At 35.3% G+C, this 143,605-nt stretch overlaps 12 protein-coding genes and 5 pseudogenes across 13 annotated transcripts; 9 read left to right on the top strand and 8 right to left on the bottom strand.

Moving 5' to 3' along the window:
* The first annotated feature begins 298 nt into the window (after positions 1-298).
* On the top strand, positions 299-2,304 carry LOC120130751 (annotated as a pseudogene).
* Positions 2,305-3,625: 1,321 nt separating this feature from the next.
* On the top strand, positions 3,626-5,495 carry LOC120130734 (annotated as a pseudogene).
* Positions 5,496-6,502: 1,007 nt separating this feature from the next.
* LOC120131060 (cold shock domain-containing protein 3-like) lies at positions 6,503-7,649 on the top strand. The gene has a single exon (XM_039148164.1). The coding sequence runs from the start codon at positions 6,623-6,625 to the stop codon at positions 7,364-7,366; it is 744 nt and encodes a 247-aa protein (XP_039004095.1). The 5' UTR covers positions 6,503-6,622; the 3' UTR covers positions 7,367-7,649.
* Positions 7,650-18,854: 11,205 nt separating this feature from the next.
* LOC120130591 (3-dehydroquinate synthase, chloroplastic-like) lies at positions 18,855-21,721 on the top strand. Of its 2 annotated transcripts, none has more exons than XM_039147803.1 (9): positions 18,855-19,292; positions 19,405-19,555; positions 19,670-19,837; positions 19,926-20,152; positions 20,467-20,590; positions 20,994-21,056; positions 21,132-21,275; positions 21,389-21,536; positions 21,594-21,721. In XM_039147803.1, the coding sequence occupies exons 1-8, from the start codon at positions 18,964-18,966 to the stop codon at positions 21,518-21,520; spliced, it is 1,338 nt and encodes a 445-aa protein (XP_039003734.1). In that variant the 5' UTR covers positions 18,855-18,963; the 3' UTR covers positions 21,521-21,536; positions 21,594-21,721. The 2 variants fall into 2 exon arrangements, with proteins under 2 accessions (XP_039003734.1, XP_039003733.1); XM_039147802.1 differs by having other exon boundaries at positions 21,389-21,541; positions 21,599-21,721.
* A 3,971-nt stretch (positions 21,722-25,692) lies between these two features.
* Positions 25,693-37,244, bottom strand: LOC120130631 (annotated as a pseudogene).
* A 1,832-nt stretch (positions 37,245-39,076) lies between these two features.
* LOC120130592 (uncharacterized protein At1g76070-like) lies at positions 39,077-39,771 on the top strand. The gene has a single exon (XM_039147804.1). The coding sequence runs from the start codon at positions 39,133-39,135 to the stop codon at positions 39,769-39,771; it is 639 nt and encodes a 212-aa protein (XP_039003735.1). The 5' UTR covers positions 39,077-39,132.
* A 2,150-nt stretch (positions 39,772-41,921) lies between these two features.
* LOC120130589 (phospholipase D delta-like) lies at positions 41,922-47,507 on the top strand. Its single transcript, XM_039147801.1, has 10 exons — positions 41,922-43,109; positions 43,197-43,313; positions 43,746-43,940; positions 44,534-44,839; positions 44,941-45,009; positions 45,178-45,325; positions 45,492-45,640; positions 46,021-46,170; positions 46,331-46,528; positions 46,941-47,507. The coding sequence occupies exons 1-10, from the start codon at positions 42,183-42,185 to the stop codon at positions 47,235-47,237; spliced, it is 2,556 nt and encodes an 851-aa protein (XP_039003732.1). The 5' UTR covers positions 41,922-42,182; the 3' UTR covers positions 47,238-47,507.
* A 286-nt stretch (positions 47,508-47,793) lies between these two features.
* On the bottom strand, positions 47,794-49,163 carry LOC120130575 (thiosulfate sulfurtransferase 16, chloroplastic-like). Its single transcript, XM_039147788.1, has 6 exons — positions 48,921-49,163; positions 48,708-48,818; positions 48,549-48,622; positions 48,401-48,471; positions 48,262-48,315; positions 47,794-48,084 (listed from the first exon to the last, which is right to left on the bottom strand). The coding sequence occupies exons 1-6, from the start codon at positions 49,079-49,081 to the stop codon at positions 48,013-48,015; spliced, it is 543 nt and encodes a 180-aa protein (XP_039003719.1). The 5' UTR covers positions 49,082-49,163; the 3' UTR covers positions 47,794-48,012.
* A 1,331-nt stretch (positions 49,164-50,494) lies between these two features.
* On the top strand, positions 50,495-51,391 carry LOC120130484 (ganglioside-induced differentiation-associated protein 2-like). The gene is made up of 3 exons (XM_039147722.1): positions 50,495-50,637; positions 50,717-50,981; positions 51,059-51,391. The coding sequence occupies exons 1-3, from the start codon at positions 50,511-50,513 to the stop codon at positions 51,270-51,272; spliced, it is 606 nt and encodes a 201-aa protein (XP_039003653.1). The 5' UTR covers positions 50,495-50,510; the 3' UTR covers positions 51,273-51,391.
* A 2,736-nt stretch (positions 51,392-54,127) lies between these two features.
* LOC120130629 (isocitrate dehydrogenase [NAD] regulatory subunit 1, mitochondrial-like) lies at positions 54,128-61,868 on the bottom strand. Its single transcript, XM_039147833.1, has 3 exons — positions 61,276-61,868; positions 61,106-61,180; positions 54,128-54,265 (listed from the first exon to the last, which is right to left on the bottom strand). The coding sequence occupies exons 1-3, from the start codon at positions 61,774-61,776 to the stop codon at positions 54,128-54,130; spliced, it is 714 nt and encodes a 237-aa protein (XP_039003764.1). The 5' UTR covers positions 61,777-61,868.
* A 1,030-nt stretch (positions 61,869-62,898) lies between these two features.
* LOC120130858 lies at positions 62,899-65,558 on the bottom strand (annotated as a pseudogene).
* Positions 64,834-69,388, bottom strand: LOC120130856. Its single transcript, XM_039148010.1, has 14 exons — positions 69,258-69,388; positions 69,058-69,148; positions 68,855-68,968; positions 68,563-68,660; positions 68,379-68,462; positions 68,129-68,265; positions 67,914-67,986; positions 67,776-67,821; positions 67,557-67,666; positions 67,149-67,256; positions 67,015-67,065; positions 66,377-66,438; positions 65,721-66,033; positions 64,834-65,523 (listed from the first exon to the last, which is right to left on the bottom strand). The coding sequence occupies exons 1-14, from the start codon at positions 69,321-69,323 to the stop codon at positions 64,990-64,992; spliced, it is 1,887 nt and encodes a 628-aa protein (XP_039003941.1). The 5' UTR covers positions 69,324-69,388; the 3' UTR covers positions 64,834-64,989.
* Positions 69,389-71,689: 2,301 nt separating this feature from the next.
* On the top strand, positions 71,690-80,635 carry LOC120130628 (catalase isozyme 2-like). The gene is made up of 13 exons (XM_039147832.1): positions 71,690-71,764; positions 72,651-72,764; positions 73,259-73,455; positions 75,137-75,235; positions 76,674-76,737; positions 77,099-77,309; positions 78,104-78,381; positions 78,711-79,403; positions 79,749-79,853; positions 79,980-80,069; positions 80,158-80,222; positions 80,317-80,410; positions 80,509-80,635. Exons 1-13 carry the CDS (start codon positions 71,690-71,692, stop codon positions 80,569-80,571), a joined length of 2,148 nt encoding a protein of 715 aa, XP_039003763.1. The 3' UTR covers positions 80,572-80,635.
* An 80-nt stretch (positions 80,636-80,715) lies between these two features.
* On the bottom strand, positions 80,716-84,508 carry LOC120130857 (rab escort protein 1-like). The gene is made up of 9 exons (XM_039148011.1): positions 83,792-84,508; positions 83,555-83,677; positions 83,321-83,420; positions 82,713-82,751; positions 82,343-82,595; positions 82,191-82,266; positions 81,593-81,815; positions 81,276-81,356; positions 80,716-81,186 (listed from the first exon to the last, which is right to left on the bottom strand). The coding sequence occupies exons 1-9, from the start codon at positions 84,478-84,480 to the stop codon at positions 81,088-81,090; spliced, it is 1,683 nt and encodes a 560-aa protein (XP_039003942.1). The 5' UTR covers positions 84,481-84,508; the 3' UTR covers positions 80,716-81,087.
* A 4,159-nt stretch (positions 84,509-88,667) lies between these two features.
* LOC120130859 (transcription factor bHLH110-like) lies at positions 88,668-91,051 on the top strand. The gene is made up of 7 exons (XM_039148012.1): positions 88,668-89,216; positions 89,442-89,961; positions 90,192-90,311; positions 90,406-90,477; positions 90,556-90,621; positions 90,705-90,764; positions 90,900-91,051. The coding sequence occupies exons 1-7, from the start codon at positions 89,086-89,088 to the stop codon at positions 91,017-91,019; spliced, it is 1,089 nt and encodes a 362-aa protein (XP_039003943.1). The 5' UTR covers positions 88,668-89,085; the 3' UTR covers positions 91,020-91,051.
* A 427-nt stretch (positions 91,052-91,478) lies between these two features.
* Positions 91,479-92,497, bottom strand: LOC120130860 (thioredoxin domain-containing protein PLP3B-like). The gene is made up of 5 exons (XM_039148013.1): positions 92,259-92,497; positions 92,070-92,142; positions 91,891-91,952; positions 91,668-91,765; positions 91,479-91,593 (listed from the first exon to the last, which is right to left on the bottom strand). The coding sequence occupies exons 2-5, from the start codon at positions 92,136-92,138 to the stop codon at positions 91,487-91,489; spliced, it is 336 nt and encodes a 111-aa protein (XP_039003944.1). The 5' UTR covers positions 92,139-92,142; positions 92,259-92,497; the 3' UTR covers positions 91,479-91,486.
* An 8,242-nt stretch (positions 92,498-100,739) lies between these two features.
* Positions 100,740-110,520, bottom strand: LOC120130627 (annotated as a pseudogene).
* Between the last annotated feature and the right edge of the window lie 33,085 nt (positions 110,521-143,605).

Raw genomic sequence — 143,605 nt, 5'->3', positions numbered from 1 at the left:
CAATTCAGCCCTCTCTCATCTCCTTCAATTATTTTCTTCCTAAATGAAATTACAACAGCTGCTGCAGCAACAGTCGTGAAAGCCATCACCACCTAAACAAATGTTATATAAACAAGAAGATGAAAGCGCGTTGGACCTTGTAAAACTCCTCTTCCGTGAACGGCGATTGACCCTTTACAGCGCAAAGGCCAAAATCCCATCAGCAATTAACTCCGCTAATTTTGCTTTCCATTTCCTCCGCTCGTCAAGCCTTTTACTATAAGCTTATAAAAGGCCAAAACCCCATTAAATTTCAACCCTTTTCTCTTCGAGCTGGTTTATTTTTTCATTTATCTGATCAAGTTTACGTTTTTATTTTTGGTTTTGACTTTGGCTCTGGCTTTGTTGGTGTGATGGCGGATATGGTGAAGCAAATATTGGCGAGGCCAATTCAGTTAGCAGACCAAGTAGCGAAAGCGGCGGATGAGGCAAATTCGTTCAAGCAAGAGTGTTTGGAGCTTAAGTCCAAGTCAGAGAAGCTTGCTGGCTTGCTCCGACAAGCGGCGCGTGCGAGTTCCGACCTTTACGAACGCCCTACGCGCCGCATTATCGATGATACCGAACAGGTCCTTGGTAAAGCTCTTTCTTTGGTCTTCAAATGCCGTGCCAACGGCTTCATGAAGCGCGTGTTCACTATCATCCCTGCCGCCGCGTTCCGAAAAATGTATTCTCAGCTCGAGAACTCAATCGGTGATGTTTCTTGGCTTCTCCATGTTTCGGCCTCCGTCGACGGTGCACACTTAGGACTTCCTCCGATCGCTGCGAACGAGCCGATTTTATGCTTAATTTGGGAACAAATCGCGATTCTTTACACCGGTTCACTCGACGACCGGTCCGACTCGGCGGCTTCGCTTGTTTCGCTAACCAGAGACAATGACCGGTATGGCAAACTGATTATCGAAGAAGGAGGCGTTGGACCGTTATTGAAATTAGTCAAAGAAGGGAAAATGGAAGGCCAAGAAAACGCCGCCAGAGCAATTGGCCTTCTGGGTCGGGACCCGGAATGCGTGGAGCACTTGATCCACGCTGGTGTTGTCACAGTGTTTGCGAAAATCCTCAAAGAAGCTCCGATGAAAGTTCAAGCCGTGACGGCCTGGGCGGTGTCGGAGCTGGCTGCTAATTACCCAAAATGCCAAGATTTGTTCGCTCAGCATAACATAATCCGGTTACTCGTCAGTCATTTGGCGTTTGAAACCATTCAAGAACACAGCAATTACACCATTGCTAGTAACAAGGCGACGTCGATCCACGCGGTGATTATGGCGAGCAGTACTAATTCGAACGCGAATGATGTGAAGAATGTTGTTGATGATGATCACCGGAATCCGATTCCACATCCAATGGGGAAGCAAATGCCAAATCAGATGCACAATGTGGTTACCAATACCATGGCAATGCCGGGTAATAATCATGTTAGGAGTAACAGTCAGGGCAATGCAAAGCAATTTCATCAAGTTCATCATCAACAACGGCAGCAGCAGAATATAATGGGAAGGGAAGCAGAAGATATTGCTGCTAAGGCTTATATGAAGGCAATGGCTGCTAGAGCTTTATGGAATCTAGCCAAGGGGAATTCGACCATCTGTCGGAGTATCACCGAGTCTAGAGCGCTGCTATGTTTTGCTGTTTTGTTAGAAAAAGGAACCAAAGAAATCCGGCTTAATTCAGCCATGGCGTTGATGGAGATCACAGCTGTGGCAGAGCAGGATACCGATTTGAGAAGGTCTGCGTTTAAACCGAACTCTCATGCTTGTAAGCTCGTTGTGGATCAGCTGTTGAAGATAATCGAGAAGGCCGATTCAGAATTGCTGATTCCTTGTATCAAGGCCATCGGTAATCTGGCGAGGACGTTTCGAGCAACCGAAACGAGGATGATTTCCCATTGGTTAAACTTCTCGACGATAGGGAAGCCGAAGTTTGCAACGAGGCTGCCATTGCTCTTACCAAATTCGCTTGCACCAACAACTACCTACACCTCGGTCACTCCAAGTCAATCATTAGAGCAGGGGGTGCGAAGCATTTGATTCAGCTAGTGTATTTCGGGGAACCAATTGTTCAGCACTCAGCATTAGTTCTCCTATGCTACATTGCCCTCCACGTAGCCGACAGCGAAGAACTCGCCCAAGCCGAAGTGCTGATGGTGCTGGAATGGGCATCCAAGCAATTCAAGATGACCCAGGACGAAACAGTGGACAGAATTCTACCAGAAGCCAAAAGTAGATTGGAGCTGTATCAGTCTAGAGGTTCAAGGGGGTTTCATTGATTCAATCGAGAACAATATCCCATCATTTTCTTCAGATTCATCATTCTAAGGCAGTGTACATACAGTTAGCAGTCGTCTTCTACGGCGGATCATAATTGCATGGCTCCTATAAGTTGAAGTTGACCTGGAATTTTTGAAGTGGTTTCTAACCACATAAAAGAATGATTCGGCCTCATTAATGGGGGGTTGGATCCTTTCAAACCAGTTGCTCTTAACTTTTTTTTTTTTTTTTGCTGTCATCAAATTCCATCAACAAACTAAAACCGGCCTGCCTAGGTTGTCACCTACAAGGAATTTGAGTCTGGTTCCGCCATGCATTTATACCTCTTGCAGCAAGTGGTTTATGAGCAAATAAAAGTAGGTAAAATATGTGCTAATGTCCTTGTCTTTTTCTCTCTCTCCCCCATTTCTACTGTATTATTCGAAATGTTTTCCTCTGTCAAATTCCTACCAATTTATTTGACAACCATTTATCTTTTCATCCTTTGGTTAAACCCAAGGAAAATTGAAGGAAAAAAAGTAGGTCAAATTTTATCATTGGTCGTTGTTTTGTGCTTAAGTTGTGGATTTAATCCATATACTATTTCTAAATTACAAAGACTAAAAATGATTAAATAGGAGAACATAATTTGATTCTGCACCATAGGCCTGGTAGATGAACTACCAGCAGAATTTCACTTGGTAGATTCAGTAGTTACTATTTGGATCTAATTCAAATTTTCAAAATTACACAGACTATACAAGATCAAAGTATAATATAAGAATTAAATTCTGAACTTGTGCATAGTATAGAGATTAATAATAGAATTTGACAAAAAAAGAGAGAAAATCTGAGTGATATTCTGAAAGGAGCAAACCATGAAACTGAGTCAAATTTGCTCATTTTCAAAAATGAATCAACAAATCCAAGTGAAGAAATGTGAATATACATGTCAAAAGTCAAAACCACCCACAAGAATGGGATGAATATCAATGTACTTATATAGAATGGGATGTTGGGCACCGAAAGCAAAATTCAACTTGTAAATTGGGCTGAAAAATCTGACCATGGATTGATTTGGTGGACTCAAATAAGTTAACCCAAAGTCATCTTTGGACCCCCTGGCCATCTTCTATTTCATATTGTATTTTTTATTCGACGAATTTAATCTCTGTTTAAACAGTTGACGAATAGACGAAAATGCTGTAATTCACATAAAAAGAAATGTGTACATATAAATGGTGAGTGAGAGTCATACATTTGGTGATTTGCACATAGACTTATCCTCGTAGAGGCTTCAAATCTCCACCCAATTCAGCATCCAAACTCAAACGAATAGAGAAGAATACCAACCACATCCTTTTAGATTTTCTCATCTCATCCCCATTACTTCTTCACCAACAACTACACATCAAATAACATTTCCTCCTCTCTTTACTTCTTCATCCTCAATAGCCATGGCTGCTGTAACTGCTGCAGTCTCCTTTCCTTGTACCACTCGAACTTCTATCATTTCTCCTGAAAGAATCACATTCAAGAAGGTAACAACTTCTCTTGTTTGTACTAGTTTACATGCAGTTGGTGAGCTGTTGAACTGTTTCTTGTTTTTTTAGGTTTCGTTTTACTACAGAGATGTGTCGAGTGGAGGGAGATTGGTTTCCGATGAGCGCAGGTTACAACTGAAGCTCCTGCAAAAGTTGTGAAGGAATCCAAGAAGGACGATGAAGGTATTGTGGTTAACAAGTTCAAGCCAAAGGAGCCTTACATTGGCAGATGCCTTTTAAACACTAAGATCACCGGCGATGATGCTCCTGGAGAGACTTGGCATATGGTCTTCAGCACTGAGGGTATGCCAAAATCAAATCCTTTAACATATTTGCATGTATGTCTATGTGAAAAAAAGAAGAGAAAACATCGGATGATTCAATGGTAATGGAGACTTGCATATCTATGAAATTGTCTATGAAAAAACAACCTTTCATTTTTAGCTGACTGGCTGGTAGGATTGGATCAGGAGAGCTTCCTTACAGAGAAGGGCAATCCATTGGGGTGATTCCTGATGGCGTTGACAAGAATGGGAAACCTCACAAGCTGAGATTATACTCTATTGCTAGCAGTGCTATTGGTGATTTTGGGGACTCTAAAACTGTGAGTTTACCTTCAAAACTTAATTTTCTTTTCAGTTTAAGATGCAAATCATGTGATGGATATCTATATACCTGTTAGCATGCAGCTCTACTGTTTTTTTTTTTTTGTATGATCTTATTGTATTATTACAGGTATCCCTATGTGTGAAACGTCTGGTATACACCAACAAACAAGGAGAACTTGTTAAAAGAGTTTGCTCAAAATTCTTGTGTAATAATGCAGCACTCTTCATGTTTCATCATGATGTTCACTTGTTAAAGGATAATGTAGTTGATTTACTGTACTGATGCTAAAATGCTTTGATCTTAATCTTCAGGTGACTTGAAACCTGGGGCAGAAGTTAAAATCACAGGACCTGTTGGAAAGGAAATGATTATGCCAAAAGATCCTAATGCCACAATCGTCATGGTTCGTATATGACCAAGATTATCATTCATTCATTGAAAAATGCAGATTCCATCATATTGATTAACTGATGCTCCAAAACAACATTTTTCACTCAGTTACTTCATTACAGCTTGCTACTGGAACCGGAATCGCTCCGATAATTTTTGTGGAAAATGTTCTTTGAAAAGCATGAAGACTACAAGGTAAAAAAAAAAAAAAAAGAGAGAATCATTACCAGCGGCATGAACTCATCAATATGTTTATTGTACTAATGAGTTTCAACGGTTTGCCATGGCTCTTCCTTGGTGTTCCTACAAGTAGCTCATTGTTGTACAAGGAGGTAAGCATTCAAAGCTGGAAAAAGAAATCCATGGACTTGTCTGATTCTCCGAATGAAATGTCCAAATGTCATGTGCTCAGGAATTTGAGAAAATGAAGGAGAAGAATCCAGACAACATCAGGCTGGACTTTGCTGTGAGCAGAGAACAAACTACTGATAAAGGAGAGAAGATGTACATTCAGACCCGAATGGCTGAATTTGCAAAAGAGCTGTGGGAATTACTCAAGAGAGACAACACCTTTGTTTACATGTGTGGGTTGAAAGGCATGGAGAAGGGAATTGATGACATAATGGTCTCACTTGCTGCAGCAGATGGTGAATGAACCCTGAACCCCTATTCAACCGTAGACTGCATGTACAAATCAGCCCCACCAATTATTGCTTCTTCTTCTTTTTTGAGCAGCCATATCCTATCAGGATTTCCATTGCGTTATGTAGATAGGGGGTGCCTTCTTTTATTTGAGGTCGTATTAATGAAATAAATGGGATTTTATAGCCAAATCTTAGCATCGTGGAATAGTAAATGAAACTTACAATTTCCCCTGCTTATTCTAATGAGCATGTGTTTCACATGTATCCAATGCTTGATTGGCTTTGAGGGCTACACCTGCAAATGCTTTTTTATAACAATTGATATCTGATTGATTCGACGTTTAATTTGGATGAATATTGCCGGGGTAAATTGTAAAATGTGTAATTATATCGTTCTTTTTAACTACCATGTTAGTTTTTCAATCAAATATTAAAGACAAAGTAACTTGATTGAACTGTTTGATTTATAAAATTAAAAAATTAAAATAATATTAATCAATGAGGGTGTGACTATTGTTATTGAATGTTGTACACTTTGGATAAAATGAAAAAAGTACAGCTTAAGAAATATCTCTTACCAAAACAATCTCTAAGGGCTGATATGAGAATCATGTATAGTATAGAGGTCATTTTTCTAAAATATTTTACCTATAATTGGATGATTTAGCAGATAAAGAGTTTTTTATATAGTTCATTAAAATAAGTTAAAATTTATTTTGAGATCTATGACATTTTTTACAGTGTTATTAGAATTCGTCACGCTGAGATAACGAGTTTCAATAGAAAATATTTTTTATTCGAACTCATAGATCAAAATGACGAGTTCAAATAAAATATTTTCTTATTAAAATCTATCACATCAAAATAAAAAATTAAAATAAAAAATATTTTTATTGAAACTCGTCATATGTCACTGTAAAAAATATTATAGACTCCAAAATAAATTTTGACCCTATAATTCCTAACCAGTTGAGGAATAAAAAGTCGGTGCTACCCCTAACAATTAGAGTAGCCTTTGCCCCTAACCAGTTTTTTCTTGAAACCCAAAATTTCCCCTATAAATTCGCCTTTTGTTGGTTCACACACTCAAAAACCCTAAAACAAACAAATCAAAAGTTCCTTTTTACTATCCCAAATCTCGCAACCAGCTTCCATGGCTGAGCAACAGCAAGACCAACAGCAATCAAGATCCGCCGGCAAGGTCCTCTGGTTCGATGACCAGAAAGGCTTCGGATTTATCCATCCTGACGATGGCGGCGAAGATCTCTTCGTCCATCAATCGTCCATCAAATCTGACGGCTATCGTAGCCTCGCCGAGGGCGAATCTGTTGAGTTCACCGTTTCCCAAGGCAACAGTGGGAAAACTCAGGCTGTTGATGTCACCGCGCTCGGTGGCTCTCAAATCATTAAGAAGGATCGTCGCGGCGGCGGCGGCGGTTGGAGGAACGATCGGAGGAACGGGAGCGGCGGGTGTTATAAATGTGGGGATACGAATCATCTCGCCAGGGATTGCAATAACAACGCAGGCTCGTACGACAATAACGATAATTACAATAACGCTGGGTACGGCAGTGGCGGTGGGGGCTCTTGTTATAATTGTGGTGAGGCGGGGCATTTTGCGAGGGATTGTAGGAGGGATGCTGGCGGATCTTCCGGTGGTGGGGCTGGAAAGTGCTACAACTGTGGGAGATTTGGGCACTTTGCCAGGGACTGCAATAGAAACAGTGGCGGTGGTGGCGGCGGTGGCAGAGGCTGCTTTAACTGTGGAGGGTTTGGGCATATGGCGAGGGATTGCAACAACAACAACAACAACAATAACAAAGGAACTGAATGCTTTAAATGCGGCGAGGCAGGTCATTTTGCAAGGGAGTGTCCAAACTTGAAGTCTTCAGCTTAAACTTGAATGTCTGGGAAAGAAAGAGTAATAGTAGATATTTCTCTTTTTCTATGTTTTGGGGTTCTCTATGGTTCTTAGAGGTTATACATAAGGATGTTTTGGCTTATCCATCTCTTTTCTTTTTTTTTTATGGGGGGAGAATTTTTCCAATTGTGATACACAGTTGAGATGGCTTGGATTAAAATTTAGATTTTGTTGTTCTGGTTATTTTGGATTATTATCAGTGACTTCGGGTTATTTCTCGATTCCTTATCTATTTTCAATTGTGAATTACTGTTTCTATATTGTTATGGGTGCTTTTTTTCTCAAATACTTTGTTCTTCTGCATTGATCCTATATGTTTTTAAGGAAGTTATTGTCTAAATCTTGTTGTATTCTGTGATCCTCTTGATGAAATGGATTCTAGCTTTTTTGGTTTAGTCGTGATGCTTATGCCATGCCCCATGCCTTTATAGATGCCTGTTTTGTTGTATAGCGTCCTAGTTGTTAGATAACAGCTTCCAAATTGAAGAGATGTTGATTCTTCTCTCTTAGCTGCTATATAGGTGATCTTAAAATATTTCTTATGTCCAGCTGAAGTTTTTGATGTTGTCTGGGTATTGATTGTCATTGTGCATTTGATGCTCTGTGATGAAGATGTTTGATCTTACCGTCTTATAGAAGCTGTTAACAGCTGTGTTGAAGTGAATTGTTATTGATATTACATCAAGCACAATAAGTTTTAGGTCTCTACCATATTGTTTTAATCTCTTTGAGAAAGGGTCTGCATTTTTTTTTCTTTCTATTGACTGATGCTCATACTAGGAGCAGTTAACCATTGAAAGGGTGTCTTGTGTGGTCATTGCAATATCATGATGCTTGATCTAAGCTCGACATAATGGAGAAGGGCTTGCTTTCTTTTTGACCATAAAAGCTCTCCATTCTTCTGTTGGAGATTGTTCGAGTGGGAATATTGTTTTTGAAAACGACTTGGGCAACTCTTTAATAAGATTCCAAAGCCCATACCCATTAGCATCATCTATCAGCTAGTGGTATCATGGGGAACGTATTGGGGCTAGATTTGGGCTGACAGAAGTATCATCCATTTCCCAACTTGGATTTATATCGCGAACTTAATCACAATAGTCCATGATTCTCAGATATCAAGTCTAAATTTAAAAAATTTCCAATCAAATTAATCGAGGAAAAACAGGTTGAAAGCATGAAAGATTTTGTTAGTTAATCATTTGACGTGTGGTGGAGAGTATAACGTCTTCCATGGGTAATACTGGATGGACAAGTGGCGAACAGTGTGCATCGTCATGACCGATGAATCGTTTTGATGGGGCTGAGGTGTGGCAAACATTACACAGCGCATCCTCATATCCCTTTCTTTCTTACTTTCCGACCTATGATATTATGCAAACAAAACTGTGCGGCCTCAAAAATGTGCCAGGCGGAATAACTTCGCACCTGGGTTCAAGGATTGTGGGATTCCCATATTTGGTTGGCCGAGAATCTCATTCTCGATAATGTTTTTATTACCAATAGTAGATTTTTTTGGGGTATATTATTGGGAATGTCATTACCTCCCTTCCCTTAGGTATTGTAATATTACCGGCGTTTTGGACTAAAATGCCCTTAAATTTTTTTTTCTTCAAAAATATCATTCTTCTGTCATTGAATAATAAAAATTCTACGAAGGTTAAATTACAAAATTATCCTTAAATTATTTTAGATTTACAAAAAAAAATCTATAATTAAAATTTTATATGAAGTTCATGGGTTAAAAAAATTTACTCTTTCATTAAACATTTTTTATATTTTTAATTTTGTAAAAAATTTATATAAATATTATGAATTTAATTTTTTAAAGAAAATATATAAATATTTTACAATTTGTAATATTATACAAATATATAATAAGGACAATTTGGTCAAATATACATTCCAATAATCTTTTATTTCTTTAACCAAACACGATAATCTTACATTCCTGCTAAACCAACCAAACACAAAATGCAACATTCTCAGTAATCATATTCTCTAGTAATCTTTTATTCCCACTGGTAATCTTACATTCCGTGAACCAAACGTACCCTAAACGGGTCACAAGCCTGGACCCCCTCCATAGAGTAGTTTACTTGCCTTTCACATCAGTATTTTGATTCTTTCAATTATCGAAATTCATCTTCAAGATCTTAAACAAGACCAAAAATCATTTTCAATCCGATGTTCGGCCCTGAGCGCTCAGCCCGTCGCATTCTCAGGATTGAGAAAAGAAAGGGGACCGAACATTAATGTCTAGCAACCTTGTCATTCGAATGTGTTTTTTATTAAGTTATCATCTTATATTAATTAATAATGTAAACATAATTTTTTATTAAGTTATCATTTTTTTTATACAAAATACAGATGTTAGAACGGATATTACATCTGTTTCAGCATGATCACATCAGAAAACATAAGCAACTTAGCAAAACTGAATCATGACTAGATTAGACTTGCCACTAAGATGAGGTGCTTAATTTTGATTGCTTGGTCGGTTAATTTTGTTTGTGAAAGACAATGATTACAGGAAAAATACTGATGTCTTCCTCAAGTTTTTAACATCGAAACTTTTGCCCTTAGTGGGCATCATTCATTTTTGACTTTACCGGGATGAGCGTATGATCGAGTCGAGTCAAAAAATTTTAAACTATTTGAGTTGACGAGTCATTTTTTATAACTTGGAGTTGATTTGAAATTTTTTCAAGTCGAGTCAACTTTTTGAGTTCCCATTTAAATTTAATTATAAATATTTACAATATTATGACATTATTTGATTCCAATTTAAATGATATTTTATAACCATATACAATACATATATATTTTTTCGTATCTTTTTACGTATGATTCACATATATCATACAAAGTCGATGGATTCGACTTAAACTTGAAAATCAATCTAATAATTACTAAAAATTTCGAGTTATTCGAGTTGTATTTTACAACTCGATTTGAACTTAAAATTTTTTCGAGTTTGGTTGATGGTTACAATTTACCTATGATTGTGGAAGGAAATGGAGTCAGGAGAGTGTACCTCCACCGGTTGCTTAACGGATTTGAACAAAAAGTGCCCGTCCGAACTGCTAATCAACGGCGGAGGCGCCTGTAAGAGCACCTGCGACGCATTCGGGAACCCGGAGTACTGTTGTAGTGGAGCCTACAATAGTCCGGCCGCTTGTAAGCCGTCCACGTACTCGCAAGTGTTCAAGTCAGTTTGCCCCAAATCCTATAGCTATGCTTTCGATGATGTCACTAGCACTTTCACTTGCACCGGAGCTGATTATACCATCACTTTCTGTCCCAATGTCTCAAGGTAAATTTTCATAATTAGTTCATCAAATTCACTGTGCGTATGAATTTGGTACTTGAGTAGCTGCATGCATATTGATTATTGAATATGGCATTAACTTTTTGTGCAGTTTGAAATCTTCACAGGATCCTGCTACTGCAAAGGCAACAGGGTTGGATCCGGTCCCGGAACCTGTGCAGGCATCTGCACTGGCAAGTCAATGGCTAGCAAATTTGGCCACCGGAGACTCCAAAGGAATCCGACCATTTCCGGTTATCCGAATCGGCTTCGCCATTGCTCTTTAATTTCCCAATTGAAGTTCAACAACAGCAGCGAAGGAAAAGTAGGAAAAAATCCAGATTGTATCTGTTTAGTTAGGTCACTCAAATCATGCATATCTTAATCTTATAATACACATATTCATATGCAAATCATTTTATCTAAGAAATAGAATATACATTCAAAATAAATGTATAGGTCTTATTAAAAACAATAGGCTCAATACACTTTTAAGTGCTTAAAGATTTTTTATTAAAAATAGATCTTTAACGTTTTCAACGTTACACTTTTAAGTGTTTGGATCGTACGACTATTAAATTTTAGTATTTTTGACGCGTGTAAGTCATATAAAATTTATAAAAAAAAATTCCTTTAGACACCAAAAATAAATTTAGAGTATAACTAATACCATTAAAAAAATATCATATACGTAAATAGAATTAAAAATTATTTAAAAAGATAGCATATTTTGATAAAGGCGTGTAATATAGGTTATGTTTTTTTTAATAAAAAAATGTGTTTTTGTAAGGGGTTAATGACGTGACAACATTTAGGATAAAACTAAAATCAATACGAAACATCTCAAAAATACCCACAAGCATAAGTCGGTCAAACGACTATAGTGATGTACATTTACAAGTCTTACTTATTTTTAATTACTTAACGATTGTATGTTTTTAAAAAAATAAATGTATAATTATTGAAAATTCTAAAAAAATATCTCAACTTAGCGTCATTTGCTTCTTTTTAAGTGACAACGTTGATCTTGGTGTACCGATTTTCTATATTCCTTATTTTATTTTTTAAATCGTATCTCTTTTTATTTTATTTTTCAGTAACTTTATCTTTATGTATCGTGTGTTTTATTATTTTGACTTAATACATTTTTAGGTGTCTAAATTATACCTCAAATTATATTGTGGTACTTAAAGAATTTTTCGTTAAAATTAAGTATTTAATGTTTTTTTCGTTACACTTTTTGGTGTCTACCGTTAAAATCCGCTAAGTGACACATGTCACATTCATATTTTTTAAAAATATTTTATTTAAAGAAAAATATATAAACGTGACAAATGTCACTTAACGATTTTTTAGCGATATGCACCTAAAAGTATAACGAAGAAAACATCAAGCACCTATTTTTAATTAAAAAAATTCTTTAGACACCAAAAATCAATTCAAGATTCAGTTTAGGCACCTAAAAGTGTATTAAGCCTTGAGTTTATAAAAGCTCAAACTTTTTTTTTGAGTAAATTAAAATTTGTTACTTTTAAAATTTTAAAAGAAAAATGAAAATTTAGTTAAATATTAGTGATCATTTATGTAGTTCATCTTTTAATTTTATATATTCAATGTGTTATATCATCAATCCGTTAAAAGTTTAACGGCAATTAATTCTTAGTGATCACATCTTAATTAATTAAAATCCAAAGCGACTAAATATTATGTTTTTCTAAATTTAGCAAGGAAAAGTGTACAAAATTTAAACAAAAAGTGATTAATCTTATAGTTTACCCTTAATGATAATAAGGTTTGATACCAAAATAAGTGTCCAAACTATACTTAAATTCTCTAATAAGTGCCTAAACTATTTTTTATCTATCCAGCTGTCTAACGTTATAAACGTTACCATTTTAGGTGTCTCGACCATAACGGTCATTATAAAACCTCGTTAAGTGACACGTGTCACAATATAGTAATTTTAAAATTTTATTTTTAAAATAAAAACTTACAAATATTTTATTTTCAAAAAATGCCTCATTTTCCCCTAAAATACCAAAAAAAACTCAAACTCTTAAAATTTCTTATTCTAGTCCCATTTACTCCAACAGACGATCATCTTCAGTCATCCATTCACCGATGACAAGCCACCCATACGTAGCTAACCACCCACTGACCGGTTACAACTCTTAAGATTATCTCAAAACCTAAAATTCTCAAATCCCTAAATTTCAATATTTAATCCCTAAAATTTCAAATATCTAATCCTTTAAATCCATTTGATAGATTGTGGTAATCATCCGTTTAACTAATGCTACGTAAGATGTTATACCTTTAACGCAAGTGTACGTATCATGCCAAGTAATAAAAGTGGATACATGAGTTGTATCAGATATCGAACCCACAAAGAGAATTATGTTACAAAAGAGTTATGCTAGATATTCAAGTTGAAAGAATTGTAAGCAATCTAGTGGCTAAAGGTAAAATTCAAATTTAGAAATACTAGGCAGTGCTGTTGTAACACCTTAATCCAGTCCGACCCAGAGACCCATGGATTACGATGCCACACGGGACCGCCGAAATGGTTAACCCAAATGTTTCTTTTCAAACGCTTATACGCATCGAATCATTTGTCATAATATAAGCAAAAATCATTATCAAGTTTACGAAATATGATAGTCTCTCAAACACGATCAAATACAACCATTGAGTTTAAAACAAAATAAGGTTATGACTCGAATAAATACAAGGTGCACATAAATATATGCCCTTAAATGACTCAAGTCATACTCTGAGAAAAGTTTGGTATGGAATGTATCTACGTGATAGGCTCCTCGTCGATCCCCTACTGACCTGCACAGGGAAACACAATCTATACGCTGAGCTCACAAGCTCAGTGCCACGAAAATAACTATGCAATACTATATGAATCCATTTCATGAACATGTCGGTGCGTAAAGTCATGGATATGTACAAGCAACTCAACAAACATGTGATATGCCTAGTAATGTGGTCAGAGGAATTTTATGTACATATCAAACAACACACTGACGTATCTAGAGACAGAACAACCTCAGGATAAGAGCCATAATTTTACGTGCGTTGGAACTTATCTCCCTTGTCTATCCCGTCTACCCGAGAGTTTTTAGAGTGAGGACTAGAATTTTATGTGCATCGGAAGCTCACATCCTGAACCAACAATTACAGGCTCTCGAGTGATGGGTACGATCTGAAATTTTACATGTATCAGATGCATACCTGATCAGACAATATCCAATATTTCACAAATAGAGGATGATTGTCATAAAGCTAGAGTAACTCGGGTGTCCTGACTGTTTCCCGAACATCATACAAAGGCCAATCTTATGTCTCTCTAACTTGCTTGATTTCTAGGTGTGTTTTAAGTTAGCTTAATTGTTTTCACTTGTATCGAAAACTTGAGGCTTATTCGATCTTAAACACCCACACTCGAACACGTAAGAAAGGAACCAAATTGCCAAAAAAATCAGCGATTGTATAGATATTGTGCTAAACAGTATCATACTGGCCCTTGGGTATTAATACTCAATTTGAGTACCGATACCAAAAATGATTTCAATGTTTCAAAAAATATCTCTCTATTGATACTCTAATGGGGAGTTTTGATACTCTACCCTTTGTATCGAAACTTCCATGAGTACCAGTACCAAAATTGGTTATTGGAATCCTAAACTTGCCACCTGTATCGATGCCACCCTTTGAGAATCGAAATCAGACCACGAGTATCAGTACTCCTTTAGGGAGTATCAATATTTCCTCTCAATTTTTGCCTTGTTTTTGTCTCCTATGAAGAACAATATCCATATTGTTCTTATAGTATCGATACCGATGGTCTGAAGTGTCCTGTTTTGGGCATGAATGTAACACTCATAACCTGTATATGTCTCGAAGTACGAGTTATAGAAGTTGCATTAACCTTTCAGACATTCCTTGATCATAAATGCTTAAAATTTTGTTTCGTTTCAAAACATCTTTTTTTACAATTTAAATTTTATTTAATTTAGCATGAATTTTTATAAAATTATAATTTCTCGTTCCAAAACAATGATGATTTTATGTAGCAAGTGGGCAGTTTCGTGTTGTTTCATAACTATATAAAGTTGCCTAAATACTACTTATTTTAAAAATCATTTAAAACATAACGTTTATACTATTCATTCATAAATATGATTATAAATAAAATTAGCCAAAACTAAAAATAATCCTAGTTTACTATTAGAGACCCTTTTAAAATAAATTTTATAAAACATATCATCAGGTGTAATATACATGCCACTAATAAATCAAAGATAGAATGTCTTATTAATTCCCTAGGTAGGTTTGACTTCCAAAAGATACTCATAAAGTTCCTCACTTTACGCCCTTTTTTATATTCGAACCTACGCATGAAAATCATCACGCCCTAAGTAAAACTTATTGAGGCAACAACATAACTAAAGTGATATAAAACATAAATTTCGCAACGTATTATAACATAAAACTATAATTTAAATAAAAACATTAAAATTTCAAACCGAGCTATTTAAGCTGATTTCCCCTTGAAAACATGAAAATCATCATCTCATGATTTTATCAAAAATCATGTAAATCAACGTCAATTATCATAATAATTCATATTCCTTCATTCATATATATTTCAGAACCTTCATTTCATTTTCATATTCTTTTCTTTCATAATCATGTCATAACTTTCATATTTATTTGTATAGCCTAATATATATGTAAGAGAATACAAGGTACGCGAGTAGAATATAAGGTGCACACTAGGCACATCACGATGTCAATCTTAACTGAAACATATAATGCACTTCAAGTGCAATCATAACATGAGCACCAACAGTGCAGATCATTATGTATACGAATGTACCATAACTTAACTGATAACTAGAAAGTATTCAACTTAATGGCATGCCAAATATACCTACGACTCTCACTGCAACATACAATGGGCTTATCTATCATAACAGAATCATTAATTAATCAACGTTTGAAAATCATAAGCCTTTAAAATTCATCATCATAAAAATAGTAATTGGACAGTTGATACCCTAAATCATTCATAAAACTTATTGAAAATATTATGGAAATCATCCATAAAATTTATAAATCATACATAAAAATAAATGAGGTTGACTTATCGCAAGTCATCCTCAATCATAATAATTAAATAAATAAGTTGCACTCACTTTAACACTTTACTTATAAATCAAAATATAAGCCTCACTAAACTTTAGGTTTAATCTTTTGCTTTCGATTATTTTGACTACAAAGTCTATCAAAATTTCATACTCTAGCAGTTTGCACTACCTTTAAAGAAGTATTATTATGTATTATTATACATACTTAAAAGTTATTATGTTTATATCACTGGAAACTAGACTCAAATACGAATCTAACCACATAAGGAACTTCTCCTAGTTAAATTGGTACAATTTATAGCAAAATTTCAAATCTTACTCACCGAAATTGTTTTGAGCATAATCTACTGTCTTTTTTTTTACCTATCCTATATTAAAATTTTATATCTTTTTATATACATCTCGAAATCAGTATCCATTTGTTTTAAACGAAACTAGACTGATATACAAATCCAACGGTATAGAGATCATCCCTAATCATTTCTGTATAATTTATGGTGGATTAATTTTCAAATCATAATTTCTAGGTAGCTTTCCTTGATTAACAACTTTAACTTATTCCATAATTTTATTAGCTTACCAAATGAACGTACAGACTTGAATCACAATTCACATAACATTAGGAGTCACTTCTTACTGTAGTAGCTCCGTCACTGGCTCATCGTAAGTCAATATTTGTTTGATAACATAAATACAAATTAAATGCACTCACATTTGCCTCGTAACTAACCTTCTCCGCAATAATCTTCTCGATACTACACTTTTTCCTAAATCATGATACACATATACTATTATATGTGCAATTAAAATATAAAAAACGAAAATAACAATAGCCATGGAAGGAGTACTTAAAGGATATTATTATATAAATATAATTTGGTTTAGTAATAATAAAGTTATTCAAATTATTTCACAATCTGTAAACGGTATTTAAAGAAGTTGATTTTTCATCCTATATGGATCCACCAATAGAACTTTGAGGATCCTCTTTGCTTTCATTTAATGCATATAACAAATGAAGTGCATGATTTATGAACTGACATTAGCAGATAGGTGGAATAGCCAATGGCTTGCAAAGGGCGGCATCAAAAAGTGTAGGGCTGGACTTCATAATGTTGCGAGGAATATGTTCTTTGTTAAGCAACTTCAAAGCCAACAGGTCCACGGGATGCGAGGAATATGTTCTTTGTTAAGCAACTTCAAAGCCAACAGGTCCACGGGACGCTCGTGCCGCAGTTTTAGGATGCGACTAAAAAAACGTTATTAGTTTTGTTATTATTTAAATAATAAAATAGGTAATAAAAATAATCAGAAATATTATTAGGCGTTAAAAAATAACCAAAAATATTATTAGGTGTTAACAAATTACTGGAAACATTATTAGGCATTAAAAAATGACCGAAAATATTATTAGACGCTAAAAAATGACCGAAAATATTAAAACGCATGATGTTTTAGGTAAAAATAATAATATTTTAGGTAATTTTTTACCAAATTTATTATTTAGACAATAATAAAATCGGCACAGTGTAACTTCCTCATACACTGAAAATTAAGGATTCAAGTCTTTAAAAAGTTATAAAAAAAACAATCATTTGAACTTGTTTATTTAAATTTATTAATTATTTCGTTTTCATTGTTGAAATGATAATTATAAACTCTACTTATGAATCATAAAATTAAAGGTTAATCATATCATAAACCGATCCAATTTAGAAGAGGGTAATTTTATCCTCAAAGCTAAGATGGGGATGGGGATTGCTATATTCGAACTGTGGGAATAATCGAACCGTACCCGTGTGGATCCTCGAAAAAATTCGTGATATTTTATAAAATTTAAAAAATATATTTATAATCATTTACCTGTATACCCTTAATATATATTTTAATAAAATTATATATGATAAGATTGTGAGATTAAGTGTTGACATTGTTACATCTCAAATGAACTAAAATTGAAGTTTAAATCTTTTCTCATTCAATATACATTGATTTGTTAAGATTGAAAATGATTGAGATTGTACATATACATTGGGTGTTAGATGAATATTGACGTTTGAAGCTTTCATATTATAGATAGAGACCAATTTGAGACAATCTGATATATCTTACAAGTTTTAGATGTTGTATTAATTTCAAAAATATTTGTTTATTGTTTAGGATGATGATTAATCGAAACTCGCATGGATCCGTAAGGGATGAGTATGATGATAAAAAATTCCCGAAACATATAATAAGGATTCCCAAAATCATAACCCCAAGTGTTGAGAACGGATTAGGTAATGCAAAACCGTTCATGCCTATTGCCACCCCTATAACCTTTCTTAGACAATCCATCAGGGACAAAGCCCAAACTGTAGTCTAGACTTGGACATTTGAGTTCCACCCAACACTTTTGTGTCATTTGAGATACCATTTTACTCTCATTTTTATTGTCCAAGTTTATTTATTAATGTTAATATATTATTTTAATAAGTTTTTATTGCTATTGAGTTGCAGCAAAAACATGTGTTAATAATTAATGTTTGATTGCTATATAATCCATGCATTAAAATATTTTGAAATACCAAGCAGTTTCCTTTCTTTGTAACCCAAAAAAATATATTTTGAAATTAATTTATTTAAAAATAAATGTATAAAATTGAATTGTTAATGAAAAAACATAAAAAAATATCTAAGTTAGAATATTAAAAATACAACAGCCTTTAATTAAATAAATTTTTTAATTAAATTTAAGGGTAAATTATCAAAATGATCACTTACTTTTTATATTTCTATACTTTTACTCGCCAAATTAAAAAAGTGAACTTTTGGTCACCATTTTATTGGAATTGAGATATAAATCTTTTAATTTGTTAATTCTTAGCTACTACTTTTTACATATAAATAGTAAGGAAAAAATTCCATATTCAACATAATTATGCCACCAACCCTCAAAAAAATAAAAAATTAGGAAATGGTGCCCGTTCATTTATACACAATCGTTTGGTCCACCAACAGCTTCGGGGTCTCACCTACCCACTCCTCGTTTCTTCTTCAAACAAATGTTTTAGCTTCCTAATCCTTCCCCTACCAAACCACAATAAACCAATCTCGTCTCATCCATGGCGTGCACCACAAACGCCTTCTCTCTTTCCCTCTCTTCCAACCCCAACACCAAATTATCATCCGACCTCAACCCCAAGTTTAATAAACCCCTCACCGTCACCCTCCGCAGTTCCGGTACCGGTGAGCTGATTCTGGGCCGACTTTCTCACTCCAGACTCAGTCAACTCGGTCGCAGGATCTGCGCCAATGCGACTCAGGTGATGGATCAGTCTGTTGGTGAAAGGAGCTCCGCAGGCCCCGCGATTGTTGAGGTGGATTTGGGTGATCGTAGCTACCCGATCTACATCGGGTCCGGGTTGCTTGATCAGCATGAGCTTCTTCAAAAGTGAGTTCAATTTATTCGTTTTGTTTAATAATTTGTAGCTATTTTTTTCTGGGAAAGAGTTATTCTTAATTTGTTCGTCGTATTTTGTGTTAATGGGTTATCGTTTTAATAGGCATGTTCACGGGAAGAAGGTTCTTGTGGTAACTAACACTACGATTGCTCCTTTGTATTTGGATAAAGTCGTTGATGCATTAACAAGAGGAAACCCGAATGTTTCTGTTGAAAATGTGATTTTACCTGATGGAGAGAAGCATAAAAACATGGTGGGTTTTCCATTTTCCCTTTTCTGTTTTTGTTCTATTTAATGAACATTTTGATTTTGGGGCATTGTTTGCTGTTCAAACTCGAGGAATTGATAGTAATGGTTATGCTTATAGGAAACTCTCATGAAAGTTTTTGACAAGGCCATCGAATCCCGATTGGACAGGAGATGTACATTTGTTGCTCTTGGAGGCGGTGTGATTGGGGATATGTGTGGTTTCGCTGCTGCAGCTTTCCTTCGTGGTGTTAACTTTATCCAGATTCCTACTACTGTTATGGCACAGGTATTTTCTCACTCGTGGTTCGTTTATGTATTGATCATCACATTGTGTGCTAACATTTCATATTTTCGAATTTGTTAATGATAATCAGGTGGATTCTTCGGTCGGGGGTAAAACTGGCATAAACCATCCTCTTGGTAAAAACTTGATTGGTGCTTTCTACCAACCTCAATGTGTGCTTGTAGACACGGACACATTGGACACATTGCCAGACAGGGAACTGGCTTCGGGTCTGGCGGAGGTTATAAAATATGGGCTCATCAGAGATGCTGAGTTTTTTGAGTGGCAGGAAAAGAATATGGGAAAACTGATGGCGAGGTATGTAAAATTCATTGAATAAACTGTAATTAAACATTTGAATGTGCTGAAACCTCTTTTGAAATATGAAATTGAGAGAACTTATGGTAAGAATTGAAATTCAAATTGGTGGTTGTCGATTTGTCATTGTTAGCATTTGGGAATATACCTTGTATTTTTCTTTGGAGTAATCAAAATTTCTTACCCGTGCGCTTTATAAATGTGTTTACTTGCCCTTGCCTAGTTCAACCAATGATATTGTACTCCAGTGCTTTTGTCGTTATTGCAAGGAATATTTCTACTAGCTGTACGTGATCCACTGTTTATCATCACAGGGATCCTGATGCACTGGCTTATGCTATAAAACGATCATGCGAAAACAAGGCTGAGGTTGTGTCATTAGACGAGAAAGAAAGTGGATTGAGGGCTACACTGAACTTGGGACATACGTTTGGTCATGTAAGTTTTATAGGTGATCTATATGTTATATTTCATTTTGGCATGCAAAGGGAATGGATTATTTTCATGCTTGGTGCATTTGTATGTTCCTTTTTTTTGGCTTCTTAGTATAATAACTTGCTGAATTTATAATGCATCCTTGATTGTATTTGGAGTTTTTGTTTCGCTACTGTGGTTTGAAATCCCATGAAGGAATTTGTAAAATGGTTCTAAAATTGAATAAATTTCAAGTTACTCGCAACTTGAGATTTCATGTTTTAGCACTGTTCAGTCATTCTTTTTGGTTTTGCTTGGCGCTGAAGTTATTTTGTGTTTCCTTGTGTTAGAATTTGTACTCGATCTTAAAGGGTTCTGTTGTTCCGGATTGTATTTTTTTCACTGATGTATTCATGTTTCTTTCCAGGCAATAGAAACTGGATTTGGTTATGGAGAGTGGCTTCATGGAGAAGCTGTTGCAGCTGGCACGGTATTGTGATTGTTGTTGCATTTCATTTGATCGTCTTCTACATCTATACTAAACCGAAATCTGTGATCAACTCAGGTTATGGCTGTTGACATGTCACATCGACTCGGGTGGATTGACAGTTCAATCGTTAAACGGGTTAATGACATTTTACTGCGGGCTAAGTTACCTACTGCTCCTCCTGAAACCATGACTGTGGAAATGTTCAAGTCGGTCATGGCGGTAAGTGAACCAAGTTTTACTCACACCGTATATCTCAAATTGCTTTCTCTAGCTATTGCGGTTACGCATCATTATGTTACGGTTGATGGTTACGTTTCATTATGTTATGGTAGGTCGATAAGAAGGTAGCTGATGGACTACTTAGGCTTATCCTTCTGAAAGGTCCCCTCGGAAATTGTGTTTTCACCGGCGAGTATGATAGAAAGGCCCTCGACGATACACTCTCTGCATTTTGCAAGTCCTAGATCCAGGTTTTAAAAGTTCTTTGTATTTTAAGGTTTGCTTACACAATTGTTCTTCCTGATCATTGGATCGTGTGTCTTAGTGGTCATGCTTGCTAATACCTTTTGTTGTACTGTGTCTCTACTCTAGGATTATTTATTTTCTTGAGCTCCATTGTCGAAAGGGCTCGTACCAAGTTGTAATGCCAGTATTTATGGCACTGAATAAAAATCTATATATATATATATATATATATATATATATATATATCAAGTTGTAATGCCAGTATTTATGGCACTGAATAAAAATCTATATATATATATATATATATATATATATTCTCTTTGGTATCATCTCTATCGATGCGGTGTGGGATGGAACAGTCGTATCCGGAAAAATTTTAAATTTTCATATAATTTGCACATCTTATAAAATCTTGTTTGTCTGAACTTTTCAACCCGGTCACCTTCCTCCAATAAACTTCAACCCAATCCACCACCAACGTATATAAATGACGATGACGAAACCAACGGCTGCAATGTCATAAAAAATATTACCTTCGTCTTATAAAAGTCAAATAATTTAAATTTTAACTATAATTATTTTAAATATTTTAAAAGAAATAAATTTTATTAAATATGTATATTTCAAAACTAGGTTTCTAAAATATATATATTGAGTAAAGTATATAAATAGTCCTCAAACTTTTAAGGCACTTTCATTTTGGTCATCCAACTTTTGAAACTTGCAATACAATCATCGAATTTTTAGTTTGTTTTCAATAAGGTCTCTGTCGTTACCTCCCGTTAGTTTTTTGTGACTTGGCTTCTTCTTAGCAAGGCCCTTGAAGAAGCTTTGGCAGCACAGTCCGTCTTCCAGCTGGGTCTGTTGTTGGTGCTGCCCATGGTTATGGAAATTGGCCTGGAAAAAGGGTTTCGTACTGCTCTGGGTGACTGCCATCATGCAGCTACAACTTGCCTCTGTATTCTTTACTTTCCAGCTTGGTACAAAAGCACATTATTTTGGAAGAACTATCTTGCACGGAGGTTCAACATATCGAGCTACTGGTCGTGGCTTTGTTGTTTTTCATGCAATGTTCACGATAATTACAGGTTGTACTCTAGAAATCATTTTGTAAAAGGGTTGAAGCTTCTCATTCTCTTGATCCTCTATGAAGTTTATGGGGATTCCTATCGCAGTTCAAGACTTTATATGTTCATAACAGTCTTCATGTGGTTCCTTGCTGGGTCGTGGTTGTTTGCCCCTTTTGTGTTCAACCCATCTGGTTTTGACTGGCAAAAAACAGTGGATGATTGGACAGATAGGAAGAGGTGGGTGGGAAACTGCGGTGGTATTGGTATCCAGCCAAATAAAAGTTGGGAATCTGGTGGGTAGAAGAACAATAACACCTCAAATTCACAAATATTAGGGGAAGACTGCTTACCATTATCCTTGCATTTCGCTTCTTTGTTTACCAATATGGGATTGTCTACCACCTTGATATAGCTCATCACGGCAAAAACATTTTGGTATAATTTTCGAAGTTCATCTTTCTACACTTTGCTTTTGCCTACCAATCCTTATCTATTTTTATGGGAATTTTTCTTTATTGTTCTAGTTCATACTTTCATCTCCTTATCTTTCAATTTATTACCCTTGTAGGGTTATGGACTTTCTTGGCTTGTTATGCTAACGGCACTGCTAGTGTTAAAGGTATGCAATGAAGCTTTAAACAAATTTGCTCAAGCATAAATGAGAGACCTGGTCAGAGTAGTTTCATGTTTAAAGAACTGGAAATATGCTCCTCTAATCACAGGCTTCTCATGACAGTATCTTCATGTTTAAATAACTGGTTACTGTAACCATGTCCTCATTTTTTTAACCCTTTTTAAATACCATAGATGTGAATGTTTAACTTTTCCTGTTTTCCTATTTATGTATTTCGATTCTCAAGGCACTTCTATTCCATGAAACCTTTTTCAACAACAAGAAGAAGAAAATGGACCTTTTTGAAAACGAACTAAAAGTTTAATGATTGTATTGTAAGTTTTAAAAGTTGGGTGACTAAACCTATATATTTTTATATTTTTATCAATAAAAAACTTTAAACAATAATAAGTCAAAGTTAAAAGATTGTGACAAAAAAATCAATACAAAAACAATTTAAATAGGATAGAGGGAATATAATCCATCAAGAAAGTTGTAAAACAAATAATTAAAAAAGGGTTTAAAATAATCAAGTAAACTAAATAAAATTAAAATAAAATAAAGAAAGCAATAAAAATAAGAAAAGTAAATTGTAGAAGAATTAATTATGAAGAGAGATATCCTCCAGCTTCATTTTGCCTCAATCAGTCCAGATCACTGAAATAAGTTTTACTTCGGATACTTGCCGGTTACAATCTATAAGGTCTAACCCTTGTAGCTTGATCTTCTCGCTGATGAATTAATTTTCCAAAGCCAATCCGTGGAATTTAGCCCTTGTTTGGATTAATGTCGCCTATCGAATATAACGCCAATGATGGTTTAAAACTGTAAAAGCCCGTGCTCAGATTATGATGTCTTAATGAGAATCGAATCCGATCTTGATTTCCCTTAACGGACCGCCACAAAGGTTCACAAAAGTTGATTAATTACTTACATTTAGAATGTAAGCAATATATAGAAGAATTATCTGCTTATTTAAAGAAAATTAATTGCGATGATTCGGGCATGCAGATGATTGTTATATAAGATGAGAAAAAATTAATGTATAAGAATAATACAGGAGATCTAATGGAGTTTTTTTACGATAAAAGAATTGTTTATTATAAATGAGTATTCTGAAATAAAAAAGAGATTCCAACACTTAAAAAATACGATTAAATATAAAAGTGAATTTTCATATGAGTATAAAATTTTGTGACAGTCGTAATGTTATATTCCCTTAAAAAATTAAATATATTTATTTTTCACCAACCGAATAAATTAAAATAAAGTTAGTCCTCTAAACGAATGGTGACACGTACCACCAATGACACATGGTACCATTCGAATTGAGGATTAAATTTATTTTAATTTATTGAAAGTATAACTAAATTGAGAAAATATGTAAATAATAAGGATCAAATGTGTGATTATAACAAATACCACATCATTTAGTAGACGACACTAAACTCTGGTGACCACATCTTAACTAAATAAAAACGAAAGTAATCATATATTATATTTTCTGAAATCGGTGAAAAAAATAAACAAAACACAAATATAATTAATCAATCATGTAATTAACCCTATTACTAAATAAATTCATTGGTTAGTTTGTTTAGTGATCTAAAGCGTTAGTTACCGGTTCAAAGGATAAATTATTTCATGGTCCTAAATCACCACGCCATCTATGGTCTCAACGAATCACATCCATCAATTTTAAATAATTATTTACTCTTTATTTATACAGAGTAAAGAGATGAAGATTAACCTTGAAAAAAATTAGATAAAAAAAATATTATTAATATGAATCACGGATGACGTGGTAAATCGGATCCTCTAATTTATGGTAGATATTGTTTGCACAGATTCGGACCTTTCATTTATTGGCAGACCCAGGCGTGGAGAGTGCAGTTTTTCTTCCATGACGATGTGGGACTGATGCATACAAAGCTCAAAGTAAATGCATAAAGCTGAAGTTGGTGAAGGCATTTCCGTACATATCTCACTCCTATGACTGTTAACATTATCTCATCTAAATCTTTAACTTATTCAATGTTATCATCGCATGAACCAATTGACTAAATTCCAATTTTATTGTGCACCTAGATTTTTTTTAATGTGGTTGTTGACCGACTGTTGATGAGTTTAATGCTTTTCCTTTGTTCCATGGCCTTGCAACACACTGCAATTTCATAAATGAGACCCAGAAATTAGCTCCCTCAAATATCTTCATACTTAATATTTCATCTAACCTTTGCATGATTGATATCCGAACAAAGTCGGATCCGATAATAAAATCGTTCTTACACCGACGGCAGCTGATTAACCGATAAAGAACACCAGAAGATTCTTGCAAAGATTCTTAGCTAGACTAAATCTGTTCATAACAAGAGTTTATATCAAGATAGGGTAACTCGGCTACTCGAATACACATGCTCCGGTGAGAAACGACTGTATAAATAAACTTGGAAGAAGTATTCCAATTGTATAATTTACAGAGAAAAAAAAAAGATTACAGATCCCTTCTGCACAATGGACAAGAACCATGACTAATGAGCCACTTATCTATGCAAGGCAAGTGGAACATGTGATGACACTGCGGCAAGCTCCTAACTGTTTCTCCGAGCTGAAAGTCCTGTTAAGAGATTTGATCCGAAAAGCTTCTTATGCAACTACTTTTACTGAAAAAAATTCACTAGTGTAGTAGTGTTGTACCTGAAGGAAAACAGAACAGGAAACTTTGTCCCCGGAAGCATCGCCGTTGTTCTTGTTAGTGATTTTGATCTTTGGGACTTTTTCGACCAAATCTCCGGTCAATCCTTTGGAACCACCAATGTAAAATATGTTCTGGACATCCTCAAAAGTTGTTTCAGCAGCTCCCATCTGTTGAGACAAACTGAAAATCATTAGCAAATTTTTATTTGGTGAAAGTAACATGGACTTGTGATGCAATTCTTACCTGACTTTGGACCGCACTCAGCATCGCGGGACCAATTCGTTCTCGGACAAGCCTCCCACTTAGAAGGCTTGCAATGACATCAATCTGAAAATTTGCAGTGAAAAAAAAAATGATTTGAACTCTGCTTAGAAGAATTACTACGATCAAAGTGTCGAAAATTAATGCACATGCTTCCTGGAACTCGTTGGTTTAGCGGAGGCTACCCGAGTCCAAGGTCCTGGCATGCCACAGGCATCATAGAAAGCTAGTAGTGGCTACTCAAACTAGGTTCAAGGCATGCCACAGGCATCTAAGATGCTATCAAATCATGATACTTGCAGAGATGCTGTCGAGTACTCGACGAGTCGAACCGATTTTCTTTTTTCATATCCTTTCTTAGAAAGCTAATAGTGGCTACTCAAACTAGGTTCAAGACATGCCACAGGCATCTAAGATGCTATCAAATCATGATACTTGCCGAGATGCTGTCGGGTACTCAACTAGTCGAACCGATTTTCTTTTTTCATATCCCTTCTTAGAAAGTAGTAACTAAACATGTAAAACCAGGGCGACAAACAAAATTACTCACCAAGTAAAGCAGACATCCGATCCTGGATTCATCGGATTGCCAAAGAACCAGGGAAGACTCCAAGACCTCGATCGAGAAAACTGCACCGTAGATGGCCCCAACGGCAGCACCTCGAACAAACCCGCTCTCCTTTTCCTGTCCTATCAAAGCCCCCGTCATGGCCCCTAACAAGGTTCCCACCGCAGATGAATTAATCCCAAAGCGCTTTGTCAGCACGCAAAAAGATTGCTCATTGAAGACACTTAATTTTGTCTTTTATTTATTAATATTATTATATTAGTAATTTTATTCTTTACATTTGTGCAGACCTGTTACATCAAATGAAATTAGTCCACGTATGGCCCAACCAAGATCCAAAACGCGTTCCATCCGCATCAGTTAGGGTTTTCAGAACCCTAGCGCCTCATGTCATGTTCTTGATCGAGGTTCCCTCCCTTGACACGCCACTTCTCACGCAACGACCCCCACTCTTCTCGGCCTCCAACCGACGTGAATATGTGAGACACCAACTGCTCAACAAAGCCCGATTCTCTCGGCCATGAGCAATAACCGTGGATGTCAAACAAATAGGGGTAGTAGAGTTTGATTAGAACTGAAATTGGACTAAAAACAAGCATGCATTTTTTGTATAAATAGGCTTGTAATCAAACTCATAGGGAGGAGATGCACAGTATAAGGAGATCACAGAGAGTACACACCATATTACACACGATTACTGGCGAGAGATTTACACACACAAAATCCAACGAAAAACGGGGGAACCAGAGCAACAGATTCGAAATAGAAACGAAAAAGATAACCAGAGAGTGATTCGAAAAAACTTATAGTGGAGGCTTCGAGCTAAAAGAGAAAACCTCGGAAAGAGCCAATAACATATCGCCAACTGTTTGCCTAACCGAGTCATCCACTCTTCTCTCGAACCAAAACTGCCACACGACCATGAAAACGTGCATCCTTTGGCAAAGAACGACTGAAAATCCATGTACACAACGAAGGAGACCATGAACAGCAAGAACCCAGTGACGAACAGGAGCAGACCCGAGAAGGAATCAGAAGTCCGGATCAAAAGCTGGTCGTGCATGGTGGCCTCTGTTTTCCTGGTTTATCTCCTAAAATCCTAAGTAAAGAAAGAGGGAGATGGGATAATAGGGAACGGCGCAAGGAAATAGGGGGTATGTATAAAATTAGGTTTTCATTAAACCTATACGCGTGAACAGACTTGGCCTTAGTGGAAAAGTCCAAATTGGAGAATATGGGGTAATTACTTGTGAAAGGTACAAACTTTTGTACCCTTGTGATTCAGCAATTTATTTTTTATTTCATATTACTCCTTAATATGTATTTCATTTTATTTTGGTCCCTTAATTTTTCAACTATTCATTTTTTCCTTTGATTCATTTATTATTTTATTATTATTTTATTATTATTTTATTTTTTTATTTTATTTCATGTTTTCTCTTTGATTTATTTTTATTTATATATATTTTTTACTATTTTTATCTTATATATATATATTTTTTTACATTTTTTCCTTTGATTTATTTGATATATTTTTATTTTATTTTATTTTCCTTTGATTTATTTATCTTATTTTATTTTATTTTTTCTCCTTTTGATTTATTATTATTATTTTATGTTTTTTCCTTGATTTATTTCAAATTTATGTATTGTTTTTTATCTAACATTTTTGACTTTTTTAGAAGAATTTCAACCAATCAGAGGTAAGCAATTCGAATCGGATTTTTAAATTTTAATTTAAATTCTTAATTTTCGCAATTAAAGACAACCGATAAATTAATTGGTACCGAAAGGGCGGTTCAAGGGTGCTAATCATTCCTTGACCGTAACCGACTCCCGAACCCGACACGTTTCTGGTATAACGCAGATCAGGTAAGATGGTGTCCGACCCACCTAAATTCGTTTTAAAATGGTCGGTGGCGACTCCAATCCATATTTTTCAAGTCGAAGCCCAATTTCGGGGCCCAACCGAAAGACGGTTACGACAGCTTGGCGACTCCGCTGGGGACAGGTAAGTGAGTCAGGCCAGAATTAATTTTCGGTTGTCTTTTTATGCGAAAATTGTAAATTTTAATTTTAATTTATTTATTCGGTTCCAATTATTTACCTTTGATTATTTTTCAAATAAATAGTTGTACTAACATTTTTTAATGATTTCAGATTTTTCAAAGTTTTCTCAGGCTCTATACCCGAGCTCCAAACCCGTTTTAAGTGGGGGTGAAAGCGACGCCTTCGTGTGAATTTATTCACCGTATGGGCCTAGCAAGTAGCCTTCGGGATTCATGTACCTTATGCCTTCGTGTGAATTTATTCTCCGTATGGGCATAAGGGAATGTGTCCTCTCGAGTTTAACTTAGTCCACACAAGCCTGTGATGGGCTTAGGACTAAGGGTCTGGCAAGCCCAATGGGGCACCGGCAAGGAGAACTCGAGTACCTTTTTAGAACCTAAACCAGGAGAGTGCAGGGAATTAGAGCCCACCCCAAGACCTCATTCCAAACCCTAGGATGCTTTGTTCCTGTTTTATTTTCTGTTCAAAGCATGCGAACTAGACAAATATGCGGTTAGGATTTGTTTGAAATCAGCTTGTGGGATAGAGATCATGTTCGGGTAGGAATAATAAGCATGTGAGGTAGATATCATGTGGGGTAGGACTTTCATTTTTATGATCATTTTTTATTATTTTTCACATCACTAACTCTTTTCATCTTTCTTCTATTTTATTTATTTTCATCACTTGCATTATTCAAAAGAGGTCATTGATCCATTAAAACGTGTTTGTTAAAACTCGAATAGTCTGAATCCATGGACAAAGGTGTTGTAATACAAGAGATGAAAATACAGAGGATAGTCTACAAGGTGACTATGTGTCACATTCAATCCAAAAGATGTGGTGCCCACAATTGAAGAGTATATCACTCTGTTGCATTATAAAGAACTCAAAATGAACCGGGTCTACATCAAGCACAATGAAAGCTTATCTTTGAAGAACTGACTGATAGAGGTTGCAGGGGCAAGATGAAGGTTATGTATCTCGGAAGTCCCTTTGAACGCAACAATGTCAAAATGATAGCTGAAATTGGAGACCATTGCTGGCGAATTCAAGAAACAGATTAATGAACTTCACATAGTTCCTATCAATTAAGGGCTCCAATGACAAATTCATTGGGAACAGGCTCAACAGAAGTAAATGCTCGAGATGTGATCATTCGAGACTTCTTGGACCAGTACAAAAAACAACTCAACATTTTCACTGTTCATCCAGAGAGGCCGGAGCGATTCGACAGGTTATTCAACCGATGAAAGACGAAACCAGAAGACTAGTCAATAAGTCAGAAGCTGTCAGGATATTTTTGTCTCTTAAAAGATAAAACATTTTTGTCCCCAATAAGGATTATTCATAATAACAATCATATTTCTTGGATCAATGCCTCAAACATTTCATGCATTTTTGCATTTTGCATCTACATTTTATTTCTAAGCATTTTCATAAACATGAAATTAAGTCATGGCAGATTCTACGAAGTGGTCCTAACCACATGACACCACGTGAAAGCAAGATTGTAACATCAAAAAAACTGAAATCAGTACAGTAGGAGCTGGATCAGCTGATTGTAGGACTAAGCCTGCCAGGATGATCTGAGAAAAGAGTACCCATCTCCTAAGGGCTACGATGTTAAAGCTGTTACTACATAAGAAGCCCCAAACATTCCTCTGAAAACTGTAAGACACTGAAGCATAAGATCCAAACCCTGATGGATTCAGGGGCATAGGCAGCCGAAGAAGGGGGCATGGCATATACCATTTGCACTTAGAGGATTGTTTTGTTTGAACACGTCTATGATCTTTCATGTTTGCTTAATCTGTTAAATGATTGAATTTATGCCACTTTCTAAGGTAGAGCAATTGAACAAATTTTAATCTTTAGTTCTTCGAATATTAAATGAATTAAGGATTCTTTTAATTCTTCAAGAATTATAGATTTTTGATATATGACAAGATTAGACCTTTCTTATCCTGTCTCAAACCCCCAAAAAGACCAAATTTTGACATTACCTCCCTTTGAAATTCTTGAGTCAATAAGATCACACCACTGTCTTTTTAGACTCAAAGTTGACCTTTTTTTACCATTAAAACCCAAGGCATTGAGTTGTTCATTTGAATAGGAGCATTCTCCTAAATTGGGGCATTTCATAGATAGCCTGAACATTGAGACATCTGGGAGCAAAAAAAAATCATTCGAATAATCTATCACGCATTAATTACACTGTTTCATGTGAATAGAATTAATCCTGCAAATCTATCCCCCTGGGGATACCTCTTCTGTGAAGACTTCAATGTATGAAATGATGAACGACTTTCTTTCTTTATCCCTTCACAACAGGAGAAAAAATATATCCCTTGTGTCCCCTTTTGAGCCTATAGTATTTTTCTTCTGATTCAACCCTAACCAATGATCACCCTCCACACTGGGGGGCAATGTGGAAGAAATCTGCTCACATGAATGAATATATCAATCCAAAGGAGATACCACGAGGTGGACCAAATGGCAAGTGCAAAGATCCAATCAAGAACAAAAAAGAAAAGAAGAAAAAAAGCAAAAAAAACAAAGAAAAAAGAGAAATAAGAACAAAAGGAAAAAAGAAAGAACAAAGATCAAAAAGAAAAAGGGATAAAACGCACATGCAAAGATTCCCTAAAGACAAATGGCACATCAAACTTCAAACTATGAGATTGATCAAGCATAATCATTCCCGAATCACAGAATCACTTCACTCAAAGATCATAGAGCATCAAGAGAGAGAAACATTTTGAGCAGGACATGATTGAAGACATCAGAATGAATTGATCCTTGGTTCAACACCCTGAAACAATTGTTTGGGCCTATTTATCCTTTTCTTTCATAACCATGAACCCTGACCTACATTACGTGCCTTAAAAGTCCCTTCTAATCACACATGGATTTCTAAACAGAAAAGACTATCTTCAGATTTCATCCCGCCCATCAGGATTAATCTTTGTTTGCAAAAAACAATGTAATTAATGCATGGTAGAGAAAAATAACAAAGGGGGGTTCAAGACGTAAATCCTGAATAACGTCTTGAAACCAAAGGAGGATTCGAGTTGAAAACCTGAAAAGGCGGCTCGAATATAAAAATTGTGCAACTGAGGCTATCACACAAATTCCTTGATAAGTCATCGCACAATCCAAATGTGACCATGAAAGCTGGGAGTCGGAGAACACTTCCAGTAGAGAAGCATGCAAGCTACCCCATCAAACCTTTGAGCATCAAATGCCAAACCTTTGACCAAACATAATAACCTGAGACCTTTTTATCCTTTCCTTACTTAACCATTTCCCAAAGATAGCTTTGATCTTGGCACGTGTCAAATAGCTATAATTTATTGAAGGATTAACAATGTAATTAAACATTTGATATCCAATGAACTCTAGTTTTATGATTCGTCTCAATTGTAAAACCGTGAATGAGACAATATTTTCAAAACTTTTGATTAAACATTTTTCGAAACTCTTTATTGATATTTTCAGAACTTTGAAAATAAAAGAGAAAGAAAAACATTTTTTTTCAAACAAGACAGTCTCTCTAGAGTGGATCTTGGTAAATGACATGTGACTCTTAGACACAAAACTCATGCTCTGAATCAATGCTGAAGCAAGAAATGAGGAACATTTGGGGCATCTTTGAATATTCAACATCAAATATTGGGGCATTTTTGGATATTGGGGCATCATTTGGGGATTCAACGTCCTAGTGTGAATTATCAGACCTTTTTGAGGAGATAAAACATAACCAATTCATATTACATGCATCTTATGCATATATTTTAGAGCATCATATCTATCAATTTTTTTCCACATACATAATCTTTGCAGCTTTTAGAGTCAAGTTTCGACTTCAAGACGAAGGATACCCGATTCAAAAGCACCTTTAAAGATTGATGTTGGTTGCTTAACTCAGCAGCAAGAAGCTACACTTCAACCAACTCGACAGATTGAAAGATCAACGTTCATCTTCAGATTTGACATTTCCAATACAAATTTTGTCTCCCTTGAGACAGTTTCTCTCGAAACAACACAATTTGCTCGAGATCAGATTTCAACTTCACGGCGAAGGATATCTAGCTCGAAGCCAAACTTCACAATAAAGGGATCTCCACGGTTTCAACTTCATGGCGAAGGGAATTGTGTCCACCCGCAATATACAATACTTGGATTTCAACTTCATGACGAAGGATATTCAAGTCAAGGCTCAACTTCACAACGAAGTGGCCATCCGCGATTTCAACTCCACGATGGAGGATATTGTGCCACTCGAGACAACACAAGTTCAACTTCACGACGAAGGGACGGCTGGTTGTCAACAAACAACTTCCCAATTTCAGAGCCAATTTCAACTTCACAGAGAAGGATATTAGACTCCAGACAACGCAAGTTCAACTTCACGACGAAGGGACCGCTGGTTGTCAACAAACAACTTCCCAACTTCAGAGCCAATTTCAACTTCACAGCGAAGGATATTGGACTCCAGACAACGCAAGTTCAACTTCACGACGAAGGGACCGCTGGTTGTTAACAAACAACTTCCCAATTTCAGAGCCAATTTCAACTTCACAGCGAAGGATATTGGACTCCAGACAACGCAAGTTCAACTTCACGACGAAGGGACCGCTGGTTGTCAATAAACATTTTCCCAATTTCAGAGCCAATTTCAACTTCACAGCGAAGGATATTGGACTCCAGACAACGCAAGTTTAACTTCACGAAGAAGGGACCGCTGGTTGTCAACAAACAACTTCTCAATTTCAGAGGCAATTTCAACTTCACAACGAAGGATATTGGACTCCAGACAACGCAAGTTCAACTTCACGACGAAGGGACCGCTGGTTGTCAACAAACAACTTCCCAATTTCAGAGCCAATTTCAACTTCACAGCGAAGGATATTGGACTCGAGACAACGCAAGTTCAACTTCACGACGAAGGGACCGCTGGTTGTCAACAAACAATTTCCCAATTTCGGAGCCAATTTCAACTTCACAGCGAAGGATATTGGACTCGAGATAATACAAGTTCAACTTCACAACGAAGGGACGACTGATTGTCAACAAACAATTTCCCGGTTCCAGAGCCAATTTCAACTTCACGACGAAGGATATTGGACTCGGAGCAATACAACTTACTTGGATTTCAACTTCACGACGAAGGGTATCCAATTCTCAGGCTCAACTTCACAACGAAGGGGCCACCCACAGTTTCAACTTCACAACGAAGGGAATCGTGCGCACAAGCAGTATCCATCTCTAGATTGGATTTCAACTCACAACGAAGGATATCCAACTCAAGGAAGGAGTGGTGGTCAATTGACAAACCAGTTTCAATATCGGATTTCAACTCTACGACGGAGGATATTCGATATGGACAAAATCTGTGTCTTTTAATCTTTGCTCTATTGTCGTTACACGACAATGAGCAAAGAGGGGCAGCTGAAGACACTTAATTTTGTCTTTTATTTATTAATATTATTATATTAGTAATTTTATTCTTTACATTTGTGCAGACCTGTTACATCAAATGAAATTAGTCCACGTATGGCCCAGCCAAGATCCAAAACGCGTTCCATCCGCATCAGCTAGGGTTTTCAGAACCCTAGCGCCTCATGTCATGTTCTTGATCGAGGTTCCCTCCCTTGGCACGCCACTTCTCACGCAACGACCCCCACTCTTCTCGGCCTCCAACCGACGTGAATATGTGAGACACCAACTGCTCAACAAAGCCCGATTCTCTCGGCCATGAGCAATAACCGTGGATGTCAAACAAATAGGGGTAGTAGAGTTTGATTAGAACTGAAATTGGACTAACAAACCAGTTTCAATATCGGATTTCAACTCTACGACGGAGGATATTCGATATGGACAAAATCTGTGTCTTTTAATCTTTGCTCTATTGTCGTTACACGATAATGAGCAAAGAGGGGCAGCTGAAGACACTTAATTTTGTCTTTTATTTATTAATATTATTATATTAGTAATTTTATTCTTTACATTTGTGCAGACCTGTTACATCAAATGAAATTAGTCCACGTATGGCCCAGCCAAGATCCAAAACGCGTTCCATCCGCATCAGCTAGGGTTTTCAGAACCCTAGCGCCTCATGTCATGTTCTTGATCGAGGTTCCCTCCCTTGGCACGCCACTTCTCACGCAACGACCCCCACTCTTCTCGGCCTCCAACCGACGTGAATATGTGAGACACCAACTACTCAACAAAGCCCGATTCTCTCGGCCATGAGCAATAACCGTGGATGTCAAACAAATAGGGGTAGTAGAGTTTGATTAGAACTGAAATTGGACTAAAAACAAGCATGCATTTTTTGTATAAATAGGCTTGTAATCAAACTCATAGGGAGGAGATGCACAGTATAAGGAGATCACAGAGAGTACACACCATATTACACACGATTACTGGCGAGAGATTTACACACACAAAATCCAACGAAAAACGGGGGAACCAGAGCAACAGATTCGAAATAGAAACGAAAAAGATAACCAGAGAATGATTCGAAAAAACTTATAGTGGAGGCTTCGAGCTAAAAGAGAAAACCTCGGAAAGAGCCAATAACATATCGCCAACTGTTTGCCTAACCGAGTCATCCACTCTTCTCTCAAACCAAAACTGCCACACGACCATGAAAACGTGCATCCTTTGGCAAAGAACGACTGAAAATCCATGTACACAACGAAGGAGACCATGAACAACAAGAACCCAGTGACGAACAGGAGCAGACCCGAGAAGGAATCAGAAGTCCGGATCAAAAGCTGGTCGTGCATGGTGGCATCTGTTTTCCTGGTTTATCTCCTAAAATCCTAAGTAAAGAAAGAGGGAGATGGGAAAATAGGGAACGGCGCAAGGAAATAGGGGGTATGTATAAAATTAGGTTTTCATTAAACCTATACGCGTGAACAGACTTGGCCTTAGTGGAAAAGTCCAAATTGGATAAATATGGGGTAATTACTTGTGAAAGGTACAAACTTTTGTACCCTTGTGATTCAGCAATTTATTTTTTATTTCATATTACTCCTTAATATGTATTTCATTTTATTTTGGTCCCTTAATTTTTCAACTATTCATTTTTTCCTTTGATTCATTATTATTTTATTATTATTTTATTTTTTATTTTATTTCATGTTTCTCTTTGATTTATTTTTATTTATATATATTTTTTATTTTTTTATCTTATATATATATATTTTTTTACATTTTTTCCTTTGATTTATTTGATATATTTTCCTTTTTTATTTTATTTTATTTTCCTTTGATTTATTTTATTATTATTATTATTTTATGTTTTTTCCTTGATTTGATTTATTTATTATTATTATTATTTTATCTTTTTTGACTTTTTAGAAGAATTTCAAAGATTTCGAATCGGATTTTTAAATTTTAATTTAAATTCTTAATTTTCGCAATTAAAGACAACCGACAAATTAATTGGTACTGAAAGGGCGGTTCAAGGGTGCTAATCATTCCTTTACCGTAACCGACTCCCGAACCCGACACGTTTCTGGTATAACGCAGATCAGGTAAGATGGTGTCCGACCCACCTAAATTCGTTTTAAAATGGTCGGTGGCGACTCCAATCCACAATTTTCAAGTCGAAACCCAATTTCGGGGCCCAACCGAAAGACGGTTACGACACTCATATAATTGCAATCCAACAAAAATGGAACATAATCATCTTTTGTCCATATAATAACAATGAGAAAATGCTACTAATTACTATAAAAGAAAAATAGTAATGAATAGATCAAGAATGAAATGGGATTCCAATGAAATAGTTCTAAATAAAAGAAGCTTTTGAAGAAACAATGAAGCATACAGAAGGAAACAAAAAGAAGCATACAGAGGAAAAAAGCAAAGAAGAAAGGTTAATGCAAAGAAGAAGGTTAAGATGGCAGATAAAAAATTCCCAGTGATGGCAGAAACAGCGAAATTTTAAGAAAATTTGATCCTTTCAATGAAATCTCCAAACAATGACAACGAAGATATGGGAAAACAATGACAACGAAGATATGGGAAAACGAGATGGGTATGCATAAAAATCCATTCTTGTTTTTCCTTTCTATTGTTAGAATCCAATGAGAAATGAACTGAAAACGGTTTTCTAGGTGATGAACGAATAACAGATGGTTTGAGCAGAAGCTTATATATAATTATAGAAAATAATAAGAGGAAAAAAAGGAGAGGTAGGGTGGGTATGCTTAGTGCTTAAGAGAGGAGAATCAACCAACTCGCATTTAAAGCTTCAATATTTTTTCTGATGCAAACCCTGTTTTCTCTCTCTACCTCCTTTAGTTGAAAGGCGAAAATTTATGTCCCTGTGGACGAAAGCAAATATCTTATTTTCATTCTCTATGACTGTGTCTTAATTAGGGTAAACTACATCGATAATCATTAACCTATTACCTTTTTCTACTTCGGTCACCAAGCTATTCATTCTCTCTCTATGTGACTGTTAAGAAAAATTAGGGCGATGCTAATATGGATTTTTGTATGTCATTTTCTCTTTCTTTATGATTATCTCATATGTTATTTTTTAAATAGTTTTAATATTAATAGAATGAAGAATTTTATATCTCCGTTAAAATCTTAGTTTCCCTTTTTTTTGTGTGACAAATTTAAATATAAATTTTGATAGAATATAAAGAAATTCTTGGTTTAACTCAGTGGGTTAAACGTGGTTCCTTAAACTTGCGTGGAGTGCGTTCATGTATCTCATTTGTGAGGAACGAAATCAAAGGATCTTTCAGAACGTGGTTAGAAGTGAGGAGGATGTTACTAACTTAATTAAGATCACTGTTTAATTGACCAAATATCTTGATAGAATCTTTGTTAGTTCCAGCTTTTTAGTTTAATGGAATAAGTTGTTAGCTATTTTTGTTTCTTTGTAAGCTGATAAATATAGGCATTTATGCTTTGTTTTATTCATTCTTCAATAGAATAACTTTCATGCATATTGTATTTGTCTTTTTCAAGTTTCTTTCCTCAACAAGTTTGGTATCATAGCAGGTTCCGACCTGGGACCTGTGGGTTATGTCCACATGACTATTTTCTCCTCCATGAAATCAAGAAAAAAGATGCCCAGACATTGTTCATAATTCAGCAAGCGCTTCATGACTCTATTTTCTCACGAATTGTTGCAGCAAACACATCGAATAAAGCGTGGTCAATTTTGCATAAAGAGTATCAAGGTGATTCAAAGGTTATAGTGGTAAAATTGCAATCACTACGACACGATTTTGAAACCTTGATGAAGAATGGCGAATAAATTACAACTTTTTTGTCACGAACAAAGACAATAGTCGGCCAATTACGCTCTTACGGCGAACAAATTTCAAATGAGACAGTTGTAGTGAAAGTTTTACGAAGCTTGACGACAAAATTTGATCATTTTGTGGCTGATATAGAAGAATTCAAAGATCTGTCAGTTTTCTCTGTTGATGAACTGATGGGATCTCTTCGGTCTCATGAGGCGAGAACCAACAGATCAACAGAAAAGTGCGAAGAGCATGCATTTCAAGTGAAGGAGACATTCACAAATCAAGGCGACAATGACCGTTCAACAAATAACGATCAAGGAAGAGGAGGATCCCGTGGTGGTCGTGGTCATAGTTATATCAGAGGCAGACGTAGAGGAAGGAATAACGAAAGAGGCAATACAATGAGCAAAGTAACATAAAATATGGCATATCAAAAAATTAATCTTGCAGCAGAAAGTGGTGAGGAAAACAAGTTTTTTATGACTTGTATTGATGCTAACCATAAGTCAAGTGATTTGTGGTTTGTGAAAAGCTATTATTCGAATCATATGACAGACACCAAATCCTTGTTCAAGGAGCTTGATGATTCACAAAAAATAAAGGCACACCCTGTTCAAGGAGTTGGGTGTATTTTTTGGAAAACAAGTCAGAAACTTATAAAAAGTTTCAGAAATTCAAGGCTATGGTGGAGAACAACATTAAAGTTGAGCCCAAGTTCAATAACAATGTGAAATTAGTACCGTAGGCGTCTCTGGGGAATATGGCCATTACCAAAATAGCATAAAGAGTTTTTGTTTGTAGTGGTATAACTGAATGAACAAAATTAACATTCTTTATATTATTGTAATTTGCATAAATCAACACGCTAAAGCTAGTTTCATCATCTAGAAAATGTCAAAGCGCTTTTGATTCTAACGAATGATCTTGGCCTCTTCGGCCGTCCGTGACGATTCTTACCTACTACCAAATCTGCAAAGTAGTTGCCGGCACGATACTTCTTTTTGAACCCATCCTTCTCACCACTTCTACATCAGACAAGCTCCTGTTTCGAGCGTCTTATCCGAGATGGAGAAGCTGGTGGCGAAACACAAGAAGATCCTGTCGGCCTTTCTGCCAAAAGCTGCATCGACTGCTGTACTGAGTTTCCAAGTAAGCCCACCGATAAGCCCCGTGGGTAAAGCATCTTCGTCCTCCACTTCTCCCATCGCCGTATCCTTGTTTCCAAAGGAAGCTCCGAGGAAGTCCAAGAATGGAAGCTTCGATGCACGTGAGCCAGCGTCCCCAAAAGTTTCATGCATGGGCCAAATCAAAAGCAAAAAGAAAAAGAAAAAACAAGGTGCTACCCAATCTAAGGTGGCCTCTGCCTCGCAGGAAGAAGTGGAGGGGAAACGGGGATTAATTAAAGGGACAAAGCGTGGCGATAAAGCTAGTGTTTCGGATTCCCAGGCAAAGATTGCCGAAGCTACAAAGGTTCCTTCACTTGGGAAGATGAAGCAATTCTCGAGCGCACGTGGCACGTTATCGGATTTCGATTGGAGGGCTTGTGATGCAGCACCTGGCAGCGTCACCAATCCTTTGTACGAGGAAAAGGAAGGGAGAAGAGAAAAGGTTGATGAGAATGGAGTCGACGTAGTTGAAGAAAGAGGAAAAGCAAAGTTGTGGAATAGAAGAACCACTGCACGTCTAACTCCACTTCAATTGTAAACTCCACTACTGTCTGTGTATTGCAACGATTACTTATACTGTAAAATTATTTGTTTTAGATTAACTCCACACATTATCATTTTCTATTCAAGTCAATTCAGAATATTTGTTTCAATATTATTTTAGGAGTTAATTGCATCATATGTCCCCAAACTATTATTCTCATTTAAATTAGTCCTTAAACTTTTGGATATTCCAATTTAATCCCCAAACTATGACTTCCATCTAAAATTAGTCCTTAAGCTTTTGAGAATTCCAATGTCATCCCCAAACTATGACCCTCATTCTAGATCGGTACCCAAACTTTTGAATATTCTAATTTCATGCCCAAATTCATGCAAATATGTAATTAGTTTCAAGGTTAGTTTAACCTAATTTTTTTTCTAAACATATAATAATATAATTGGACTAACAATTTTATTAACAAAGGGTGTAATTAGTATATGCGCATCGTTTGGGTTGAAATTGAAATGTTCAAAAAGTTTGGGATCAATTTAGAATGAAGATCATAGTTTGAGGATGAAAATGAAATTTTCAAAGTATAATTGCTAATTTAGAATATAGTCATAATTTAGGAATGAAATTGAAATATTTAAAAGTTTAGGGACTAATATATAATAAGTCATAATTTGAGGATGTGTGATGCAATTAACTCTTATTTTACGCTAAAAATAGGGTTATATCACAAATGAAGTACCTAGAGTATATCATCTTTTCCATTTAAGTACCTAAAATATTTTTTAGTCAAATTAAGTATCTAAAGTTATATTTTTGTCAAAACAAGTAACTAAAGGATTTTTTTTATTACAATAGATACCTAAATATTGTTTGACTAGATGATTTAATTTATTTAATTTAAAAGTTCAATCAAATGAAAAAAAACTATAAATTTAATTATTTTTTCAATAACTTAAAGACTTTAAATATCTTAAAATCTAGGGTAAACTACATATTTAGTATTTAAACTATCGGTTTTGATTCGTTTTAGCGCTTAAACTTTTAGTTTTTTCAAAATCATACTTAATGTTTAGTTTTTGTTTTGTTTTAGTAACATGCTATTAAAAACTTAACACGTTTTGTACATATTTTGATCCGTTTTAATACATAAAATTTAAAAAAAACTAAACTTTAAGTATGGTTTTAAAAAGGTCGAAAGTTTAGATACTAAAATGGACAAAAACTGTTAATTTATATATTAAATGTGTAATTTACCCTAAAATCTATTAAAAATTTAAGGATGAAATTAAATTAAATGGAGTTTATAATAACAAAATTGTTAAGGTGGAGTTTTCAAATGTATCGAAATGGACAAAAAAAAAAATAGCTTTAATGCTGTAGACCGATGTCAAAAAGGTGACCTGCCAACCCAGATAAGGGCGATGATGATGCAAGCTACGGTGGGAAAGAATCGTTTCGAATTGTACGCAGAGAGGATTAGGGGAAATCGAAGAGTGGAAGGTTGGGATGCACGTGAAAATTCAGAACTGAAATCCCAAAGGAATTATTTAAAAATAGAAGCAAATTCTTTGGTCTCTGGGTAAATTGCTGGTTTCAGTGCGATTAAGTTTACTATATTTTGTCAGTGGAAGAGAAGAGAGATGGGGCCGTGGTGGGTACACTTCCTTATCATTATTATCTATTACACCTACTCGCTGGCTATGTCGACCCAATCAACTTTCACTCCCATTTTTGAATTATTATCTTTTTAAGAGAAAAAAAGAATAATCCAAATATAAACATTAATAAAAAGACAAAAAGTTTCCATTTTTCACTAATATACGTCTTTATTCATTATAATTCCTCATATGTGAACAACTCCACGTAAAAAATAACCAATGACTGAATACTCAAATAAAATTTCTCAAAGGCTTCTTAGGAGGAAGATATTGTGAAAATTGGAAAAAATATCTATTCATTCCATTAATGAGTTGCATTCCAAAATTTTAAATTAAAAGAAGAAATCAAGAGCTATTAGCAATACTTTCTATTAAATTATACTCAAGTTTTGATTTTTGGTAATAAATTAAAGGGGGAAGATTTGCACCATAGCTGAATGATATGACTATTTTTTCCAATTTCCAGAATTTTAAGACACCATTTCACGGATCACGTGTCCCTTGAAAACAGCGACGTGAAGTAGATATGTTCGAAGCGAAAACAAGACAAGCAAAGCAAGCAGCTTTTTTTAGCTTAGTTTAGCTGTCTGTACCTGGCGTTCCACGATTTCCCTATTCCACCACGCCTTCCTTTTACGTATTAATCCCTCTAAACCCACGTCGTCCCCCACAGTTTTTGTTCAGTTAACCAAGTCTCCGCTGCCGTGCCAGACCCATAACAATTGAGATAAACTCTGTTTTGGGTTTTTTTTTTGTTTCTTTTAGTCTTCTTCTGTTCCTTTTGCTACTGTGAAAATGGCGGAGGAAGGGTCGAAGGAAATGCTTTTTCTCCACGGGGACTTAGATTTAACCATCGTTGAAGCCAGGAGGTTGCCCAACATGGATTTTATGGCCAATCATTTCCGCAGGTGCGTTACCTTCGAGCCTTGCAAACCTTCGTCACAGGCTGTTTCCAAAGAAGAGGGGGACACCAAGGTACACGAGCACCGGAAAATCATCACCAGCGATCCCTACGTCACCGTTTCCCTGCCCCAAGCCACCGTCGCTCGCACACGCGTCTTGAAGAACGCGCAGAACCCGAAGTGGAACGAGCGTTTCATCATCCCTTTAGCTCATCCTGTCAGTGAGCTCGAAGTTAACGTAAAAGACAACGACTTGTTCGGCGCTGAAGCAATCGGCACCGCCAAGATCCCGGCTTCGAGAATCGCCACGGGGGAGCATATCACCGGCTGGTTCCCGCTCATTGGCCCCAAGGGAAAGCCTCCTAAGAAGGACTCGGCGATATACCTCGACATGACATTCACGCCGTGCGAGAAAAATTCTTTATATAAACAGGGCGTCGCCAGTGACCCAGAGCAAGTCGGAGTTAGGCACACGTATTTCCCCTTAAGGAAAGGGAACCAGGTGACCCTTTACCAGGATGCTCACGTGCCGGACGGTATGTTGCCTAAAATAGAATTAGGCGACGGTAAAGTTTATAGCCAAGGCAAGTGTTGGGAGGATATTTGTTATGCCATATCTGAGGCTCATCATATGATTTATATTGTTGGGTGGTCTGTTTTTCATAAGATTAATCTTGTTAGAGAACCTACTCGGCCATTGCCTCGAGGCGGGGACTTAACACTCGGTGACTTGCTTAAATATAAATCTGAAGAAGGGGTTAGAGTTCTGTTGTTGGTTTGGGATGATCAAACTTCCCACGATAAATTTGGTATCCGAACGGTAAAATTAGTTCCCTCAAACTCTGCTGTTTTTTCCTATGATTCTCCGAAATTACGAGATCTTAATTCGTGTTAATGGATGCTGCAGGCTGGAGTGATGCAGACGCATGATGAAGAAACTTTGAAGTTTTTTAAGCATTCCTCTGTTACTTGTGTGCTTGCTCCACGCTATGCTAGCAATAAGCTTGGGTATTTCAAACAAAAGGCAAGGTTTTCTTTCTTTATATTGAATTATTTTTGTTTGCAACTAACTTGTTTATCTTTGCACTCAAGAAGCTAATTAATGTGTACCTCCCACTTGCTTAGTTGCTCTGTCCTTGCACAAGGATATCGAATTACGAATTTTGCTTATTTGCTGTATGTGAAACCCATTTCCTGCATATTCAGGTTTCTGAATCTTTGACAAAAGCAATATATAGGGTTCTTTGAAGGTTGATGACTTCTGATGAGATCTCAACATGTACATGGTTTTTTCTTTGATTTAATTGGGTGCATATATTATTTTTTATCATGTCTGGTTTTGCTTGGTAGATTAGTTTAGCAAACTATTTTATAGATTTGACAAGCCTTATTTGACTTTGATAAGTGTTTCAACTAAGCACTTTGCTGGGGTTGCTTCTGCAATTATTTTGTGCAGGTTGTTGGAACTATGTTTACGCATCATCAAAAATGTGTCCTTGTTGACACACAGGCAGTCGGCAATAACAGGAAGATAACTGCATTTGTTGGAGGTATCGATCTCTGTGATGGTCGCTATGATACACCTGAACATAGACTACTTCATGATCTTGACACTATTTTCAAGGATGATTTTCATAATCCTACTTTTCCTGTAAGTGGTTGCCTTATTTTTTTATCCAATAACTTTCCTCTGTCAAGATGTTTTATTTTGTATGTTAATAGCACCAACTTCTTGTAAAGCATCTCACGTAGAATCCGAAACTGGTTAGAGAGGAGATGAGGAAAGATTCAGCCTGGTCATGAATGTTCAGTGCTGGGGAACGGGTGCTTATCATTCTACCTTCAGTGACATAAACGACTGTAGTTTCTTAGCATTGCTTCTGAGTGACTAAAATCCCCTAGGTTCCCTCTAAGTTTCCAACTAGTTATGACCTTTGTAAGCATGTCAAAGATGTGACATGAAACAATAGTGATACTGTGCCTATCACATACATGGATCATGGTCTTACAAGGTAAAAGTTGAGTAAGCGATTCATATAACTGGCACCCTTTAGATTGGGATCAGGGCTTGTGTGCTTGTGTTACAATTTGAAACAAGTTGCTAGAAATGTGAGACTGGCATTTTGTTCAGTTAAGTTTCAACCGTGTCATCAAAGTTCAAATGCTGGTTTAGGTACATGTACATTAAATTCTAATCTTCGCTCTTTATTTTCTCTTGTTCTCTTGACCTGTCTCTATTTTCAGGCTGGAACCAAAGCCCCAAGGCAACCATGGCATGATTTACACAGCAGAATCGAAGGGCCTGCTGCATATGATGTTCTTATTAACTTTGAGCAGCGGTGGAGGAAATCAACCAGGTGGAAAGAGTTCAGCCTACTGTTTAAAGGGAAATCTCACTGGAACCAAGATTCTTTGATTAGGATAGAACGTATCTCATGGATACAAAGTCCTCCCTTAGCGGTGACTGAGGATGGTGCTACAATAGTTCCAGAAGATGATCCCAAAGTACATGTTCTTAGCAAAGATGATCGTGAAAACTGGGATGTTCAGGTTGTGTAAATTTTTGCAGCTGAATATTACTTGTTTTATTTTGTTCTTTTTCATTTTTCAAAAAGGAAATGGCAATGCTGGTTTTCCTTTTTCTTCCACAGATTTTCCGCTCCATTGATTCAGGATCACTGAAAGGATTTCCAAAATACATGAAAAAAGCTCAGAATCAGGTCTCTCCTTGCACATGCTTTTCTTCTGTTTTTAAGATAGAAGGAAACCAAATGTGTATTAGCTTTTACATATTCTAGATTTTCACCAGTTACTGATTCCTACTTGCAGCTACATTTTTCTGTATAATGTCATATGATGGTTCTTATTGTTGGATGTCTTCTCTGCAGAATCTTACCTGTTCAAAAAATCTGGTGATAGATAAAAGCATTCAAACTGCTTATATACAGGCTATCAGATCTGCCCAGCATTACATATATATTGAAAACCAGTACTTCCTTGGATCTTCATATGCATGGCCATCGTATAAAAATGCAGGTCAGCTGTGTTATCCTTGGTAACATTATGTGTTCCATATCTTGGGATTCTTGCCTTGAGTTATGCATCTATTAATCTTCTGGTAGCAATAAAGAAGCTATAATGTGCTTCTATTATTTCTTTTTTTCTTTTAGATCTTCATGTCTTTTCTTTTATGTTTAAGCAGGGGCCGATAATCTGATCCCTATGGAACTGGCACTAAAGATTGCTTCTAAAATTAGAGCAAGGGAGAGATTTGCGGTATATATTGTTATTCCTTTATGGCCTGAGGGTGATCCTAAAACTGCTACTGTACAGGAAATTCTATATTGGCAGGTTGGTATATAGTTCCCGATCCACATTAGCTGTAAGAATCGTATGTCTATTCATTATGATAAAAACATGAAGCCGCAGTGCAATTATCCGCGTAATTGCTTGTCCATGACTCCATAGCTGGTTCTGAACTTAGACTTGATATCTGATGCAAGACTTTCCAATTCTGGAAGCATGCCTATGCTAATGTTCTTTAGGGAAATATGCTATGGTTTCTACTAGTTGAGCTTGGTTGAACTTATTTTATGTTAAGTTCATTTTTGGTTTAGGGTTTAGTCTTTTGATATCACCTTTATTGTTACTGAAATACGACGGTGGAATTCTCTGTTCTGATTAGAGAAATTCCAAACTATTTTACTTACATTCACCCATTTTGTCTCAAGAGTCAAACAATGCAAATGATGTATGATGTTGTTGCACAAGAACTCAAGTCCATGCAAATTAAGGATGCACATCCTCGAGATTACCTCAATTTATATTGTCTTGGTAAGCGGGAAGAGGTCTCTCAGGAAATGCTCAATGGCAGTAATTCGGTAATCGCTTGATCCATTTTGTTAATTTTTAGATTCTTGTTGTAGATCGATGAGTATTGAAATCAAATCAGGACTGGTCCTACACAACTCTAGATTTCTGCATTTGGATTTTGTGGTTGTTTTATTGAAATTCCTTTAACATGTTTTATATTTTGATTAGGTCTCTGACTCTGCAAAATTTGGTCGGTTCATGATTTACGTGCATGCAAAGGGAATGATAGTAGATGACGAGTACGTAATAGTGGGATCAGCTAATATTAACCAAAGATCCATGGCTGGTACAAAGGACACAGAGATAGCTATGGGTGCCTTTCAACCACATTATACATGGGCCAAGAAAAAATATCCTCGCGGTCAGGTTTGTATATTCTTTTTCTTATTGTTTCTTCCTAGCTAACTGTTGAAATTTAGATCAATAATTTTGCTTCTGTTTGGAGATGCTAACCGGTAAGAAGGCATTGAACGACCTTCAATGTTGTCATATATGTCTTCGTTTATTTTCTTCCCAAAATTAATGTGACGTAGGGTGTCGAAACCGTGTTTAGGACCCAAGAACTGAACTTTTTGCTATGAAAGAAACATGCTTCACATTTCTGTTCCTTTTTTCATACTATTAGATCAGAAAATGCTTTTTATCTCTCTCCTTTGCATGTAAAATAACACATTGAACAAAAACACCGACGTGAGACTGCATGGCTAGGAAGCTTTTCATGAGAATTCGAATCTTTTGTTGTATTTGCTACTCATTGATGCCTCTCTGCATTTGGCAGGTATACGGATATAGAATGTCGTTATGGGCAGAGCATCTATGCGATATAAACAAGCTGTTCAAGGAGCCAGAAAGTCTAGATTGTGTGAGGACAGTGAATGGGATTGCCGAAGAGAACTGGAAGAAATTCACAGCTGCTGAATATTCGCCATTGCAGGGTCACCTTCTGATGTATCCTTTGCAAGTAGATATCGACGGAAAAGTAGAACCACTCCCGGGACATGAAAATTTCCCAGATGTTGGTGGTAAAGTAATCGGAGCTCAGTCGATGCAACTTCCCGATGTTCTTACAACATAATTGAGAATCTTCTTTCCCCGATGTTGTGCTCCTCATCAAACGAACTGACTGGTAGACATGGAACAATGGCATGGCATTGGTGGACTGGACCTTGTAAAATCATATTTGCATATCTATTTTTCTTATGTGTGAAATAATAGTTTGTGAAAAAAAAAGGATTTGGGAATAGTTTGTAAAAAGCAAAAAGTAATTGCATATTTGGTTTCTATTATGTACCTGCTCTGTGTAACTACTGTGATATTCATACGCTGTTGGGAGTTGTTTTTTATGTGACTTTAATTCTAAATAACTATAATCATCTTATTGTTTTTCTACTTTTCTATGGGAGTTGTTTCAGAAGCTCTGAAATTACTGATAGTTTACCAGTAGAGTCATATAAGCACAATGATTATGGGATAAATGTCACAAAATTACATAGTTTACCATCATCAATTTGTCTAAGAAGGAACACGTTCGACAGTGAATTAACAACTAATATGTCACAAAACTACAGAGTTTACCATCATCAATTTGGCAAATTTTATGAAGTAATATGTCATCAAGAGCAGAGGAGATCTTTATGTACAAATTTCACTAATTCCATTCATCCATTATTTGTTAGTTTTCTCTGTTTCCATTTCCATACAGAACAACAAGAGCATTTTCTCTAGACATTTACATTCACATTGTTTCTTGTTATTCTGTGACTGGCAACTACATTAATAGGTGAGATCTTCTCCACTTTGATCTTATTTAGTTTTTGTCTTCCAACTTCATTATTGTATCAGCAACATCGTCATACCGTCGGAAGCCCGTTTTGAGTCCACACCTCATACCCTCCGGCAATGTCAGTGACAGCAGTAAAGCCCTGAAAAATGCAAACAATGATAGAAGTTATAATTAGCTTCTATCCATCTTCAACATATTCACCTAGGTTAGCCTCTATGAACAAAGTTCTTGGGTGACTCAAAGATTCAAAATCTATATGACGGCTGATTTAGAACCATGTCAGACAATTTGATGAATGATAAGTTAATGTGCTTACAGCAGCTAGAAGATCAGTGGCAGCCATTAGAGACCGTTTCCCAAGCTGGCACCCCTGCATAACCAGAGAATTTTATCATTACATTGGTCATGGTGTTCTAAAAGGAAAGATTTGACTTCAATTGGAAACAAAAACCCACAACAATAATTTCATCAAATTGTCCAAAATGTGCTGATACTTCCGCCAGAAAACTGGGGTTCTTTGCCATTCCTGCAGGCAAAAACAAAATCTTAGAAAAATTGCTAAAAAAATATTTCAGGTGTTAATCTAAGGGATATTAAACCGACCTGATCCAAGTCTGCAAAAGTAAGGGATGTTAATGGCCCCAGGAACATGCCCTGCACTGAACTCTTCAGGTGTCCTACAAAAACAACAAAGAAATTGAAGCCCTTGCTTTATAATACTTGGAAATTTTCAAGATTCAATTAAACCAGGAAAAAAATTACCTGACATCCAAATACCGATGCCCAGCTTGATGAAGCTCGTATGCTACTCTCACCGGAACGGAAGTCGGAGCTTCTGTCACCTGCATGTTTCCTCCAAGTGTTGCCTTTGTGCTTCACAGTTCACAGACAAAAAACATGCAACAATACTCAAGTAGTTGACAAAAAGCAAAGGAAAATTAAAAAAAGAGAGTAGTTTCTTAGGGGTGTCCGTACCGGAAGCTCATTCTTTTCCGGACAACAGCAATTCGACATGTTTGCGGATTTACAGGTACTGAGAACAGGCCCTTGCGGTGGACATGTTGAGTCAAAAGAGGTGAAGGGAGGGAAGAGAAAGTGAAAGAAGAAGAAGAAGAAAGAAACGACGTCGTTTCCATGGTTGGTTGGTTTCTGGAAATTTGGTAATGAATGAGGAATAGGGTAGTGGAGAATGGAGATGCCTCTGGTTCAACTATTTAAAGGGTGGTCGAGTTGCTGAATGAGGAGAATCAACGCCACGAAAGGTTTGACGGTTGAGTAATCAGTTGAAATGGGTTGTGGATAAAGACAAAGGTATCGGAAGAAGATGACATGTTGGCGATGACATGGACCGACATCCGCACTTGCATGGATAAGTTTTGAAACCGTCAGAAGAAGGGCAGCCGGGGTAGTTTTCATGTTATCCGCTGCACATCTCTCAATGTCTGGCATCGCCCTTTTACACGTGACATGGGCATATCAACAAAGCTCAAACCAATTTGCCCAAACTCCAACACCGATTTTTGTATCTATCTCATAGGCTGGCTGAGTCACCCCAGGCTATCTCATTTAAACTTTTATATTATTTATCTAATAATTTCATTTATCTTATTAGTATTTATTTGATTATTTTATTGATTTATCCCTTGTATTAATATAATCACAATTATATGATCATATTTTATTTTTTATTATTATTTTTAAAAATATTAACAAATGTAATCATTTGTTTGTAGACGTTCATTTTTTAATACGACAATTTATTTCTATTTCGTTTTATTTATTGATAAGATTAACTACTCGTATTAATTGAAAAAATATTAATTTGTAATTGAGTGTGGTTATTAACTCAATTAGAAGCAATTTGATTTATACAAGCTAAATTAAAATTACTTTTTCATAGTAACTTAATTTAAAACTCCAAAATGTTAATATTTTAAGTTAATTTAAAATTAATATTTTAATTTGATTAAATTAAAGAATTATAATCGATGGATCAGAATATAAAAACATAAAAAATTAATGACTACATATATAATTTACACTTGTTGTTTTCCTTTTATCAATCCGACGAACTCAAATAATCCAAGGGACAGAAGGTAGGATATTTAACGACTTTGAAATTTAATCAAATATCAATTAGTTAGATAAGATGAGATAAGATTATACCTTATAAATAAAATTAGAAGATTTAACATTAAAAAATTAGAATATATTGGCATTAGTGTTATTAAAATATATTTTTAATTTTGAATATTTAAACATAAATTTGCGAGAATAAAAATAAAAATAAATTCAAATTAAAAGGAATCAAAAGTAAAGGTTTAGCCATCGTTATCTCTAACCCATCCAAATAAATAAAGATTGGCTTAGCATATATATTACCATTGAAGAAATATTAATTTTAATCCCCTCCTCTTCCCTTCATAATCCACTCTTCTTTCTTTCTTTCTTTCTCATCCCATTACTCTTACAGACAAAAAAACCGCTTCTAACTGAATTTGATTTTTCCTCAAAAAGTAATATTTTTTCAACGTTTCTTCAAAAACTCTCCAAATCCCAGAAATCATGGCATCCCAGAAAATTTCCGAGTCCGATCAAGAACTCCTCCTCCGCAAACTCGACATCTTCAAGATCCGCGGCAAAGATAAACGAGGCCACAAGATTCTCCGTATCATCGGAAAATTCTTCCCCGGTAATTAATCCGCCCTCCCCCCCCCCCCCCCGAATAAAGATTTAGGTTTCTGATGTTATTGGTTGTGTGTGTTGATCAGCTCGGTTTTTGAGCGTTGACGTTTTGAAGAAGTATTTGGAGGAGCATATATTTCCGAGGCTAGGAAAGAAGTCGTTCTCGGTGTTGTACGTCCACACAGGCGTTCAAAGGAGCGAGAACTTCCCCGGAATCTCGGCCCTCCGATCAATCTACGAGGCTGTCCCCGTCGACGTCAAGGATAATCTCCAAGCCGTTTACTTCGTGCACCCCGGCCTCCAGGCTCGGCTCTTCCTTGCCACCTTCGGCCGCTTTCTCTTCACCGGAGGGTAAACCCAAACCAAAACCAAACCGTTGGATTCATATTTTCTCCTAGTACATAACTGATTTGGATTATCTGTGGTAGGCTGTACGGGAAGCTGAGGTACGTGAGCAGAGTTGATTACCTGTGGGAGCACGTGAAGAGGAAGAAGATAGAGATGCCAGAATTCGTGTACGATCATGATGAAGACTTGGAGTACCGTCCGATGATGGACTATGGATTGGAGAGTGATCACCCAAGGATTGATTCTTCACCTTCTCCGTCCGTTTCCATCTACTCTATGAGGTGCATCTCATAGGCATACATTTATCTTATTTACTTCCTCCGACTGCTGTAAAAAATTCCTTCTTTCATTTTCCCTTTGAGATTGATCTGTAAATAGGTTTTTAGTTCTCAACACACACAAAAGAAGAGATGGAGGGGAGGCGGTGTTAAGACTCTGTTTTCTTCATCTTTCATTTTCTTGCTAATGTAATAATAAATCTCTTTCCATGCATTTTACTTAATTTCAACACTGCTACATCCAGAAGAACTTGTCAACATATATATGTTTAGGTTGGTTGGAGTATCCTATTTTCAACATTATATAAAACTAAAAAATTTCAATTGATATTGAGTGACGTAATGATGTAAATTGACGATAAATTATTATTATTATCTTAATATTACGGGTGGTTATTTTCTATTCGAAGATTTTCAATCAATTTGATAATAACGTTCATATACTCTCTTACGTGGTGTTTAAATTTATAATTTTAAGAGAACGTTTGGTTAGTCAAAAAGATCATTACTAAGGGAATATCATTACTTTTAAGTTCTTAGTTATTAGAAAATTCTCACGACTTTATATAATAATACCTTTAAAGGATAATCTTTTCTAGAATTATATTCCAATGTTTGATTCATAAAAAAGATTATCACAAGGAATAATCTTTTTTCAATATTAGCAATTTTTGGTTAAAATAGTGAGAATATCATTACTTTCAAGTTTTTAGGTATTAGACAATTCTCACCACTTTAGACAATAATACTCCTAAACAATGAATTCCTTCTATAATGACCCTTCCCAATTCTTATTTTTTTCTACTTTACCAAAAATTATAAACATAATAATAATAATATATAAAGAGCTTAATTTATTAAAATATTAATAAACTTGAGTATTTAAAATCATTTTATATTTTTAACATTCAATATATTAATTATTTTTAATTTATAAGGTGAAAAATAATATTATTGTACAAATATAATTATTTAAAATAATATTTAACTTTAAGTTATTAAAAATAGATTTCATACATTAAAAAATAATATATTTGTCCACTCGAGGTCATTATATTTTTTTATATCATATATTGTATAAATAAATATGATATGAAAATTATTTAAAAATATAAGTTTAATATGTTAATTATATATTAAATGTATTTTTTCTCAAAAGTTAAGTAGTATAACGATTAAAATTATTTCTATTAATTTTGATTAAAATATTTATAATTTAATATTAAAGTTTAAACTTTTTAAAAAAACATACATCACAAAGATAATTTGATAAAACATACATTCAAGTAATTTTATATTATTCCAACTAAACATTGTAATTTTACATTGTTACTAAACAAACCAAACAAGATAATACAATATTATTATAGTAATATTGTTACATTCTAATAGGAAGGTGGTTAATGTGTATTCATCTGAAAACTAATTTTAGTAAGTAGGCACATACAAAACTGAGCTGAAGCATCAAAGTGCTTTGAAAGAGAATCTGAAAGGGTCACTGTGCACTATTCCAAATTAACTATAAAATAAAAAAATGGAAGGCGTGTAATATATATATTCAAAATAAATAAAATTTTAACTAAAAATAGCAGTTAATTTTATTGAATAAAAAAAATAAATACAAATAATATTATAAGAAGAATTTATAAAAATTAGACTAATTTAATTACAGCAACCGATATTTTTTTATTTATTAAAACTATACAAACTAATAAAAAAATATATTAAAATGCGGCACCCTGGAATAACTTAAATGGAAGAGTTGGAATTTAAGATGATGACCTAATTGTATTGTTTGACAATCAGGTCAGTATACTTTCAATAAAACCCACCGTTAAATAAACTTGTATAATAACACGTTTGATGCTCATCACTTATATATTCAACCTTTTTACTTTTATAATTGCATATATGTAATCATTCAATCAAGTATTTTTAAACTAATTAATAATTCCAATTTTTTTATATTTGTATATAAACATACTACATACGTTATTGAAGTATATTTTATGAAGAAATTGAAAATTAAAATGTTATATATATGTTTATATACAAATTTATTGAATTATTTCTAATTAAAATCGAAATCAAATTGATAAAATGTATAAATAATAAAAATCAAATATGTTATTATGCAATCTCATTTAATTATAATGTCAGCAACTCCATTAACAGAATTTTCTGACTTAATTGGCAGATGTTTTCTTAAGTGGTCAAAATAGAATCAATCACATAATTTAGTGAACTCTAAGGTAATTTGCCCCACCCGGTTTTGTTAAGGAGTCCAAAACCTCTAGAGACAATGTGCTAATACAGTACAGAAACATCTTCAGAATAATTTGAATTAGAAACTGAAATGCAATAATCAAAGAAGCCCCTAGTATGATGTCAAATACCAACTATTAAGTTCAAACTTTGAACAAACACTCCTCTTATCCCTTATTCCAAAAAAAAAAAATCGAAATCGAAATCGAAGATAACATTGTAAATTTACTAAATATATAATACACAAAGGCTGAAGAAGAAGAGAAATCAGAAAATGGATGAAGTTGCACACAAATTTATTCAGATATAAGGTGGATGAAAGGGGATTATTTTTGTACTATCAGTAGACGTTCCAATCTAAGGAGTAGACTGTATTGTCCTACGCCCAAGTATCAAAAGCAATCATATCTTCTATTATGGTCTTCTTGGGCAGTTAACTGCAAGTTTCATGAATATTTCAAGAGCTCCATGGAAGCAAAAGATTTTTCCAGGATCCGTTACCCGGTCATAATTTGCAGGTAGTAATTCTCACAACAGAAATTCGAAAGCCTAAACTTCATCAATTATCTTCTTACTCGGTCTAATGCAGCTATGATATCAAATTGCTCAGGCTAGGAAACAGCAATTGTCTACAATGATTTCATTGTACTTAATCCCTGGATACTTGGTAGCTACTTCTCGGCATGATTCCAAGAACAACCCATCAGCGAGCTTCATAATGTTGGCTTTATGCACAGCAGTCACTTTCGGCGATTTTCCCTAAAAATCACCGGTGATCGGTATATATACCGATCTAATACCGGTCAGATTATATTTCTCGATTTAACACTCGTAGCAGGTAAAGCGCCCCCATGAACCGTGTTATATGTTGATTTGGCGTCACGTGGAGTATAGCGCGCCCCATGTACCACGCTATACGCTGACTGGGTTACACGTGGGGTATAACGCGCCCCCTGCTCTGCGCTATACGCTGACTGAGTTACACGTGGGGTATAGCGCGCCCCCTGCTCCGCGCTATACGCCACGTAGGGGTATAGCGCGGATCAATAGCCGCGCTATACGCCGTACCAAAATTATATTTAACGCGGTCCCTGATCCGCGCTATATAATAATTACATATAACGCGGTGCAGGTACCGCGCCTTATATGTTTATAAATACCTCCCGTTCTCGTATCTCTCCTCACATCTCCTCTCATCTCTTCTCTCTTATAAATTAATACAACAATTCCGTCAATGAGTAATAATTCTGGCAATCTTCTTATATTTGATTTAGAAGTTCGTGCGATTTTTCGTTATAAGATAATTTTGTTATAATTTTTTAATTATACTTATTGTTTATTATCATTATTTGAAAAAATATTATACTAATTATTTTTAATTAATTTTCATGTTTGTAAAATTGAAAAGCGGGAGCATACGTCGAAATAGTTTTGCGGTGCAGGTAATAATATAAAATTATATTATTTAAATTATTTACGTTGATGTGTAAAAAAAATTTTGTGTTATATTTTCGTTCATATATAATTTATTTAATCATGTTTGTTTAAGTTATTTTTTTGCAGATATAATATTGCCGCACTTTTAAACTCAAAAGAATGGCGCGACTTTCAGCTATTGTTTATTATGATGGTGAAATTCGATAAGATAAAACCGACGTTGTTTTTGTATCAAATGAGCATATTAAAATATCATTCAAGAGAAACATAACTCTTGAGGAGCTGATAACGAAGATTTCGAGGAAGATTCATGTTGGAAGTAACAGAAGAATGTCGTCGTTGCAGTACAGATTTCCAACATCATTGTTGCCATTAACTTATACAGCGTTCGAACTTTCGAACAATGATGATGTTCAAATGATGGTTGAAGCTCAAAGTAATTATTCAGACGCCTTTATTGAGATGTATGCACATTTTATTCAAGTGCGTGCTGTTCGGGGTCAATATTTAAGCTCACACTATGGGCTAGCTGAACAAGTTGACAGCCCGACTACAATAATGTGTAACGATTTTAATGCCATAATGGTGAGACATTCATCCGCAACTCCTTACGATATGTACCGAGGTAGGTCCACGAACAATCCATATGTCAACACCGCGTCCAGTTCAAGGGGAAGGCATTCATATGCAAATTTCTTTGACCATATGGAGATGCCATCGACGCAACCATCTGTGCAGTTTCCATTTGACACGATGGCTTCAAGCTCCAGGGGGAGGCATTCGACTACGAGCTTTTCGATCTCAATGTCGATATGCCTTCCAGTTCAAGGGGAAGGCGTGCAAGTAGTAGTAGGTTCTTCGACCTAAATGTGGAGAGCATGGAGGAACCATCATCTCCATCAGAAGAACCGCTTCGTGAGCCTGGTGCGGATGGTGCTGAGACTGGACTATTCATTCACCCAGAATCACCGCAATTCAACTCCAATGATGATGAAGTTCCAGGAAATGTGGCACAAACTGACCCTCCTGCACACATGTATGAAGCTGATTATGGTGCAATGTACGGGCCAGAATTTGCGGATATGCCTCATCCGGGACTATGGATATTACTCATCAAATAATGGTGAGTTATCTTTAGGCATGGAGTTTTCAAGCAAAGAAGAAGTGATGATGGCTATCAAAAATTACAATATCCGTAATTCTGTTCAGTCCAGAGTCAACTGATCGACGACCGAAAAATATGAATACTACTGTGCCCGACGCGAAAACGATGCAATTGGATGGTTCGCGTATCGAAAATGAAGAGGAAAAACAACATATGGGAACTAACAGTATACAACGGTCCTCACACATGTTGAGCTGGAGGGGTCAACCAAGATCATCCCAACTTGGACTCTGAAGTGATATGCCAAGCCATCATGCCCATGGTAAAAGTAATCTCTCATATAGCTATTGCAGTGTTGATTTCAGCTATACAATCGTAGTATGGGTACACCGTCTCCTATAAAAAAGCTTGGTTGGCAAAACAAAATGACATTGTCAAACTTCATGGCGAATGTGATGCATCTTACAACGAACTTCCAGGTTGGTTTAGGCTGGTGCGGACGTTGAATCTTGGGACAATTGTGGACTTTGAAACATCTTATGCATACCATAATGATCGAGTTTGTTGAAAACATTTTTGATATTTCGATATAACAAATTAAGTTAAATGAATTTTAAGATTTCACAAATGATTTTACAAATTTATATTCGATTCAATTAACCGAATCAAATTTACTCCAAGTTTTTCAAGATCAATTTTAATCTTACTAAATGTAAAATTGTGATTTGTACTTAAACTATTTTTGAAACAATTTTCACAAAGTATTTTGAACAAAAAACAAGCCTTAAATCAATTATTCAAATGCATGCACCGATGCATCAGTCCATGCATCGATGCATCGATGAATTAATTGAACATCGAATGCATTCCATGCACCGATGCACTCTCCATGCATCGATGCACTCTGAATATTTTCAAAACATCGAATGCATTTGATGTATCGATGCACAAGCCATGCATCGATGCACCAGGCTATTTTTCAAACATCGAATGCATTTCATGCATCGATGCACACTTGGTGCACCGATGCATCAAGTGTTCCAACGGTCAAAATATTTGAATTTTACACGAATGCACCGATGCATACTTGATCATGCATCGATGCATGAGACGCTCCATCTAGGAAAATTAATTGTTTTCACACTTAAACGGCTCTATTATCCCCACTAATTATCACCAACGTTCAGAATTGATTCAAGGGGTATTTAAACAAGCTCTGATACCAATTGGAAATTGGATGAGAACACCGGACTATGGTCTTTTCGACCCGGTAAGCAAACCCCGGGAGCTAGTTCTTCACGAGCTGCTCCTAGTTCTCTCGTGCTCCTCCTCCTCCTCCAGCTCCTGACGCTGATAATGATCCAGAGCTTCAAAGGCTATGAGAGATATTGACGAGGAAGTACCAGCTCGGCAAGATGATCAAACGCCACCTTATTTCCGATCTTTCTAGTCGTTTGATCTGCGTTTGCTTCCATGGAGTCTACGATTACTGAGTTTCAGAGGGAGATGCGTGATCGTATGGATGCTCTAACTCTTGAAGTTCGAGCTCATTATCCTCCTCCTCATGATCATCCGACGGAGTAGACTGCTTGTCAGCTTTCTTGTTTTAAAACATGGATTGTTAAACTTTTTGATTTGGATGTTTATGTTTGTTTGGATGTTTATGATATTTGGGATCTTAACTATTTGAACTAAATATATATATTGGTTTGATTATTAATAATCAATTGGCTAATTTTTTTTATTCTTGTTTAGAACGTTTTATAGAGTCTTTTTGATTTAACAAAAAGGGGGAGAAAATTTAAGATGTGCTATAGTAAGGGGGAGTAAGTTTTTCAAAATCGATTTCAAAAATAATTTCTTAAACAATCTTAAAATTATTCAAATGTTTTGTTATATCAAAAAGGGGGAGATTGTTGAAAACATTTTTGATAAAACAAGCCTTAAATCAATTATTCAATGCATGCACCGAGCATCAGTCCATGCATCGATGCATCGATGAATTAATTGAACATCGAATGCATTCCATGCACCGATGCACTCTCCATGCATCGATGCACTCTGAATATTTTCAAAACATCGAATGCATTTGATGCATCGATGCACAAGCCATGCATCGATGCACAGACTATTTTTCAAACATCGATGCATTTCATGCATCGATGCACACTTGGTGCACCGATGCATCAAGTGTTCCAACGGTCAAAATATTTGAATTTTACACGAATGCACCGATGCATACTTGATCATGCATCGATGCATGAGACGCTCCACCTAGGAAAATTAATTGTTTTCACACTTAAAACGGCTCTATTATCCCCACTAATTATCACCAACGTTCAGAATTGATTCAAGGGGTATTTAAACAAGTTCTGGAGCCATTGATCAATAACAAGAAACATCAAGCAACTAGAATCAAGAGAGAATCAAAGAGAAAGCATCAAACCTCAAGTTTGAGCATTTCAAGTCTATTTTTTTATCCAATATTCATTTGCTTTCAAGAACACTTTTGTACTCAATTGTATTTATCTTTGAGTGTTCTTTTCTTTGTTCTAGAATTGTGCAAACATCTTACCTTGTGAGGTTTTCTTGTGAGTTTGCAAATTTGTAATCTTCTCTTTGAGAAAAAGAGTGTTCTCAAGAGTTGGGGTATACTCTTGAGGGATTTTGTAAGGTTATCTCTTTGGCCTCAAAAGAAAGAACAAATTAGTGAATTTGTTGGAAAATCCTTAGTGTGGATAGCTAAGGTAGTGGACGTAGACTTTGTTTGAGAAAGTCGAACCACTGTAAATTGCTGTGCAATTACTTTCAATTTTTTCTGCAAAAGCTTCCATGAAATTTTTAATTGCCAATTCACCCCCCTCTTGGCCGATTCCGTCGATCGATTAACTCAACAGAGTTCTTCGCGATCGATGCCAATTCTACCGGGTTTTTTGGAGTTACCCACAGTGCGTTAATGCTGCCAAATACTGCAAGCCTGTGGTTCAGATCGACGGGACTTTCTTGTATGGAAAATACAAGCAAGTTTTATTATTGGAAGTTGTCCAAGATGGCAATCGCAACATTCTTCCAGTTGCTTTTGCTCTTGTCGAAGGAGAAGATACATATTCTTGAGCTTTTTTCCTCCGAAATTTACGTGCACATGTTATCACGAGGGAAAAAATCTGTGTCATTTCAGATCGCGGAGCTGGGATCAAAGTAGCAATGGAGTCTTTGGGTCCAATGTGGCAACCATTCTTTGTCCAACATAGGTATTGTCTCCGACACATTGTTGCGAACTATCATGGAAGGTACAAGAAGAATGATGAGTGTCAATTAATTGTGCGCATGGGTAAGTGAAAGCAAGTTAGTAAGTTATACATTTTTGATCATTTAATTTTGCAAAGAAAGCAAGTTAGTAAGTTATACATTTTTTGATCAGGTTACGAACTACTTCCTCGAACGTTTGAATCAATGCTTCAAGATTTGCGGGCGAAGAACGAGGAAGGATACGATTACATCAGCCTCATCGATAAAGAAATGTGGACGAACGCATTTGATGGTGGATATCGATATGGACACATGACGACCAACTTGGCTGAGGCAATCAATTTAACCTTAAAGGGTGCACGTCACTTACCTGTAGCGGCTTTAGTAAAAACTACATATTTTCGTTTGGGGCGCTTTTTGCGAAGCTCGGGGGACAAGCTCAAACCTGGATGCAAGGCGGTCACGTCTATCACCCTAGATTAGTTGCAGATCAACATAAAAAAATTGTTGCATCAAATGGAATGTTTGTAACAAGCTTCTCAAGAAGGCATGAAATGTTTCGTGTCACAGAGTTGTCGCGACCTCTTCAAGGGATTGAAGTTGTGTCGTTAAGAGTAAATCTAAAGGACAGAACGTGCGACTGCGGGTTTTTTCAAGCTCTGAAGTATCCATGCTCTCATGTGATAGCAGCTTGCTCGCATACACGTCAAGACTATAACCATTTTGTGGATCCCGTATACCTACTATCTGAAGTTTTTAAGGTATACGAATTTGAGTTTCCCCCATAAGTAATGACAAAGACCCTGATGAGGTTCAAGATTGGCTTCCGATTGTACCAAATCCGAGTTTATTGAGGGAGCGTGGTAGTCCAAAATCCAATCGAATTCATTGCGATATGAAAATTCGAGAAAGATCTAGACAAGACAGAAGATGTGGCCATTGTAGAAACCCAGGACACACTAGAAAAACATGTCCACTTCTGTTGTAATCAAGTAACAATTGATGAGGAAAATGATGTATTTGTTTATCAAATAATAATTCTTGTATTTTAATTTGTATTTACTTCAAGTTAATGTCATTCGATAATCGCTGATGAAGATTAAAAAAACGAACACAGTCATTAAATTTTATCAAACTAATAACAATTTGGTATTTAAATACAACAAACTTACAATAAGAATTAAATGGTAAATGATAACCAAATTACAATAACTGATATTAAATGGTAATAAACAAAATTAACTGAAATATATTAAAAAAAAGTCCAACAAATTTAACAAAATAAAGTAAGTATTAAATGAGAAATAATAAAAAATTACAATTAAACAAAATAAAGTAAATACAAATATAATAAAAAAAATCTATCGATGCCTGCGTCGCGAATGTGTTCCGCAGGGCGGTGGCTGTCGGTCTCGAGGAGGATTTCTTCGTATCAATGGTTCTGACTCATCGCTGTCATCATCGTCGTCGTCGCCATCGTCATCGTCGTCATCGTCGTGATAAAAGTGATTGAGGAATTTAGAGAATTTGAGAGAATTTGGTGTGATAAGTGATAAAAGTGATTGAGGATGAGGTATTTATAGGGAGGATGGGGACGTGAAGGAATGAGTATTTAGGGGTATAGCGCGGATCAGGGGGCGCGCTATACCCACGTGGCGCCAAATCAACGTATAACTCGGTTCAGGGGGGCGCGCTTTATTGCTACGGGTGTTATATCGGGAAATATAATCTGACCGGTGTTAGATCGATAAATATACCGATCACTGGTGATTTATTGGGAAAATTGCCGTCACTTTCTTTCTATTGTTCAAATAAGCATATTCGAATGCATATTTTACAATCCGCTCCGAGCAGAACTTTGTTATCAACTAGCAATCAAGTAGTATGAGACATACATAAAATGAAATAAAACTGGTCTAAATTGTTGTTCAGAATTAGCAGCATGTGGAGTAAAATGGAGTAACTTAAGGCTCTCGACGACTCCAGGGACGACCTCGTGTTCGAGGCCAGAGTACTCGCCTTCAGCGTTCTCTCTAATCACCACGATATCAGCATCCTGGTGCCTTGTAGGCAAGCCAGGCAAATTGAAGCTATTGACAAGCGAAGCGTACAAATCGAGCTCTCTTCTTAGCTGGACGTTAACCGAGCTGACACCTCCTCCCATCGGCGTAGCCAATCCTCCTTTTAGACAAACCTTGTTCTTCTTAATTGACTGGATCACTTCTTCAGGCACGCGATCCATGTCTCCGTGAACCTCGTATCGCTCGAAATACACAGGCGCATGCATCACCTGCTCCACCGCACCCGTCACCATAGGGCCGATCCCGTCACCAGGGATCAAGGTGACGGCTCGGGGAGCACCGTCGCCAGGGCGGGGCATGTAGGTGACGGATCGAGTGGGTGTGATAATAGAAGATGGGAAGTTCCGGAGTTGTCGGAGGATGGGCATGGATCTTCGGGCCATTGGGTCGGGTTATAGGAATGGAGAGAATGAGAGTCTTGGTTATGCTCTCTCTATACTTATAGCGAAGAAAAGCAAGACGGTCATTGAAAAGCAAGAGAATAATTGAAAAATATCTGGCAGAGCAGTGATCCAATGCAGACAAGGCCATGTTTCCTTTTTCCCCCCCCCCCCCTTAATGTACGGATATTTAGAAGGTGATGGTGGGATTTACTTGAAATTTAACGGTTTTCAGATTACAAACGTGCCAAACAAAGCAGAATACAGCTTTCAGAATGTGAATTTATCGGCTAATTTACAAAAATTAAACAAATTTCTAAAGGAAAACAAAGTTACTATTCAAGTACTTTGAAGAATTTACTAATTAATGTGAAATTTGGTCTCCGGCTAGACATAGACTATTGATTTTTCTTTGTTTTCCATGTTGATGGTCAAGATCCCAAACGATAGTTAGACCTTCTCTGCTGAAACTCTCACAGTCAAGATCTAAATTCTCTAAAAATGAAGTCTTGACACCCAAGAAACTTCTGTGTGCTTGTTGTTTTTACTTTGTTCTTGTTTCTCTTACATTGTTCTGGTTTATTGTTCTCAACGTAAAGCGTCAAGTTTGCATGGGAGCTAAGATAGTCATTTTCATGGAAATTTTGACCTTGGGGTCAGGCTTAGTTAAGTTCATAAAAGGTTATTTCATTTAGATTACTGAAGAACATCCTACTACTTTGTGGCATCATTTATATCTGTGCAACCAAAGATGCTCAAGAGCAACAACCCTATGGCACCTCTATCAATGTTCCGCTAAGACTAACCTTCTCAAGATTTTCATTTTCATAAATATAGAAATTCTTCAGTTGAATGAGAACAAAACATAACATGCTGCAGATGCAATCCAAGTTATACTTACCACTGATTACGTGTTGAATCTCACCAAAATTTCCTCTGAGATTGCTCCTATTTGCATATGAACTTGAATGATGCGGTGCAATTGATTATGGAATACATAAACATCAAAATTCAAGCGATTTATTATACTTAATAAATTTGGTGCACCTAAGAATCTGAATGTGACATTGAACAAGCAAATCATGTCCACAATCTATTACAAAAATCTTGCTAAAATTCCCCTGCTTGGGAACTTTAAGCGTTTTCCCAGACAAGACACATGATAGCTTGCAATTTATCATCAATAGTACTTAAGTCCTACCGAAATCGAACCAAAGCAAAAACATAAAATGTGTGCACAAACATAAGAGAACGATAGCAGTTATATACAAAGAGTCATGAATCAAGTATGCTTTGCCTGGAAATCCTTCATGAAAAGAAACCAGCTTCTCAACTCCAGCCAAAGACATAGCATTGTAAATGGAAGCTCGCATACCTCCTACCGATCTATGCCCCTTGAGCTGCACCATCTTCTCCTTCTCAGCTTCCTTCAAAAACTCGCCCTCCAACTCGGACTTCTCCAAAGTGAACGGAACATTCATCAGAGACCTCACAGATTTCTCGACAGGGCACCTGTAGAACCCCTTGCTTTCATCAATGGCATTGTACAAAACGCCGGCTTTCCTTTCATTCTTCTTCTCAACCTCCTTCAGTCCTCCCTGCTCCAAAAGATCTTCAAACACCAGCCCACACATATAGATCCCGAAACAGGGAGGGTGTGTTATACAAAGAGTTGTTGTCGGCGTGGATCTTGTAATCAAGCATCACAGGGGTAATCTCTTGTGCATTTCCTATAAGATATTTCCTCACGATCACGATGCAAACACCTGATGGCCCCACATTCTTCTGCGCACCGGCATAAATCAACCCAAACTTGGTTACATCAAAGGGTTTGGAACAGAAATTTGAAGACATATCAGCTACGAGAACCCCATTTGGATTGCCGGGAACCGGATAATTCTTGAACTCAACCCCATAAATAGTCTCATTGGCGCATAAATGCAAATACTTGGCATTCGGGCTTAGTTCCAAACCATCAAACGAGGGAACCCTCACGTAATTCTCCGATTTCCCATTCCAAACGACTTTGGGCTTGCAGTATTTCTTAGCTTCTTTGAAAGCCTTGTCTCCCCACGAACCAGTAACAAGATAATCAACGGCGTCATCAGGCTGACAGAGATTCAAAGGAACAGAAGCGAACTGGGTGGTCGCCCCACCTTGGAGGAACAAAACGGCGTAGTCTTCGGGGATGTTGAGAAGCGCACGTAGATCGGCCTCGGCTTTCTCGATAATGGAACGGAAATCCTTCCCGCGGTGGCTCATTTCCATGACGCTCATGCCAGATCCGCGCCAGTTGTAAAGCTCGGCTTGGGCCTTGAGGAGGACGTTCTCGGGCAAGGTGGCGGGACCAGCGGCGAAGTTAAAGATCCGATCTTGAGAATGGGATCGGAGTGAAGGGCGACCTTGAATGGTGGATGAACAAGAGATGGAGAAGGGCTTGGACGAGGTTCCATAATGGAAGGTGGTTTTGGGTTTGAGAAAGGCATGGCTTTGATGGGTCTTTTGGAGGAGAGGGGTGTGTGGGTTAGTTAAGGGTGTTGCCGCCATGGATGTAGATTTTCTCAGAGGAGGCTAACATGCTTGAGGGGGTGAGGAGGTTGGTGGCAAAGATCTGAAAGCAAATGGGAAGTATTTATAGAGCTTGCATTTTTTCTATTGGCTTTGGCTGCTTCACCTCTACGAGAAAACGATCCGATGATACTGCGGCTGTTGCCAACTTGAAGTTGGTGAGAAGTGGACCGACACAACGGTGTCGTTTTCGAGTTACTTGAGTTCAGATTTGTTTTGGGGTTGTTTCTCCCCCCAACCCACTTTTTTTGGTCGTATTAATGGATTTCCAATGCGTGGGACGCAAGAAATTATATTATACCTAATATTACAAAGAGGATGTTTTTATTGACAAACTTTCAAAAAGATATATTTCTATTGAAAATAATAATAAATTTTATTATTTTTCTAAACAAGTATTAGTATATGTTAAACTTTAAAGAGCAAAAATTAAACTTGAACTCTTTATCTAATTTCAAATACTTTACAAAGCTCATAAAGATATTGCGGCATTTTAAGACTTGTGCTTGCTCTCTTCTCATGTTCCTTTTCTTCTTCCCTTTTCCCCTTTGCTACATCTGGAGGAATCTGGTGTTTCAGCATTTAAATCATTAATTAGTTGGTGGTTTTGCTATTCGACTCCTTTTTACCACTGCCCGACCCCGTAAATCACCTGCTTTCTTCTCCGATATGTTTCCTTGGATTGAGTTTACCTTGGAATTTGAAATTTTGCTCGTCTTCTTTAACTTCTGTTGCTTCTTGGCCATGCAGCTCATCTTTCGCGACCACTTTCCGGTTCTTTTTAGAATATGAATTAGAAGGATTCTGGTTTGTCTCAGCCAGTTTTTGCTTCTTCGGCATCCTTCCCTTGCCATCGGAATTAGATAAGGATGGGGCACGTCTTTTATCCTTCTTCATTGGAGATTGATTATTGGTCAAAATTTCACCACTTAACTTAGGTTGTAGGCCGTCTTTCTCGTCAGTGATTATCTCTGCTGCATCTGCACAGGGACCAGCCTTCATTGTTTCTAAAATAATTTTGCCAAGCGCATATCTTGTCTCGCAGGGATCCCCTTTCCCAAGCAGGTAATAGTTAATCTCAGGACTTTTTCTCCTTCTTCCTTTTGAAAAAAATCTAATATCTTCTACTATCCGGTCAAAAAGTTTAGCAGTGTTCTTTGCAGTACTCTTTGGTATAAACACCTGGAAAAATAAAAACATGTTTACTAAAAGAAGATACTTATACGATAAGTTTGTGTACCAGAACAATGCGAGAAAACAAAACCATAACCAAATCATTTCTGATGGCAGGTTAATTTATCTTCAACATGGAAAACGTAAACACGTCTCGTTGACAAGAAAACTAAAACTTCAATGGAGTGGATGTCAAAGGCACTTACCAAACCAGAGCATGGAGAAAACGGATATCTTGACATTGATTCAAGCAGATTACTAGTCTTTGTTAATGTCCATACAGAATCTTGCACTAAAGATGCAAACTGGGCAACTTCTTTGGCAAGATCTTCATCTGATTTAGATTCTGAAAATCCTGAGATTTCAGGAACAAATTTAACTTCTGATATACCGAGTTCTCTTGCAAATTCAACGCCTGACTTCCAATTTCCATGATATAGAACAGAAGCAAAGGTCCAGACAACAAGAGCATCTTGAGGGTTGTTTACCAATGCCAGGTGAAACATCAACAATCCAACCCTGTTCTATGCAGAAAAGAAATGATTAGGGACATCTCAGATACTGAAATACATGATAACAAGAAAATCCACTTTACCAACCACCAATTCCTTGAATTTACATATTATGATAATTCCTCTTAATATGAACCATCATATGCAAAGCAAAAATATTTCCAAGCATATATGCTCATTCATCTTGGCGATAATATTTCCAACCCAATTTCCACTTTCCAGTAAACTAAAAGGAAGTCTAACCACTCTTTAATAGCCAAGAGTTTATTGATAATGATAATGATAACGATAAAGAAGAAGTCTTACGATATTCTATGCTTGAGAACAAAAAAAAGTGACAAGTAGCTCACCATAGACTGCTATCGGCAGGATGATCACAAGAAACCAACTTATCCAAATTGAAGAATAGTTTCTGCCAAAAACACAAGAAAAAGATTCGGGAAGTCAAACCATCAAGATTAAATTCTAGTGTTTGAAAGACCTTATTAAAGGTCATAGGCATGCAAAGCCAGTGGAAAGTATTTCATTCTTTGGAAGTATCATATTGGCTGGAATAATATTTTGAAATTTTTCTCGAAATTATGTCAAAACTATATCAAATTTTCATGCTGAGCATACTGACCACCTAAGCATAATAAAAGATTATATTTTACAGTTAATAAATTGTTGTCATAACTATATCAAATTGTTGTCATAACTCGAAAAGCATTCAGATTGCTCTTTCTATAAGATAAACCTTAACATTCTAGACAACTATTAATATATACTGGGTGAGAATATCAAGAGAGTGCACTAATATCTCTAAATCACTTTGAATTCCAAATACTTCTAATACAGAGAATTTATATTGTCCCAAAAGTAGGTAAACAGTTCTGACAAAGCCAATTTGATTCGAATAGCAAAACAAAATTTCATAATCCCTTCATGCTAAAAATAAGGACTACTTCATCAGCAATGTTAGAAATACAAAACCTAAAACCAAGCTCACCATCAGCATCATTGAATTCTTGGCAGATCTCTGTAGATTAATGTATGCTGCCTGTGAAGCAAACAAGTCTCAGCTAATCTCTACATAGACAATAAGTAAAATTATGAACAATCATAAGCTAAAAATGTGTGAACCTGAAATGGAAGTAAAATGTTCAGGAGGTTAAATCTCCCGAGCAAGCAGATGGATGGCACAGCAGCTCCATATGACAGCATGTAGTTCATTTCCATCACTAATCTGCCCTGGATAAATGAAGAACATTATGATGATAAAAGGTAGGTAAATATTGATAAAATCGCCTTAATTTTACACCAAAAAAGATAAGGATCCAAAGGCAAAGGGCTGTAAATTAGCCACAGTATGGTTGGTTCTTTGGGCCTAGTTGAGGCTTACCAAGAACAAATCTGAACAGTACCAGAAAGGGAGGCAAGGAAAGAATCACAGTCACAGACGGGGAGAGAGAGACAGCTAGAGCAAGTGAGAAAAGGGAAAGAGAAAATATCAAGGCAGTAGAAAGTTCTCAACTTATAATTATGAACTACCTTATCTAATCCCTCAATGGAGGCCGAAAGATCGTGCATTGCTCTCTCAGTATCCTCTGAAATTGACAAGTGCAGACGAGATGCAATTCTTAAGCCCCGGAGAATTCTTGCTAGGTCAAAAAAATTGCAGTAAATTTCCATTAATGTCTCATAACGTAGCAGTTCATCCATCCAAAAAACATATAAGATTCTGCACTCAATAAAGTTAAAATCACCTACCACAGTCCTCTTGAAACGACACATGGGCAGGGATTAACGTCCGTAGCTGAGTCAACACACCAAATAAAAGAGTCAGAGGGTAAACATTAGTGGAGGTTATGAAACACAAAATTGTTATTGGCAGAGGTGAAGAACCACCTTTAACAACTTCAGGTCTGACATTCCATCGTTGTAATCGTAGATGTTACACGTAAAAGGGTCAAAAAATAAGCTGCACCCAGAATTCAATCAGAATCATTATCAACCAGATGGCATCAAACTCATGGGGAAGATGAGAAAGTGAGGTCTTAACAAGCTAATATATGGACTACAATAGCTCTTTCCATGGAATAAACATACAAGAGAACCAATACCTGTTAATAGTGAAGTCCCGAACCCTGCTGTTTCTCCAGCGGATTAAGTCTTTTTTATCGCATCTTTTTGGGATTAAAGATGGTAAGGATTTTTCTTTTCCTTTATTATGTTTTGCAACTGTCTCAAAGCTTGATACCTATTAGAACATACAAAATCAATATTACATATTAAGAAACTTCTCCCTACCAAGGCCATTCTATTCCAGAAGTAACACAAGAAGCTACCATAGTAATAAATCAAGAAATTGACCTCAACTATAGAACCTTTTACATGCACCATGCATATTGGAAATCTTCGTCCAACAATCACAGCTCGACGAAATTTCTTTCTTATCTGTAGTACGATATTACAAATGGAAACAGAAAACTTTTATAATCAACCCGCATTCCCCTGTAAATTCTAAAGAAGAATACCAAGAAGATTGTGACCAAACCTGCTCAAGATTTGCAGTGGTTATCACATCAAAATCTTTAGGTATTCTATTTAGTAGTAAATCTCTAACACAGCCGCCAACTAAATAAGCCTCAAAACCTGAAATATGTAAGGAAAATATAACTATTAGCATTGCTTTCGACTAAAAAAATGTAACCAAATGAGTAAACTAGCGAAGCAAAATAAACTTGACGAGACCTTGGCAATTTTCAGCTTAAAGACCCTAAATTGACGAGACCTTGGCAATGTGAAGCAATTAATAAAAACAAATGGGTAACATGAAAGATGATTACCTCCTTTATGAAGAGTATCTAATACAATCCATGGTGGATGCGAAATCATAGAGGAAGATATCCCCACCTTGCTTGCTTGGATTTTCTTCCATTTTGACGTGTCAACTACATCAACTTTTAATAAGAATCGGGGGTTTCAATTCCCAGATAATGATTGAAAAAGAAATGCTGAACGGAAGGTTAAATTAGGCATAGTGTGATACTTGATGGAAGAGTGGGATTAGCCGCTGGAGCCATTTTAGAATATAATTCAGCTTGCAAACTTCTTTCGCCTAGCGTGGTGTGGTTGCACCTCTTAGCCGGAAAAAAAAAAGCTAGTAAGAGTTGGTTATATGTTGAAAAGATATTCGACGAATTGCCACAACCAAAACCAAAGACAGGCAAAAGAAAAACATGGAGAGACCTGAAAGCGAGTCAAGGATTTGAGAGAAGTGGAGAAGGACTTTTTGGCTCTCATAAACATAGACATGGGTATCTAAGTTAGGCCGTATTATGTCTGAGTGTCGTTGCCAGTATGCTCCCTGGTGCCCGGCCGGCTGTTTAAATCTTGAAGAACCCAATCAAGGGGAAAGGGTTGTCATCTTTCGAGTTTCGAGTGAGCTGCCATTTTTGTTTAGTACTTATTTAGATTTGGGAGGCGTCTTTGGGCTGAAATCCCTATGGACTCCGCTTGTTGGAGGTCCTCAATAGATTAATTTAAGGTTTTTTCCCAATACCTCAAATAATGGGTTAATTATTTAGGGTATTGGGTCAACATGAACTTTATTTTAGAAATTACGATATTCTCTACAATAAATATGAATTCGTCACCTTGAGGTGATAAGTTCCTGAAAATATTATTTTTAAAGTGTTCCCAACCATTATTTTATTATCATTAAAATGATTCGACACCTCGACGTGACGAGTTTTTAAAAAAATTTAAATTAAAAAAATAAAATAAAAAGTATAAATTATAAAATAAAAATAAATTTATTTATATTTTAAAAAATACAAAGTAATTAAATAATTGAAAAAATAAATATTTACAAAGAAATTTTATTTATATTTCTTAAGTTCTTGACGATGTCGCGGAGTTGTCGAATGATAATGTCGCGGTGCTCATCGAGCACGTTGGGGTCGTAGGCTTTCATCGCCTTCGTCGTCTTACCAAGGTGTATTTAACACACTTTGCGATCCACTTTCGAAATGTGGTGATTGATTTATGACATTTGAAGTCATCATTGTCGTAACTGCTTCGACTTGACTTCTACTTTGTTGATCATATAGGATGTGGTCCCACTCACCTGCAACTACATATTTTGTCGAAGATGCTTGAGTGTACTGTAATGCATCACATGAACCTCTAACCCAATTTGATCGAGTCTCGGATGAAGTATGAAATGGAGGATAGAAACTGAAACTAGCCTGAGATGTGTAATAGTACTCTTCAGTTGCAGATGCTGAAGCAGAAGAAGAATACGACGATGCTTTCATCTTGGACTTGGACTTGGCATATATGGCATAATGATGTTCTTATTCTCCCATCTCTTCTGGCGTCATGAGATATAGTTTCCCATTTGCTTCATAATTTTGAAGATAGGGAGAATAGTCAAAATCTAGGTCAATCAGTGTAATGTCGAGATACGAGGGGAGCGTTTGTTCACCGCTGATTCCACGCATCGACGTATATAGTGTGTTTCATTGGCTAATTTTCAGTATGTTTCTCATGCGTATCAATTCTATAGAGCTCATCTATATCAACCATCTGCGTAGGAATTGACTGATGCGAAGCAAACTGTTGCATCACTTTATCAACAGTGTGCCAGTCAACAATCGCATAATGCAATAACAGCATCACAACACACCATAAGTAGGACCCCTCAAAAATCCCATTAGCAATAACTGGTTGATCTTCTCGTTAACATACAGAAGCTAAGAGAACTATAAATATTAAATAGCAAAATTAATATATATAAAGTTAAAAAAATTCAAAAAGTAAAAAATAAAAAAAATCGTATGTCATATTGCATATCGACCACCGATGTCGATCCTCATCCGTATATCTCGTGCAATGGCACCGTCAACTTCGTCTCGGATATTTTATGATGCCATCTAAAATTTTTAAAAATAAAAAATATTATAAACAAATAAAAAATAATTAAATTTATGAAATTCAGAAAAATCATAAAAAAATAATTATCTTGCAGTCAGAGTAAACGCGAAAGTGGCTGTTGTAATTGGCATCATAAATGGGAATCGATACCAAGCCCACGATTGTAGCAGTATAAGACAGCCGATGACATCGATTTTTAACCTGACTGGACAATTGCAACCTTGCAAAGCTCTCGGTACAGAAAGGCAGAAATCGCTGAGCCCCAACTGGTATTACGACACACAGCGAAGTCTTTCAAATATCACAGATATTGAGTGTGCACTAAATTACCGGATTTATCTGGTAATAATACCCCTCCGATTAGTTGGAAAAGATGCTCGATACGCGAAAATAACCTCCTCCTTAGTAGACTCGTTCGTCACTTGGAATTTCGATTCCAACCATGTTATTCGTACCCAAAAGCCGACGTCGGATTGTGGTCATTTTCGCAAAACTTGGTACACTAACGATGTGAGGTCGTACATGTTTTATGTAACATCATAAAAATCAAGTAGTGACTAAATTATAAGATTTTGGAACTTTGGGTCTAATTTCAAAATATTCAAAAATTTTAAGGATTTATTTAGAAACTAATTGAGTACGATTGATTAGTAAATAATGGATGTTGGAGGGGTATTATTGTCATTTAGCAAGTAAATAAATTAAAAATTCATGCATGGGGGGTTATTTATCCATGTGGAGTTATGGAAAAGGAAAAATCAGACATTTCTAGACTTTCTTCATCTTTCCACTCTTCTTCCCTTGAGCTCCATAGCAAGGTAAGAATTTTTCTAATGGGAATTATACGAGCTGTAGTGACAGCATATGTGCACAACCTCTATGTACTCACATATCTTTAGTTCTCACATGTGTACATGGGCTAATAAAGAGATAATATAAATAAACTTGGTATAATAATATGTTTGTTCCTTGTGAGGTGATATGTGTGATATATGATGTGTATAAATGATGAGTATATGATTATATGATAAAAGAAATTAAAGATAATGCTAAGAATGAAGATGATGATATATGTACGAATGTGTATTTTTTTTATATGAAAGGATATATGCTTTTGTATGATATGATAAGTATAATTGTATTTGGATAGTTAGATTGCAAGTTCATATTTATAGGAAATGCATTGTTATATTTTTATACCTCACTAAGTCTATGACTTAGCGTGTGAGTGTTTCACACGCAGGGTCCGAGAAGTTATAAAGAGAAGATAGATAGTGGAGATAACGTACTTCAGCAATGATCAGATTAGAAGAATTAACAGTATGTTTCTCGATTGTATTATATAGAGTTGGAATATATTTAAAGAACTAAATTGTATAAGCTCTAAACAGTTTTTGTAAACTTTGTGAATTTATTTATGTAAATTATTTCGTATGTTTAATTTAAATATGAAATTTCCTCTATTTTATATAAGAAAAATGATTTGAAAAGTCAATGTGACACCTCGTACTCGTATACATATTAGATACGAGTGTTGGGTGTTACATTTAATGCTATCAGAGCTAAGGTTTAGTCGATTCTAGGCTTAAACCGAAGTCAAAAGTGTTTTAAAAATGTATACATTCCAATAAAAAATGAAAGTTTTTGATTTGATAAAGTCATGAGTATGTTTTCTTCTAATAGAGCTATATGGTCATGTCTTAGATGTCTGATCGTGAGAGTTCCCGAAGTGATAGGAGAAGTGATAGACCAGAAGGTAGTAGCAATTCACCTGCCCTGGTCAGGCATGGTGAAGAACGAACACCTCCAGTAGTATCAGTACGAGATCAAGGAATATAGCTAAGGAATTGAAAGGTTTAGGAGCATCCGAGTTCAAGGGTGAAGCTGAGGAAGATCTTGTTGTTGCAAATCTTTGGTTGAATGATGTTAAGATAATGTTAGATGGACTCCATTGCCCTGAAGTGGAGAAATTAGATGGAATAATTTCGTTGTTACGTGGACAAACTAGAGTATGGTGGACAAATGTCTCCATGAGATTGAGAAGCGATTACGTGACATAGTCATTCTTCTTAGAAAAATTCAAGTACAAGTACATTGATGATCAGTTTATTAGGCAAATGAAGCAAGAATTTCTGAACTTGAAATAAGGAGATTATATGGTGTATGAATATGAATGTGAATTTAATAAGTTAAGTCGTTTCGCTGCTGAACTCATTCCTACTGAAAAGGATGTTTGTGATTAGTTTGTGGAGGGCTTGCGCCCTAGACTAAAAGAGTTATTGTTAGTTTTAAATTTGTCATCATTTTAATAGGTGGTTAATCGAGCTAAAGCTTTAGAGAGAGCTCAGAACGAGAGGTTTAAAGAGCAGAAAGTTCAGAAGTCTAAGAGAGTTGGTACTTCATTGAGTTCATCGCCATCAAAGAAAAGTAGAGATTTAAATTCTCTAACTCAGGATATGTTTGAATCAGCTGCATCTTTTGCTAAAAGATCAAATATAAGTCAATCAAGGTAATGTTCACATTGTGGAAAGAATCATACAAAAGTATGTAGAGTAATTTCATGAGCCTGTTTTAAATGTGGCAATATGAGACATTTTATTCTAGATTTTCCGTTATTGAATGTGGAAACTGTACAGAGAGAACAATCTGTTACGGTATCTCAAAGAAGTAAGGGTGGAGGTCGGGGAAGAAATCAGACTGAGTTATCTACTCAACATGATATGCCTACAACTGCTCGGGTTTATAATTTAGAGACAGATGAAAATTTCAAGGATCTAGAGATTATTGCAGGTAAATTTCAATAATGTGGTAAAGTAGTTTTGGTTTAATAGATTTGAGATCAATATAGTTGTATGCTAGTGGCAATAAGAGGGAGAATTAAAAGATTTGATTCGAAACAATAGGTAATGAACTGTTAGAGATTAATTAGTAAAGCATGGTTTTCAAGTGAATAAGTTATATTGAATTTGTATATAATATGAGAATAAGGTTAGTAACAAGAGTAATCTAAGATGTGTTAAGTATTATATAAAAGATTGCTCCATCTCGTGGTGAATTGCAAATTTGAGGACAAATTTTCTTAAAAGGATGGGAGATTTGTAATATCCTAAAAACAAAATAGTGACTAAATTGTAATATTTTGGAACTTTGGGTCTAATTTCAAAATATTTGAAAAGTTTAAGGATTTATTTGGAAATTAATTGAGTAAGATTGATTAGTAAATAATGGATGTTGGAGGGGCATTATTGTCATTTAGCAAGTAAATAAATTAAAAATTCATGCACACGTGGAGTTAAGGAAAAGGAAAAATCAGACATTTCTAGACTCTCTTCATCTTTCCACTTTTTTTCCCATGAGCTCCATAGCAAGGTAAGAATTTTTCTAATGGATTATTCTTTATACTTTAGTGATGTTTTTGATCCTTGAGGTGTTAAGAAAGATTAAAGAAAGCTTAAGATGGTCTAAAACTAAAAGATGGATAAGTTATGAGTGAATTAGTAAATGGGGTTTTAAGTGAATTTGTGGAAAAGAAGGAGTTAAGGAATTTAGAAGATAAATTTGACTTGTCAATAGTTGAATTGAGAAATATGAAGTGATAGAATTGAAATTAGAACATGTTGGAAATTTGGTATGATTATTGATTTCTATGTAGAGGATGAGATTTGAGGATAAGGATGTGTTGAATGAATAGAAATTGGTTTAAGTATGTGTACTTGAGTTAAGAACAGGAAAGGGATTAAGACATCAGATGTTTGAGCTGATAAAAGTGAATTTTCGGGTTTAATAGTGAAATATGGGCTTTGAGTATCGGTACTGCTTCATCCAGTATCGATACTTCAAGAGTAAAATAGCGATATTGGGTATAGGGGTATCGACACTAGTTGAACATTATCGATACCATAAGTCTAAATATGACAAAGGCATTCATGAGTATCGATACCTGGAAGGTAGTATCAATACCAAGGGTACCGATACCATAAGGATAGTATCGGTACCATTTTTGAAACAAGAACTTCGAATGCAAAATGAGTATCGATACCCGGATTGGTATCGATATTACATCTAGGGAAGAATCGGTACCATACCTTGGGTACCGATACTACTTCAAATGAAAAAATGAAATTAAACCTTTCTTCTACCTTAAAAAATTAAGGATTAAATTATAATACTTGAAATGTATGATTTTGTAGATATCGAGCACAAGAAAGTTGCGGAATGACCAAAAAGTTAGAATCAATCAAGAAAGGGAAATCAAGTCATAGAAGTAATCGATATCAAGTGAGGCTAAGGTGAGTGCATACTAGTGATGTATGATGTTAAATGGAAATATGACTTGCGATGAGTCTATTTCCTATAGTAGTATGTATGAATTCATGAACATGAGCATATGTTTGATATGAATATATGTGCTATATGAGATTATATATGTTACATGATTGCATGAATACATGTTAATGTGTTGAATATATGTGATATGATATGATATATATATATATATATATATATATATATATATATATATATATATATATATATATATATATATATATATATATATATATATATATATGACAATAGGGACATAAGGAATTGTATGAACATGTGATCATATATGTTACATGATATATCTGAACATAAGAGAACAAAGTATAAACTATATGATATAAATGATTTCATAAGAAAGTTAAATAAGCTATGAAATCATACGAAAATGTTATATGATCTATGTGATAAGAAGCTATGAGTTTATGTGATATGAATATGTGAATATGTGAAATGATAAAAGATAATGCCCATGTTATGTGTCCTGAGAACTAGAGGTATAGTTGGCATGCCAAGAGTCGAGGGTTCTACGTGGTCCTTCGGGACACATATGTAATCCTTTCGAACATATATGAGGTACTTCGGTACACTTATTTGGTCAATTGGAATATGTATATGGTTCTTAAGGAGTGGTCATTCGGGACAAATTTTAAGTGCCCCTAGTGGGAATTATACGAGGTGTGGTGACAACATATGTACACAACCTCTATGTACTCACATATCTTTAGTTCTCACATTTTTACATGGGCTAATAAAGAGATAATATAAATAAACCTGATATAATAATATATTTGTTCCTTGTGAGGTGATATGTGTGACATTTGATGTGTATAAATGATGAGTATAGGATTATATGATAAAAGGAATTAAAGATAATGCTAAGAATGAAGATGATGATATATGTACGAGTGTGTATTTGTTATATGAAATGATATATGCTTTTGTATGATATGATAAGTATAATTGTATTTGGATAGTTAGATTGCAAGTTCATATTTATAGGAAATGCATTGTTATATTTTTATGTCTCACTAAGTCTATAACTTGGCGTATGAGTGTTTCACACGTAGGGTCCGAGAAGTTATAAAGAGAAGATAGACAGTGGAGACAACGTACTTCAGCAAAGATCAGATTAGAAGAATTAACAGTATGTTTCTCGGTTGTATTATATAGAGTTGGCATGTATTTAAAGAACTAAATTGTATAAGCTTTGAACAGTTTTTGTAAACTTTGTGAATTTATTTATGTAAATTATTTCGTATGTTTAATTTAAATCTGAAATTTCCTCTATTTTATATAAGAAAAATGATTTGAAAAGTCAATGTGACACATCAGACTCATATACGGGTCGGATACGGGTTGGGGGAGTTACATTCTGACTCACCAAGGGGGCTCCATTCACAGGAACACCAAGTTGGTAAACGACTTCTTCCAAAGTAATCGTCGCTTCACCACTGGGAAATGGAACGTGTGTGTCTCGAGCTGCCAACGTTCGACCAGAGCCTCAATCAATGCCAGGTACAGTTTGAAGACACGCACAAATATGGCCGAAAATAAACCGGATTGCTGTAGATATATCACAGTCTGCTGATGCAGGGCTCTTCATGTCATCCCGTGCTTACGAATATTCCATTCATCATTCGATCGACATACGATTGATTAAACATGGACGTTATCCAGGTGCAACATATATTCTCGGGTTGCTATTTTTTTGAGATTTTGACAGAAGATATATTTTTTTATAAGTTTTTCGGATTTAGGGTTTGGTGAGAAACCAAAACCTCAAACCCCTATTTATAACCTTACATCCAACTGTTATAAACGACTAGTTGAGAAAATTACTCGGCCGAAATTGTCACCTTGAGGTGAAGTTCCATTTTTCTTTCTTTTGGGTGGGAATTATATCTAACAAAACTACATCTTCTTCTTTTTATTTTATACAGCATCGTCCCTCAAGTGCCTTCAATTCCCCATTCTGGACCACCAATTCTGGGGCTCCGGTTTGGAACAACAACACATCACTCACCGTCGGAGCAAGAGGTAACTAATCCGATACTTGGTGTTTTGTGTGTGCCTATTACATGCTTGTTCATTTGTACACCATGTTCAACTACAAAAATTGAAGCTTTGGGTCGATTATTAGCAAAACATAGGAGAAGGCCCGGGGCAAAATAAAAAAATAGGCTTCTAATTTTAAAAAAATTATAAAAAAATATATAGTATAAAATTAATATTAATTTTTTATTAAAATAAATAAATAGTAATTAATTATCATCTAAAAAATGTCAACACTCGCTTGAATATTTTTACAGCAGTTCAATTAAGAATACGCTTGAATATTAAATTTCGCGACAGTGATAGGAAATCTCAACACTCGCTTGAATATTTTTACAGCAGTTCAATTAATAAAAAACCATTTATTGCAAGTAAGGACTATATTATATATATAGGGGCATGGCGTCATATGCTTCAATTCTTAATATTGCTTACTTTCTACACGCTACGCACACATATAAAAGAAAAGAGTTTTTTTCCTTTCTTTCTTTGCAAATAATTTATAATTATAAAATGACATATAATAATGTGTAGAGATAAAAGACATTAAAATGTAGGAGGAAGACCTTGAATTTTGGTCTTGCAATATGGGAAACTGTAATATTAAATATGGGTCCAAACCTATGGACTAAAACACTTGTAAAAACAAACAGCTGTTGTGGATTATTATATGAACTGAATTTATAACCCAAATCGAAGTTGTTGTGGGACTGCCTATACTATTAAATTTCGCGACAGTTATAGGAAATCTCCAACAACGCTCGCTTGAGCCAGCTCAGGTCCGATTCTCCTGGAAGACTATCATTTGGTGGAAAAGCTTGCTAATTTTGATAGGGAACTCATTCCGGAACGTGTTGTCCATGCAAGAGGAGCTAGTGCAAAAGGGTTCTTCGAGGTCACTCACGACATATCGCACCTCACATGTGCTGACTTCCTTCTTGCACCTGGGGTCCAGACTCCACTGATTGTCCGATTTTCCACTGTTATCCATGAACTTGGTAGTCCTGAAACTCTGAGAGACCCTCGAGGTTTTGCTGTGAAATTCTACACTCGGGAGGTAAAGAAATTTTAAAATACGTTCTGCTTACTCAAAGTAATGTCATATTTTCATAAGTTCAAATCATGTAGAGGTGGGATTTATCATTTAGGTATAATTTAGTATTCTCTTAAAAGATTTGGGTTTGAATAATTGCGTCTGTAGACTATATATATATTTATTAACTTGTAATCAGTAAATTAAAAAGAAATATTGTTTGTGCGATTGACAGTACTTATGTCTAAGTACTTGATATAAGAAAGATTTTTGCCATCAAAATTACTTGTAGTCGTAGAAAGTGTTTTATTAATATGTAATGCTAAAGACACTGTTGCTTGATGTTTAACCAGGGTAACTTTGACATGGTGGGAAACAATTTCCCAGTTTTTTTCATCCGTGATGGAATGAAGTTCCCTGACATGGTCCACGCCCTCAAACCAAACCCCAAGTCCCACATTCAAGAAAACTGGAGGATCCAGGACTTCTTCTCCCACCATCCCGAAAGCCTGCACATGTTCACCTTCCTATTCGACGACATAGGCATTCCCCAGGACTACAGGCACATGGATGGCTCTGGTGTTCATACCTACACACTCATCAACAAGGCTGGGAAGTCACACTACGTGAAATTCCACTGGAAACCAAATTGTGGTGTCAAAAACCTGCTGGGGGATGAGGCCGTGAGAGTTGGTGGAGCTAATCACAGTCATGTCACACAAGGTCTCTATGACTCCATTGCAGCTGGAAGCTATCCCGAGTGGAAGCTTTTCATTCAGATAATGGATCCTGCTGATGAGGATAGGTCCGATTTTGATCCATTTGATGTGACCAAGACCTGGCCGGAGGATATCTTCCCCTTGCAGCCGGTGGGTCGAATGGTTTTGAACAAAAACATTGATAACTTCTTTGCTGAGAATGAGCAGTTAGCCTTCTGTCCTTCTATCTTTGTCCCTGGGATTTATTACTCGGATGATCAGTTGCTCCAAACTAGAATCTTCTCCTACTCCGACACTCAGAGGCACCGCCTTGGACCTATCTGCAGCGTCCGGCCAATGCTCCCAAATGTGTTCATCACAATAATCACCATGAAGGTTTTATGAATTTCATGCACAGAGATGAGGAGGCATATATAGAAAGACATGCATGCTGTCATGCTCCTACCATATAAAAACATATAGAAAGCTAAGATGACATGTTAAGTTCATCGATGCATTATGATCCCTGATGAATGGTCATTGATGCATCATGGTTTTGAACAAAAACATTGATAACTTCTTTGCTGAGAACGAGCAGTTAGCCTTCTGTCCTTCTATCTTTGTCCCTGGGATTTATTACTCGGATGATCAGTTGCTCCAAACTAGAATCTTCTCCTACTCCGACACTCAGAGGCACCACCTTGGACCTATCTGCAGCTTCCGGCCAATGCTCCCAAATGTGTTCATCACAATAATCACCATGAAGGTTTTATGAATTTCATGCACAGAGATGAGGAGGCATAAATAGAAAGACATGCATGCTGTCATGCTCCTACCATATAAAAACATATAGAAAGCTAAGATGACATGTTAAGTTCATTGATGCATTATGATCCCTGATGAATGTTTTTTTTCCTCGTTAAGGTGAACTACTTCCCTTCGAGATACGATCCAGTGCGCCATGCTGAGACGTACCCTATTCCTACTGCCGTTTGCAGCTGCAAGAGGGAGAAGGTTTGAGTTTTTTCCTTTCACCTAGCATTTTAAGATAATGTTACCCATAACCGCAATTTAATATTATAATCGTTTTGTATTGTCACAGTGCATGATTGAGGAGAACAACTTTAAGCAGCCTAGGGAAAGATACCGATCCTTTACACCTGACAGGTTTTCTTTTTCATTTTGATAAGAAATGTAAAATTGCTTCATTTCTTTATGCATTCATTTACATTTATAATGTCATTTTGGTTGACTGTCACAGGCAAGAACGTTTTGTTCAACGCTGGATTGATGCATTGTCTGATCCAAGGGTTATACACGAGATTAGCAATATTTGGATCGCATACTGGTCACTGGTGGGACTCTCATCCTTTGATCTTTAATTAATTTATATAAACACCCCAACAGGCTAATTATCCTCGGCTTAATAATAATGATGTAATTGTCTTTGTAGGCTGACAAATCTTTGGGTCAGAAACTGGCTTCTCGCCTCAGTGTGAGACAAAGTTATTGCTGATTGGAGTTGATCAGGGAGCATTTGCAGGAAGTAAACAACTAGTTAAACACTGGATTATATGTGCACAATAGTCAATAAGGTGTATCAATGTGTTGGTGCATTTATGTATTTTTATGGACTCGAGAGAACCTGAGACCATCACCATAAGAAGGAAGCTCCTTGATTGTTAATGGTAATATTGGCAATGGCAACCTTTTTATTTAATTCGAAAAAAATGAAGTGTAGTTTAAGCATTCATGCACTTCATAACTGTCGCTGCAACTCGATTCATACATCAGAACTATAAAAGTAACAAGAGATCTAGCCAAAATATAACTGGTAAAAGATGGGTACAACAAAAGTTTATACAAAGGGAAATTGGACCAACAGTGGCTTTGTTACCGTAAGTGTATCGAACGCCTTTCCTTTTTTCTTCACCATTTCAAATAGATCATTACATAGCAACAAATCTGGGAAAAGGATCCCGATCATTTGATACTTCCTTAAATAGAGAATGGGTACTTCAGTAGCAAATCTTTATGTCTCTGGAGAACCATCACCATCATCATCATCCTCGGGATTCTTTGAGGATGTCTGTGGAAAGAATTCATCCTCAGGGTAAATCTCCTTAAATAACTGTCATTCCACAACCAGCATTACATTCCAAACAGCAATCAGAATGTAGAATGGAATTTTAAATTTCATGAAAACCAGCAATTATGTACCTTATCAGCCGCATCTACAAGATCATCATAGTTCAGTTTACCATCTGGCATGGGAGTTGAACATATAAAATCAACTTGACCCTGAATAAAAACATAGTTCTTTTGAAAAGGGCATTACGACCAACCGTATATTGACATCAACAAAACTTCAAGCCCTAACAACTGTTCAACAAAACTTCAAGCCCTAACAACTGTTAAGCAGACCGAGTAATCCCTCTAAAACCATGTCACAAGTGTTAAACAATTCTGGAAAGAGTGATGATTATTCAGAAAAATAGAAGGTATCGTAAAAGTAAAAGCAACCATAAGAAACATACCAAAGTGAGCTCCTGACTATATAACGCACTCCAAAGTAGAGTAGGTTTTCCTTCTCCAGGATCACTTGTACCTGTAGAACTACTTCCTGCAGTTTCATTTTGAGCTGCAGCATTACTTTCAGAATTTATACGAGGAACTGTAAGAACGGTGGTCATGACTGCATGAATTAATTTCTTCCCTTGATCTTCATCATCACATAATGCTGAGATATACAACACAAACCTGAATAGAACAGGGAGAAAATTTTATATTTTTGCATTAAGAATATAGACTGGAATTACTCCCTTCTAATCTAGGTATGCATAAGATCGAAAACTTTAACCAAGTTAAAAATAATGACAGTGAAGTTTCTCTGTTCACTTCATTGTCAATAAAAACTTAAATTTGAGCTCTTTATGTCTGAAAGATGATATGAATAAATGCTAGGTAGACAGTTCTGACTTCTCACAAAATTGATCAGAAATGGTACATTCAAAAGATAACCACCAGAAAAGCAGCAAAAAAAAAGTAGGCGAAAAGATGACAGCGGATAAAATTCATTGTAAAACAATCAGAGAGAATATAAAACCTATCCTCCTCAGAAACTAACGAACTTACATGCCCGGTGGACAAACAGCCAAATTGCTAGCTATTTGGAGAAGTCTGATGGATGTAACCTGCTCAGGAAACAATGCTAGGGGAAAAAGAAGTCATTGGCTTTTTTATCATAGTTTAATATCTTCAACAAAGGCAAAAGAAACAGATCTTACATCTTGGAGGATATACAACCAAAAAGTTGGACATGTCAGTCTTCAAAGAAGTCCTTGTGAGGCATATTCCCCTCGCTATCTTTCCTCTATCATCCTTCTGACTGAAAAATGGAAGCTTTCCTTGAAGTGGAAGTGGAAGCGGTGGGGATGAGCCTGATGGCAATGTTACCTTAAAGGTTGGATCAATGATAAGTTTCTGGCTGAATATATCCTGACCAGAAGCTAATCTAATACCCATGTAACAACCAGAATCCTGAGAAGTTTTTAAAGGAAAAATATGAAGATCTTCTACCTTAACATCATAACAGAAACAGTCTGCTCAGAATAACAAAATATCTAACATGATGTAGTCTGGCTTATGCTTCCATACCTTGTCTACAAGCAATGCAGTAACTGACATACGCAATACCTATGTCACATTAATTCAAATGGATTAGCATAATCTTACAGCTAAAACATAATAATTTAATGTAAAATCAGGCTGTCTGGTGTTGTGTTGGGCATCTCAAAGATATGAAATGCCTTCAACCAACTCAGAGAGGAAATGAATATAAATAAGGAGAACTATAGCAGACAAACTCTGTTTACATTTCTCCAATTCCAAGTATATTGGGATAAATTGTGCTTGATAGTGGGTATTCTGAAATGATTGGTAACATAAACCACCGTATTCCTATACCATTTTAGATTAAAAAACTATTGTACCTTCCTTCTGGAGTTTTTCTATAGATAGACACTAATTTGCTTAAGGCTTCCGTTAGCATAAAGTAGTAGACAACCAAGTATTTAATATCAAGCAACTGATTCCACTTAATTCACATGAGAGCATTAGATTAAGTAATGCAAACACAAAATCAGGCTAACACGCAATGATACACACACATAAACAATAAAAGAAAACCGACAATGGTAGGAAATTCATCAGTAACTACATTAAAAGTTGTCAAACACAAGAATTCTCTCCTCATAAGAACTTACATAAATGCAGCCTTTGACAGCAGCACGACGGCAAAAAGCCTGGGATAGTTCCCCTTGCCCATAGATAGGATATAACAAAGCTCCAGAAGCATTTTGAAACCTAGAGACAATGCATTAAACGTAAATATAGACGGAATTTGCTATGATAAGTTCCTGTTCAAATTTCAACATGGAATTGAATTTTTTTAGTTGAAGGCTTGACTTGAATAATGGAACTGAAAGAACAGATTTAACCTGCCAATAGATGCATTATACAGAGCCAACTGATCGATCCCATCTTTTGTCTTCAGCAAATCTCTACAAACTCCAGTATCTTCTTGATCATAATCAGCCATTGCTATCGCATAGAGTATAAACCTGCAAAGACAAGGGGGGGGGGGGGAATCAAATGCAGATGAAAATCATGCCAACGAGTTGAAGCAATGAGGCAACTAGAGAAGGGGGGAAAAATTGGAGTTGTGACTAACAGACGATTTAATTTTGGGCGGCAATCCCATTTTATTCAAGAAGTCAACAAACGGACTCTGCAAATCCTCATCGGAAATCTTTACGTCTTGTTCTCCAGCCAAGTGTCCCTTCACCAGCTTGAAGAATCTCATTAACTGATTCTTCTCGGTAAGTCCCAGACTCTTGTCTTTGAATATGGCAGCTCTGGAATCCGGCACACTCGAGAAATTCCCCTTGTTGTCCCCTACGAAAGTGGCGTCAATACTCTTGAACTCCATGTACTGATTGGCTCCCGTATTTAGTATCAATTCAATAGATTTGTCGGCACAAAAGAAAACCCTAGGTCCGGCCACATCGAGGTTGAACTTTCTGGAGTTCTTATCGAGGAGGTCAGGGGAAAACCTGGTGATATCGATAGAGGAGTAGAGAGGACGAGTAGATAAACCCAAGACGGAAAACTCATTACTTTCGTCGGACGATTGTTGGTACGGTGGTGACGGTGAGGTTGAGTGGGTGGAGAGGAATGACGGGAGATCGGCGAGAGGAATAGAGCAGAAGTGGGATCCGTAGAAGGGATTGGGATCAAGGTGGAGGACGGATTTAGAGGCGGTTGAGGCGGCGGCGGCTATGATGGATTCAGGAAGGCCGGTGCCTATGACGATGAGGTCGAAGGTGGTTGGATCGATTGGGGGGTAGGGTGGGATGTCGTCCATGGGGAGCGAAGGTAGAAAAATAGTAAGAAGCAAACTCGGCAGAAAGTAATCTGAGATTTATGTTTTGAACTTGCGAAAACTACAAAGGTGGTCCTTATTTGTTTGGTTTATATTATTTTGGTTATATATTTTAAATTGTATAATAATTTAATTGTTTAAATTATGTGTTGTTTTAGTCATTATTAATTTACCGATGTACTAACTTAAGAACATTAATTTAAAATTTAACTCATAAAATTTTAAATTTTTAACAAAAGATGTTAAAAATTCTCTCTCCCCAATTTTTTTTTTAACTCTTACTCCCATTCTTTTTGTTTTCATCCTCAGTCATCACAACCTTTAGTCTTTATTCAATTACACCTTTATTTTAAGTCATTTTTGTTACGAAATTAAAACCACATGCTCTACTAACACTATAAAATTTAATATCTTAACTTTATATTTTATTCAATTTAATCATTTGGTTGACTTTTATTATAAATTCTTTATTGTCATCGATTTTTATTTTACTTTTTTATACTCACATCAATAATTGTCCTCAACAATATGTTATTTACCAATAATATTATAAATATATTTTTATAATTTTAGATGTTATTTATTTTATTAAGTAACATTACAAATCTTACTTACACATGTGAAAAATAATATGAAGAAATATAAATATGTATATCTTATATATATCATTAGAGAAAGTCGTTCAAATTGAAACTGATATGTATCATAACATTATAAAAATTATAAACAATTAAATTTAAAGAGAAACTCAAACAACTCGACTTGAATTTTATAAACTTGATTTCACTAAAAAAATCAACTAAAGTTTAAATAATAAAATAAGATCCATCAACGTGATTAATTTAATTTTTTATTCAATCCGATCAAATACTCATCTCTAATTGAACGTAGAGCTAATTTTGTTTGTAAACTTAAATTCTTTTTGGCTATGGAGGTAAGTGATAGACCTAATAATTTATGTACTGAATTTGTATTAATGTAATTTCACATGTTATAATTGTATGGTTTTATTTAAATGTTATAATTATATACTTTAAACATATTTTATATATGAATAATTTATGTGATATGACACATGTGTCTATGTTTTAATCATTTTCCTTGTTTGCATTGGTATTGCGTCCAAGCTTATCGAGGCAGGGGAAAACTAGAAAGAAAGGCAAGACTTGGACATAAAATTTAGATTAATGTATGTGTTGATGGTAGGGATGGCAACTCAATCCGAACCCGATCTGATCGGATCGGATTTTTTTTAAAAAATTTTGGGTTTGGATCGGGTTTAGGGTGGAAAAAATTCGACCTGAAAAATATATATAATTTTACCCTATATATTTAGAGATAATTACAATAATATCCCTCTATATATAATTTTTTTCAATTAAGTCACTGTTTTTATTGAATAAAAATATTTTTTTTATTATTTCGGGTCGAATTTCTAAGTCATATATTCGGGTCGGATCGAGTGAAACCTTAATTTTATCGGATCGTATCGAGTCACGGGTGAAGGACCCTTTATTCTCGGGTCGGGTCAGGTGGCCCAAAAACCCGACTGACCCGACCCATTGCCTATCCCTAGTTGATGGAAGGTGACTTTTAAGATAAGGGAGTGTCTTTTTTTTTTTTTCTTTTTTTTATTGTAGAGGAAGGCGTGCCTTTGATAATTAATGTTACTATCAACTTGACCTAATGCCACCAGCTTCTTGCCCATAAAGAATTCACTAAACAAGGGCATGCATGAGTCACGTGTAACCCAGAATTTGGTAACTTAGGCTTCAACCCAAATACCAAACTTTCGGCATGTTAGAATATAAGTAGTTAATTGATTTGTTATCGTTTCTGTTATTAATCGGTTGAGTTTGTTATTTGGTTTGTTCGGCCGTTTATTCTTTGGTTTATAAATAGTTAAGTAGGGATGGTAAAGCAGGGCGACACTGCTGCATATATCTTTTCTTTCATTCTTATATTTATCTAATTTATTTGTATATATTACCTCCCCATCACTTATGATGGATAAACTTTTTACATTCACAGACGTTCATGCAGACACATTCTTAAATCTATCCTTATATCTACTATTCAATTGAATATTTATCATCCATCCCATAATTATGTATACCCGTCTGACAACAACTTCACATATTATGTACGTAACAAAATATAAAACAAGCACATCCTTTAAGAAGCAAAATAAAACAAGTCAATGATTAATTAAGTATATATCCTAACACTTGGTTAAATTACAAGTAATGTCCTATAAAATTTTAAGATTTATATAATAGTCTTTGGAATTATACCTAAATTCATAATGGTCTAAAATAGGGGTGCTTATCGAGCGAGTTGATCGCGAGTCGGTTAGTACTCGACTCGTGCTCGTTAAGAAAATTTGTTAATCAACTCGTTGCTCATTAAACTCGCTCGTCAAGTTCACCAAATTTTTATTTTGTTTTTTAACTATAAATAAAATCTACTAATACTATATAGAACTTAATATAAACATATATTAATAAATTTGACCAAAAAATTATCAAAATATTGTACGAAACAAATTCAAAGTCTAAACATCAAAATAAAAATACATAAATACATTAAAATAATAATTAGCGTTTGATTTTTGGGTGCAGAAAATAATAATAACTAATTAATAATTTAGTATTTTTAATTATTTATTAGAAATTTAATAGATTAATAATTTATTATCTTTTTTATAATCTATTAGTAAATTAGTAATATTTTTAATGAAATAAATTTTTAAGATAAATATTGAAAAGTTATAAAAAAAATTAACAAGTTGTTCGAGAATTTTTCAAGTCGAGTTGGACTTTTCTTAACTCAGCTCATTAAGGTCTCGAGCTGAACTCGAGTTCGAGTTGAGTAAACTCGAGTCAAGCTTGAGTTAAGTCAACTCGAGTCAAGCTTTTACCGAGTCGAATTGGAGCTACTCAACTCATTAAGCAACCCTAGTCTAAAATTTATATGGTGAGCAATTAGTTGACGAACGGATGTGGGGCGAGCAAATGCAGAATAGATAAGATCTTAAATTCATCACCTACTTAATCCATAACGAGTATGACTTTTTACCTCCGCATCTCCTTTACCATTCCTAGATTTTGGTGCTATAAATTATTGCATGCTAACAAAAGAGAGCATATATTCTTGTAGGATTCAAATGCCTTTGTCTTCTTCTTCTTCCATCTTTAATAATTCACCCAACTTTACACCTCGTTTTCATGCTCTAATTCGCCACTTATCTATACTATATTATTACTTTTTCTATTTCACCACCATTTTTGTTTTCATGCATAGTTTTTTTTAAATGAAATTATAAATGATTTTAACAGTTCGTATTTTTTTAGGAGGACTAATAACATACTGTTTTAATTCTTTGGTGAGAGAAAAAAATATTTGAGATTGAACTCAAAATTTAATATCAATCAAAATTAAAATAATATTTTTATCAATTAACTTCGATTGAAAAGAAATTGTTATTCCTTTAAGGTCTTGAGTTTGAGCATAAAAAATGTTACGAGAGTTATCGTTTAATGTCAAATGGTTGAGAGTTATCTTTGAATAGATATCAATTACTAACGAGGAGAGATCATCTTATTTTTATGGTTTTATTTTAAAATAATATTTTGTATATACGTCAAAGCTTAATGCGTCCCAACGTAGATTCCAATTGGGATGCTTATTTAATAAAAATTTGAAATTATAATATACCATTAAATTATCTTTTATCATCTTTTCCCTCGCAGCTAACTTTTTCTCTGTATGTAGTTATTTGCTTATTATATTTAGGTATCTTTTTTATTGAAAAGACGTCTAAGTTTTGTTAAATCCAACAATTCCGAAAGTTCAGCTCCATCAAATACCAGCTACTTCTCAATCACCTATACAACTATCTAATATAATATCATTTTTATATACTTAAACGATCATATTATAAATGTTTTTTGAAAGAATGTTACATATTTAGATACATTTATCATTGATAAATATTGAATATTTTACTTGGAAGCATAAACCACTTGTAAGTGTTCTTTCAAATTATAAATAAATTTTACTTTGCGAAAGAAAAGGATAAATATTGAATATGAATATTTTAGAAAGCATAGGAGGAGTAACATTAAATCCAAAAGTTTAATATAGAGTTTATCTGTTGTATAAACGATACCTCTTATGAATCTATATCATGTTTATGTATTCTCACCTTTCTTGAAGAGTGTAGGCTTGCATGTGATGTTATGTGTAGAAAACCCTAGTTCCTAATATGCCTATTTATATAATTGCTTGATACATGAGTCTTTGAATTACAAAGTGAAGGGAAGGGAAAGAGCATTTTCAAAAAGAAAACTTGGTGCAATTCCAGAACTAGGGGTTCAATCATACCTCATCCATCTATGTGATATTGGAAAGAATAAAGAGTGTAGGGTATTCATTTTTCTTTGTTTCAGATTCTTGCTTTAAGCTGAGACTTCGCATGAAGTTGAAGGTAGAGAAAATCAAGGGAGGAAAGAAGTTGAAGATGCTAGCAGCTTATTTGGTTTATTTTTTTCAAGGGTTGATAATATATTAATACTTGCTAGAGTCATGATGGAGTCTGCTAATCTTCATCCTCATGACCGTAGGGTTCAAGAACAGTATGTTAAATACTCCTCTCTGGTAACTCCGACAAGCCATCAAGTTTCAACCATAGATGAATGGAACCCAAACCTCTTCCCGTAAGTACCTAAACCAGTTCCTTCTCATTTTTGCCTTTCTAAGGTTAAAGCTTTGGTTGTCTCCATTTATATAGTCTGAGATTTACTTATTTGATCTGGAGTTCTTCATGCATCACATATATGCCCTATGGGGTTTCTATGATTTTCAATATAATGGTATATTGATAATTTGATATTGTTTCCATGTTGAATATATTTGTGTTTGTCGTTGTGCCTTTCATGCAGGTATATTGGTGGTAAATACAATAGGGATCTGAATGAAACCATATCAAAATCAAGGGATCCATGTTTCAACCAACAATCTGCAAGTGAATTTCTGCTTGCAAACATCAAAGATGAGATGTCGGATTCCTTTCCCAAACTGAGTGAGACGATGTACTGTCACTCTAGTGATTATGATCTTGGAGGAAATCTATGGCACAGCAATTTCTCCATTGCTAACAACATCACCGAGCTGCAGCTTTCTTCAGGAGAATTGTACAGTAATGTTCATCACCCCCCATGTCCGGGAACTACATCGGCAACTAGCAGACGTGATTTCAATCATTTCTTTCCAAGTACAAACATTTCAACCTCGGATTTTTGTTCCTCCTTGTTGTCAAGCTCTTTGGACTTGAACTTGAAATCCTTGTATCTTTTAACCTCAACGCATGATGGTGGAAGCCATAATCAATCTTTACTTGATATGATTCCCGGAAAATTAAGCAGAAGAGAACATAGTGATAGTACGTCCACCAGTTCCAAAGTGGGTATCTTTCTCTCTTATTCTTATTCATCCCACTTTTGAATTTTCATTTATGGAAAATCTAGCCTTAGTTGGAAAGATACAGGAAAAGGTTGCACTTTCCATTTTTCAGTTTCACAAACGGATCTTCAACACAAATTCACCTGCAATGAAAGGGTTATTTTTGCACCAGTCACTTTTAACATTTCAAGATCCATAAACTGAATTTCTTTTCTTTCTACCATCATAAGGTATCATCCTTTGCTAGTGGATCTATTACAAGCACAAAGAGGCATGGTAGCTTTTCTGATACAAAAGAATCGACCCATACAGATGCTAAAAAGCACAGGTCCTCATGTCCCACATTGAAGGTGAAACTGATATTCCACTTAAGAAATCTGCAAGTTGTGGCTTCTATTTCACTTTTTCAGTCTCTTAAATAGCTTGGTCTTTGGTTTTTTTCAGCTGCGGGTTAGGAAAGAGAAACTAGGAGACAGGATTGCAGCTTTGCAGAAGTTAGTGGCGCCTTTTGGCAAGGTACATTTCATTCCATGTTAATATATTATTAGGGCCATACTTGCATATCTAAATTTTCTATATTTGAGTGATGGCCAGACAGATACATCTACTGTGTTAACAGAAGCCATTGGGTACATCCAGTTCCTCCAGGACCAAGTTCAGGTCATTTTCATTTCTTTAACTATTGCATGCTTGTAGTTGTTTTGGGATCCTGAACAAGTTTATTCTTCAATTTCCCTTTGCAGACACTGAGCGTGCCATTTATGAAATCATCACAAAGCAAGCATTATAGGACAAATCAAGGGGTATGAAATTCCTTACCTATCTCAATATAGACCTCACAGTTTCGAGCCAAATGACTGTTGAGCTTAATATTAATCATCATTAATAGGAGAATCCAGTAGAAAATTACAAGTTTGTTTCCTTCTTCTTGGCTGCAGGGTTCAAGAGAGGAAGAAAGAAAAGAAGAGCAGAATTGTGATCTTAGAAGCAGTGGACTATGCCTTGTGCCCCGGTCTTTGGCATCACATTTTATTAATAGTTGCTGGAGTGAGATTTAGACATCACACCATTGAGAGAACTTGAGGTTGTACATAAGGAACTCATTGAGTGACCTTAATGGTAAAAAGGAATGTTGTTCTTCACAGAGGATGCGAGTTCAAACAGTTAAAAACTTATAGCAAATTATTGCGGTAATTGAACCTCAATACAAATGTATGACTTGATACATAACCAGGCAAATAGCACAACCATACATCAATGATCGTTAGGGCCATACAGCATAACAAAAGAAATATCATATAGAGAATAACCCGTCCGTCCGTCAAACTTCCCTCTCTTTTCCGATACAATTAAAACTTCAAACTCATAGAACCATGAAGGCCAGCATCAAAACAAGATATTCCGTAATTAATAGTTCGTAGCATCTGTTATGAACATGTTCCAATTGGTTTGGGCATTCAAATTGAACTTCTTGAGATAAGGAACCTGGTAGAAGACAGTAATTTCTTTTCGTTGTCCTTTTTTTTCACTCAGAATCAGAATCATGATTCACAGAAGATCTCACTGATCTGCGCCTACTCTCGTCATAAACATCGTCCTCATCATCTTCATTTTTCTTCTCACTAATTATACCTGTAAAATGATACATGGTTTTCAGCTCCACTAAATGCTATAAATTGCATGTTTGTTCTAGGCGAAGACATTACCTTTCTTTATCAGAAAAACCTCAAGTGTCCTTGTAGCAAAATCATCTTTCCCCCCAAGATCTTGAAACCCAACCAACCTATCTACAGCAACCCTTTTTCTGACCATACATTGCAAATATTCAACTTAGATGTGATAAAAGAGAACTGTTTTCTAACTTTAACACTTGATGCCAAAACTTATCAATATTTGTGCCAAGGAAAAAATAACTAAGAGATGGCTGACCTGAAAATTATAACACAAGGCAGAGTTTTGACTGCAAGTTTGGTAACAAAGAAAGAAGCATTCTGCCAAAAAAAGAAATCAGAATCTTACTTACGCAACGAAAGCAATTCCACAACTGGAATGAAATATGATAAAACTCTATCAAGCTTTAGAATTATAGTATGATTGTTGATGGTCACCTCAGCATCCAGCTTGATGAACTTTGTATCCACATGCTTTGCTGCAAGGGATTTCAAATGCTTATCCATTATCCTGGATGTCAATGCATAATACCCAATAAGTCTAGCAGATTTATGATTGAGCACATGCACGGTATGTGTATCCAAACTATATGTTATGGTAGACAGAGAAAAGTGAAAAAACTTTACTTGCATCAATAGAATTCCTTATGGTAGAAGTGGCAAATCACTTTCTCACTTCCAGTGACGTCACCCAAAAAATCTCCTTCAGTAATCTCCCTGTACTCTCCATGCCCTTGCCTCTTCATCGCTTCTCACTTCTCAGCTTCTTTCTATTCAAATAAATCTTAGTGTCATTTTGGACTTCAGAACAAAGATGCCCACATCTATGGACCTTTTCACATCATTTTGAATTAAGACTTGTCATTAAATTTCTAACCTTAAGAGCAGCAATCCTATCTGGATGCAATTTTTCCAGCTCGGGATCCTGTATATATGAAGTTCATGAGCATACAGAAAAGCAGAGTAATGTAGAACGGACGAAAGATGCTCCATCATCAAATATGAAAAGCTTCATTAGACTTACATCCATCAGCTCATTGAGGTCAACCTCCTTTTTGGCTGAAGCTGATGACTGAGCCTTCTCTTGGGCAAGCAGCTCCTATAAGATTACCACATTCACAAATTCACACTTCACACACATTAAACATATAACACTTGGCATACCTATTTTCTTACCAGCTAACTTGGATAACCAAACATCAAGTTCTAAAGCAAGTCAAGTAAACCTGGCTTAGCCAATTAAAAATCACCATCAATTTATAGTTCCCAATCCATAATTGAAAACCCATGTTTCAGACCAAAACAGAATCTTAAAATTGTATGAGTATTAATGTATTATCTACAAGTTCAAGCGCAAGTGTTGTCTTCAAGTTCTCCAACAAATTACAGCAGCTTTAGTTACTTCAAAAGCAAGCATCTAAGAATCCAATTAGCGTAGTATATCCAACATTGATGAGCAATTTAACAGACAATACGACAATAATCTACTTCTGTTTTTAAAAAAATTTCAGGGCATTACATACTATTCAATGAAAACTTGGTGGATACAAATGGGAAGGATAAAGTCGGCATATAAAAAAAGAAGTAAAATAAAGAGAAAAGTAAGGTAAAAAGACAACCTTGATAATCACGAGCATCTGCTGCAATAACATTTAGGGATGGCAGTATGACTCGGATTCGATGGGGAAATCCGGAACTCGGCTAAGTTCGGATCAGATTGGATTGAATGATATCGGGTCGGGTCGGATCGGATTCGGGTTCGGGGCAAGTTATCTCCGTCCCGACCCACCCCGATTATATATATATATATATATATAATATTTTATATATTTTATATTAATCATTTATATAATATTTTATATTTTTTATATTAATTATATATAAAATATTTTCAGGTTCAAGTTCGGGTTTTGGTATAATATTTCGGGTCGGGTTTGGGGACGGAGCAAAAAAAATCCCCGACGGGGCGCCCCAATAAAAAACCCGTCGGGATCGGGGATTCATTTCGGGTTCGGGGACGGGGCGAGCAAAACCCGCCCCGAACCCGACCGTTGCCATTCCTAATAACATTCCCAAATGCTAAATTAGACAACGCTGATTTAACTGAATCCGGATCCATTTCTCTTTCTCTGAAAGATCAAAACATACAAAAATAAAGCAAAAACCGAAGCTTTCATGAAAATTATAAAAATTTGTTTTTGTAAAGATTCAAAAAAAAGATACAAGAAAAGTTGGATCTTGAAAATTTGAAGGAAGAGAGAGGTCTCATATGAAACGCACCGGTTTCGAAAACGGGCTTATGCCGACCCAGCAGCCTGCCTGTGGGCTAATCTTGGCTCATGCAGGCCCAAATTCGATCTACTATAGTTGGATGTGTTCATTTTAGGGTAATGGACTGGCTTGAGGGTCCTTGCAGGCTAAGGGACCCGTACACTACTTTACAGATGATTTCTTCCAGGGTAAAATACATTTAGTACCTCAACTTGACCTCAAAGTTCAATATGGTATCTTAACTTTTTTTTGTCCAATTAGGTACCTGATCTTGAATTCTTGGTTCAAATTGGTTCATTTTTTCTTTTTGTCCAATTAGATACATGAACATGCCTTTTTATTCAATTTGACTCTTAAACTTGACTTCTTCATTCAAATCGACACTTGACTTATTGGTTTAATCTGGATTATTTTGAACTTGTACTTATTTAGGTCAGAAATTTTTTATTGAATTCAAATAATTTTGAAATTTTATAATATAGAAATATTTTTATTTCAAATTTAATAATTAATTGGATAAAATATAAGTATTAAATTAAAAAAATTTAATTTAGGGAACTAATTAGAGCAAAAGAAAAGACTAAGTACCAAATTGAATCAAGAAATCAAATTTAGGTATTTAATAAGATAAAAAAATTCAGATACAAAATTGAGCATTTAGACTAAACTCTAGTACCAAAATATATATTATAAATTTTAGATTCTATGCACCGACGACGTATAATTTTCCACAAGTTAGTGAATAAGAGTACGACACACAGTTACATATAATTTAAACTATACATTTAGTACTTAAACCATCATTTTTGATCAGTATCTAAATTTTCAATTTTTTTAACAATACATAATATTTAGTTTTTGTTTTATTTTAGTATCAATTATTACCAACTTAACACATTTAGTACATACACCATTAGTTTTGGTATGTTTTATCACCTAAATTTTAAATTTTGAACAAGGTTACTAAAATAAATCAAAAACTAAACTTTAGGTACGGTTTTAAAAAATTGAAAGTTTAGGTACTAAAACAGACCAAAACTGATAGTTTAGATACTAAACGTAAAATTTACCCTATTATTTAAAAAGTTTTACCCTATAATTTATTTATATTTATTGTTCATTTTACTGATATATCTACCCTGAAATTTTATAAGTATCTACCCTATACATAAATTTTTTACTATTAATACATATGTGTCTACCTTAAAAATATTTCTGGATTCCCACTGACATTAGATATGAATCTTGTAAAAAATCATAAAATTTGATAATTTTAAATATAATTATATGTACTAGTATATAAATATGTAAAAATTCATAAATTTTATTAAAAATATTTCATAAAATTTAAATAGCCTCAAATAATTTTAAACACATGAACTATGACATTAGTTCTACTGCTTGAGCTCATCCTTACTCCATACTCCACCTCTGAAGCCAACGTCATCAATTGGGAAAGACACCAATTCCGGACACCAGCTAACACTCACAACTCTCAAACTTTTCATCACTTCTTGCAACATTGTCCATTGTAATCCCAAATCCGATAGTGACTTCAACATTAACCCTTCGACCTTCCATACAATATTGTTGTATCCCCAAAAGTTTTGATGATATTCACAAGATTCCCAGACGAAATTGAAAGGTACTTAAGCAAAGGAAGTGATATTTGGTTGAGCCAAGCAAGACTCGTCTTTCCTGGATAGAACTCGAGAGATAATGTCACGATTTGGGGATGAAGAATTGAGATTTTAGAGAAATAGAAGAAAAATTTTAAGAAAAGAATTGTTCATTCATTCATCAGAGATAATTCCAATAGAATCAGGTACAATTTTATATAATTACAAGTACCTCACAGTTGGCATGTATTGAAAATCTAACAAACTAACTAAATTATGCTGACTCATGCAGGTTTATATGCAGCTTGCTTCACAGTAGATTACAACTCGTAGCCCACCATTAACCTAGCCCATGTTTTGCCTTAGCTGACCCAATCTCCTCCTCAACTCTGACCCCAACAGTAAGTCTTTCAGCTATCCTCCCAGCCCTTTCGTTCATCATTTCTTCCCCGTTCCAAATCCCTGATTTACTCCCAATCCCTAATTGAGTCAATTTCCTCCCAAATTCCCCCTTTTTCAACCCTAATTCCTCTTCCATCATGACAATACCCCCTCTATCAGAGGATCCTTGTCCCCAAGGATCAAAATCGAGAAATTACGTCTTGAGTACAATATAATCTTCCCAAGTCGCTTCTGCTGGCCCCATGTTCGTCCATTGAATGAGCAGTTGTGTGACCGCTTGGTTATGGCGTTTTACGATCCGCTTATTCAACACAATGGCTGGGTAAACCTTTATTGGCCATCAGTCATGATATTTGGAGGATCAATTGAAGTTACTCGCCCTTTTCTAACCTTTCTTTTTAATAAACTGATATGAAATACATGATGTAGTTTCGAATTTGATGGTAACTGTAACCTGGACGCCACTTGACCAATTCGTTGTTGGATTTTTTAGTGACCAAAGTATCTCACAGCCAGCTTTAAATTCTTCCTTAAAGCCAGAGAGGTTTGTCTATAGGGTTGAAGATTTAGGTAAACCTCATTTCCGATATTAAACTCTCTGTCTGTTCTATGTTTATCGACTATCTGTTTCATACGATTACTGACCTTACTTAATTGCTCCTTTAACAATGTATTTAATTGCTCACGTTGTTGCATCATATCTTGAAATGCCCCAACCTTGGATTATCCTGACTAATTTAGATTCGGAGGTTTGTAACCATAGAGTGCCTCAAATGGGGTTATTCCCAAGGCAGTGTGGTAATTAGTATTATACCACCACTCTGCTTGAGGTATCCACTTTTACCATGAAGATGGTTTGACAAAACATATGCATCTAAGATACTGCTCCAGGTACTGATTAAGCCTTTTTGTTTGTCCATCCGTTTCTGGGTGATAGGTAGTGTTGAAAAACGTAGTTGTTCCCAATTGTTTCAATAATTCCTGCCAAAAGAGACTAGTAAAAGTCTTGTCTTTGTCTGAAATAGCAACTTTAGGAGGTCCATGTAGTTTGTAGACTTGGTCTAAATAAATCTTGGCAATTTCTACCACTGTATATGGATGTGACAGTGGTAAGAAATGAGCATACTTGGTGAATTTATCTATCACCACTAGAATACATGTGTGCTTCATAGAAGAGGGTAATCATTCAATGAAATCCATTGTAATGACTTCCCAAGCATTGTTAGGAATAGGAATGGGTTGTAATAAGCCTGGTTTAGCAATATGTTCGATCTTAGTTCTTTGACAAACTTCACATTATTGCACATACTGTTGAATCATAGTTTTCATTCTAAGCCAGAAAAAATAGGACTTGATTCTTTGATAGGTCCCTTGTATACCTGAGTGGCCTTCTATTGATGAATCATGAAGATCCATAATAATCTTTTCTCTGAGATCTACCTTACTGCCCATATAAGCTTTTTTTTAAAAAATACAAAACTCCTTTAATCAGCTTCCAATCTTCTATACTATCTGGTTGTAGAACCAAAATATGAATTTTTTCTTGTGGAAAAGCATCATCCTCATAGCTCTGTTCAATATCCTGCATCCAAGTAGGAGTTATAACTGTTATGCCAATTTGGAAAAACTCTCCAAAATCTTCTTGTTGTCTAGAAAAAGCATCTGCCACTTTATTATGTTTGCCCTTTTTGTATTGAATTGTATAATCGAGTCCCAGCAGCTTAGTCAGTCATTTCTTCTGAATAGTTGTAGTTAATTTCTGCTCAAGAAGATGTTTTAATGGTCCATGATCAGTTTTGATAACAAAATGACCACTCTCTAAATAATGTCTCCAATGAGAAAATGCCATTAGAATTGCCAAATACTCCTTTTCAGATATTCAAAAATCCGTATGTTTTGGTCCAAGAGCCTTGCTTAAATAAGCTATAGGCATTTCTTATTGACAAAGAACTGCTCCAATACCTTTTGAACTAGCACCTGTTTCCAAAAAAAATTCTGCTCAAAATTGGGCAAGGCCGGAACTGGAGCTTTACACATGACTTGTTTCAATTCTTCAAATTCTGCCATAGCTTCTTGAGTCCAATAAAAACCTTCGTTCTTGAGCATATTAGTCAAAGGTTTACTCAACTCTCCATAACCTTTAATGAATTTCCTATAGTATCCTGTCAAACCTAAGAAACCCCTCAAGGCTTTCAAATTCTTAGGCAAAGGCCATTGTTGCATAGCTTAATCTTAGCAGGATTAGTAGCCACACCCTGTGCTGAAATCAAATGCCCCAAGTACTCCACTTGTGGTTGCTCAAAAAAATATTTTCTCCTTTTAGCATATAATTTGTTCTCCAACAAAATATTTAAAACACCCTTAGAAGCTGTTCATATACTGCCAAGTTAGGACTGCAAACTAAAATTTCATCAAAGAGCACACGGACAAATTTCCTTAAATAAGCACCAAATAAATCATTCATTAATGCTTGAAAAGTAACTGTAGCATTAGTAAGCCTAAAGGGCATTACCTTAAATTCATAGTGTCCTTGCTGAGTCCTAAAAGCAGTCTTGTGAATGTCTTCATCTTTAATCCTGATTTGTCAATACCCTGATCTTAAATCAATTTTTGAGAAGAATACAACCCCATTTAGTTCATCTAGTAAATATTCTACTATAGGAATAGGGAACTTATTCTTGCATCTTTCAGCTCACCTTGTTACTCTTAGCATTGCGGTACAATTTCTCTCAATTAACTACTGTGATTACTAAGGGTTGAGTGTTTACTAACTCCACGCCCTCCTTAGCCCACTTGGGAGTTACAAAACTGTGAGTGCTTCCACTGTCTATCAATATATTCAATGGTTTTCTTTTGATAAATACTTGGATTCTCAAAGTAGTGTGACCCACATTTCTTGTAATAACATTAATGGATATTTCCATATCTTCTTTTTCTGAGTCTTCATTTTCCCCAGATTCTTCTTCAGTCACATCTTTTTCAGCAGGCTCTTCTTCTTCTTCCATTCAATTCAGTTGTCTGACCTTGCATTGATGTCCAGGGGTAAGCTTTTCCCCATATTTAAAGCACAAATTGTGGGTTCTCCTATACTCCACTAAACTTTGCTTAACATTACTATTCAATGGATTGGTTTTAGTCACCAAACCAGTATTCAAGTTGTTTGTCTGAATATTCTGAGGTATGTAAGCAGAATTCTTGATAGGAACTTTATACTTTTTAGTCTCAATCTCATTTGCCAACTCATAAAGTTTGGCTTCCCTATAAGCATCAAAAAATTTTTTAGGCTCTAACACCTTAACTTTGTGCTTTAGTTCTTCCTTGAGGCCACTAATGAAACTGGAAACAAAATATTCTTCCCTCAGGTGCATATTCTGTTGCAACAAATAAGGTTTCAACTCCTCAAAACTCTCCTCGTACTCTTCCACACTGCCTTTCTGCATTAACTTGTTAAATTCCTCAATAATGTTTGAGTAATTTCTGTCACAAAACCTATGACACAAGTCTGCTTCAAATTCATGCCATGTTACTCTACACTTCTGCATAATATAACCATGAAACCATGTTTTAACTTTCCCCATTAGATACATGGCATCTACCTCCATTTTCTGTTATCTGGAACTCCCAATAGATTGAAATATTTCTGGCATTTTCTAATCCATCCTCTAGGATTGCTATCATCAAACATTTTTAGCTCTATATTTGGTCTAGGTAATATATAACCCGATCTACCAAAAGGACATTTAGATGAATTTTTATTATCATTAATTTATTCACTGTCCATTTTAATCTCACTAGCACTGGCTTCATTGTTAGTTATCTGCAGCTTCTGACTCACAAGCATGGAACCCTGTAAAGCTACTGGTTTAGATGCTAAAATGCCTAGATCCTAGTCAATCAGAAAACTGGGAAAGCAGAAGAAAGCTCAAATAATGGCAGACGATGCAGCGTTGACTGCCATTCAATAGAGCATTAAGGAGTTACAAAATCAAATGGAAGATTTGAGAGATGATACCCAAATGCCAAAATAGTGGGAAAAGAAGGAGCAAAGGTTGAAGAACCTGGAATCTAAGTTTACTGAACAGAAGGGATACTTGACTAACATCCTTAAAATATTGAGGAGCAAAGAATGAGAAGAAACTTTTGAAGAGGAAGCAAGTGATGGCAAAAAAAAGAACAACCAGGAAACGAATACTTCCAAAGCAACATGCAAGATTCTTATACAAGCTACTGTAATATGAGACAAAGAGAGGTATTCTTATTAACCTAATGAACCTACTTCTGATACTAATTTGTCATAATTTTGGGATGAAGAATTGAGATTTTAGAGAAATAGAAGAATTTTAAGAAAAGAATTGTTCATTTATTCATCAGAGATGATTCCAATGAAATCATGCACAGTTTTATATAATTACAAGTACCTCACAGCTGGCATGTACTGAAAATCTAACAAACTAACTAAATTATGCTGACTCATGCAGGTTTATATGTAGCTTGCTTCAAAGTAGATTACAACTCGTAGCCCACCATTAACCAGGCCCATGTTTTGCATTAGCTGACCCAATTTCCTCCTCAACTCTTGCCCCAACAGTAAGTCTCTTATCTATCCTCCCAGCCCTTTCGTTCATCATTTCTTCCCCGTTCCAAATCCCTGATTTACTTCCAATCCTTAATTGAGTCAATTTCCTCACAATTTCCCCTTTTTTCAACCATCATGATAGACAACTCATGGAGTTATTGTGGAGGACATAGTTGCTCGAGTTTTGAGGTCAGATCACTCCCATAGAAATCAAAGTAAGTTATCGACAAATTCTCGAGCTCATGTAGGTTCACCAGTGCATTAACCTCGTTATCTTTAACTTCATCTCCATGTGTTAAATGTAATCCAAGTATCCTCAATCGTGTCAAGTTTCTTAGTTCTTCGATACGACAGCCATGGCACGAAGATCTTGCAGGTCTAAAACCCAAAAGTACTTCGAGGTTCGAAAGTCTCCCCAAACCTTTCGGAAAACATTTAAGTGAATCACAATTACTGACATCTAAGACCTTGAGCTTCCTCAAAATAGTGAGGTTTTGAGGTGAAGTTTTCAGATTTTGACAATAACTCAAGTCCAAAATCTGAAGGTTGGTGAGTTTTTCCAAGGAAGTTGGGAGTTCAATCAAAGGGTGAGTGTTGCTTAAGCTGAGATAACAAGCTATCGAGAGGCAATTCGAAAATCGATTTTGAAACTTCCAAAACTCTCAAGTATCAAAACTCACTGAGTTTTTTAGCAGTGTTAGATTCGATCTTGTTTACTTCACCGGTTTCATGCATTTTGAAAGTTAAAATTGTTTCATTGTAAGCCTTGTCGACGACCTCTATTAAGCATCGATTTATCAACCCAGAGAAACAATCTTCACCGGCATTGGTCAAAGATCTGCCACTCCTCAACGAGACAAATCCCTCACTGATCCACTAATTAACTACTTGTTGTTTTGTTATGATGCAATCCTCTGGATAAAGAGAGAAACTAAGGAAGCATGACTTCAAGTAAGAAGGGAGTTCATTATAACTCAATTGCAAAGAAGCCATGGCAGAGTCATCTTTCTCGCCAATTCCTCTTGAAAATGGCATGTGATTCACCTCCATTCATGATAGTACGGTGTTTTACAATGCATCATTCCTCCCACAACTTTGATGGCCAAGGGAAGACCCTTACACTTCTCCACTATCTCTCTTCCAACATCTTCTAGATCAGGGTAGGTACACTCATCTTCACTTGCAGCAAAGGCTATCTTATGAAATATAAGCCAACTATAAACCTTGTTCAAGAATTCAGGCCGATGAATCCTCATTTTCTTCAACCCCATCTTCATCGAAACCTCCTCAATCCTCGTCGTGACCATGATACAACTAACGTTCCCTTTTGGCAGCCATTGAGAAATCCTTCCCCACCATGTGACATCGCTCCACACATCATCTATCACAATCAAATACCTTTTTCCCAAGAGTTGTCAACAGTATATTTGCATCGTCCTCAACACTTGCATCACCTAAATTCCTCAACATACTTCTCATGATTTGTTCTTATGTGAATGTTTGAGAAACCGAAACCCAAACTCTTCTCTCAAAGTGACAATCTATTTTTTTTTATTGAACACTTTCTGAGCAATTGTGGTCTTGCCCAATCCACTCATTCCAACAACTCCAATCGCCACTATTTTCTACTTCCCTTGGTAAGCAGCCTCGAATACCCAATCTTTGATCTTCTTAGTGTCAGCTTCTAGTCCAACAACCAGAGTGTGATTATACAATTGAGAGCTCTATCTGAGCAATTGGTCCTTTCCATTCACGACATCTGGTTGTAACAAAAGAAGTCCCCCAAGGAGAGATTGAATGTTGTGTTTATTTTGGGTAATTTCACCAGTAATTTCCTTGAGACGTCTCCCATTTTGGTGCTTGAAATGAAGGTTTGATGGCGAGATTCTTGCCAAACAGCCATTGGCGTCGTGGCTTAGTTGAAGTTGGCAATCAGCTAGTATATCTTCAGCTTTATAAACCAAATCTCGTAGATCGGCCAAGATCTTGTTTATAGTGTGCTTCTTCTTTTTCAACCTATCTGCATCTTTGAGGAAACATTGCATATATTGAAGCTTAGCTTGTAACTTTTCAAATTCTTCCCTGAATTTAGTGATGTAGCAGCCCTCCTCTGCCAGGGTGTTTAACAGCTTTTCTAAGAAGGCACTGACTATTGCAACCACTATGCTTTTTAGCCTTGTAAAAATGAAAAAACTTTTAAATAAATTCAGAGCTCTGGGTATTCTAAATCATGAACACCTCAAACAGAAGCTTTGATCATTTACATTGTAAAGTGAAGTTAAAATATTTCTCCTACAGAATTATAGGGAATGAACTTGTTCTTCACGGCATGAAAGCCAAATGGAGGATGAATTCAAAAGATAATTATACAAATCAACAAAACCATTGTCAAGTGTTTGTTTTACCTTGTTTCGACAAAGAATTCAAGTTCGCAAACTCAACAAGAATAAAAGTTGCTAAGAGAATGTTGACTGATAATGAAGTTATTAGGTAGTTTGTTAAAACTCTGTTATGAAACCAGTTGGGATGTTATGGGATTAGTTGGGTCATTTTTTCTATAACAGTTTCTTTAATTTCCATACATAGACATTGTAATGAGTCAAATATTGTAACTGGGGCATTAATGGGTAGGGCTTCTTATCATCTTTATTGGGTTCCAACTTCTTAGACATGTCCATCATTGCTAAGAGGCTTGTCCTATTGTCTGTTTTTATTCGATCCACATCCTTTGTAGATGTACTTGTTTGAATTCAAAATTTTAAAGAAAAATAATATTTTTTTAATCACTGAAATCACTTAATAGATTCAATGTTTTACATTTTTTATTAATAATATTGAATAATATTCAACCAATTATCATACAATTCTTTCATTAAAAAATTAATAATTAATCTAGAGTAAATTACAAATAAATTTTATTCTCTCTCTTATTTCACTCATTGTACTTTAAATGTTCTCAATTTTCTCATTGAACTTAATACATTGGGTTTTTTGGTCTCTTGGCCGTTTAATAGTTAACGACGTTAAAATGAGCAGTTATATAGATACAAAACGATGTCGTTTTGGTGATTTTTTTAAGCGGTGTCATTTTTAATATCGTTATCTATTTAACATCAAAGTGATCAAAATAGAAGAGAGGGTATAGTTCAGAGACCCAAAAAATCCAATGTATTAATTTCAGTGAAAAAATTAAAAAACTTTTAAAATTCAGTGAGCAAAATGTAGTCACCATTTTCAACCATTATATTATATTATTATTATAATTTATTACAAAACCCAGGCCTAACATTCAAACCCAAACCCAAACCCAAACCCTAGCCCAACACCTAAACTAACCCTAACCCTAATGCTTCTTTTCAACTATTGTCGCCGCCAAAGTTGATTCCTACAACCACTGGCTGAGTTTGCCCCGCGTCCAGTCGAGTCGATCGTCACTATTATCAAGCCTAGCCGAACCAAATCCCATCAGAAATCTCAACAAAACCTGAAAAATCTGCGGCATTAAAAATGTAATCCATCATATGCAGAGGAACACAGTGATTGTCAGAGAAGCAAGTAGTGATTAGGTTTTTTTTATTTTATTTTATCTCTGTAAAACTCGGGTATAAAAACCCGAAAACCAATATGTAAAGAGGATTCTTTTTCCCTCATTTTCGGAATACAAAAAGCAAAAAAAAAATTTAAGGTAAAAAACATTTCTTTTCAGTTTTTAGCAAGATTCAAAATAAAAAAGGAAGAAGAAAAAGGGTGTCGTTACCTTGCTTTTTGTGTCCATCACTGTGAGTTTGAGCTTTTGATGGGGGTTTTTTAGGGTCACCAGATGAGGATTATCGGAGTTAGGAAACGAAATACTCGAGAGTTTTTGGGGTCTTGTATGTAGGTTTAGGGGTCATTTTCGGTCTTGTTTAGGGGTTAGGTGAGTATATTAGAGTATGTAGGGTCATTTGGGGTTCAATTTAGGAACTCCAACCATTATGTGTGGTGGCTGGAGCGACAGTCGAGACAGAGGCGTGGGTACCGACGAGAAGAGAAGAGGCAGTTGAGAGAGAAAAAAGAGTTTTTTTTCCAGTTGGGTTACAAATGAAAAAATGTGAAAAGTAGCTTTTATAGTAGAAGTTAGGGGTAAATCGCATATAGGTCCCTCAATTTTCACCATGTTTTTACACTTTAGTCCCTAGCCTTGTGTTTTTTTATATTTTAGTTTTGAAACTTTTGTCCTTATTTTTTTATTTTCCCTTTTATTTTAATAATATTGGCTGAAATAAATAATTGGTATAATTGCATTGTAATCCCTCTAACTCTTCTGTGTTTTTGCATTTTGGTCACATGCAGTGATTGTTTTAATTTTATTTTAATCTTACTGGTTTGATCCTGTAATTTTTGCATTTTTGTTTATTAGTTCATATTTGGCTTATAAAAAATGAAAAATCACGTTTTAGTCCTCCTTGTTTTAGCGTATTCTTACACTTAGTTCCTTGTCATGTTTTTATTTTATTCTGAATTTGGATGTATTGATTGAGTGATTTTACCTTTTTTTGTTATTTAACATGTTTGGATTTTAAGAATAATCATTCTTTAGTCCCTCTGATTTTAGCTTGTATTTACAATTAAGTCACTATTTTAATTCTTGATTTTTCATGCTTATTTTCTATTTGTTTTTATTAGGTCACTATGTTGATTTAGTGTGTTTCAATTTAGTCCTTAAATTAATTTGTTGTTAAATTAACCCAAATATTAATTTTATGTTAACTTTATTTGGTAATTTCTAAATAGGAAGTTAAAAAAAATGCATGTTTGTTTTATGTTTTTAGGTATTAATCTCTTAGCTCTAGTTCTTTAATTTAGTTAGTGATTACGGCTTCAAATTTTAGACTTAAACCTTAGATTTAGATTTCCCACATATAGACTCTAATTTAGGGAATAATTCGATTTTAACTCTCATATTTAGATGCTCGATAGCTCATTTTGATTATTCAATTCAATAAAAATAGTAATTAATTAGGTTTAATAATTAGAGTTGTTTAATAATTAGAGTTTTAACCTTAGTCTTTTCAAGCTTTAGTCATTGGACTTCTAATAGCTAATTGATCATAATTAATTAAGATTTTTAATAAGAGTCTCATTTTTAGATAGAATTACACTGAGTCTTCAAATTAGGAAATAATCTAAATTGGCTTCCGCATTTAATATGCTCGGAGGACCAGCTCAATTATTCGACTAAATAATTGGTAAAAATCAACCAGGGTTAATATTAGAAACTCCATTTAGGTCTAAACCTTTAGGCTTTCTAAGCTTCATAATTTGGCACTTTAGGTTAGGGGAAGCCTTAATTAATCACCTAGTATAACTAGGTATCGATTTTTTGGAGTTGTGGGGGTGCTAATCATTCTTCATGCGTAACTGACTTCTGAACCCTTTTTTTGTTTTCGTAGACCCTAAACTCAATATTTTTATAAAATAAAAGTTTTATAGAAATTATCCAATTTTATGGTGTTCCAATCACACCTTAAATGGTTGGCGGCGACTCCTCACATTTCAAAATATTTTCCAAGAACAACCCCTAAGTCATACTAATTTTTTTTCCATCCGGGTGAAAAACAGTGACGACATAAAATAAGATAGAGAAAGTAAAGTTCAGTGATGAACTTGTAAGTTATCTAGTAATTTAATGAGATGAGATATTAAATTCTTTAAATAAAGCTAATAATTCAAATCTAGTAGTACTAATAAAATAAATTAGATTAAGAGTATCATTTTCATAATGGACTTGAATAATATCTACTATAAATTAGTTAATAAATAAATCAAATATCGACATATATATCAAATATAATTAGGATAAATTACACCATTGGTCACCGTATTATTACTTCTCTTCTATTTTAGTCATTATATATTTTTTATAAATGATTACTAATATTTTATTTTATTTTATTCATTTATCATTAATTTTAATAACTATTTATGAAAAAATAATATGATAACTGAAATAAGAAATAATATATGATTATCAATAATATAGTTTGAAGTACAAATTTTTATTGGGATAATTTTGTTGTACAAAAACCTAATTTAAGGTTAAGAAACGGTAAAAAATGAATGCAATAGAAAATGTGGTAAAAAATATAACATTTTTGGTTTTACGTAACTTAAAATATTAGTTCTTTCTTAATATTTTTGGTTGAACCGTAAATATTACATGCTTCATAATCAGTGGCATATTAAAAAATATTATGAATAAAGTAACACTTTATGTTGCTATCGAAAATGTTATGAACAGTGGCGGATGTAAATAGATTCCTTGAAATTTGACTTTTTTAAAAAAATATTTGTATATATATTCACCCTAAAAAATATTTTTAAATATGTCACAAATTATAAAATATATAATATTTACGATTTAACCGAAAATATTAATAAATAACGACATTTTAGATTGCATCCAACAAAAAAATATTATACTTTTTTTTATCATATTTTCAATTGTCTCCACTTCCTATCAATTTTTAACCTTTCATTGGCTTAAAAGTAGATTTACTCGACTGAAAAGTTTGATTTCAATATCCATTTCACATTATTCAGTTATTGAACTTTATCTATTAAACATCTTTTTCTTTTGTTTAGATATTTGGATATTAAATTATGGCCGCAAAATTACTCGACTGAACAGATGTTGACCTTACGCTACGTTTAGCTTCCACACACACACATATATAGTAGTACCGATGAATGACGACCCGATGTGATTTTAAAGTTGCATGATTCACAAGTTTTTCATAGGCTCAAAGTGAAAGATGTTTTTTATGGGGTTGGGGGTTACGGTCCAAAATTAATTTATTTTTCTCATATTTTTTCCACTCCGACTTTATAGTTCAAATCTAATTTTTATTTAATATTCTTTTATAGAAAAACATTTTATTAATATTAATTTTATTATATTCATCTTACTAGTGAAATAAATTATTATATAAAAAATTATATTATTAAATTTATACAATATAAACATAAATTAAGTTATAGAAATTTGAACAAAATTTTTCTAATTAATAAATAGTAATACAATGTTTATTATTTCTGGTCTAAATTCAGTCCGTATCAAACGAGTATCTCGCCAGAAGAAAAAGGAAAAAAAAACAAATACTAGAGATGTTATGGGTTAAGTTTGAATGGAGTATATATAATTTCAACATTATATGTTGTTGTTCAATTTTGATTCAAATAAGAGCATTAAATTTTACTCAAATCAATTTGTATCAATATTATTTATTTTTTTAAATATTATTTTAATTATTAATTGATAGTTGGTCTATTGAGATTATAATATGAGGTTCTATCTTTTAAACGTCTAAAGTTTGAATAGTAATTGTATTAATAGAATAAATTAAATTGTGAAAACTACTCCCATACCTTTATTTATAATATTTAAATTGAATTAGTCAATCAATAAATTTTAACGAATTTTAATAGTTATATAAAAATGAGGTATTGATTTAATATATATATATATATATATATATATATATATTGAAAATGTATAACTTGAATTATCTATATTATATGTATAATATGTTTTATCTTTTTTTTCAAATTATTCACTGTAAATCAAATTGAAATTCATTGACGCTAATTTGAAATTTTATTCAATTTTCAAATTTGGGTATAATAAAATTTCAAATTTGGGTATTGTACTATTGTTTATATATAAAGAATTGAGGACGACAAAGAATTTGGAAAAGATTTTTGTTGTTGTTTGGTGATCATGAAAACCACTTATTTCTCGTGGAAACGTCTTTTTCATGCATTTATTTAAAGATATGTTAAAGAGTTTTGTATATAGTTTTGCTCTTCACCTGTGATTTGAACAGGGCGGAATTAAGAATTATTTATATATGGTCATTTTATTCAAAAATACTCTAAAACTAAAACAAATTATCAATCAGTCACCGTTTCTCCAAAATTTTATCGGACTGACACCCTTTCTGACAGGAGGAAGGGAAGGTGTGTTTCGTGAAACACACCATGCATACGTAGAGAGAAGGCACGTTGTAGGGAGGCGCCTTCCATGGGTTTTTGTTCCGTTGGCGCCAAGGTGGAAGCATATGGCATGCCTTTAAAGATGCATTTAGTAGCACTTGCTTTTCAAATCCAAAACTAGGTTTAGGGTTTTTAAAGCAGTTTAGTGTTAGATTTTTTATTTATAAAGGTTTAGGGTATTTAAAGTGGTTTAGGGTTATTTGGTTAAATGGTTTAGGGTTAGATTAAAATTAAAATATTGATTGTAAGAAATAAATCTTAAACCGAAAATAATAAATCTTAAACATTAGATTGCATTAATTGAAAGTAAAATAGAAATGAAATCACATAAATTGAAACATTCACATCACAATGAATTCGAGTATATTTTGGACTACCTAGCTCCTTTAATAAGAACGGGTCTGGTATAATTGTAAGTCAAGTCTGAATCTCATTTGGGGTCTTTTTCATTACCTATGAGGGAAACTCAAATTCATATACCTTGAATACTAGTGAAAGTTGATATAAGGGATCTACATAACGTTTATATTCCAAATAGGAATATGAGCAAGTTGTTATGACATGGGAGCATGAATACTTCATAGCTTGAAAAAACCCACAGTCACATCACCTTTCTTGTAGATTAACTATGAAATAGTTAGATTCGATCCCTTGAAGATATCGTGGCATTTTTATGACACAAAATAATTCACAGGTGCGAGAAAAACTTGTTACCAACATTACGTTTGATGCTGCAACTTTTTTCCTGCAGATCTGCTACTAATCTTTGGTGATATACATGGTCATTTTGCATCCAAATAAGAGTTTACCAAAAGACTACCCAAAAAAATACGTCACTTTAACCAAAGCAATTACTGGTTAATGAACCGCCCCTTTTAAGGTTGAATTTATAGCCTCAGCCAAGTTGGTTGTCATATGTCCATATAGATATCCACTATCGTATGCATTTGTCCACATTTATTTGCTGATGACTCTAATGTAATTGTATTCATTCTCATTTTTTCCTTGCAATTCTTGAAGTATAAACTCAAACCTTTGAGGTAAAAGTTCGTAACCTAAGTCATATGTACTAGTTAGTGTGATAGATAAAATGAAAAAGATTGATAAATGAAATTAAAAAAAAAGTAGCATACCCATACACATAACATGTAACCATATATTTTTCAAGAAAAAAGGCTAAGACTTTGTATCTTCTCCTTCAACAAGGGAAAAAGTAACGGGCAGAATATTGCGATTACCATATTGGACAACTGCCAATAATAAAACTTGTTTGTATTTTCCAAACAAGAATGTACCATCAATTTGGACCACGAGTTTGCAGTATTTCATCGCATTAATACACTATGGGTAAGTCCAAAATACACTGTAAAATTGGCATCGATCTCGTAGCACACAATCATTCTGGTATGCATGGTGAGTTTCAAACTCAATTATCGTCCCAAGATTAAGTTTTTCCATTACTTTAAACCAATTGGGTAGCCCATTGTAAGATAAATCTCACTCACCATGTAATTTTATAATGGCATTATGTTTTGCCTTCCATGTTTTTTTGTAGGAGATGATATACCCATATTGAGATTGTATAGCAGAAATGAGCACTGCAAAGTGACGTGAGAGCTTGATTTGACCATGGGCATGGTTACTTAGTAAATAATGTTGGAGTCTAAGTTTAGATGGTCCTGGCTGATCCCTCTTACAAAACATATATAAGTACCTTTGTATATTGAGTGTCATAAAACCATGCAGACTTTATACGTAACCATATGATGGTGGCATCTAAACCAAGTGTGGTGGCATTTGAATCGACGGTGTATCCATGTAAACTGATGAGCTTGGGATATAAACCGGTGGTGATGGTGGATGTTGTGATGGTTCCGGTGGCACTGTTGATGACGAGCTGGATGTGTTTGCTCTTCATCCACAAGTGGGGAACGATGATATTGTGACGGTAGTCATCTTTATCAGAGACGATGAATAGCCCCCTCATGCTCCCTTTGAAAGTAAGAATGACTTCCTGTTTCTATTGAACCATTCAATATAGTCATCTGAAATCGAGAAACCAGATTCTAATATATACTTATGAGGGAGCAAGTATTGATATTGATTCTCCCACATCGTTATCCAATCTCTATGTTTCACCACCCAATTAACCTTTTTTATACCTCATCTATCAATTTATGCATATTGTCGAGATTTCTAGTGCTTAAAGAATATATCGTATGAAACCAAACAGACGAAGCACATGGTCAGTTGGATGCCACTCAACAATAGCATAACAAATAAGAGGCACAACCGCCACCCATACGTCTAATTACCCACTCAACTCAGGTTGGATGCAAGCCTCATTTCGTCGTTCAAATAGGGTAACTATTGGAACTAAAACAAAAATATATATTTCTTATCAAAATTAAAATTATATTCTAATTATATAAAGATAATTAAATAAAATAACTAAAATTTGAAAGCGTACCTCTACACCAACTTTTTGATCAATGAGTAATCAGATACCTTGTAATTAATAAAGGATATCACGATTTTTTTTGTATTTGATGACCACATATTTAATATAAATATATATGTCATTCTATAACCAATGTTATCAAAACCGGACCGGATCAGCCGATTCGTCCGGTTAAACCGGGAACCGGTTGCATGTCCGGTCCGATCATCCTCCAAAACTAGTTTTGCAATGAACCACTAAAGAATCGGTAGAACCGGTTGGGAACTGCCAAAATCGGTGTGAACCGGTTGAGAACCGACAAAATCGGTGTGAACCGGTTGAGAACCGACAAAACGATGTGAACCGACGATTCTGTTTTTTTTAATTAAACCAAACGATGTCGTTTGTTATGATTTTTTTCAGCCCCAAATTTATTTTAGTTATATAATTATCATCAAAAAACAATGAAGGTTAATCTTTGCTTGTTTATTTTAGTTATATAATTATATTTATTATTTGATATATTTTACACTTTTACTTTTAATTGTTAAGTATTGTTTGAGAATTTAAATTTAACTTTGTATTTATTTATCATATTTCTAGGTGATGAAGATCTTGATGCTGTGGACTTTCAAGTTCAAAGTGATGCTATAGAGTTTCAAGTTCAAAGTGGTGATGGCGGTAGTAGTTCAACTAATGAAGAAGTTTTTCCCAATATTTTGGAATTTGAGGGAATCAATTTCAATGAATATTATGATGATTGATGCTTGTATCAATTATGTACTTTTTTTATTTAGTTGTTGATGAATTTCATTAGGTATTGACCTTAAATATTATGTTGTAGTTGATTTGAATCATTTTGTTTCACTTGATATTATGGTATTTAACTTATATATGTTATGACTTGTGATATTTTTATACATTTTAATATTGTGAACTTAAAAAGAGTGTTATATATATATATATATATATATATATATATATATATATATATATATGCTTTGAATATTATGTAAAAACAATTTTAAAAAAATATTATATTATATAAACCGGTTCAACCGCAGTTTAACCCGTTGAACAAGTGAACCAGTACCTTCATCGGTTTAAGGTCGGGTCCGATTTTAAAAACATTGTCTATAATAATAAAATATAATTTAAATATAAATTCAATAAAACAAAAATATATATTTATTATAAAAAATTACCTTAAGAGTAAAGGAAAGAAATATGGATGATTCACGATCGAACATAAAAAGACATGCGATACCATGCCCACGATTGGAGAAGAAGGAGACAATCGCCAATAGCAATTTTACTATATCTTTTGCACGACACATTTTTCTAAATAAAAATTCCAAAATTGCAGAGCCCCAATTCAAAGTTTCGACTACTTCAAAATCGATGAGATGTCGCAACCACATACAATAGACTTGGTTGCGAGATTTGTTAGGTGTCAATATCTCACCAATGATTTTTAATATGCATGTTCGGGTAAATGCTTTTGCCTCATCCTCGGAATACTTTTCTTTCAACTCTTTAAATTAGTTTGCAGCCACGCTAACGGTATTCGACCACCGTTGAAATCCGGCGGGGAAGCTCCATGATAATTCATGCACAACGTATTCCAATTATCATCCGCCGCACCACAAATAACATGTAACAACCCGATTTTCAAAATAATATTTAATTGAAATTTTAGAGGTTAATTGTGAAAATTGGTAAATTGTTGGTGACTAAATCAAAATTTATGAGAGTTTATAGGCCATTTTAGAAGTGAAGAAAATCCAAGGACCAAGCCTTGAATTTACCCTAAAACTGTCGGCAGCTTTGATTATAAGCGTGCATTTGGTTCTGATTTTCAGAACCAAAAGGCTCCCAATTTTCCTTTCCCATACGCAGTTTCCAACTCCGATTCCGACGCCGTCCAAATTCCGATCATCGTTTTAAACCCACCGTGTGTTCATCATCGAGCGAGGAACAAACCCTTCAATTAATTGAAGCGAACGCGGCCAAACGTCGGGAATTTCCAGTCAAAGTAGCGACGGTTTTGTTAGCTCTATCGCCGAGGAAATCTTAAATTCACCGCTGATCGTTGCTCCGTTTACGACACCTCCCGCACCATCGTGTTCCTTGTGCCGTTCCGAGTTCACCGGTGTCAACCTTGTCCGCCGTAGACGGCGGCGCGTGAGGAGGTGGTGCAGTCAAAGATTCGGCCGATTTGAAATCGAGCTCTCCGCCGTTCAAAAATTTGAACCGATCGTTGTAAGTATCTTGAAATCGCTCAAAATAATTTTTAGAAATTTTTCCGGGATTTTTAGGGCCCCGGAGGACGCCTCACGCGCCACACGCGCCGCAGGGCGAGTGGCTGCTGGAAACCGGTTTAACCGGTTTTCAACCGGTTCTGACCGGTTTGACCGGTTTCAACCGGTTCGAACCGGTTTGACCGGTCTGACTCGGTTTGACCGGTCTGAGCCGGTTTGACCGGTCTGACCCGACCCGACTGTTGACCCGACCCGACCCGACCGTTGACCCGACCCGACCCGACCGTTGACCGTTGACCGTTGACCGTTGACTTTCTTTTATCAAAACTTAAAATGGCTTTGACCGAGCATTAAACGACCGTTAATATTTTCCGAGTATACCTATCCTGATAGTTTCGACGTGCCGAATCCGTTTCCGTTGTTGTTTTGTCAAATTCGAATCCGAAGGTCTCCAAATCTACGGTCAAAGTGGTTGACTTTGACTTTGACCAAGAATATGAATTTTCAAAAAGTCATACTTTATGTTTTTCGACGTCCTGATTCCGATTCCGCAATCCGTTTGGCCAAATTCAGACTCGAAATACCCCAAAATGATAGTCAAACCCGAAAAATGCTTATATACTTAAGAATTCTAGCTTTGAACAATTAAGTAAAATTTGGGCTGATTAATTATTATTGTTTGAAGGTACAAGAGACTCTCCGGATCGTTCGATAGCTCGACCCAACTCTTCTAGATCAGTTAAACCACGTATACCAGTATTCACTCGTAAGACTCGTAAATTTTATGATTTTAGAGATTTATTTATGTTACCCATTAGTAATATAGTGATATTATAAATTAGGTTCGAAAACTGTAGCAGAGCGTGGTGAAACCAGCAATCAGTAGATCCACGATTTGAACCTATTATCGAGGTGTGTTCCCTATTTATTACTGAACTGTTTTATTTGTTTTAATATGTGGTACACTGAATCTTTGGTTTCCGTATTGTTGATGCACCGATTTAATGTGATGATTTATGGATTTTGACTGTTATCTGATATTTGTTTTGAAATGGTATATGATTACCATGTTTATGGATTTAGGGAATTTATAACACGGTGCAATTAAATTTTTGGAATACGAATTTATAAAGTACAGCTCTGATCAAGCTGGAAAATTTTACGGACCTAATGTGACTCTTAGGTAGGCTCTGCGGCCCTGAGATCATTCTCGGTAGGCCCTGCGGCCCTAAGATGTGTTCTTAGGTAGGCCCCACGGCCCCGAAATCTATCTTGGGTAGGCTCTCAGGCCCTAAGATGTTCCCTTAGTGTAACGCTTTGTAAAGAGATTTACTGCAGTATAAATTTTATGGGACTTAATGGACTATGATTTGTTTAGTGTACCTATTGAAATTTTATGGTAATGTTGGGACACACTGAGCCTAGCTCACTTTTCGAAAATGTTTTCCCCCTTTCAGATACTGTTGGTTAGTTACCCTGGATTGAGCACTTGGAGGATCAACATATCTCTTGAAGTATATTTGATTGTAATGTTTTTACCTTGCAAGTTGTCTTTATTTTGTTAACATGGACCTATTTTAAAGTATGGTATTTTAATATGATGACACTTTTGCTATTACTATTCGTTTATCGTGATTTGATTTTTAAGATATGTTTTAAATAAATTTATTTTATTGGTTATATTTACAAGTTAGGTTTTGATAGTATGATTTATTATAACTTCAGGTCATTATAATGTGATTTTACATTGATTGAATAACGGTTTCGGAAGAAAAAATGTCTTAAAGAATCATAATGTGATCCACTAGACTTTCCGAAACGCATAGGCCGGTTTAGGGGGTTACATTTATTGGTATCAGAGCTTTTGGTTTTTAAACCTCGGATTGTGTATGAGTCCAAATTGAAAATACGATTTTGAAATATTTACAAAACAAGTTACTAAGGCCATGTCACAAAGTTATTAAGATTTTAATTGTGTTTAGAGACTCCAAGTGCTTGTCTAACCATAAGTTTTATCTTCTGTAGTAAACTTGAGATCCACCAAAAATGAGTGCTAGACGTGGTCGTCGAACTAGCCGTGGACGAGGTCGAGTGGCTAGATTTGCAGATCCGATCGATGAGATACGAGTAGATCCCCCACCTCCGATAGGTGATCCTGCTCCTACGACCCCAACGAATCTGCCTCCTACCGATGGTATTGGCATGACTACACCGATCATAGGAGCGACAGATATTGAGTCAGAATCTACCGGAGTTGCTTTGGATGAGACTTTTAGTAGACAATTTCTGCAGTTGATACAGGGAGCAGTCAGAGCTGCTGGTGTTGTATCTGAGGTTCCTATTTCGCAGACTCTAATTGCTAATGGGGTCAGGACTTTTGGAGGACAGCTTGGAGGAATTCCTACTGAAGCAGAAGATTGGCTACAGGATACAGAAAGACGCATGGATCAGTTGGGTTGGACTCAGCAAAGAGATATTTGGGGGCAGTAGCGATGTTAGATGGAAATGCCACACATGGTGGGAGTCAGTGACCAGTAGTGTTTCTACTGATCGTTTGACATGGGATTTCTTCAAGGAACGCTTTCGGAGCCGATTCTTGGGTGAGCGCTACTTAGTCCAGAGACGACAGCAGTTTCAGGACTTGGTTCAGGGTGACATGACTGTTTCAGAGTATGAGATAGAGTTCTTGAAATTGTTAAAGTATGGAATCAGTCTGGTGCCTACCGAAAGAGATCGATGTCGTAAATTTGCCTTTGGACTCAGATACGAGCTACGTAAGCAGGTGGTAGCCCTTCAAGATGAGATTTTTGATGTGCTGGTAAGCAGAGCCAGGATGCTGAGGAGATGGAGGGTTAGCTTCTGGTAGAGAGCGTGTTGATCAGGAGCGATCTAGGAAATCTTTTGGCCCTACTGAATCATCCGCACATTCCGGTAAGAGGACTCGTACTTCAGCCCCTCAGAGGAGCAATACCCGTTTCAGGCCTACTGTATCATCACCTTCAGCTGTTAGTAGAGGTGGTTCTTCGGTTCCGGTTCTAGTGCCTCAGTGTGACTTTTGTGGGAAACGCACACACGGAGAGTGTTATAGGAAGACCGGAGCATGTTTTCATTGTGGATCTAGTGGACATTTTCGGAGGGATTGTCCTCAGCTAGCTTCGTCTGAGCGGATCGCTACCCAGACTCCTGTGCGTTCTCAGACTACAGTACAGACTCCAATTAGAGATCGTAGCCAAGTAAAGGCTCGTGGTTCAGCGTCCAGGACAGACAGTAGAGCTCGACCTCAGCAAAATAGAGGGCCAACAGTTTCTGAGGCTAGACAGCCAGCTTTGGTTTATGCCACTAGACGACGTGATGACAGAGATGAGCCAGAGGTTATTGCAGGTACATTTACTATTTATTCTATCCCATACTTTGCATTACTGGACAATGGCTCCACTCACTCCTATGTATCGAGCTCAGTATCTCGAAACCTTCAGATTCCGATAGAGAACACTGAAAATACTGTTACAGTTACAAGTCCAGTAGGACAAGCAGTAGTATTAGTGAATAAGGTATTTCGGCATTGTCCTTTGGAGGTGCAGGGAGAAATTTTTCTCGCTGATCTTATGGAGCTTCCTCTAGAGGAGTTTGATCTAATTCTTGGGATGGATTGGTTGAATAAACACAAGGTAAATCTGGATTGCGAGTACAAGCGAGCTACCCTGAAGACTTCAGATGGTCGGACTGTTGTGTTAATTGGTGAACGGCGTGGCTATCTCTCCAATATAGTTTCAGCGATGGAAATTGATCGTATGATCCGAAAGGGATATGAGACGTTCATTGCCTGTATTTTGAACACTAAAGGTGTATTGTCCACGATCGAGGAGATTCGTACAGTTAGCGAGTTTCCTGATGTTTTCCTGAGGAGTTGCCTGGGTTACCTCCTGATAGAGAGGTAGAGTTCGAGATTGAGACTTATCCGGGATCTTCACCTATTTCTATGGCACCTTATCGCATGGCTCCAAAGGAACTTAAGGAGTTGAAGGTCCAATTGCAAGAATTATTCGATCGAGGATTTATCCGACATAGTACTTCACCATGGGGAGCTCCAGTTCTATTCGTGAAAAAGAAGGATGGGTCGCTAAGATTATGTATTGACTATCGGAAATTGAACAAGATGACGGTCAAGAATAAATACCCATTACCCAGGATTGATGACTTATTTGATCAATTGCGAGGAGCTACTGTATTCTCTAAGATTGATCTTCGTTCGAGGTATTATCAATTGAAAGTTAAAGGATCTGATGTTGCAAAAACGGCCATTCGCACTAGATATGGTCATTATGAATTTTAGTGATGCCTTTTGGTTGACGAACGCTCCTGCAGCTTTCATGGATTTGATGAATCGGGTGTTCCGACCATATTTGGATCAATTTGTGGTGGTCTTCATTGACGATATTCTGATCTATTCTCGTACTGAGGCAGAGCATGACGAGCATTTGAAGATCGTTCTGCGGACTTTGAGAGAGCATCGTCTATATGCCAAACTAAGCAAGTGTGAGTTTTGGCTTCAAGAAGTGTCATTTCTGGGGCATATTTTTCTGCGCGAGGTGTTCAGGTTGATCCCAGCAAGATAGAGGCTATTATGAATTGGAAACGACCTAAGAATGTATCTGAAATCCGCAGTTTCTTGGGCTTGGCTGGTTATTATCGACGTTTTGTTGAGGGCTTCTCGATCATTGCTTCTCCTTTGACAAAGTTGTTAAGGAAGAATGTGTTGTTTGACTGGGGCGAGGCACAACAGGAGAGCTTTGAGAAATTAAAGGCGGTTTTGACTCAAGCACCGGTGTTGATTCAACCGGAGTCCGGGAAGGATTTTACAGTGTATAGTGATGCTTCACATTCAGGACTTGGTTGTGTTTTAATGCAGGAAAGTAAGGTGGTGGCTTATGCATCCCGTCAGCTGCGGCCGCATGAGAGTAATTATCCTACTCACGATTTAGAGTTGGCAGCAGTAATTTTTGCCTTGAAGATTTGGAGACACTATCTTTATGGAGAAGTGTTACATTTTCACAGATCATAAGAGCTTAAAGTATCTTCTGACCCAGAAGGAACTTAATTTGAGACAGCGTCGCTGGTTAGAGCTTCTAAAGGATTATGATTGCGTGATTGATTACCACCCTGGTAAGCTAACATTGTAGCAGATGCTTTGAGTCGGAAGACGGTATCGGAGTTGAGGTCTTTAATGGCCAAGATGAATTTATATGACGATGGCACTTTGTTAGCAGAATTGCAAGTTAAGCCGACCTTGGTTGTGAGATCAAAGCTAAGCAGCCCCTTGATAGCTCCTTGCTTTCCATCTTTGAGCAAGTAGAGCAGGGGACAAACACAGATTACGCAATTGATCAGGATGAAGTTTTATGCTTTAAAGGTAGATATTGTGTGCCTGATGACGCTGAATTGAGGCAGACTATCCTTACTGAGGCTCATAGTAGTCCATATGCTATGCACCCCGGAGGAGATAAGATGTATCGGAATTTGAGAGAGAGGTATTATTGGACTGGTATGAAGAAAGACATATCTGACTTTGTGGCTAGGTGTTTGACTTGTCAGCAAGTTAAGGCAACATCAACATCCATCAGGTTTGTTACAGCCTATCAAGATTCCTGAATGGAAATGGGAGCGTATTACTATGGATTTTGTTACTGGCTTGCCTATGACTCCTTTGAAAAAAGATTCAGTTTGGGTGATTGTTGACAGACTTACAAAGTCAGCTCACTTCATTCCTGTGCGAGTAAATTATACTTTGGAAGCTGGCAAGATTGTATATTCAGAGATTGTCAGATTGCATGGTGTTCCATTGTCTATTATTTCTGATCGAGATCCGAGATTTACTTCGATTTTGGAAGGCGTTACATACGGCTTTGGGAACAAGATTGGATTATAGTACATCCTTTCATCCACAAACTGATGGTCAATCTGAGAGAGTAATTCAGATTCTGGAGGATATGTTGCGGGGTTGTGTAATCGATTTTCATGGTAGTTGGGAGAACTTTTTGCCGTTGGCTGAATTTGCTTACAATAACTTATCAGACCAGTATTCGTATGGCACCCTATGAAGCACTCTATGGGCGTAAATGTCGCACTCCGATCTGTTGGACTGAGTTGCGTGATAGGAAAACGTTGGGACCTGAGTTAGTGCGAGAGACGGAGGACACAGTCAGATTAATCCGTGACCGTCTGAAAGAGGCATTTGATAGGCAAAAATCTTATGCAGATCAAAGAAGGAAGGATATACAGTTTGAAGTGGGAGATCGGGTCTTTTTGAAAGTTTCACCCTGGAAGAAAGTATTAAGATTCGCGTAAGGGTAAATTGAGTCCAAGATTTATTGGACCATTTCGTATCTTGAAGAGGGTAGGACCTGTTGCATATCAGCTTGAGTTGCCTTCTGAGCTAAGTCGTATTCATGATGTCTTTCATGTATCAATGTTGAGGAGATACCGTCCAGATCCAGGTCACATTATTCAGGTTGAAGAAGTAGAGCTGAGACCTGATTTGTCATATGAAGAGGAGCCCATTCAGATCTTGGAGAGAGATGAACGAGTTCTTCGGAATAGACGAATTCCAATGGTCAAAGTTCAGTGGAGAAATCGAGGCCCCTCAGAAGCCACTTGGGAGACATTGGAGTCAATGGAGGCTCAGTTTCCTCAACTATTCTCATAAGGTAAATTTCGAGGACGAAATTTCTTGTAGAGGGGGGAATTGTAACAACCCGATTTTCAAAATAATATTTAATTGAAATTTTAGAGGTTAATTGTGAAAATTGGTAAATTGTTGGTGACTAAATCAAATTTATGAGAGTTTATAGGCCATTTTAGAAGTGAAGAAAATCCAAGGACCAAGCCTTGAATTTACCCTAAAACTGTCGGCAGCTTTGATTATAAGCGTGCATTTGGTTCTGATTCAGAACCAAAAGGCTCCCAATTTTCCTTTCCCATACGCAGTTTCCAACTCCGATTCCGACGCCGTCCAAATTCCGATCATCGTTTTAAACCCACCGTTGTGTTCATCATCGAGCGAGGAACAAACCCTTCAAATTAATTGAAGCGAAACGCGGCCAAACGTCGGGAATTTCCATCAAAGTAGCGACGGTTTTGTTAGCTCTATCGCCGAGGAAATCTTAAATTCACCGCTGATCGTTGCTCCGTTTACGACACCTCCCGCACCATCGTGTTCCTTGTGCCGTTCCGAGTTCACCGGTGTCAACCTTGTCCGCCGTAGACGGCGGCGCGTGAGGAGGTGGTGCAGTCAAAGATTCGGCCGATTTGAAATCGAGCTCTCCGCCGTTCAAAAATTTGAACCGATCGTTGTAAGTATCTTGAAATCGCTCAAAATAATTTTTAGAAATTTTTCCGGGATTTTTAGGGCCCCGGAGGACGCCTCACGCGCCACACGCGCCGCCGCAGGGCGAGTGGCTGCTGGAAACCGGTTTAACCGGTTTTCAACCGGTTCTGACCGGTTTGACCGGTTTCAACCGGTTCGAACCGGTTTGACCGGTCTGACTCGGTTTGACCGGTCTGAGCCGGTTTGACCGGTCTGACCTGACCCGACTGTTGACCCGACCCGACCCGACCGTTGACCCGACCCGACCCGACCGTTGACCGTTGACCGTTGACCGTTGACCGTTGACTTTCTTTTATCAAAACTTAAAATGGCTTTGACCGAGCATTAAACGACCGTTAATATTTTCCGAGTATACCTATCCTGATAGTTTTCGACGTGCCGAATCCGTTTCCGTTGTCTGTTTTGTCAAATTCGAATCCGAAGGTCTCCAAATCTACGGTCAAAGTGGTTGACTTTGACTTTGACCAAGAATATGAATTTTCAAAAAGTCATACTTTATGTTTTTCGACGTCCTGATTCCGATTCCGCAATCCGTTTGGCCAAATTCAGACTCGAAATACCCCAAAATGATAGTCAAACCCGAAAAATGCTTATATACTTAAGAATTCTAGCTTTGAACAATAAGTAAAATTTGGGGCTGATTAATTATTATTGTTTGAAGGTACAAGAGACTCTCCGGATCGTTCGATAGCTCGACCCAACTCTTCTAGATCAGTTAAACCACGTATACCAGTATTCACTCGTAAGACTCGTAAATTTTATGATTTTAGAGATTTATTTATGTTACCCATTAGTAATATAGTGATATTATAAATTAGGTTCGAAAACTGTAGCAGAGCGTGGTGAAACCAGCAATCAGTAGATCCACGATTTGAACCTATTATCGAGGTGTGTTCCCTATTTATTACTGAACTTTTTATTTGTTTTAATATGGTACACTGAATTCTTTGGTTTCCGTATTGTTGATGCACCGATTTAATGTGATGATTTATGGATTTTGACTGTTATCTGATATTTGTTTTGAAATGGTATATGATTACCATGTTTATGGATTTAGGGAATTTATAACACGGTGCAATTAAATTTTTGGAATACGAATTTATAAAGTACAGCTCTGATCAAGCTGGAAAATTTTACGGACCTAATGTGACTCTTAGGTAGGCTCAACTGTTATTTGTTTTAATATGTGGTACACTGAATTCTTTGGTTTCCGTATTGTTGATGCGATTTAATGTGATGATTTATGGATTTTGACTGTTATCTGATATTTGTTTTGAAATGGTATATGATTACCATGTTTAGGATTTAGGGAATTTATAACACGGTGCAATTAAATTTTGGAATACGAATTTATAAAGTACAGCTCTGATCAAGCTGGAAAATTTTACGGACCTAATGTGACTCTTAGGTAGGCTCTGCGGCCCTGAGATCATTCTCGGGTAGGCCCTGCGGCCCTAAGATGTGTTCTTAGGTAGGCCCCACGGCCCCGAAATCTATCTTGGGTAGGCTCTCAGGCCCTAAGATGTTCCCTTAGTGTAACGCTTTGTAAAGAGATTTACTGCAGTATAAATTTTATGGGACTTAATGGACTATGATTTGTTTAGTGTACCTATTGAAATTTTATGGTAATGTTGGGACACACTGAGCCTAGCTCACTTTTCGAAAATGTTTTCCCCCTTTCAGATACTGGTTGTTACCTGGATTGAGCACTTGGAGGATCAACATATCTCTTGAAGTATATTTGATTGTAATGTTTTTACCTTGCAAGTTGTCTTTATTTTGTTAACATGGACCTATTTTAAAGTATGGTATTTTAATATGAGACACTTTGCTTACTATTCGGTTTATCGTGATTTGATTTTAAGATATGTTTTAAATAAATTTATTATTTATTGGTATATATTTACAAGTTAGGTTTGATAGTATGATTTATTATAACTTCAGGTCATTTATAATGTGATTTTACATTGATTGAATAACGGTTTCGGAAGAAAAAATGTCTTAAAGAATCATAATGTGATCCACTAGACTTAGTCGAAACGCATAGGCCGGGTTTAGGGGGTTACATAACACTTTCATCTATAAGTAGCCCCAACTGCATTGAAACATCCTCAAGGGAAATGATACATTCCCCACATGGCAGATGGAACATGTGTATCTCTGGCCTCCACCTTTCGATTACTGTAAAAATAAGGGTGGGTTCAAGTATACAACCATAGATAAATACCAATAAATGCAACGCGGTGTGTTCATCTTGTTGTTACGAATAAAAACTCCTAATATACGATCAGTTTCCTAATAAATAAATTCTGACAATTAAAATTTTATATATATTTAAAAAATTATTTAAATAAATAAAATATTCAAAAAATAAAAAAATAGCATAGTTTCATATTCTTACCATTGGTAAAATGACTTGAAATATGACCAGCATCCTATCGCAATATCTCACCTTTCATTTTTTAACTGCAAATAATAACAAAAAAAATTGTTTTTACAATTAAGTAATAAAATAATAAGAATTTATTGACTAAAAAATAATAAATATAAACTAAACTATTCCTTAAGGATAAGAAAGATGAGAAAATGAATGATTTTAGGGGTAATTTGTTAAGAGGTGAGGAGGTGTTTATATAATGGGAGGAGAGGGGAAACAACGGGAAGAGGGGGTGGAAGGGGCGGAAAAAGGAGAAGACGCACTCAAGCAACACGCTTTCCACGTGGTGCGAAAATCTGGCGAAGGCACATCCCTTGCGAAGCGCCTTCCAATGTGTCGCTAAATTAACACAAGGCATATTCCTTGCAACGCGCTTTACTCACAAGACGCGTTCCTTGCAACATTACCATATTTTGTCAGAAAGGGTATTAGTTCGGTAAAATTTAGAAAAATAATAACTTATCGATATTTTTTTAATTTTGGGGTATTTTTGGATAAAAAAACCTTTATATAGTGGGTTAACATATTTTTTATTTTATATAAATATAATTTTTGTAATTGAGGGTCATAATAATCTTTTTTATTTTTAAAAAAATATATTTTTCAATAATAATTAATACTTAAACAATAATTGACAGAGACCAAGGTTTCTTTTGACCCCATGAAAGTCCGCCCTTAGGGATGGCAGACTGATACAATTTCGTGGATTTCGCATCGCACTCGCTTCAATTGGGGTGAGGATGGGTATAACTTTAGTGGGTAGTGGGCAGGTGTGGATGTAAGAAGTCATACCCGTTGTGGGTAGTGGGCAGGTGTGGATGTAAGAAGTCATACCCATTGTGGGTTTGAGACCTTACTCGCCTCGCATTCGCTCGCCCCACATCCGTTCGTCCACTAACAACCACCATATAAATTTTGGATTATTATGAATATATGTATAATTTTATAGATTATTATGTAAATCTTAAGATTTTATATGACATGACTTGTAATTTAACCAATGTTAGGGTGTAAACATTTTTAGAATTGAAGACCATCACTTATATAATTTGTGAAGTTACTGTCATGCGGATATAGACGGGTACAAGATGGGTGTGGGTAACCAGTTAGATAGTGGGTGTGGGGATGAATTTGAGAATATGCTCGCACCGACGAGTAAAGATTTAAAAATTTTACTCATCATAGATGGTAAGTAGATAATAGATACAAAAATATTAAGTGAATATGATAATAAAGGAAGGAAAATCCACATCCTCCCGTCCGTTTGCCATCCCTATCCACCCATGTGATTGAGACAATGTTCATTGAATGAAAACACTAGTGACTAATAATGTCACGATTTAAAAAAAAATTGTTGACATGTTTTGTTAAAAGTGAGAAATATTTTTTAGGGTATGATTCTATAATAAATATCGTGTTTTGTAAATACATATAAAGTTATTTTGTGAACCTTTAATTTGTTTAAAAATTGAAAGCTTTAAGTTCACCAGGTTCTTATATTTAAGTAAAAATCTTATTCAATAAGGATATATATAATTGATGCACTTTAAAGATTTTTTTTTAAAAAATAAAGTAACTTTCGTGTTAAAGAAATTGTTATTATTCATTGAGGATTTGAGTTCGAACATCATAAATATAAAAATTGTAAGCGTTCAATGTCAATAGATTAAATGTTATATTTAAATAGCTATTGCCTTATACTAGCTCAAGTTAATATTTATAAATATAAAAAATATAAACGTTTAATATCAAAAAAATTAAATGTTCATATTTCAATAGATATTATCTTATACTAATTCAAATTAATATTTGAATTAAATCAAACAATACTTCCCTACATGCGCCTCCAAAGTCATATAAGCCACGCACGGACTCGGGGACCATTTGATCGATTAGTCAATGGCAGGGTTGTCTCGTGAGACACATGGTGCACGCAATAATGCTATCTTCTTGATTGGACCTGCCATAACATTAGAAGCACAGCTCAACCAAGCAATTCCATTACATGGGTCTGTCTACAGAATATAGATGGTAATAAAATTAAATTATTTTTGTCCTGCACTCTTTGTTGGTCCAGTTTATTGTAAGGAAATTTCTTATTAATCAATATTTTAAATTAAAGATATCTAATTTTATCTCTTGTATTTTTATTCTTCAAACTTTTAAAATTTGGGTTAAATTACACGTTTAATATCCAAACTATTACTTTTATCCTATTTTGGTACTTAAATTATATTTTTTTCAAAATGATATATTACGTTTATTTTTTGTTTTGTTTTAGTACATCGTCGTTAAAAACTTATGGAAATGTACATGACACTTTGTTTTTGGGTAAATTACATAATTCATCATTCAACTATCTTTTCATTCCTATTTTGATCACTGAAGTTTAAACTCCTAATTTAATCACTCTAACTTTCAAATTTATTTTTTATTTTAATTATACATTAATATAATAATAATAATAATAAATGTAATTTCACAAAAAAAATATTTATATAATAAATTAGAGTGATTAAAACATGAGCAATTTATATAATAATAATAATAATAATAAATTGAAATTTTTTAAACTTTAGTGACAAATAGGAGTGATAAAATAGTTGAGTGACGAATGATGTAATTTACTCATAAAAAATGCCACATACAATAGTTTCGTCAAGTTTTTAATGGCGAGATATCAAAATAAAATCTAAACTAAATATTAGGTGTGATTTTGAAAAAAAATTAAAGTTGAAGTACTAAAACAGAACAAAAGTAATAGTTTATGTATTAAACGTGTAGTTTACCCTAAAATTTATTTATATTTTACTTTTCATTTTAATAATTTTAGCCTTTTATTATTATTCATAACATATATAAACAAAGAGAAATTAACGGAATTACTTATATTAATGCAAAACTAATTTTTTAAAATAGTAAAACTAAATTAACTTTATATACTTTTATAATTTTATATGATTTATAATTGTTTAATCTTACTATTTCACATTATATTCTAAGCACAAGAATCTTAGGCGTTATTATTAGGGGTGATTATTGAGCGATTCGATCGTGAATTGAGTATCGCTTGACTCGTGCTTATTAAGAAAATTTGTTGCTCGTTAAAAATTTGCTCGACTCGTGCTCGTTAAAAAAATTTTGTTGCTTGAATCGTTGCTCATTAAGCTCAATGAATTATTTTATTTTATTTTATTTTTTAACTATAAGTAAAATCTATTAATAATATATATAACTTAATATGAACATAAATTAATAAATTTAACCAAAAAATTATTAAAAGAGTGTATGAAACAAATTTAGAGTCTAAACTATGGACAGGCATGGGTCGGATTTTTGGTCCACCCGAAAAAAATAACTCTTCCACCCAAAACCCGACCCACATGGAACAAAATTTCACCGAACCCGATCAAATTTAATTTTTCATTTAAAAAATAAAAAATAAATTAAAAAAAAAGGAAAACACAAGTAAACAAACAAATTATAATAAAAAGCAGCATGTAATCTTTAGTGAAAAGTAAAATGAAAATTTAAAACAATCGAACCCCTTTACAAAATAAACTGGAAAAAGTAAAGTAAAAGTGTAAAATTAATTAATAAAAGTAAAAACAAGCAGGTTATAATAAAAAAAACAAATTGGTATTCACAAGCACAGGAAATTCAACTTGTTAAGGGTGTTCAAGTGTTGAACTTATTAATTCTTCAATTTTTTGAATACTGTTTAGACAACTCTCTTTCTCTCTTCAGAGTATATTTTCAGGAATTATAATGTTTAAAACACATATTTTGGGAACGAATATGTACAAGTAATAAAATTAAATACTTACTGTTTTGTAATCTTACACTAATCGATAATTTCATGTTTTTAAACTTTACCCTGTAAATTAAACGAGTATTATAATATTAAATTGAAAGAAAATCATGAAAACAAGAAAACATGTTCTTCTATTTCTGCAACAGTTTATGGGTTCGAAACCAAGAAAACATGTTCTTCTATTTCTGCAACAGTTTATGGGTTCTAAAAATTAAATTTCTTCTACTCTTAAGTTTTGTTAACTTCTTGTTGTGAATTACTGGGTATTGACTTTAGAGGAAGAACCAATGAAAGTGTGAACTATTGAAAAAGATTGAAGTTTTTTTATGGCTGAGAATGAATCGAAAATTGTAAGATTGAATTTGTAAGAAAACTGAAAAGGAATTAGGGCAAATTTTGGATTATTCAAAGTTTCAGACTGTTCTGCACTTCTATTGCAAATACAATCATGAATCGAGGAGATAATATTACAAAGAGAAAGTAAAAAAAATTAAAATATAAATAAAATATCACATTAAGTACGCGGGTCGTGTAGGTATTCTTAATCCTAAATTGACTCTGACTCGAACCTGGATATTTTAATTTAAAATCTGACCTGCTCCGAACTTAATTTTTTTTATAAAAAAATTCAATCGGATCGGGTCGAGTCATGTCGAAACCCGTCGGGTATGAGTCTCATGTCCATCCCTAGTCTAAACACCAAAATAACAATGCATAAATACATTAAAATAATTATTAAGGTTTGATTTTTGGGTGTAGTAAAATAATAATTATTAATTACTAATTTAGTATTTTTAATTATTTATTAGAAAATTAATAGATTAGTATTTTATCATCTTTTTTTATTAAATATTAGTAAATAAGTAATTTTATAATGAAATATTTTTTTAAGATAACTACTAAAAGGTTATAAAGAAAATTAAAGAGTTGCTCGTGAACTTATCGAGTCGAGTTGAAATTTGTTTGACTCAACTCGTAAAGGTCTCAAGTCGCGCTTGAGTTTGAATCGAGTCAACTTGAGTTGAGCTTTTATCTAGTTCTCACTGAGTCGAGTTTGAGCCACTTACGAAAATCTCAACTTATTAAGCACCCTTATATTATATTTTAGATTGTATTTTGTTCCATCATGAAAACATGAGCAACTTGGTCTTTATGCATTTTTAAAAAGGGTAAACTACACATTTAGTACCTAAACTATTAGTTTTGATCCGTTATAGTATTTAAACTCTCAATTTTTCAAAACCATACCTAAAGTTTAATTTTTATTTCATTTTAGTACGCGTTGTTAAAAACTTAGCGGACGTGCTCACTGATCGTCGTGTCTATAGTCGACGGTCATCACATCCATCAACCGATGAAGCTCAAAATTTCTGGCCCGTACCTTTTTGGCCTTTTGAACGTGTTTCCTACCTCCGTTTCACCAAGAAATGCCTTAATGTCTATTTCATCATTCGATCTCCATGGTCCATCATTCGATGTGTCTGAAATTAGACTATATTGGTCGACTCATCATTCTCTTGTGGTCTACCTTTCGAATTGGTCGTCCGTCCACTGGAGCTATGTCATGTCAGCCCGACATTAAGTTTTTTATGGCAGGGTACTAAATGAAACAAAAAACTAAACATTATGTATGTTTTGAAAAAAATAAAAATTTATGTACTAAAACGAACCAAAATTGATAATTTAGGTACTAACGTGTAATTTACCCTTTTGAAAAAAGATAAAAATATATTTTAGTTCTTTATGATTATAATTTCTATCAATTTATTCTTTCATCATTAAAATTTTAAAAAATTATTAAAAAATATAAATAGCTAAAAATATAAAAGTGTTCAAAAAAATTAATTTTTAATCATCTATGTTAAGAGTATTTCTTTAATCAATTTGGTCCATTTTAGGATCAATTATCAATTAATAATAGTGAATTAAACGACCTTTTATAATGATCAATTAGCTGTGCAATAGTATAATAGTATACAAAGTAATAACAATAAGTTGTGTAATAGTACAATACTATACCGAGATTTAATAGATAGAAAAGTTTTACAAGAACAATTTGTTATTTTCTGAACATAAGAAAATGAAATTACGATCCACCCACGATCCATGGGTAGCCCGTAAACCCGTCCGCTTTACAATTTGGTCATTTAGCAGCCACATGAAAAACCATCATTTTTACTTCAATTCATTTTCTATCCGATCATTATAAAATTGTAAAGTCATAAAAACTTTATCATTACTTTAGATTATAAAATTTTAAATTTAAAAAATAATTAAAAATTTATCATTTATATTGATTAAATATGTAATTTTATCATTATCGTTTTTTGAAAATTTTTATATGTTAAAGGGTTAAAAGTGAAATTTTACTAATCAGTCGGATGAATCTTAAATACATTTCTTGGTACGACGCATGAATTCGTAGAAACGTAAGTAGAATGGTTTTGAATTTTGATGGTTTCCGACAAACATGTGGTTGCCGACAACTCTTTTAATTTTTAACTATAAAGAGAAATGTTCAAACATCAAATTAAATTAAATTATAGATACAGATATTACAAAAATATTGTACAATCACTTAATCCCACCCAACATTTTGATTACGACTTTTTGAAATGTATCAATGGTTTTCTAAATTTGTAGCTATAAAACTCATATTTATTTTTATTGATACACGTATAACAATATGAGGATGATAAAATAAAATAAAAATATTTTATTAAATAATTAAAATAATTAAAAAATATAAAAACCCGATTTAGACATAGCTACCGATTGGAAATGAGTTGAGGCTTACAGTTACGCAATTTTCTTAAGATATATGTTTTATCACTCCTTGTTATTTGAGATCTTTGATCGTCTGTCTCCCAGAATACAACAACGAGACGATCAACGTACAATAACACAATTGCAGAGATCACAAACTACATCTTGCTTGAGGCTATCACCGGAAACTATAGAAGAATAAAATAGCCTTTGAGTTTTTTGAATTGTTTCTAATCTTGTAGCTTTACACAGTATTTATAGGGATTTTACATTGTGAACAACCGAAATTTTTTTACCTAATAAATCATTTAATAAAAGAGAGTCAATAACTATAATAAGCAATTTCTAAAATTATTGTCTGAATTAAAGCAACATTTTAATATTTATCCTTTTAATTCCAAAATAAAATTTTGAAAATATATGCTCTATTTAGAGAAAAAATATTTCACATTTGGATTAAAATCTTTGCAAGCCCACAAAGGGCATGATCGATTCAGACATTTATTGATATGATCACCAATGATAAGGATCCAGAGGAGTTCCCTAGTGGACCTATTACAAGTGAAAGGGCCAAGAAGTCTCAAGCAGGCACGAAGAACTTATTTTTTCAAGCTTGGGACGTGAGGAATGAAACACCATGTTTGAGGAAGGACTACCAACTTTTATATGTGCGTGAAATTGCATGGGCATTTAAGTTTGCATGAAATAAATTCACATGAATAAATAGCATGCTACTTCATTCAATGTAACCCCCACAGACCGATAAGGTAACCAGATCCGATCCGGGGTGTCACATTTGGGCCACTGGAGCGATCCACTGTAAAAATATTGGAAAATTTAAAACTTTTTATCAGAACATGTAAACTAATAAAAATTATTTGTTACTATTTAAAAATAAAATAGATTTTCAGACTCGTATATAAAATAAAATACAATTACATGCCCCCTAATCACATGTACCATACTCTGCAACAATGCCGGAAGAACTCCTTTACTGAAGTCGATAGATATATTGGTACGATTATTTTAACCTGCAAAGATGAGTAACTGAGTGAGCTTTGGAAAGCTCAGTAATACAGAACTAACAGATGATTCTGATAAACGTGCAGATACATATAAACATATTTTTCCTTATTGGTTCAGATATTTACAGATTTCTTTGGCTGAGCTGAGGTCAATTGATATCGCAGGTAGTAACAGATAATATTCATTTCAGATAGAAATATTTTGGATGTCTAGGTTCAGGAGATCAGAATAGGTTTTCTAGTGTGTTCCCAAAAACCATGTAACTTTTCAGATCTTTTTAAAACATATATATATATATATACCCCCATCCGTCACGAACAAAATGTGTAGGTTCCCCATAACCATACAACCCCGTCCCGAACAGTAAGGCCCTGAGCACAAAGCCAATGAGCCTGCAAGTAAGGCCCTGAGCACATAGCCGATGAGCCTCCAAGTAATCTTCCTCCAACAATACCCCTAATAAAACATGTTTCGTCCGTAAACGGATATATCAAAAATCAAAACATAATTCAAGTCAAGTATCATATCAGAAATCAGGTCAAGTAACAGATCAAAATCCAAGTCAAGTATCAGATCAGAATCCATGTCAAGTATCAAATCAGAATTCAAATAAAAAATCAGATAAAATATTCATGTGAGTAGGGAACACACCAGAGTTTATAGATATTATTTAGAGGGATTGAATAATCTTATAAGGCATAGAAACACGGATCTTCAGTATGCCGATAGAATGTTGGAATTTCGAATCACCATGGGAAGAGTTCATTAACTAACGAAATCACCAGTTATTCAGAATGTGACTTGGCTGATAAGGAATAAATGAAGATTCAGGACATTTACAGTCTATGTCGATTGATTTCATTATCAAACAACTTCATATGAATATCTCCCTGAATTAATGCTTATCGACTGGTCAATTCATTGTCATTACAGGGTATTTACATTTTAATACCACAAATTCTAGTCCATATATAATCTTCGGAATCATCGCTGAATAAATCTTCCAATGCCTTTATTTCATGTTCACGCTTCTACTATATCATGAAATGCTGACGTGCTTGATTTGTAGTTCAATGTTCATAAGAACATTACATCATGTATGTTCATTAACGTTTCCAGACTCATTCACATCACTTACTTAATCCTTAGTGATTGAGGTTACTTATTTCATTTAGCATTCAAGTCTATTCCAGTTACTTCGAGATTTTCCATATTAATTCCGAACATTTCTGAATTTCAGATACATATTGTACTTTTGTTCAGTTCAGTTTGGTCTTCGTGGTTGATTTGTCGAACAAATATCCAATTCTTAGTACCTAATGCAATCTAGAGTTGAGTTGGGCTGAGTACTTCCAAAATTATCATCGAACCAAACTTGAGAAGGCGAACAAACATTCAAGTAATATCTATGCCATTCAGGTACTGACATATCATTAAGATTGATGAACTCACTTAAGCTCTGTTCCATAACTTCTAAAGGTAGTCCAACACCTATGCTTATTTGGATTCCTTAATTAATCCAAGATATTTACTTAATATAGGCCATAAGAGTATTTTAGTAATTTTGGTATTCAGTTTTATTCCATTCATTTCAGAGCTCGAGGATATTCAATCATTCTTGAGCTTGGTGATATTCTTGGGTCATTTTCATTACAAGGGTATTTTGGTCATTTTACAGATCTACGGTATTTCAATCTTTCCTTCTATCCGGTCTTATTATTTAATTCAATCTTATAATTTAATTTAGTCCTTTCGAACAATTCTGACAGCAGAATACCTCCGATAAATTACTCTTCAAGTATTTACTCATTATTCGAATATTTTCGGGTCAAGTGTCTTCTCAGATTTTACAAACGAAATATCATGAATTTTTCTGTACAAAGATAGGATCTTAACAATTAAATTCGTACTTAATCGAGTTACGTACAAATCCTCAAAGTATTTTCTCATTCAAGGTTAATTTAGACTATTTTACCTCTCAAGGGCATTTTCGTAATTTCTTAACCAGGTAATTTCGATATTAGCTCTTAACGAAAATAATTATAATTTAAAGATCCTATGATTAATTGCTTTCTCCAACATTCTATGATCTTGAAAAGATTCCTTAACAGACTTCTAGCATATTGCTCAACTCCTCTTGGGTTAAAAACCGGTTATCTATATTTTCTAAGCAAAACTAGCATTTCTTATGCACATCAATAGTTTTATCATATCAATATGTCTTTAAAAACCTCTTATCCAACTTCCATAGTCAAACCTTATCTTTTTATAACATAAGGGTATTTTTGTAATTTTACCCTACCGGAATATTCTCGTAATTTCCCATCCAAGTACCTTTAACATATAACCTTTGATGAAATAAATTAGAAATTTCAGATCCAGGTTAATTTCTTTATCACTGAGCACAGAACTTATTCAATCTCTTATATTAATCATTCAATCCGTATTCATATATCAAATTTCTACCACATTCATATCGAGTGTAGAAACTAATTAACTGCACAAATGAGATCAACATTATCTTAATCATGCATTTACCAATATTCACATGTTCCATAAAGCATAAAGAGGTAGTACATTATTACCTCTATTTTCGTGTAATACTGATCGACCATAAAAATTCCATTCGAACGCCTTTGATCTTCAATTCAACTTCCAATAATTCCTTAGGTACATATCAACAAAGATTATATCAGAAATGGAGCTTAATTGAGATAAACAGATCGAATCGGATGATAAATCAATGAAAAACATCTTACCGGGTTCAAATTTGGTGAAACAGACTTTAGATTCAGATTCAGGACGTCTAAAGCATAAAATATGACTTTTCGGAAATTTGGAATTTTTGGTCAAAATCAAAGTCAACGGGTTTGACCGATAATTTTGAGGTCTTCGGGTTCGAATTTGGAAAAACGGACAGCGGAATCGGATTTGGAACGTCGAAAAATTTCAGGATAGATATACTCGGTCAAAGTCAAAGGTCGTTTAATACCCGGTCAAAGCCAGTCAAAGTTTTGGTTAACAGTGGTCAACGCCGGTCAACGGGTCGAGTCAACGGATTGGGTCGGGTTGTGACCGGTCAAACCGGTCACTTTTTCCTTACCCACGCGCAGTGGCGCCGCGTGAACAGTGCTAAATTCCCGAAAAAATTCCTAAAAATTATTTTGAGCGATTTTGAGATACTTACAAAGCTCGGTTCACAATTTTGAACGGCGGAGAGCTCGATTTCAACAAATCGGAAACTTTGACCGCTTCACCTCTTCACGCACCGCCGTCGACGGAGACCAAGGATGACACCGGCAGACTCGGAACGATGCAACGAACACGATGGTGCGGGAGGTGTTGTAAACGGATGCTCGGATCATCGTGAATCGACGAAAAACCAATTGAAATCGAGTTATTACCGAAGATACTTCCGACTGAAATTAACGACGAACGGAGACGATTCACGACGAAAAGTTTGAGGGGTTTTGTTCCTCGGTTGACAACGAATACGATGGTGGTTTTGGCTCGTCGATCGGAGGTCGGACGACGAGTAGATCGGAGTTGAAAGTTGGGTTGTTGGGGAAGGAAAAACTGGAAAAATGTCTGGAAATTGACGGGGGGAGAGTTTATAATTCTCTCATATAGAAAATTGGCTAAATTAATAGTTTAGCCACTGAATTTCCTGCACTTATTAAAATGATCTGCCAACTTTACGATTTTATAATTTAATCCCCAATTTCATCCAAAAATACCAATTAAATTCACCACTTTATAATTTCTTAAATTTAGCCCATAAATTGGGGTGTACAATTCTCCCCTCCTTAAAAAATATTCGTCCTCGAAATTCACTCATATCACATAATTGTAGAAATAAAACTTCCATCAGTTCTCTCATATCTTTAAGTAACTTTTACAAAAGTACGGATCCTCCACTAATCCTTAACCAGCTAAGTATATATTCTTATCATAAATTTTCCTTATTTCAATAAAAGAATCCGAACGAAATTTCCCTTGAGTAATTAATTCAGTCTTTGTCATGAGAATAGGCTCATAGAGCAGTAGCATATCTCAAATTCATTTCCGGAGTCGAGTCAAAATTTCTCAAATGAATAACTCTCACATGGCTTGTGAGGTACTTTAGAGCGTTTAGACAGATGTTACCAGTATTCCTTTTTGTACAAGTATGGTCTTAACGGATATAAACTTTTGTTTACTCGCTACAGATAGGGACTCAACCCTAGAGTTTCGACTCAGAGAGGTACGATTGCAGTCTAGGGGCATGTACTGATCAAACATATTTTGACATTCGACCGGCCGGTCTATCTTGAAATTTTTTGATTCAAACCATAGCTCTGATACAACTAAATGTAACCCCCACAGACCGATAAGGTAACCAGATCCGATCAAGGGTGTCACATTTGGGCCACCGAAGTGATCCACTGTAAAAATAACAGAAAATTTAAAACTTTTTATCAGAACATGTAAACTAATAAAAATTATTTGTTACTATTTAAAAATAAAATAGATTTTCAGACTCGTATATAAAAGAAAATACAATTACATACCCCCTAATCACATGTACCATACTCTGCAATAATGCCGGAAGAACTCCTTTACTGAAGTCGATAGATATACTGGTACGATTCTTTTAACCTACAAAGATGAGTAACTGAGTGAGCTTTGGAAAGCTCAGTAATACAGAACTACCAGATGATGCTGATAAACGTGCAGATACAGATAAACGTATTTTTCCTTATTGGTTCAGATATTTACAGATTTCTTTGGCTGAGCTGAGGTCCATTGATATCACAGGTAGTAACAGATAATATTCATTTCAGATAAAAATATTTCGGATGTCTAGGTTCAGGAGATCAGAATAGGTTTTCTAGTGTGTTCCCAAAAACCATGTAACTTTTCAGATCTTTTTAAAACATATATATAAATACCCCCATCCGTCACGAACAAAATGTGTAGGTTCCCCATAACCATACAACCCCGTCACGAACAGTAAGGCCCTGAGCACAAAGCCAAAGAGCCTGCAAGTAAGGCCCTGAGCACAAAGCCGAGGAGCCTCCAAGTAATCTTCCTCCAACAATACCCCCAATAAAACATGTTCCGTCCGTAAACAGATACATCAAAAATCAAAACATAATTCAAATCAAGTATCATATCAGAAATCAGGTCAAGTAACAGATCAAAATCCAAGTCAAGTATCAGATCAGAATCCATGTCAGATATCAGATCAGAATCCATGTCAAGTATCATATCAGAATTTAAATCGAAAATCAAATAAAATATTCATGTGAGTAGGGAACACACTAGAGTTTATGGATATTATTTAGAGGGACTGGATAATCTTATAAGGAAGAGAAACACGGATCTTCAGTATGCCGATAGAATGCTGGAATTTCAAATCACCATGGGAAGAGTTCATTAACTGACGAAATCACCAGTTATTCAGAATATGACTTGGCTGATAAGGAATAAATGAAGATTTAGGACATTTACAGTCTATGTAGATTGATTTCATTATCAAACAACTTCAGATGAATATCTCCCAGAATTAATGCTTATCGACTGGTCAATTCATTGTCATTACAGGGTATTTACATTTTAATACCACAAATTCTAGTCCATATATAATCTTCGGAATCATCGCTGAATAAATCTTCCAATAACTTTATTTCATGTTCACGCTTCCACTATATCATGAAATGCTGACGTGCTTGATTTGTAGTTCAATGTTCATAAGAACATTACATCATGTATATTCATTAACGTTTCCAAACTCATTCACATCACTTACTTAATCCTTAGTGATTGAGGTTACTTAGTTCATTTAGCATTCAAGTCTATTCCAGTTACTTCGGGATTTTCCAGATTAATTCCAGACGTTTCTGAATTTCAGATATATATTGTACTTCCGTTCAGTTCAGTTTGGTCTTCGTGGTTGATTTGTCGAACAAATATCCAATTCTTAGTACCGAATGCAATCTAGAGTTGAGTTGGGCTGAGTACTTCCAAAATTATCATCGAACCAAACTTTAGAATGCGAACAAACATTCAAGTAACATCTATGCCGTTCAGGTACTGACATATCATAAAGATTGATGAACTCACTTAAGCTCTGTTTCATAACTTCTAAAGGTAGTCCAACACCTATGCTTATTTGGATTCCTTAATTAATCCAAGATATTTACTTAATTAAGGCCATAAGATTATTTTGGTAATTTTTGTATTCAGTTTTATTCCATTAATTTCAGAGCTCGAGGATATCCAATCATTCTTGAGCTTGGTGATATTCTTGGGTCATTTTCATTATAAGGGTATTTTGGTCATTTTACAGATCTACGGTATTTCAATCTTTCCTTCTATCCGGTCTTATTATTTAATTCAATCTTATCATTTACTTTAGTCTTTTCGAACAATTCTGACAGCAGAATACCCCCGATAAATTACTCTTCAAGTATTTACTCATTATTCGAATATTTTCGGGTCAAGTGTCTTCTCAGATTTTACAAACGGAATATCATGAATTTTTCTGTACAAAGACAAGATCTTAACAATTAAATTAGTACTTAATCGAGTTAAGTATAAATCCTCAAAGTATTTTCTCATTTAAGTTCAATTCAGACTATTTTATCTCTTAAGGGCATTTTTGTAATTTCTTAACCAGATAATTTCGATATTAGCTCTTAACGAAAATAATTATAATTTAAAGATCCTATGATTAATTGCTTTCTCCAACATTCTCTGATCTTGAAAAGATTCCTTAACATACTTCTAGCATCTTGCTCAACTCATCTTGGGTTAAAAACCGGTTATCTATATTTTCTAAGCAAAACTAGCATTTCTTATGCACATCAATAGTTTTATCATATCAATATGTCTTTAAAAACCTCTTATCTAACTTTCATAGTCAAATCTTGTCTTTTTATAACATAAGGGTATTTTTCATAATTTTACCCTACCGGAATATTCTCATAATTTTCCATCCAAGTACCTTTAACATATAACCTTTGATGAAATAAATTATAAATTTCAGATCCAGGTTGATTTCTTTATCATTGAGAACAGAACTTGTAATTTAATTCTAACAACCCTTCAATCTCTTATATTAATCATTCGATCCGTATTCAGATACTGAATTTCTACCACATTCATATCGAGTGTAGAAACTAATTAACTGCACAAATGAGACCAACATTATCTTAATCATGCATTTACCAATATTCACATGTTCTACAAAGCATAAATAAAGAGGTAGTACAGTATTACCTCGATTTTCGTGCAATACTGATCGACCATAAAAATTCCATTCGAACGCCTTTGATCTTCAATTCTACTTCCAATAATTCCTTAGATACATATCAACAAAGATTATATCAGAAATGGAGTTTAATTGAGATAAACGAATCGAATCAGATGATAAATCAGTGAAAAATAGCTTACCGAGTTTGAATTTGGCGAAACGAACTTCGGATTCGGATTCAGGACGTCGAAAGCATAAAATATGACTTTTCAAAAATTTGGAATTTTTGGTCAAAATCAAAGTCAACGGGTTTGATCGGTAATTTCGAGGTCTTCGGGTTTGAATTTTGAAAAACGGACAGCTGAATCAGATTTGGAACATCGAAAAATGTCAGGATAGGTATACTCGGTCAAAGTTAAAGGTCGTTTAATACCCGGTCAAAGCCAGTCAAAGTTTTGGTTAACAGTCGTCAACGCCGGTCAACGGTCAACGGGTCGGGTCAACGGATTGGGTTGGGTCAACGGGTCGGGTTGGGCCGGGTTGTGACCGGTCAAAATTGTTCCAAAACCGATCAAACTGGTCACTTTTTCCTTCCCCACGCGCAATGGCGCCACGTGAACAATGCTAAATTCTCGAAAAAATTCTTAAAAATTATTTTGAGCGATTTTAAGATAGTTACAAAGCTCGGTTCACAATTTTGAACAGCGGAGGGCTCGATTTCAACAAATCGGAAACTTTGACCGCTTCACCTCCTTACGCGCCGCCGTCGACGGAGACCAAGGATGACACCGGCAGACTCGGAACGATGTAAGGAACACGATGGTGCGGGAGGTGTCGTAAACGGATGCTCGGATCGTAGTGAATCGACAAAAAACCAATTGAAATCGAGTTATTACCGACGATACTTCCGACTGAAATTAACGACGAACGGAGACGATTCACGACGAAAAGTTTGAGGGGTTTTGTTCCTTGGTTGACAACGAACACGATGATGGTTTCGGCTCGTCGATCGGAGGTCGGACGGCAAGTAGATCGGAGTTGAAAGTTAGGTTGTTGGGGAAGGGAAAACTGGAAAAATGTCTGGAAATTGACGGGGGGGGGGGAGAGTTTATAATTCTCTCCTATAGAAAATTGGCTAAATTAATAGTTTAGCCACTGAATTTCCTGCACTTTTTAAAATGGTCTACCAACTTTACGATTTTATAATTTAATCCCCAATTTCATCCAAAAATACCAATTAAATTCACCACTTTATAATTTCTTAAATTTAGCCCATAAATTGGGGTGTTACATTCAAAGTATGAAACTTCTTTAAAGCAAGTTACTTCATTCAAGTATGTTCTTCATTCAATAAAGCTAGTTCACTAATTAAACTAGTTCATTAATCAAACTAGCTCATTTGCATGGACTGGTTATTTTTACTTTATTTTTAAGCTTGAACGTTTACTAATTTGTGTCTAGGTGCAATGGACGTTTTGGATGAGCTTGAACCAAGGAAGAGACCTTTAATATTCTACATGGGAGACATGTATTCAAGTCTATCATCCAAGCCTTTCTTTATCATCATTGTGGAGGCTTTTCAAATTCTACAAAGAGACATGAAATGAAGGTCTTCATAATTCCTATTATTATGACATTTAAGAGGGTTAGATGTCTTTAAGATAAGCATGGAATAGCATGGGACACTTCCCTTTTGGACGCCTAAGTGTCTACATACATCAAATGTCTACATTCATCATTCATTCTTTCATAAGTGAGCAAGTCAAGAAAGTTCAAGAGTCTTCCTTCCCTTTGGATGAAATTGTGTCTTCATTCAGCCTAAAATATGTTCAAATTTATCCTAATTACTTTAGAATATTTGGCCACTAAAGGAGAAAGAAGAAACAATGCATTCATCACCATTAAGATGGCATTCATCTCTTTTGTGTAAACCTTTCATATTCAGCCTAAAAGCACTATAAATAGGTTTCATCCTTGCATTGTAAACACACACTTTGATATATAAAATTTCTCTTTGAGAGTTTCTTTCTTTCTAGTTCTTTTGAAGAACTTTATCGACTTTAAGTTTGTTCATGTGGTCTTCATCCATTTCGTTTTTTTATAATGTTGGTTTCTAGTTCCTTTATAGCTAGAGGGTCATGTTCCATCCCCTACCATTTCAATCCATCATTTTATATTGTTGGTTTCTAGCTCCATATAACTAGTGGGTCACAATCCACCTTTCTTTCTTCCATATATATTCCACATCATTAACATCCATCACCTTCACCGTATTTCCTTTTCATCAAACTATAATTTCTATCACCTTTTACACTATTTCCAGATCACTATAACCATCACATCATCAATTTTTCATCATCATTTACATTTCTATCTTCCTTTATCATTTTACAAGTTACAATTTCAGGCTCTAAGCAAGCAAGTTCAAACACTTACTAGAATCATGATCAGGTAACCTAATATAATTTGATAACATCACAACCATAGTCATATCATTTAATATCAAAGCTACAATGATTCAGTAAGATTGGTTTTCTCTCTCCTGGGTTAGTACAAAATAAAAAATAAAAAAGAATTTCAAAAAAAGAGAAATACAAAAAGGTAAAATCTTAAAGAGTGAGGAATTAATTTTTTTCATCTTAAAAAAATTAAGGAAGTTTTATATCATATTCTTCATTTCTTTAGTCATTTCATTACTTTTCTCAAATTTTATTTGTTTCTTGTAGCCACTTTTTTCTATACATCTTCTTACTACATAACCACTCTATTTCAGCCGAATTCCATAAGAGACATTTTCAAGCCTTGAGGAAGTTTCAATAAGACTTGAAAATCAAAAAAGAGTGGTAAAAGGAATGAGAGCACATCAAGGGTAAAAGCCATCCTGAGTGAAACATGAATAGGAATGACTTTTCTTTTGGAGTGAATTGGTGAGGTTTTGTGTTAGCGATGATATTATTCATTTTTATTATTAATCATGTCTCACCATTTTAGAGTCACTTCTCATATTTCAGGAGAATGTGACAACAAAAATAATGGTGGTGCACCTAATCTACAAATGCAAGAAATGGTTTATGAGTGGATTAGATTGTTAAAGGAAGAATTGGAGCCAATCCATGAAAGCATAGATCACAATGAAGATGAACAAATTCAAAGAAGTAAAAGGCAAGATCAAGGAGATGATGTCTATCAAGAAGAATTCAATGAAAAATAAGTTGAAGGGCCAGAAGTAGAGCACACCTCACAATAAGGAAATCAATGCGTAAGACCTCAAAGGTTTCATCCACGAACGGATAACAACCTTAGCAACATCAAGATTTCCATTCCACCTTTCCAAGGTAAGCCAAATCCCAAGGCTTACCTAGCATGGGAAAAAAGGTTGAGCACATCTTTGAATGTCATAACTATTCTAAACTTAAGAAGGTAAAATAGTTGTTATTGAGAGTACAAATTATGCACTAATTTGGTGGGATCAAATTATTGCTAACGGAAGGAGAAATAGAGAGTGTCATATTTCTAATTTGAATGAGATGAAAGTAGTGATACAAATGTGATTCATTTTAACCCACTACCATCGTGAGTTGTTCAATAGGTTTCAAAATCTCATGCAAGGAAATCGGAGCATGAAAGATTATTATAAATGGATGGAGGTAGCCATGATTCATGCTAACATAGACAAGGATTGAGAAGCCACAATGGCAAGATTCTTAGCGGGTATTTATCCTAACATTACCAATATTGTTGTGTTGCAACATTATGCGGAGATTGATGACATGCTGCCATGGCTATGAATGTAGCGAAACAACTCAAGAGAAATGAGACTTCACTCACCTATGAGAGTTCAACATCAAAATGGGGACAAAACTCTTACAAAAAGTTCTTCATTTCCTTCCAATAAAAGAGGCGGACCACCCAAAATAAACAAGACTACTGTCGAAACAAGCAAAGGAAAGAGTCAAAGCAATCATGTCCGTTCTCATGATGTACAATGCTTCAAGTGCTTGGGGTGAGGACACATTGCTAGCCAATATCCAAACTGCAACACTATGCTCCTTCGAGATGATTTGGAGATTGAAATGGACCAAGAAGAGAATGGAGGACATGACATTCCCATCCAAGAATAAGAAAAAAAGTTGGATCGTGTTGTTGAAGGAGATACCCTTATAGTCAAAAGAAGCCTAAGTGTGCAAGTCATAGACATGGGTGAACAAATTGAGAATATATTTCATACTCGTGATGTTAATGAGAATGTATGATTTGTAATTATTTATGGAGGTAGTTGTGATAATATTCCTAGTACTTTAATAATAGATAAGCTTGGCTTAATAACAACAAAGTATGCACATTCTTACAAGCTACAATTGCTTAACAATAGAGGGGAACTTAGGGTCACCAAGCAAGTTCTTATTTCATTCTCTACTAAAAGGTACAAAGATGAGATGCTAGGTGATGTTGTTTCGATACATGATGGTCATCTACTACTTGGAAGGCCAAGACAGTTTGATATATGAGTGATTCATGATGGTTATACCAATCGGTATACGTTCACTCATGAAGCAAAGAAAATCATTTTAGCCTCACCTTCACCAAAATCATGTCCAAAAAGATCAAGTCCATTTGAGAGAAAGTTTCAAAAAAAAAACCAAAGAGAAATAGGGAAAGATCGAGGGAAAAAGAAAAGAGAGTGAAAAAGATGAGGGAAATAAAAACATCTTTGTGAAAGAAAAGAAAATAAGAAAGTGTTGTCAGAAAATATGGTACTTGTACTTATGTACAAGAAAAGTTATTTAAACACTAACGACCTTAACCTGGATTTGTCTTATTTTGTTATTTCACTATTACAAGAGGTTGAAGACTTGTTTCTAGAAGAGATTCTAAGTGGGTTGCCACTTATTCGAAATATTGAGCATCAAATCAATTTTGCTCTCTAAACTATGATTTCGAACTAACCTACTTATCAAAATAACCCCGAGGAAACTATAGAGTTACAATGGAAAATTTCATAATCAATGGAGAATGACAATGTAAGGGAAAGTCTTAGTTATTTTATCGTGTCGGTTCTACTTGTGACTAAGAAAGATGGAACATATCGCATGTTTATAGATTGTTATGTAGTGAACAAAATCATAGCAAAGTATCTTCATCTTATTCCATATTTAGACGACATTTTGGATAAACTTAGTGGATTTAACATTTTCTCTTAGATTGATCTTAATAGTGGTTACCATCAAATAAAAATGCGAGAAGGTGATGAATGGAAAATCACATTCAAGACAAAGCAATGACTTTATGAGTGATTGATTATTCCTTTTGGATTAACTAATACACCAAGCACATTCATGAGGTTAGTGAATCATATCCTTAGACCATTATTAAGTAAGTTTTTTTTGGTATATTTTGATTATATTCTCATATATAGAAAATCTATGGATGAACATATTCAACATCTCAGGTCAGTCTTGGATGTTTTGAGGAAACAAAAGCTTTATGCTAATTTGCAAAAGTGTACATTTTGCACTAACAAGGTTGTTTTCTTAGGTTTTTTCGTGAGTCCTAAAAGACTAGAAGTGGATCAAGAGAAGGTCAAGGCAATTAAAGAATGGTCGCGGTCCATAAACATTAGTCAAGTTAGGAGTTTCCATGGACTCACTAGCTTCTACCGTCATTTTGTACCCAATTTCAACATCTTATCCGCTCATTTGAATGGAAT

This window comes from Hibiscus syriacus, unplaced genomic scaffold (assembly GCF_006381635.1).
Source record: "Hibiscus syriacus cultivar Baekdansim isolate YM2019G1 unplaced genomic scaffold, ASM638163v2 tig00110548_pilon, whole genome shotgun sequence".
Classification (NCBI taxonomy): domain Eukaryota; kingdom Viridiplantae; phylum Streptophyta; class Magnoliopsida; order Malvales; family Malvaceae; genus Hibiscus; species Hibiscus syriacus.
The sequence above is the reverse complement of the archived record's forward strand: the minus strand, read 5'-3'. Positions and strand labels throughout refer to the sequence as shown.

What these genes read in the sequence shown, in the direction of transcription:
- LOC120131060 (XM_039148164.1), top strand. Translation starts at nt 6,623, where the DNA reads ATGGCTGAGCAACAGCAAGACCAACAGCAATCAAGATCCGCCGGCAAG.
- LOC120130591 (XM_039147803.1), top strand. Translation starts at nt 18,964, where the DNA reads ATGGCGTGCACCACAAACGCCTTCTCTCTTTCCCTCTCTTCCAACCCC. An exon ending in GAGAGAAGCATAAAAACATG is followed by an intron (nt 19,556 to 19,669) that starts GTGGGTTTTCCA and finishes TTATGCTTATAG; the next exon opens with GAAACTCTCATGAAAGTTTT. An exon ending in AAGCTGTTGCAGCTGGCACG is followed by an intron (nt 21,057 to 21,131) that starts GTATTGTGATTG and finishes TGATCAACTCAG; the next exon opens with GTTATGGCTGTTGACATGTC.
- LOC120130592 (XM_039147804.1), top strand. Translation starts at nt 39,133, where the DNA reads ATGGAGAAGCTGGTGGCGAAACACAAGAAGATCCTGTCGGCCTTTCTG.
- LOC120130589 (XM_039147801.1), top strand. Translation starts at nt 42,183, where the DNA reads ATGGCGGAGGAAGGGTCGAAGGAAATGCTTTTTCTCCACGGGGACTTA. An exon ending in GTGAAAACTGGGATGTTCAG is followed by an intron (nt 44,840 to 44,940) that starts GTTGTGTAAATT and finishes TTTCTTCCACAG; the next exon opens with ATTTTCCGCTCCATTGATTC. An exon ending in AGGAAATTCTATATTGGCAG is followed by an intron (nt 45,641 to 46,020) that starts GTTGGTATATAG and finishes TTTTGTCTCAAG; the next exon opens with AGTCAAACAATGCAAATGAT.
- LOC120130575 (XM_039147788.1), bottom strand. Translation starts at nt 49,081, where the DNA reads ATGGAAACGACGTCGTTTCTTTCTTCTTCTTCTTCTTTCACTTTCTCT. An exon ending in CATCGGTATTTGGATGTCAG is followed by an intron (nt 48,623 to 48,707) that starts GTAATTTTTTTC and finishes TTGTTTTTGTAG; the next exon opens with GACACCTGAAGAGTTCAGTG. An exon ending in CTTTTGCAGACTTGGATCAG is followed by an intron (nt 48,472 to 48,548) that starts GTCGGTTTAATA and finishes TTTTGCCTGCAG; the next exon opens with GAATGGCAAAGAACCCCAGT.
- LOC120130484 (XM_039147722.1), top strand. Translation starts at nt 50,511, where the DNA reads ATGGCATCCCAGAAAATTTCCGAGTCCGATCAAGAACTCCTCCTCCGC. An exon ending in CATCGGAAAATTCTTCCCCG is followed by an intron (nt 50,638 to 50,716) that starts GTAATTAATCCG and finishes TGTGTTGATCAG; the next exon opens with CTCGGTTTTTGAGCGTTGAC. An exon ending in CGCTTTCTCTTCACCGGAGG is followed by an intron (nt 50,982 to 51,058) that starts GTAAACCCAAAC and finishes TATCTGTGGTAG; the next exon opens with GCTGTACGGGAAGCTGAGGT.
- LOC120130629 (XM_039147833.1), bottom strand. Translation starts at nt 61,776, where the DNA reads ATGGCCCGAAGATCCATGCCCATCCTCCGACAACTCCGGAACTTCCCA. An exon ending in GAGTCGTCGAGAGCCTTAAG is followed by an intron (nt 61,181 to 61,275) that starts TTACTCCATTTT and finishes CTTGATTGCTAG; the next exon opens with TTGATAACAAAGTTCTGCTC. An exon ending in ATTTGAACAATAGAAAGAAA is followed by an intron (nt 54,266 to 61,105) that starts GTGACGGCAATT and finishes AAATCGCCGAAA; the next exon opens with GTGACTGCTGTGCATAAAGC.
- LOC120130856 (XM_039148010.1), bottom strand. Translation starts at nt 69,323, where the DNA reads ATGTCTATGTTTATGAGAGCCAAAAAGTCCTTCTCCACTTCTCTCAAA. An exon ending in TAAAAGGTTCTATAGTTGAG is followed by an intron (nt 68,266 to 68,378) that starts GTCAATTTCTTG and finishes ATGTTCTAATAG; the next exon opens with GTATCAAGCTTTGAGACAGT. An exon ending in GTCGTTTCAAGAGGACTGTG is followed by an intron (nt 67,667 to 67,775) that starts GTAGGTGATTTT and finishes TTTTTGACCTAG; the next exon opens with CAAGAATTCTCCGGGGCTTA.
- LOC120130628 (XM_039147832.1), top strand. Translation starts at nt 71,690, where the DNA reads ATGGAAAAGGAAAAATCAGACATTTCTAGACTTTCTTCATCTTTCCAC. An exon ending in TCAAATATAAGTCAATCAAG is followed by an intron (nt 73,456 to 75,136) that starts GTAATGTTCACA and finishes ATGATTTTGTAG; the next exon opens with ATATCGAGCACAAGAAAGTT. An exon ending in TGAAATTCTACACTCGGGAG is followed by an intron (nt 78,382 to 78,710) that starts GTAAAGAAATTT and finishes ATGTTTAACCAG; the next exon opens with GGTAACTTTGACATGGTGGG.
- LOC120130857 (XM_039148011.1), bottom strand. Translation starts at nt 84,480, where the DNA reads ATGGACGACATCCCACCCTACCCCCCAATCGATCCAACCACCTTCGAC. An exon ending in TTGCCGCCCAAAATTAAATC is followed by an intron (nt 83,678 to 83,791) that starts GTCTGTTAGTCA and finishes TTGTCTTTGCAG; the next exon opens with GTTTATACTCTATGCGATAG. An exon ending in GCTGTTTGTCCACCGGGCAT is followed by an intron (nt 81,816 to 82,190) that starts GTAAGTTCGTTA and finishes TGTTCTATTCAG; the next exon opens with GTTTGTGTTGTATATCTCAG.
- LOC120130859 (XM_039148012.1), top strand. Translation starts at nt 89,086, where the DNA reads ATGATGGAGTCTGCTAATCTTCATCCTCATGACCGTAGGGTTCAAGAA. An exon ending in TAGTGGCGCCTTTTGGCAAG is followed by an intron (nt 90,478 to 90,555) that starts GTACATTTCATT and finishes AGTGATGGCCAG; the next exon opens with ACAGATACATCTACTGTGTT. An exon ending in TCCTCCAGGACCAAGTTCAG is followed by an intron (nt 90,622 to 90,704) that starts GTCATTTTCATT and finishes TTCCCTTTGCAG; the next exon opens with ACACTGAGCGTGCCATTTAT.
- LOC120130860 (XM_039148013.1), bottom strand. Translation starts at nt 92,138, where the DNA reads ATGGATAAGCATTTGAAATCCCTTGCAGCAAAGCATGTGGATACAAAG. An exon ending in CCTTGTGTTATAATTTTCAG is followed by an intron (nt 91,766 to 91,890) that starts GTCAGCCATCTC and finishes ATGTATGGTCAG; the next exon opens with AAAAAGGGTTGCTGTAGATA. An exon ending in GGTTTTTCTGATAAAGAAAG is followed by an intron (nt 91,594 to 91,667) that starts GTAATGTCTTCG and finishes ATCATTTTACAG; the next exon opens with GTATAATTAGTGAGAAGAAA.